The sequence below is a fragment of the Paramormyrops kingsleyae genome, chromosome 10, assembly GCF_048594095.1.
Source record: "Paramormyrops kingsleyae isolate MSU_618 chromosome 10, PKINGS_0.4, whole genome shotgun sequence".
In the NCBI taxonomy this organism is placed as follows: Eukaryota; Metazoa; Chordata; class Actinopteri; order Osteoglossiformes; family Mormyridae; genus Paramormyrops; species Paramormyrops kingsleyae.
In genome coordinates, this window is record NC_132806.1 from 27325965 (window position 1) to 27470143 (window position 144179).

Genomic DNA, 144179 nt, shown 5'->3' on the forward strand with positions numbered 1-144179 from the left:
AAGGAAGAGGAGCAGAGTCAGAGAGGAAAGATAAGGAAGATGAGCAGAGTAAGAGAGGAAAAATAGGGAAGAGGAGCAGAGTCAGAGAGGAAAGATAAGGAAGATGAGTAGAGTTAGAGAGGAAAGCAAGGAAGAGGAGCAGAGTCAGAGAGGAAAGCAAGGAAGAGGAGCAGAGCCAGAGAGGAAAGACGAGGAAGAGGAGCAGAGCCAGAGAGGACACAGAAAAGGAGCAGAGCCACAGAGGAAAAACGGAGAAAGCCAGAGAAGAAAGATGGGGAAGAAGAGCAGAGCCAGAGAGGGAACAGAAAAGGAGCAGAATCAGAGAGGAAACAGAGTCAGAGAAGAAAAGCAGAGAAAAGGAGCAGTCGGAGAGGAAAGACAAGGAAGAGGAGCAGAGTCAGAGAGGAAATAGAAAAGGAGCAGGATCAGAGAGGAAACACAGAGAGAAGACGCAGTTGGAGAGGAAAGACAAGGAAGAGGAGCAGAGTCAGAGAGGGAAGAGGGAAAAGGAACAGAAGACTTTAGGAAATGGGGAAAGTAATAGAGGCTGAACGGACACACAGAGTATGATGTAATGATCTAGACACAAAACACAGTGCAAAGGAGTTAGACAATAAGTGGGACTGTGTGAAAACACTCTTTCAAACTTTAACATGATTATTTCAACACCTGGCTTCCGTGTCATAATAATCACTGGGCCCCCACAGTAAGATACAGCTTTTGCCAGTGCATCATCTGGGAAGTCCCCGTAATATTAATGGAGAAGTGTTTTTTTCTGAATAAATCTTTTCCAGTTTTTCACCCGCTGTGTAATTTCTAGTTACAGTTATTATTTACATCACACGTGTAGGTGGGGTGATGACAATAATTATTATTTGCACCAAAAGCAAAGTCATAATGATAATTTTCTTTGTGTTGGAAACGTGCAACTTCCTGTGCTGTTAGCCTTCTCTTAATCTCTTTATGGGACCCCTTTAGTGATCTGCCCAACCCCCACCACCCTGTTACCCCCCCCCCCCCCCAATTAGCTTTCCCCTTCCAGGAAGGATCCTCTGTCTCTTTAACCTCCCCACAAAAGCCCCCCTATACAGTATGATTGTGGAGGGAATGCATTTCTGTTTTGCTTACCTTCCTCCTCTCCCCACACGTCTCTTTGCACTGCTCGGGTCATGCGATAGTGTGCCCCTCCCTTCGGGCCTGCGTATGTTTGGCTGGGTTCTGAATTTTAAGCAGCCTCACTGCCTCTCGAGGTCAGCCTGCTGGGTGTCTGTGCACAGGACTGTCCTTTACCCTCTCCCTTCTTGTGTGTGCGTGCGTGCGTGCGTGCGTGCGCTTGTGACGTTTGCATTTCTGCATGCTCAGCTGTGCAATGGCGTGTTGCTTCCCTGCACGTTTGTGTGTACAAGTGTGCATTGTTTATAATGCACCCATTGAACATAATAAGCAGAATTTTAATATATTTAGTATACATTAATAACAAACATATGATTATATCATTACAAAGTTATTATCATATAATGATTGTTATTCATGTATATTAAATCTTTTAAGGTATGTTAAAGTAATGTTAAATTATACTTACATGGTCTATGAATGCATTATAAAGGCTTTATGAAGGTGCAGTTAATTTGAAAGAGTTACTGCATATTTACTATTTGATTTCCAGGTAATATTTAGATATGTTAATAAACAGTAATATTAACCCCGCCCCACTGCTTCACCAATAACTGGAAAATATTTAGTTTTCCAAAAACTTCCAATAATCATATTTGTATTCCTGTACAAAAACATTAACTGAAATGCCAATATCGCAGCCGATTTGGGATCACCCCCCCCCCCACCCCCTTGTGTGTTCAGGCTCCTCTGACTTGTGCTTGGCATGCAGTCAAGCTTGCCGGCTTATTTGAGAGTCAGGGGACCAGTAAACATGACTGACACTGATTTCATTCAGCCAAAATAGTTGTTTGCCATTTGAATGAATGAAGTGTGAAAGCAATTGTTTACGCACCTGTTATTTCCGACAGTCGCCGCTGCAATAAGGGAGGCTGAATGGGCCAAGAATGACACATGTGAAATATATTTTGGCACATGAGCAGCAGGAAAATCGCTTTTAATATTCTGCAAGTTTTTGGAATTGGCGTTTGATTCTTTATTTTACAGGTTGACTTTAATTGAGGCCGTGCCTGAATTAAATGCCTCTGGCTTGTACTCTCTTTAGAGTATTTTGACAAAAGGAAATAATTCTTTTTTTTATTCATGATGGTTTTTTCAAGGCACATTGTGTTGCTCAATTGTGAAAAAGAAACATCTGCTGAATGAACTCATGAAAGGGAACCAACTAAAATGTAATTTTGCGCTGATGTTGTCCATGTAATTCCTTGGATTGGTAGCATCCTCATCTAGATGGTTATATGAGTACTTTTTGAATTTTAAGTATTTTAAATATGAAATATTATAAACATGAAATTGATTTTTTTTTTCTGGGAGAATGTTGCATCGTGTTTCAGTGCCATGATGTCGTCCCAACAGGGATGGATTACGGACCGGGCCAGCGGGGCCGCTGCCCAGGAGCCCTTGGGGTGCAGGGGACCCGTGGGGCCCCTAGCCCAAAACAATTTGCAACGCTTATCAACAATGTATTTTCGTTTGTCTATTTTAGAGGGCCTACATTCTTTGATCCTCTGCCTACAAGGGCCCCTGACCTTATAGGGCCTCTGATGGAAACATGGAGGGAGGGCGTTTGGCTGCCAAGGGCCCTTGAATTGTGATTGTTGTGGTGGTGGGGGGGGGGGGGGTGCCCTCGCGAACGTTTTGCCCAGGGGCCCACACAACCCATAATCCGTCCCTGCGTCCCAAAAGGTGGAAAACATTGCAATATGTATCATTATGTATAAATCAGCTCTGGGAAAAATTAAGAGACCAAAGCACAATTTTTTGTTTCACTCATTTTCGGTTTATGGGTATATGTGAATAATATTTTTTTGCAAACTGCAGCCTGGTTCTTCCCTGCTTCTCCTTGATGAAGGGCTTCTTCCCTGCTTTATGGGACTTCAGTCCTGCTTCTAGGAGCCTGATACGAACTGTCCTAGCAGTGCACTTCACACCTGCACTTAATGTTTCCCATTCCTTTTGAAGGTCAGTTGATGTCATCCTGCGATTCATGAGAAACTGCCGAATAACTTGACGGTCATGTGTGGCATTAGGAAGTCGCTTCTGCCCCCTACATGCTGCTTTCTGGTTGTCCCCAGTGTCTCCTGCTTCACCTTCTTCTTGTGTACCGCTTTCAGAAGCAACCTGCCGCTCAGTTAGCCTTCTGCCAGCAGAACCAGGATTAAACCTGGATTTAAAAATGCAGTCTTTAAAAAATATATAGTGATCTCATTTTTTTTCCAGAGCTGTACATACACATGTACATACAATACATACAGCATTATTGTGATCCACAAATAGGTCCCATTCACCATATTAGTAGCAAAGATAAAAGCGGGACATGCATCCATCTCAGGCAGCATAGGGCACAAGACTGAGAGTCACTCAGGGTGGGCTGCCAGTCCATTACAGGGCGCACACTCTCAGTTTTCTGTTAAATGAATCACTGTTTGTGTAAATTTAACAGTATTGTTGAGCTTTAAGGTCTCAGACTTTTATTTGCTGCATGTCAGGATAAAGTACTTTTCCACGGGGCCTTTCCACTTTCAGAAGATATAAACAGATTTAGATGCCCAAGATTTGCTCTCTTATCAGTCCTAGTCATTTGCAGGTTCATTAGACATTTACTACCTGGAAGTCTACCGGACTTTCTGTTGCAAGTTTGGTGCCCTCATTTCACTACAGAGTTGTTTTAGCCCCTCGGCATTGATGATTATCCGTTTCGGTTTGGACTCGTTCTCGCGGTAATTAAAAATCTCAGCAGCCCCTAGCTTCTTGCAAGTTTAAATGATGCAGTGTACAGCGTGTCTTCTAGTAACCTGTAATCCAGTCCCAGGACGTAAGCCTGCAGCACTGTTCACCCAGATGAAGTACCTCAGTACAGCACAGGTCGCTGCTGAGCTGGCAGTGCCGGCCAGTCCAGTTATGCAAGTAGACTGTATGTTTAATTAATATAATAGGAATGTTTCTTGTAACTGCAGTCAACTTGAAACATACATAATAAGTATCATTCATCACGATTTCGTATAATAGGCGTTATTTTATGATAATGTTTCGCAGTGTACTGTTAATAGAACAGCTTGCCAAAATTAGACTGCCAGTTTAATTTCTACGACGTTTCGACGGCAGCCGATAGACATTTGTTCTGGAGTTTTGACTATGTTTTAAATGAGCGCTAGGTGGCGGTGTTTTCATACATTTTGTTCCATTTCGTTTCTAGCCGTCTTATGCGGGGTCTGCGGCGTTATCGGCATAGCCCAATAATTAGACTCTTTAGACTGAAGATAAGCCAAAGCGACGACGGCAAAGCAGAAGAAATTATTCCAAGAGTTTCCGTCCAGCGACCGTTCTTTAACCGAAGGGAAAGTAAGTGTCGTGAATCGCTCGGTTTTATTTTATGGCAGGATATTCAGTAGCATATGGGGCTCAGTGTGTGTGTGACTGGCTGCTTGACTTAGTGCATGTTACGTATGTATGCGACGACTTCCATGCGGGACATCCAGAGTGTTTTACGTAAACGAGGTTTAAAAAAGGGACACGTTGTCCGGGTTCTCTTTTTACGACAAGCTTGAGAAAGTTTTATGGCTGTTAAATTACTTGCTTCTTTTTTTACTTTTTATTTGCATTTATAAAATATCACCCCCCCCCCCCCCCTTATCTTTTTTTTCACTCCTCTCGCCCTCTAGGGTCGAAAGCCCATATTTGATTGCCCATTGGTTCTGCACATTCCACCTGTCACTTCTTTGGAGAGAGAAAGAGAGAGACTGAATGTGTTTGTGTGTGTAGGGGAGAGAGGGGGGGCAGGGGGCGCAAGGTGGAGATTCTCTGAGAGAACGGGGAATGGGGGGAGCAGTCCAAAGCTTTTGCCCAAGCGTATGATGTGCAATCATAGAATTAAAAATAGGTCTATTCATACATGATCAATATGTGAACATCTATTGTGAACATCTGTTTTCGGATTTGTGCAATATTTAGGTTTTTTTTTCATCGCCGATAATAGAAAGCACTACATACATGTTTAGTACAATCAGGATCCGGATACCGGGGAGAAGAGAAGCTGTCGAGTCCATCTACACTAAATAACCGGCGGTAGCCCCCTTTCGCCCCCTCGGCCCGATTCTTCCCGCTGTCAGCAGCTTCGGAGGGATCGGCGGCGTGCGATTGTAGTTGGGTCTGGCATCCTTCTCATGTCTCCGCCTGAGAGGAATATAAAGTGCTTCTCTCCGGTGATGTGCCAGTGTAAGGTCGTCTGTAGTAACCGGACCCTGTCGCTCATGTTCGGCTGCAAGGTAAGAAGGGAGCGTCGATATCAAACCCCTCCGGTATCCGGTGTTTGTAAAGGCGGGGGGTTGTTGATCAGAGGGGCTGTGGATGGTCGGAATACAAAAATCGGTGGAAGAATCGTTTGTAAGGATGGATTAGGGATACGGGGACGCCGTAAGAGGAGAGGGGTGTCTGAATGGGAAGGAGCGTGCAACGATGAATGGGAAAAGCAAGCGGGTGAGATGATAGGAGACGCTTCTTCATAGAATGTCGTTCGCTTTGAACCGGGATGTTGGTTTTTCTTTTTGCCGTTTAGTTACGGGAAATACGTACGAAATCGTTACGTTTGTCTCACGTTAATTTGTTTATTTGTTCGCCTTAATCGAGTTTTTCTTTCGGTCCTTTGCTGTCGCTTAGTTTTGTTTCCTAATGCTTCTTTCCAGCCCACTGAAGGGATTCGGGTCAGTTGCACTGTGCACAGAATGATTTACGCAAAGGCCGAGAAGTGGCGTTATTACTACAACTCAAGGCAGGCTTGCGGTCATATACGGTATATGTTAGTGCTGTAGACACAATGTGTGGTATATATGTACAGAAACGTTCGCGTGGTACAGATCGTTTCATGTTCACTGTCATTTTCACACGTTTGGAACCCTAGAACTAAGAGGTAATTGGGAGAGAGGGTCAACCTAGAGAGAAAAGAAAATTAATTGCTGCATTTGCAACTGATAAATATGTGTGCACTTAATACACTTTTGTGTGGAATGGGTCTTGTAAAATCCAGGTTTTTAGTAATACGTTCCTCAGTGTGACACATGAGAAAGGATCAAATTGGGGGGAAACAAGTGTGCAAGTGAATTTTAGTGTACAGGAACAATTAAAGAACGATTTTCTTCAGTTGGAAGTGGGAAAGCAATAAAAAAACGATTAACTAGGCATGATGAGTTAGTTAAATGAGATCACATTGTGTATGTTGAATCCGTAAGTTCTTGGCTTTTTATGAAATTGTCTTCATTTTCTCTCGCTTTACTTTTAGTTGAATGAATGAGTACATTTCTGACTGCTGCACAATCTTGGCCATGGAATGGGCAGCATGTTTCGGATGTAGGTAAGGGGAGACATTCAGGGACAGTGGTAAAAGAGGAGTGAGGGTCAGTGGCAAAGGGTTTTTCCTGTACCACAGCTTTATTCTAAATGACGACTTGAGTAGATGATGATCTGTATGATAAATGCGATAAATGAGTGCGGCATGATGTGACCAAGATGAGCATGGATGGATCAGAAGGATGGCTGCTATTTGCAGGAGAATCGCGGTAGCTGGGCTGTATAAATAGTTTAAATCAGCAGTGTCAGGCAGAGGAAGCTCTCCGGAGTGTCTCTTAAAGCAGCGGCCTTATCGCGAGCTCATTAGCAGTAGGAGCATGACCGTGTTTTACCATAAATCATGGATCAGTATCTCTGTCTCATTGTTCTGAAGCTTGAAAGTCACAGATTCCGCGTGTGGTCGTTTTAAGGCATTATAAGATTGACTTTTTGTTGTTGAATGAGAGTTCTGATGAATAACCTTTTGTATTAGTTGGCAATAGTATTGGACTTTCTTTGGATCCTGCTTCCATAAATAGTGTGGTTTATAAGTGACAATGCCAGTTTAAAAAAACCCTGGAAATGTAAGCAATATCATAGCTGTATAATTTTAAAATCTAAATTCACAATTTATTTACAGTTGCAGACTTCTAGGTTTCACATATTACCAAATATGGCATGCATTGTGCACACTGTACTACCCTTCTATGGAATGCCAAGTAAATTGCTGAGAATGTTTACAGTTGTGCAAAGCCTGACACTTCACCCCCATGCACTGCCGGTCTTCACAAATAACATGCTTTACATATGAATAAGAAATTAGGTGCTCTCGTGTGACACAGCCACATTTCATCACTTGAATCCCATTGAAAATCTTTAGAAAGATTTAAAAATTGCTGCCCATAAACATTCCTGTAGCAGGTGTACACATTTGCTGGAGACTTACTCAAAAAATGTTCTATAATTGCTCCCAGAAGGGCTTCGACAAATACGGGGTTCTGGAATCTGAATATTTATGAAATCAGCATATTTCATCTTTTTCAGTTACGTCGCAGGAATGTCAGCAAAAATGTATCGTAGGCTTCTGAATTCTGAGTTTGACCAGTTGGGTTTTGAATAAAACATAAAGTGCACGCATCCTTGTAATTTCATGAAATGAGATCCAGAAGCTGGATACTTCCACAAAGCACTTCAGATGACTCCCTGTGTGTTTATGTCATATTTTTTCTATGTCCCCCCCCAGTCTCCCCCCAATTTCAGTTTAGTCAGTCCAGGTGCCTCAGGGGTAGAGAGTTCACTGCCAGCCTGGCTGATTGCTTTCTTTACACATGTCCCTAGCAGAGCAAGCAGTTACTGGAAGAATGGTGCATCTCTGCTCCCATGATGTAATGGTGGGTGCCATCCTTTCCCTACTTTCCCAGGAAATAATGATTGGGCTGAACTCATGGACGGAAAATTCTAGCCTGGATTTCTGCACCTTGGCTACTGGCCCTGAGTGTGGCCTTCTGAGTGAAGGTGCTGACAGCATTAAACATGTCTGTGACCTCAAGGACTGCCTGGTAAACGTAGCTGCAGGCATTGCCCATGCAGATTCAATATAGATTGAGTCTTGTTGCCTTGGAGCATTTTGGGAAAGAACTGATGTCACAGTTGAGGTCTTTTTTTTACTGCTAGGAGTGTCGAAAACATGGGTCTTCATTCAAAAACAATTGCAGGCTTTGTCTAACTTTGTCTAATATTTCAGAACTGTCTGTGACATTCATCCATTCATCATCATTCGACCACTTATCTGGTATAGGGTCATGGAGCTCCTGGAGTGTGTCCCACAAAGTACAGGGCGCTCGCTCACTCACTCACTCACTCAGTCATGCCTTATAAGCAATTTGCAGTCACTATTATAGCTAAACCAGCTGTTTCTAAGCTGTGGGAAGAAGTCCCCAATAAATCCCGTATTTTGGACTCCGGCTTCCCGACCTTCTTTCCCCGGTTCCTGCATGCACGACCGGATGTCACACAGGTAGTTAGTTTAATCATTACTGATTCTGATTGGCTGGAGGCTTCAAACCCAGCTCACGGGTAAAGGAAGGCTGGAAAATCAGCAGTGCTTGGACCTTGAGGACCGTGATTTGAATACCTTGGCTTATACAAAAACAGGAAAAACATGCAAATTTCACTCGTACAGCTGAGGGCAGGGATCTAATCCACCGCCCTGCAGGTAGGAGGCTACAGTGAAAACCACTGAGTCACCACTCTGAGAAATTATGCTAACTTTAATTGGAAATTGTAATTAGTGACCGAGGCCATGGTAGAACTGCAGGCAAGATGTCTTTTCACACTGCAAGAGTTGGGAGTTGAATTCGGTTCCAGCACTACAGGCGTTAAGCAGGAATGTCCTCTTGGTATTTGTGTTGTGTGTGCAGATTCGATGGCCATTTAGACCAGGGTGTACTCTGATCTAAGCTTCACAATGGACTGCCAATACACTGGGAATATACTACGTTAGAAGTAAGTAATAGAAAACATGGATGTAATTTTTGATGCCACATAACTGCAGTTTGACCCATAGTTTGCGTAACCATTTCAGTCCAAGGTAGGACAAGTAGTGAAGTTTGCAGGTATGTAGTAAGGATATTGGTGCCTGGTACTTTATCTCTGGCCCTCGTGAGAAAGTTACCCGACTGGGTTTGTTTACGGTCTGAGTATTGGCAAGCAGATCTTCTAAAGAAATAAATAATGCAGCTCCTGTGCTCCCGTGCAGCTTTGACGAGCCTCCAGGAGAGGATTCTGTACTCTGCAGCCGCTGAAAAGGCCTATCAACATCTTCGAACCAGACCGCCGCGGTCTGGCTTGTGTTTCCTCTCTGCAGCATTGCAACCTCTGCACTACTGACTGTAACCTGCCAGCTGTTTCCATTCATCACCTGCGCCCCGGGCCTGAACTCCCCACAGGACCTGCGATTATGTTCCCATCTAGTTCATCACTAACCACCCCTGTCTGCCCCTGCTCTTCAGTTGGGACACTTTTTGTTAAAACAGATTGCACACCATGACAGATTTCCCTATTAATCTTGATCTATCTCTCTCTCTCTCTCTCTCTCATGGCAGTGTGAGCTGTATTCAGGTGGAGAACCAAAGAGAACTGTGTTTATTTACTTACTTTATTAAGACTTCTTCTGTGATCTACTGCAATCAGCTCCAGAACTATATTATACTTCTGGGCGGAAAAAAAAACCTGGTGTTTTCTGAATAAATAGCCTTTATTTAACCAGGTCTGTCCCACTGAGATCACAGATCTCTTTTGTAAGGGAGACCTGGCCAAGGTAGCAACAACACAGTGTCAGTACAAAATCTTACATTAAATTACATAAAAACATACTCAGACCAGGCACCTGCTCACAGACAACCTAGACTCCAGAGTTTGTACCAAAACTTTAAATTCATTCAAGGGTATTAAATTTTGCAGACGAAGTTCAGCTTGAAGAGTGTTCCACGTGTCAGGTGTTGAAAACCTAAAAGCTTTCTTTCCCAATTCAGTTCTTACTTTTGAAACAACCAGTTTTAAAAAGTCCATCGAGCGAAGATCACGACCTCCTTGCTTCCAGATCAGGAATGATGATAAATAAGAAGGAATTTTACCAAGACTGTAAAGCTTGTAAAGATGACCAATTTACTTTAGCATAAAGCACACAATGATGAGTAAGAGAACCACTGTTTGAAATAAACCTCAGTGCTCCATGATACACACCATCCAACATCCTGAACAATGAGCAGATGCATGCATATACAGTACATCACCATAGTCAATAACACGCAAAAATGTCAATTCAAACAGTTTTAATTTTACATAAAAAGAAAAGCAATACTTGTTTTTATAATAATAATAGTTATAATAATAGTTATGACATCACAAGACAGAAGAGAGGCTCCTAGATATCTGCCTGTTGTAACATCAGAAGACCAAAAGGAAGACTTGACCTCATAAGATAGAAATCAAATCCACCTCGTGTGACATCACTGCAGTAATGAAATTTGCAATAAACTGCTACTGTGGATATCACATGATAAAATGGGACAGCGACACGTTTATAAAGTCTGCTGTTGACATATAAGCAGCTGCAAAGTGCAATGAATATGAATCAGGTGTTTAATTGTTTATATAATAGCAACAGCAGTGAAACTGTTATAAAAATAGATCTATTTTTTAAGACTTGTGACTAAACAAGCTTTAGCTACTAATCCTGGGTGTGATTTCGCCTTCTGTCATGATATTATTTCCTGTTTTTTTTCCAGCCGGGTCTTTATGATGTAACAAGCAACTGTCATACCGGGTTAATGGCAATTAGTGCTTGGTTTTAGCTTGTTTAGAACAATAAATGCTTATCTCTGTTGTTACAGATATCTATATTAGGTTAGGCATATGTCTGATTAGGTTATAGTGCTCATCATTTGAAATATAATCTGGAACAAATGCTAGTTTCTGTTGCAGTGCAGTGAAATATTCCTGCTTCTACACAATCTGCTTTTTAATATCTTGAAAGCCTTTAAGGTAGAGAGCCCAAACGAGGGCTTGTGTTTTGTCGCCTGATTTCTTCACATCTTTAACGTGTTTTGATCATTGGGGTCTGCCGTCTTACGCCTTTATTTTTTACTATTAAAATAGGTAACTTGTGGACTCTAGCCCCGATTTTGCCGATGAGCCCGAAGTGAATATGACAGACCAGAAAATGCTGCTGTTGCTTCACCTTATCGTATTTATATGCAGTAGATGTCGAGTACAAACAGTGTTTTGTTGCTAACTTTCCAGACGGAGACTTTGACACGTCCGGTCATTTAGTGAGATTAATCTGTCGCTCTTGCTTTTTCGAACTATTTTTCCAGTGATGAAAGGATCGCTTGAAATGATGCACAAATTGTCTACAGATATGTGCGTCCGAACACATTCTCGGGTTCAGATTGTCCTTGTCTTAGATGTATTTAATCTAAGAATTAAAACATAACCCCCAGGGGCTGCTTCCGTACATGTCTAACACTATTTCTTGCTCGACCATCGGCTTTTATATACAGTAACACTGTGCTTCTCAGCTGACAGTTTTTGCAGAATTTGTTTGATTAATCGTTTCACCAATAGTCGTTTGTTTAAAAAAACTGCCTCTAGGCGCACAAAAATCTCATTTAGGCGCTTTTATCTATACTAGGAGGGTAAAATTGTGTAAACACTTACAATTTTTAGAGATTGCAGAACTTTATTCCAGTTACTAATTGCCCAGTGTATGATATTTGTAACATACTTTGACTTAACAATATTCTTGTAACAAGTTTTAAAGCGTAATGGCAAAAATGCTAGGTGCTTCCACAGTTTTGGCCACTGGTGTATAACGCTGTTTCACGCTCTCGTCTGATCTGTCCATCTATCTCCCTTTTTCCTGTATTCCCTCTTTTCTTTCCGTTGATCTCGTCCCGTTCCTTCCCGTCCCTCTTATCTGCGCTAGGCTCCTGCTGTGTCTGTGTAATGTGAGATAAGTCAGACGCTAACTATCGTTTTCTTTGAAAAAGGGTCCTTCGTCCTGCCGCTTTAACCCCTTGCACTGCGAACCCTTTCGGTTGGTTTCATATTACGGCCATATTACGGAAAATATGAAAACAATGGCTACTAACAGCTGGTTTTAGCTTGCAGAAGATCATATTTTACACGCCATTGTGTCAACATACCAGGACTAGACGTCTAATCAGCTGAATCGCAGCAGGAATCTATTGAATTTGATGGGGATTCATGTTTTTGAGTCATCTGTCTGTTTCAAGTAGTTGACAGATTTATGTTGACGGGTTTTAGAATTAATTAATGAATGACTTAATCTTTTCCCATAACTAAAGGTTCCCAAATGGTTTGTTTGTATTTGTTAGTTTGTATCTATTTTTGGGGATCATTAGTTGCATTAAAATGAGAATCAATGACAACTTTCCTCAATTAATTGGGATTCTGGGCCTGCAATGGGACGCGTGACCAAGAAATTCAGTCTTAAGGAAACATTTTTATCTGCAGAATCCATGAAATGTGTTCCAAGTGTTACTCCCTAATTCACGGTTTCCCAACCCGGTCTTCAGGGATCGCCCAGACGGTCCACATTTTTGCTTCCTTCCAGCTCCCTGTCAGATGGGGGAGCTGGAAGGGAGCAAAAACCTGGACTGTCTGGGCCCTCCTGAGTACCAGGTTGGGAAACACGGCCCTAATTAATATATATTTTGAATGGTTTCTATAGCCCTATGTCCTGCCCTGTCCTCACACACACCCGGCGTATTAAGCAAGCGGACATCACATCCCCTTCTCTCCACTCCCGTGTGGTTCTGCGGGTTTTGATCTGGATCCACATTAGTTCAGCACTAAAGAGGCGTTTTACACTCGTCAGCACGCTTGTCCTTTCTCACCGTGGACGAGGACTTTGTAAATGCAGGATCAGCTGTTGTTTAAGACTGACCTTTAAGGGTCAGATTCTCAGGCCTCGTTCTCATATCTCACCGTTCCCCCCCTGCTGGCTTCTGTTACATTTTGGTGTTTTTTTTGTGTGTGTGTGTATTTTGTTTTGAAAGTCTTGCTGCTCTGTCACTGATCATCCACCTCATAGTGAATCAGTGTCACAGCTAAGGAGGTGACGGGATGGTGGATAATGAAGAGAGGGCTTCTGAATAAAATGTGGCTGGTTCCCTTCCCCCAGGGGGTGCTGTTGTACCGCTGGGATCCTCTCAAGGGCTGGAATAAAATCCCAGAATTGCCTATGTAAAATTTACCCTGCTTTTGAAATGGGCTGAAATGCAAACTGCATTGTCTCCTTTGAATAAACCTACCCCAAACCTAAAATAATATTAATTAGTTGTCCTAATCAAGAAGAATCAATTTATGGGATACAAGTTAGTTTTAAGTGGTGCTGATTTGAAGATGCGGGCTAAAGCTATGGTTGCCAATGCCGTGTGGACTCACGTGGGACTCTGTTTGACTCCCTGCAGAAATACAGGTATCAGGATGAGGAGACCCCCCCAATGGAGCAGAGCCCGGCCCATCTAGTCCCGGGGAAGAGCAGCGAGCTGATGCACCTGAGCAACAAAAGCCTGGCACCCATGGATGGCATGCATGGATACGCCCCCCACACGCACCTCTCTCCCATAAAGGTACGAGCCTGGTCCCAGAACACAGTGGGTCTAGATGGGTGGCATGGACAGGCTTACTGACAGTGAGAGCACCCCCCCTGGCGCCCCACACCCACCTGTTTACCCTCTTCTCCCATCACACGTATCAGCTGCTCTTGTTTTTTCTTTTGTAAACTTTTTTCTTTCGTTATTTCACGTAGAGATCAGTATTCCTCTATTTAGGCAGGAGGAGACAATAAAATGCTAGACGTTCTGTCACAGACATTAACCCTGCATGTGGAAGTCATCTTCAGACACAGACACACACACACACACACACACAAACACACACACGCACGCACACACACACACACACACACACGAATGCCTCACTTGGGTATTCTGAATTGCATGGCAATCAAAGGCTTTTCATGACGTGGTCACATGATTTCTTGTCACATGCCTGGTAGGCCTAGTGATTTGTTATATAATGCGGAGTAGCATGTGCATCGCTAATCATTTAGTTTATTCTGCCCTATTGTAAGCAGAGAGGACCGCCCCCTATAGGTCTGGCCTTGATGCTGCTAGCAGCTCTGTATCCCTGGAAGCTCATTGGTCTGTCCAAAGCAGCCATGTCTTCTAGAATGTTCTTTGCAGATCAGTGCCAGCTTCTTATTCATCATTAATCAACCACATAATTTTGCCCTTGCTCATGGTTTTTTGGCTGTTCGGTTTGCCCTTCTAGCACAAAAGACAGGGACCAGTATTGCATCTATCATGCTATAATATAAAAATTGATATTGGTTTTATTACGTTGTACTTATAGTTATAACCAGATTTTTTATATTTAATATAGCATAGAAATGTGCTGTGGTGAGAGGGTGCCCCCATGTGTCCATAGAGGGAACTATTATATTTCAGTACCAAGGACAGCTCACTGCATTAACCAGAAGCACTGCTGAATGCATTCGCTTACGAATCTTGTCCAATTTCTGTTTATTCATTAATTTTGTTTAGACTGCCATGACTGCTTTATTCTGAGATCTGGACCATTTACTATTTCCCACCATAGTACTCAAATTAATGTATAAATTAATGTACACTATGACTGCGGTCAGATAAAAACAGTCATTTTTTTAGAGGCAAACAGACCATTGAATGCTGTAAAAATACTCGCTCTGCCATGTAGAAATTGAATCGTTTGTAAGGGCAGTAGCATGGATCGGCCTCGATTCTTTCCGCTCCGGTTCCTTTCCAAAAGGACGGGAATGAAAGCGGGACGAAGTTTAGTCTGATCTGCCGCTGCTGGTGAAAATTTGCGTGAACACACGGTCATCTCCCCTGCCGACTTGTATACAGGAAGGCAGAAAATATGCTGAAATATTGTGCCAGTATTATGGGCTGCTCAGAGCAGTACTGGGGGGGTGTTGGCAAGGGCCACACCCCCACGGTGCAGGGTTATCATGGTTAGCTGGGGGGGGGGGGGTGTTGGCAAGGGTCACACCCCCGCGGTGCAGGGTCATCATGGTTAGCTAAAGCTAAAACTAAGCGAAAATATATTCGTAAACCTAAATGAATTAAAATACAGAAAATAAAATTAAAAACTACAACTAAATGAAAACTATAAATGTTGTGTCAGAAACTGAAAAAATATTTAAACAAATGTCAGATGTCATTGCATTTTACAGACATTTAATACTATGAATTCAAACTTTCAAACTATCCCTACAAATAAATAAAATAAAATTGAAATAAAAATATATAAAAACTAAAGAGATGTATACCTTTAAAATAAAAACTAATAAAACCACACTAAAACTCATATTAAATTGGATTAAAAAAATTGAAAATAATATAAAAAATAAATTAAAAAATGAAGCCTATAATAACTGTGTGTTGGAGACGGTGTCTTCGGCTGAACTGCAGTGGAATGGAAGCTGGCCCTGATGCCTTCATCTTTGTACCTTCGTTTCTCTTCTCTCAGTCCGCTTTTGCTCATTTGCTTCCTCAGCCCCTTTTACTGATTCTGTCGTCCACTCGGTTTCTGCCTGTTAGTGCCTCACACGTTTATCTGTCTCTCTGTCCATTTTATATCTGCTCACCTGGAGCTCTGTCTTACTCAGCCTGCTGTCCTGCCCTGCGTTGCTCGCTGTGATGACTCTGTCCTGCCGTCACCGGTGACGTCACCCTTTGAGTCAGTGCTCTTTAACCCCATGTAAACATCATCTCTGTCTTGAAAGCCAAGACCCTCCATGTTCCTTCTTTCTCATCAGTTTTTGTTAACTTCCCTGAGCTTTGGGTCTTCTCTGTCTTTTCTATAGAATCTCAAGCTCCACACACGCTTTGCCTGCTGTCTCCTCTCCTCTCCACTCTTCTCCTCTCCCCTCCTCTCCTCTCTTCTCCTCTCCCCTCCTCTCTTCTCCTCTCCACTCTTCTCCCCTCCTCTCCTCTCTTCTCCTCTCTTCTCCTCTCTTCTCCTCTCCCCTCCTCTCTTCTCCTCTCCCCTCATCTCCTCTCCACTCTTCTCCTCTCCTCTCCCCTGACCCATCCTTCCAGTGCAGTAACACCCTCCTACATACAGTGGCCCATACTTCCAGTACAGTGACACCCACCCCCCCATACTGTGACCCATTCCTCCGGTGCAGTGACCCTCCCCCTTCCTGTGATTCCTTTCAGCCAGTGTTGCTGTCGACTGGCCACACCCCTGTCTACACCTCCGCAGCATCAACGCTGGTAAGCTGCATGCTCGCCGGCGTCAGCGTCCTCACCTCCCGGCGGATTCCCCGTTTCGCTTGCTTTCGTGGTGACCTTCATCGGCAGTCCATCATGGCCGCCCGCACCCCCCAGCCAGCCGTAGCCTTCCTTCCCATCAGTGTTCTTCCCTCCATTTTCAGGAATCGCTGTCATCAATCATACATAATTGCTGATTGTATCAGCAGTATCCTGCTGATATTACCTTTGTGCTCATTGTCGGTTTACTGCTGAAACCCCCCCTTTGTAAATTTGCTTCATTCTCTTTCTGCTCAGCTGTGCCTCGACATTATTACATGCTCAGGATTTCATTCGACCATCCTCTGCGATCTGTGCTGTTTTCTGTTTTCAGTAATTCCTTCAGCCACACGGTGATGTGAAATCGCCACTGGCAAAGAGCATTATGGGTACCTGTTTGCACTGTGCCCTCAGAGGCGAGAATTTAACAGGAGCATTCTATACATACTAAAGAACAGCCTTTGATATGCCTTTATTTCCATTTTAGTATGTATATATCTGCTTTTCTCCTAAGAAAATACAGAAAATATGTAAAAGCCAGGAAGAACAGAAACGTAAGTATGGCTGAATGTAAGAAATGAATTGTGCGCTTCTGCTTCTTAACATGTTGTCACTCTGCAGTGGGCAGAGTCACTGGTTGCTATCAGGAAAAAGAGACAGTCGTTGAATGTCAGTTAGCTAGTATGTGCAATGATGCCTTCCGCTTGATTAATTAAGAGTAGTGACGACTATTAATGCAAATCTGACGTGCTGCTCTTCTGGGGAAAATTATGCAAGTATGAAAAGCGTACGATGAAGATGGATGGATGATGGATGGCCTCTGGGAAAGTTTTTCAGTTTACTATATTCAAGTAATTGCAGAAACTTGCCAGCAGGTGTCAGTGTTACATCAGAATGCCTTCCTGCATTGTGGGAAAACAAGCTACTTGATTTAACGACCATTTACGCCCATAAAGGAAGCTTCCGGAATGGCCCTGGACACAGGGAGTAAATCATGTGTTGTATTGCTAGTCTAGTGGCTGTGTTTTTGTTGCCCTGTTGAGGTCTATTACAGAAAGAAGATGTAGAGAACTCAGTCGTAGGAATCAATTGAAATCTAGATATCTAATTATTTACTCTCAAACATATTGGAGGTTTTCTTCCTTATGTGCAACTAAAATGTATCTTATTGGGAGAGTTTATCATTGCCTGACCTTCAGTGGTGCCTTTGGATCTTCTAAAAAGTTGCCTATGGGAGAAGAGTTTAGTTTTATGTGCTTATATAAATAAACCCACCAAAGGCCAACCAAATACTTCCCCTGGGTTTAATTTCCATAGCTATTAAAGGATTATAGTTCCTCTAGCTGACTGTTGGATGTGAAATAACAGTTACATTAAGCAAACAACAGAACACAGAACCCTAACAACGTGGATTCATTAGGGAACTGGGTGCAACAGAGGTACAAATGTAATGTACCAGTTTCCTTCCAGATGTCTAATGGGTTTGCCTCCATTATGAGGCAACACTGCTTGGTTTTAATTTTCTTGCTTGGTTAGGACTGCAGTTCATGTACTGGATGCTGAACTGGAAGGGGGTACAGATGGGGGGGGGGGGATACTTTTAAATGGGATACATGGCCTTTTACGACCAGCTTTCACAAATTAGTATACCAGGTGTATATATACCCCCTATACAACCATGTTCTCCCCATACTGTATATTACGTCTCCCCCCCCTGGGCTGTGCTCAGGCACTCGCCTCTCAGCTCTCACCGTTGAGTCACTCAGTTTAATTATAATTATACTGTATTGTGTCAAATGAACTGAGCTCTGCTACTGATAAGTGTGCAGTACAGATTCCTGTGCAAGAATTCAATTAACGTTCCATCCTGCTCCCAAAGGCCCCGCCTCACACCCCCTCCCCTTCCCCCCCAGTTGCTTTATACTTCTCCTTCCTTCTCTCCTCCCCGACCCCCGCCCCCCCCCCCCCCATGAGTTCCCTGCCCATCTGTCCCCAGGTCTCTCTCCTGCCCTCTACAGTCCTTCACCCTGTTTGACGTTGCTGTGAATCTCTTAATCTTCAGGCATGGGTGACACTGTAGAGGCTAGGCTTTGGTTTTCACTGTGTTAGAGGTGCATCCCAGCGGCGGGTTGAGGAAGGCGGTGGACAGGAATGGGGAGCCTGTGTGAGGATGGAGGCGGAGAGGAGAGGCAATGGACAGGGAGGAAGTGGACCGCAGTGCAGAGCTCAGAAGAAGATCCATATGATTATTAAGCAAGTTAAATGACATGTTTGTACACAGTACAAAAGTCATACACAGCATTAGTATTACAATTAAACAATACCTAACATATGCAGTCTCAATTCTAACAGTCGTTCAGTTTAGCGTATTTGTTCTTCTGTGTTTGTTTGCCTGTTTGATTTTTCTACATCGCTGGCATAATATTCAGCTCCTACCAATAAAACATCTTTGACTTGAGGTGATGGAGATTCAGAGAGAGAGAATGAGACACAGATGGATAGAGGTGGAGAGAAAAGAGGACAGGTAGCCAGATAGAGGCAGTAACAGAGAGGCCAAGAGATGAAGAAGACAGAGTGAGCGAGGCAGTGGAGACGGAAAGGTGTGCCAAAGAGACTGAGGGACAGAGGAAGAAAAACCAAGCGATTAGAATTGAGAAAATTCTGTACACATGCGCTGTCTGGCCCCAGAGTAGTTGCAGTACTGATTTACCAGTATCACTACTCTGGTTCTGTGTGACCTTACTCTGAACTGGAAGTAGGGTCTCCTTCCAGTTTCACTCACGGCTCCGTCTCATTGCTGTGTGAGCCTATGGCTCAGCACTAGGCTTGGTTCTCTTGGGGGTTCTGGTTCTGTGTTTGCGGGCTAATTTTACCAATTAGCATTTTGTCTCTGGTCGCTGGTATCTCGTTTCCGGGCTTTTGGTAAGCCTAATTAGGGTTGTAGTGTCGTTTGGGTGTTTCTGTGGTTATATCATCCCATTTTCTGGTTCCTGGGCAAGGCCGTTGTGGGTGTGTGGGTCCAGTTTGGGGTGTGCTTTGTTTTCTACTTTATTCTTGAAGTAAATAAAACTCACTGAAATAGCTAGTAACAGTACTAGCCAGTATCAAACTAGCACAGCTTGCAAATTTCCAGCCAGACTAAACCAAATTATGCACCAAAATTTTTAAATATCGTCTGACACTTGAAAACGGAAATGAGGCAGTAAACAGGAGAACAGTCTGGAAGAGCGTCACTGTCAGAGCAGCGAGAGGGAATGACCCAGACACAGCAGAGGCCTGATAGGGCAGAGAAGGCCAACTCTGCCAGCCCAAGACAAGGCAGGTGCAAATGCAGGACAACTTTCTGATATGGGGGTAAAAAAAACTCCCAGACAAGGGACTTCATTGGAAGCAGCATGTCCCTTCCGTCTCTCATGTTTCACTGAAATGTCTAAGCCAGGGACACCAGCTGTAACTGTGGGGGAGGGACACATTGCTGGTATCTGATATCTGTCTACCTGTCAGAAGCTGGGGGGGGGGGGGCAGTAATAACAGGCACACAGATAGCTGACCTAAATGCCCATTTCTTTACTTTATGTAAGACTGTGTCTGTTACTTCAATTTCACACCTTGACTTTTCTGATTTTTAAAACCGTATCGATATGCATTGTTTTTCCTTATACATTGATTTGAATGATTTGGTCGTGTTTTAAATGTCATGCCGATAAAGCTCGCTGCATTTGAATTTTGAGGCAGAGTTGAAAAGCCGCCGAAAGACAAGCAGAAAAAGACGTGGGGAGGCAGAGGAGTATTAATCACTGAAATGAGAGCCAGGCCAAGCCAAGCCTCCACTGTTATGTAACTGCACTCCTGTGTCAGGGCGAAGGTGCACTGCACTGGGCCATGTGTGTGTAACCCCTTGGAAAATCAGGGGTTATGTACCAAATCTGTGTGTAAGGGTGTGTTCAACAAGGTCTGCCCATCATGCTGAGGGCAGTTTGTAGTGTTTACTTAGTTGCTCAAATCAGCACTTGGGGGAGAAATAATCATTTTCAGTGATGTGTGTGAGTTAAAGGCTGGTGCAGCTTTTGATGGGGGGCGGGAATGTCTGAACAACACACACAGAACATGGTCACCGTAGGGCTAGTGGACAGAGATCTACCTGTTATTCTTACAAGGGTGTACATTAGGGGCATGTCCATACCTATATTGTGGGAATACCGTGTGTGTGTGTGTGTGTGTGATTTGCTGATTTCGTCCCCACCAATGCTGAAACTAAACCGACACCCTCGCATTCATAGGTGCCGAGGACATTGAAAAACTGCTTCTCATAATGGAGAAAAATAACTCTTGTACATGCACGTGAATCTATGCATCATTTATCTAAATATCCACATATGCTGATTTTTTAGGGGGGGGGCAGTTAATAGGAGTGAGGTAGCCTTTTCACCACGATCGGACGCTTTGCGCACTGAGCCTTCTGGTGGAGTGACGGGGCGCACGCACACGCGTCCTCGCGGACCATTTAGGTGCAAGACGCAACCGCGATTTTCATCCATGGCCAAATTTTTAAATTCCTGGCGGCGCCAGGTCCACCTTGCGGCAGCATCCCGGCTTGCATGTGAATTAGGAGTAGGAGACGCTGCTCTTGCGACGGATTTGTTTGGCTGCGTACTGATACATTACGTTTGCGTCCTAACCCAATGGCACCGACGTGAAGGTCATTTCAGTGATGGAGCCCACTAGTAATCACAGTAGCTAATAAGGCAATAAACCATGTTCTTGTTGCAATGCAGTCGTATATTACATCCAAGCATTATATCAGAGTTCTCAGCCTCCTGACACGTTTTACGCTCTTAGCGGCAAGTAGTATTACAAAATAAGGTGGAGGGGAGTGGATCCTGGTTTTGAGCCCCTATATCTGAACCGGGTCCTCGTACCCCGCCCACCTACGCCCACATCCCCCCTAATTGAAGATCGCTAGTAACAGCCCGACTGCTTCCCTGTCCTCCCCATCTGTGAGTGTCAAAACCTATTACTTTCAGTGATGTGTGTAAACGCAGTTTACACCTGGCACAGTCAAGCAGAGAGATAAAGTGTGTGTGTGAGTGTGTGTGTGTGTGTGTGTGAGAGAGAGAGCGAGAGAGAGAGGGAGGGAGGGAGAGAGAGAGCGTGCGAACAATATCGAGTGTGAGGAGCGAACCTAACTGGCGGATAGAAAACAGCTCGAAAGAGCGTCTCAGAAGAGGAAGAGAATACGAACATCATCGCTGTTTACAACAGCGGATCACCCATATGGGGGTCATTACTTAGTGATGGAAGAAAATTGGGAAGCCAGATATCAGACGCGCACTTAAACCACAAAGAGAGGAAATTAGAGAAGATAAAAGAACGGTTTTGGTGCCTTTTGCTCAACCTTCTCGACAGGGAGGCAAGAAAAAACATCGGGAGACATCCGCTTCTCCCCAGGAAGACCTGTTATTTAAGGTAGAATATCAGAGTGTTGTTATTACCTATAACCTTATATCAGTAGCTTTGTGTAGTGTATTTTAGTAGGAATGCCTTGGTTTTACATCGCCTTGCGATGTTAGACCCTCTCCGGTCCTTAACCGCTTCGGGCTTTTACTGGCGTTACGTATGGCGTTATGTATGGGCTTCTTCTGGCGTCATGCCTTTAAACAAAAAGGGAAAAAAACCTTAAACGAAATGCTCACCTCCGTATGTGCCCAACTCTTAGCCCTTTTAGGGTTTTCAGTATTTATTATGCCATTTTTGGATATATAGAAAATATTTAGGCTGGAAGTCCATAGAATGTGCTTAAGTGAAGCAACTTCTGTAGCATATGGTTACGTTACGATGCATTTCTTTACACACGATTTAATTATTAGTTAACGACGGGCTTCAAGCGCCAGTAGTCAGCATACTTATGTTGAAATGTTCTGTGTTATTCCTCTTTTTGTCACATTTTTAAACGGAGACGCCCCCGTCAGCGCCCACACCTCCCTCTCCTCTCACGATCCCGCAAGGAGTTGAGGGCGCCGGTATTTCTTAAGAGGCGCGCTGTGCCGAGCCGTGAGAGCTCACCGGCTCCTCCAGGATGTTCGTGTCCGTGTGGTATGCCAAGAAAATGGGCCGGCGCTTCATCAGCAACGTCCGGAAAGCCAAGAAGCAGCGGCAGCGGGCAATGGTATGGCGCTGGTCCGAAACGGTGACTGTTACATGTGCCTGTCCACGTTGATGGGGGACGGGATGTACCTCTGTATATGTGTGTATGCACAGGAAATCACCAGCTGCAGGTCTGTCAGCTGGATTTCTAACATCAGTTACGTAATAGTACTACTGGATCATATAGCACAATATGGATATGCGTGATTACTTCGGTCTGCGTTAGATGCACGTTATATTTAATATAATTGAATTATTCATATTTAAGATAACTCATGATTGATTCGTGCTCGATGTCATTTTAGATAAAGCGAGAACTCCGTAGAATCCAGATGGCCAAGTGAGGCAACTCGGATCAGTTACGCGTAAATCAGATCCATCCCACTCACTGAGCTACCGTGCTGCCCCAAGCGATTTGTATCGACTGACTAAATAAAACATGCGTTTTTAAGCGCCTATTGCGCGTCGCCTTAGCGCCGGTTAATTTATCGCTTAATGTGCATCTGAGCTGACGTTTGTTTCGGCGTCTCCGTGAGCGTGTTAACGAGAAGGGGGAGATGTGTGTGCGCGTGCTGATCCATGTGTGTACTGTATGTATATGCGTGCCGAACCGTGCGCGTGCTGATCCATGCGTGTGAATATCTGCGTTGTCTCGCGTATGTGCGCGCGAGCATCTGCCCGTGTGTCCATGTGTTTTTTTTTTCCGTTGTCTGTGTCTGTTCAGAGCCACCGTGCGGGTTAAAATCAGCGGAAAATTAATGCTTGTGGTTCAACGTGTGAATGTGAGCTGCATCTGTCTCGGTCTGGCTTATTTTGGCTTGTTTACAGTACAGAGCAATTAGCTTCGTAGCCATGTGGACTTTCTGCCAAGTGTTTTGTGGTGAAGCGGTACTGAAGTTTAAGTGTGTCTCTTTGGTTCACTGTGACATTTTGCTGCGTGCTATGAATGTGTACATATGTGTCGCGCGTGCGTGCGTGCGCGCGCGAGGAGCAGAAGGGCTGGTGCTGCACACATAGGTGTGTCAGGGGTGCACACTGCTTCGTGGTGCCGTGTTGGTGGGAGCAGCGCTGTGTGTGTGGGAGGTAAGTCAGTAAAATGGGTTTGTGTCCTCTTGCAGCAGCATCTCAGGGTTACTCGTGTTTTTGTTCGTCTGAGGGTGTATTCCTGTGTGTCTAAGGGTCTGTGTTCAATAAATCGATTTTTTGATTGATTGAGTGAATTGAGTGTTTCTCAGCGAACATTGCAGTGTATCTATGGGACTCGGTGTACATTATTTTGTAGCAGTGTGGCTGAGTGCATATAACAGCATGACTGGGAGTTTGGAAGTGTAGACGGCAGTGTTGCAGAGTGCGTTTGACAAAGCAGCTGTGAGCTGAGGAGTGCATAAAACTCGGCAGCGGTGCCTTTATGAGCGTTTATTACTACGTGGCAGCTTTCGCAGGCCTGCTCTCTCATTCTCACCCCGCTCTGAGCTTGACAGATTTGTGAAAGCGGCTTTCAGACGAGCTCTGCGTGAAGTGTTTTGTCCCTCTGCAGGAGAGCTATCCGGACGCGTTTAAATGTCACTCACAAGCCGTTGTGTTTTTTAAATCGCCACTGCATTAAAAACAAGAAATCCAATTTAGTCAGCTTTTAGTAGTCATTTAAAAAAAATCGTATTTATCAATTGTGGAAAACTGACTTTGACGTTTAACCGCGTTCTGAACATTCATAAGGTATTTTGCAGGTGGGTGTGTCTGATTTCCCATCTGGGGACACTATTGCCACTAGCTGCCGACTGTACTCTGCTATCTATGGTTAAGCTGATGCCGATAATGATGAACTGAATCCATAGGTGGCAATTTCAGGTCCAGAAAGTAAAAATCCAGACCATGATTTACTTTCAACCAACCAGTTGAGCATAAAGAGTCACAATCACAGAGTACTCAACTGGTTGGTTGAAAGTAAATCATGGTCTGGATTTTTACTTTCTGGACCTGAAATTTCCACCTCTGCCTGAATCAGAGGGATACGAAGCCCCCACATTTAGATGCAGATGGCTTAGGTGTGAATGGTAAGAATTCCAGTGATGTAGAAACCTGCTAGGCGTAGCCAATTATTATTGACCAGTTACACTATTAGCATCTACAAGGTGCTTGCTGACATTTTGGAAATTGCAGCTAAACAACTGCACAGAGATTTCCGATTAGGCCATTTTTTTTATCTAGGATAAGGACTCTTCCTGATGTTTGTACATAATAAAGTAGCAGTTCAGTTATGGGGAAACAAAATTAACATGTTTCAGTGTAACCTAACATTGGAGGAGCGGTATGGAAAATTGATGGATGGATGGATAGATGGATAGTTAAGTTGCTCATAGCTGGCAGTTTTATTGTGGGAAAGCCAAGCAGAGCTTTGCCGAATGACCTTTTCTCTGGAGCAACTTGTATACAGTAGGAAGCTGTCTGATTGGCATGAGCTCTAATGTTTGATGCATCTTGTGTTGCAAAAACGTTGGACGTCGAGCATCCGAGGTAATGCCAACATCTGGCATTCTGGAAATGCCACATTCAAGGCCAAATGATGAGACTATGGCTGAATCCTGCACCATCTCCAAAAACGGCAACAGAAGAAGTTTCATCCACGCAGCACTGCTGATTTGCCAATACGCCTCATACACCTCAAGAGTAAATGAACAAAAGGAGCCTTTTAGAATATAAAAAAAAAATGCTTATTCAACGCTTGGCCGCCGGCAGAAGAGACCCCTCCCTCGCTCGTCCAAGCCGTAGTAATTTGCATCTTAAGTGTGGGGCTTGGAGGAATAAACAAGGGAGGGGTTCTGGGACATCCGGTGATGCATTTCCTTCATGCTCAAGCGAGCAAAAAATCGCGCAGAGCTGCACTTCACCAACATCCCAAAGAGCCCCAATATATTAAAACTTTTTGTGTCAGTAAATCAACTGGTGTTTGACACTGGGATTGCCGTGCCGCCATTGTAGCCTCAAACACTTTGAAAGCCAGCTCCCCCCCTGTCGAGTTTGCCGGTACGCTGCTAAATTTGCCTCTTGCTCGTCTGGTTATGCGAGTATGTACCCTTTGATGGACCTTCCGGTTATTTCCGCTTTGTGCCGTGTACTTCCTGGGTTCGGCCCCAGGTTCACCGTGACCCTCTTCCGGAGAAGCAGCTCTGGAAGACCATTGGATGCATATCGCATAAAACACACGAGAAACTAAAATCGGTGAGAGGCCTTTTTGAGTTGTTGTGATGTAACGCAGGAGTGGTCGGGCAGGACACGGACAGGACATCTTAAAATGATGTGGACGATGTGAAGGGAGGAGGCTACAAATCCGAAAACTGCTTTTGGGGTTAAGTTGTCTGCACCCGGGAAGGTCAGAAGCTGAGTATTGAGAAAAGCAAAAAGCACTTTTTGGGAGAAAGCCGGCTTAGCTGATTTAAGTCGGCCACCCTAACGCTGTGGTCAGCCACGCTTTGCTGCGTCTCTTAATGTTTATTCTGCTGTCCCCCCCCCCTGCACTGAGGGACTCCATTCTTGCCGTGAGCTGAAGGTAAATGGATGGAAGAAGCTGGCCACGGCTTTTTGGGATGCCTTACGGAACTAAATTTTGCTCCTGTGGTCCATCCCGCATCACCGCTGCTGACGTCTCACTCCCTCCTCCTCTTCCTCCTCCCCCGCCTCCTGCCGCCCCTTATTTTTGCGACAGAGCGTTTCCATTCTCCGTGGAGTTGGAGTGCAGGGTCCTCCGTCAGACCAAGGCACTGCCCCTCTGTCCTCCTCAGTATCCCGTTTCCTGAAGCTTCCGAAGGTTCTGATCAGTGGCGCGATATTTGCATAAAGGTACAACGTGGAAGCATTGATTTCCTGTAGTGCACACGGAAAAAGGGTCATGACATAAACCACTCATTGTTGGTATAAAAGCAGGATATTATAAAATATGATTGTCATGTATCATTGTGGAAATGTACGGTACTGTGTGTTCAGTGACAAAATCTTAGGTCTTGCTTATTTACACTGACATATCTGGCAGGGTTACTTACAGCTTTCCGTGCTGTGCACCTGTCCCCCCCCCCCCCCCCACCACCTTCTTCCTGATCCCAATGGCACAAGGAACTTTGATAAATCCGCTTTATTTCTTATCGCTGCATAATTTTCCGTGCGATAAGCTTCTAGCTGGAGTGTTTGCTGCAAAACCGTCCCAGAACTTTTCGTCCGCCATGTAATGAAATAAAAATCATTTGAGGATGATAGAAATGTTTACTTCAGCATGTCAAAAAGGAGTGATACGTAAGGGTATTATGCGAGTGGTTTCTTATACATCAGGAGTTTCAAACTCTCATGTTAGGAATGTGTATGATGTTCTCTGCTTGTATGCTGTTTTTCTACGCTAAAAAATGGGTTTCTTTCCCATCGACAGCACACACAAGGAATGTAAGTGTGAAAAAGAGATCAGCAAAATATTTAATAATCTTTCTGTTGTCTGTATCCATTTTTGTTAGTATGAATTAAAATATTCTCTACCAAAGCAAGATGGTTTGGCTCCGGTTTAATTAAGTCATGTAAATGACGAATAACAAACTGTGAATACATTCCCAGTTGCACCTTTTAGAGACGACGTGTTGAAGGAATCAGATGAGAGATTGATACGTTGTCAGCATGGCTGGTGGTCAAATTAATGTCGTAGATATTTGGCAGTGAGCGAAGCTGGACATCGGAAAATGACTAGTGGATTATCCTTTGCAGGACTTTCTGGATCTAAGGATTTCTCAAAGGAACATCGTTGATTATTTATGACAGAATTAATCCAATGCACTCTGGCTAAAGGCATAGCCAATGTTATACTGAATATGTGCCAGTTTAGAAGGTGTGATAGTCCTTCTGTGATGGACCAATTAAATAGTTATGTAAGATATCAATTTTAAATTTTTTTTGGTCACTTTTATATAGTTTTTCACGTAACATTTTATTTCTGGAGATGGGGAAATAGAAGATGGTTTTGCTTTGAAACTTTTTTCAGTCTGTAGAAGGAAGATTTTTTTCTTTTACCTTGAAGTAAATGTCATTCGGGTTTGGGTGGGTTTAAAAAACAGCGATTCAGTGAAAGGGAAAATACTGCAAAAAATGCTCTCGTTTACAGACTGCCAGCCTAGCTTTTAAGGTGAAGGTGCTGCGGCGGTTTAGAAGGTGAGGCCAAGGTCTCGTCATCACTGCAGAGGTATTCTTCTGGTTTAGCCGTTTCCATGGAGGGCAGATGCCCGTTTCACCTGGACACTGGCATGCGATGAGTGAGTAGGTTTCTTTGCTCCAGTCTGTTCCGCCTGGTTGGAACCATTAGCATCACATCAACTGGTTGATGAACGACGTCATGGTCAGACAAAAGCTTTCTGGACTCTTTGAGTGACAGAGAGATGAAGGAAACAGGGTGAGTGAGTGAAAGAAGGAAGCTGCCGGAGGAGAGGAGACCCACGGCTTGGCTGCTCATGTGAGGCAGCAGGAGGGTGATGCTGCACTTGTTTAGCGCGACAAAAGCCTGTTTGAAGTGGGAATGGAAGCTGGAACAGCTGTGAAGAGTCGTACTGATGGTGCCTTCAAAGCTGCTGAGTAGGTTAGGGTTTGGAGAGCCGGGGAAGGGGGGGACGCAGAAGATGGGCATTTAGGATGGAGCGGATGGGAGAGCAGCAGAGCAACTGACGGGCGCTAAACCAGTGACCAGAAGGACTAGCTGAACAGGCTCAATCTCCAGCTGAAGTTTGGACCCGGACGGAGGCTCCTAGCCTGGCTGTTCCAAAAAACGACGGGCTGGATGAATGGATAAAACACTCTGGTCCAGGTTGTGGACACCAGCGTAGATACATAGCTGCACGAATACATTTTGCAAAATAATAAGCGATGTGGTGATTTGTCTCCATGCTTAACATACATGCTGCGCCCCCCCCACTCCCCTGTCAGCTGCTTCTCCTGTCCATCTCCTGCTTTACCGATTTCTGTTTTTGCCAGCGTGTTGCAGTCAGCAGAACTTTAGGCTGCTCCAGACTGCCTGGAAATGTATAAACCGGAGACAGTGTTACGACGTCTGAACAGACACACTCCTCAGAAGCCATGTGATCTTTATTTTTGGACCAGGTCTGAGAATTTTTGCGTTTGCAAAAAAAAAAAAAAGTTCTGGCTCCTGTTGGATGACATGGTGGCTCAGCACGTGGCACAAGGGAGGGGCTCTGAGCCCCGCATGTGCCCCCCGGTTCTGTGCGGTTGGCGTTTGCGTGTCCTCCTTATGCTTCTGGGAGTTTCTCTGTGTATTCCAGTTTCAGCCCAGATACAAGCGGTTCGAGGATTTGGCCTCTCTATGTTGGCCTCAGTCGATGAGATTTGCGTTTGAGTGCGTGTCCTGCAATGGACTGGCATCCCATCTAGGGTATCCCCCGCCTTGTGCCCTCTGTTTCCTGGGATAGATTCCAAGTCATTCACAAGCCTGCAGTGGATAAACATTTAGAGAAAATGGATGGGTAGAGTCACGTGTCTTCATCATTTGGGGCTTAAATACAGGCCGAAAGAATTTGTCTCTTATATTGGTTTTTTGTAAGGTTTTTTTTTTTTGCTTTATTGGTTCAGGATGGCACAGGATGAAATGGGCACTCATCTGTAGAGCAGTTCTTGCTTGTTCTTCTGCACTAAGTTGTCCCTCAGGTGAGAAAACCAAAAATAAATGAAAATTCTGCACATATTTGGATTACGTTTGACAATGGGTGCTTATGCTCACCACAGGAACGTCACGGTTCAGGCTGTGCTGCATAGTAGGTAACAGACGAATTTACAGGAAATATATTCTGATTGTTACTCCTTTACAGACAAATACATTTGAATAGCAAACATTAATACATAACACAAATATTTTTTCTGCTTATGGGCTTGACAAAGGCTTGCTTTGACAGTTTGTATGTCTACATTATTAGGTGTAGCGGTTTTTAAGTTCTGCTTAAATTAGTCTTTACAGTTTACTAACCCTATTTATTTTTATTTCTCTTATTTGCATAAGAACCTGTAGAGTTGCTTTGCATATACAGTCCCCCTGACCAGGATAAGGAGTCTCAGAACGGATGGGGTCTTTGTGGCATTAATTCTGCTTGCATTAATGGCCTTCACTTCTTCTTGCCCTTTGCACTATGACACGAGCGCCCAGCTGGGTTTGTGGTGGACTGGCAGGCAACTTCTGACCCGGATGCTGGTCCTTGAGCTCAGCTGCACTCACATGTCGGGGTGAACAGATTCCACCATGTGCGGGTTTGCTAAAGCATCTCTGACAACGGCCAAGCCCCCGGGATGGGGGGGGGGGGCCCTGCCAGGATTGACCAGACGGTTCACCGGGGGAAAGACAGCCCTGCCATGTGGGTTATCCTGGACTGGGATCCCTTTCTGCTGGGTGGTCATGAACTGGATCTGTTTGCTGGAGGCGGAGGGGCCTGGATGCTGCAGCTGCCACCATCACGTCCTGTAATAGTTTTGGAGGGATTCCACCTTCAAGTGTTGTTGCATTTTCTTGGGTTTCCTCTGTTACGCTCCCTGCCCTATAGATTGTTCTCCTCCTATATGCCTCTTGCCTTGAAAGTTCTACCTTTTAACACGCTTCCTGCCTTGTAGATTCTGCTCCTCCTTTATGCTCCCTGTCCAGTAGATTCTGCTCCTCCTTTATGCTCCCTGCCCAGTAGATTCTGCTCCTCCTATGCGTCCCTTTCCTTGCAAGTTCTGCCCTCTAACACGCTTCCTGCCTTGTAGATTCTGCTCCTCCTTTATGCTCCCTGCCCAGGAGATTCTGCTCCTCCTTTATGCTCCCTGCCCAGTAGATTCTGCTCCTCCTATGTGTCCCTTGCCTTGCAAGTTCTGCCCTCTATCACGCTTCCCGCCTTGTAGATTCTGCTCCTCCTATACGCTCCTTGCCTTGCAAGTTCTGCCCCTAACACACTCAGATTATAGATTCTGTTCCTCATATAAGCTCCCCTCCCTCTAGTCTGTCTTCCTCTTATACCTTTTCTTGCTTAGTAGAGTGTCCCATCTATTTCCTTCCATCCCAATGCCCCCTGTCGCCCCTTATGGTCCCCTTTTGGGTTCCCTGCTCCTTACATTTTGTTTCTGTGACAGACGATCTGTTCCAGACTGTTTCCCCTGTCCCTCTGTGTTCCAGCCATTGCAGACAGAGAGCATCTAAGCCGTGTCTCTCGTGGGGTCTTGCGTAAGACCCCTGGGGTGCTTTTGGCTGCTCCCCCGATCACCCCATGCTCCCCTGCACTCATCTGTGCCCCCCACCCTTCAAGCCAGTTCTCTTTCCTCCTCATATTTCCTCTGTCGCTTATAAAAGGTCCCGATGCAGCTGTTTCCATGCCTTTGCCTTATAACTTTGCCGTTATGATTATGGGTCACACAGCAGCTCCGTGGGCAGTATTGTTGTCTCACACCTTCATGGCCGGGAAGTGGCATTCTCCCCGCGAGTTTGCATGTTCGCCACACATTTAGTCTGAACAACCCGAACATGCATCTTTGTGTCTGTAAATTGTCGATAGTGCCTGAATCCTGTGACGGATTGGCGCTGCACCCTGAGGTGCCCTTTCTTGCACCCTGCGGTGCCAGGGCAGAGGTGACTAGGATTTTTTTTAACATGGAGGGCATAAGACAAGCCCTAGTTTATGCAGTGTGGCCAACCTTGTCTTCAGCCAATGATATGTTTTGAATTAGTAAGTGATTGGGGAGGGGCACTCTGGTGACCAATAAGCAGGGATCGATGCCCCTGTGCCCCCCCCCCCCATGTATGTCCCCCTGTTCCAGGGATGGATTTCAGGCTCTTACTCTATACAGTTGTTGGATGAACCATTAAGTATTCCATGCCTGACATTTATTCTTTATATCCTTTACTTCATGTTTACTTTGTTCTCTCTACAGTAAGGCCGAGTGATAGATGTCACATATTTTAATGGATTAAAGTGATTTTTGTACTGCAGCTTTGGGTGATGAACTGATTTATACCTCTTTACCGTCAGACTGAGAGCTTTAATGGGTTTGTTTTTTGTGATCTTGGAAAAGGTGGCAGGTAAAGCCTCGTGTGAGAAGACCGCCCGTGTACGCTAAGATCGCTCGTCTCCTGCTCTGGAACCGTCTCCTGCTCTGGGACCGTCTCCTGCTCTTTCCCTTTGATGGTGGCAAATGGGGATTCGCTGTTAATTGGTCTGTAATTTGGGGCATGAGGAGGTGAGTAGTGGAGATGGGAGAGATCTTTTCTGAGGGTGGGGGACACTGTGATGAGCACGGGAGTAGAGGGTGGGGCAAGTGGAGGAGGCGTTTACGGTTCTGTCTCTAAAAATGCGCCTGAATGTGCACTGGTGTTGCTGTCATGCCAGGGACCCAAAATGTGACTTTGAACTTCTTTCAAAATAAAAGAGTTAAATCTTCTGTCCAGCTAGAATGCAGTCAAGGATCATTAATAGCATCATATGTGTACTTGGGTGTTAGTGTGTGTGTGTATGTGTGTGTGTGTGGGACACCTTGGCCTGTTCCTCAGACGGGGGTGTGACTGCGCTCTCCACAGACTCCTTGAGGTGGCTGTTCTTGTGCTTATATTACTGCAAAAAACTCCACTGTCTCCCTGGTGTAAGTTTGTGTGAAATGTGCAAGTCTTTCCCTGTCAGTCCTTGATGATGAATCCCCACCAAAACCACGTGTATTAATTCCCAGAAAAGTTGTTCTCATACTTCGCCATAGAGTCTAGGCTTGCTTGTTCCGTGACGTTTCTTAGAATCTTTGCTTAGTCATCTGTTGGTGTCAAGAGAATTTTAAATACTGAAAAAAGTTCAAAGTGCTTTTTGTAGTGCCTATAATTCCATGCAGGGTGTTCTGCCTTCTGCCACCTGCTTCCTGGAAAAAGGCTCCTGACTAATTGTGACCCTGTGCTGGATAGTTGGTTGAAACATGGATGAATGGAGTGTCTAAACATTTTAAAATAACTTTGAGTCTTATCTAAATCTGGACATCACATGGGTTGTCATTACCAGCCTTAAACTCAGGAATCTGTTGATGTTAACAATACAGTAGTCAGTTCAGGTTTAAAATAAATTCAGAACCTTCTAGTAAAAAGACCTGTCAGTGTGAACAATTGCGCTGTGCATTATTTGGCGTGTTGTTTTGATGAGCTCACAGACGGGCATCTGTAGACTCCCTGGGAACGGGGCCCGTCTTCGGGCCTTTCCAAGTGGAAGCTGCATGTCCGTCAGCGTGAGACGTCTGCGCGATTGTTCGAGGATGTTATCTCCCAGAAGCAGGCAGATAGAGGCCCCTGTGGCGGAATAGGAACAATGGGAGCTGAGGGGAAGGCGTTTGCTTTTGTGGAGAACGTTTTTTTTCTTCAGGAGCTGGTGAGGAGCTTGATGGACGTTTATGCTGGGGTGTGAGAGACCCGCCGGTGTGTGTGTGGGTGTCTGTAAGGACGGGGGAAAGCATGAGAGTGTGTGTGTATGTGTGTGTGTGTGTGTTAAGGACCAGCATGACATCTCCTCATGTTCCTGTAAGGACCTTCCAGGCTTCTGCATTGTGAGAGGTAGGCTGACGTGTTGCTGCCATTCTGTCTCTGCCACATCAGAGGTGAGTCACATGACCTTAGGGCCAGTGTGTGGCTCCCCATGGGGATCAGTAGAGTGTCTTTAATTAGTATTATAGTTGTCATTATTTTGCTGACGCGACAGTAATATGGCTGTAATATGCACTTTTTCACTTAAGCTAGCAGTGTCGCATAGACCTGGTCCAGGGGTTCTGTCCACGCAGTGGAGCCAATCCCACACCCATCTGTACAGCCAGCAAATGGGCTCTTAGATTCAGGCTGACCCCGCCTGCTTGCTGGTGGTTTTCTTGGCCGTAACCGTGCTGCTGTTTTCACAGGCAGCCTGAGATGGCTTTGGTGCCTGCAGCACTGTGAGGCGGATCGCTCTGATCCCGGGTCCTGAGGAATTTCACTCGCAGGGAGCTGCTTCTGTGTTGATCTTTAGCTCAGGTTGTGCTCAGGTACCAGACGTTTTGCATCCCGCTGGCCTGACAGCCAAGCTAAATATTTTGGCGACAATCCGAACGTCAAATTTTGCCCGAACGCCAGGCTGCTCGGTTTCATTAGAGATGAACAATACTTACGAAATTCACATTAGCAGAAAGTTATTGAAGTAATAACAAATTAATGCAGATATATCTCTGCTATTTGGGACACCATTATGGTTAAATTTGAATATAGATCGAAAAAAAATTATACTGCGCATAATAAAATCATTTAACCCCGTCTTCGTAGAGTGATTGTGATTAAATGGGAATATAAATTTGGCAATTAGAAGTTCAACTACTCTTCCGTATCTTGCTCTTTCTGTGATGCTGTATTGTCTGACAACAGTTGTTATGGAAATCCTGGTTGCCGAGGTAACAGGCTCTCCCAAAGGGCCCAGCAACGGTTGCTATGGTGTAGCCATGGTAACAATTGGTCAGTGGAGAAGGATGCCACCTTGGCACGAACTGGGAGGTGGGGGGGGGGGGCGGGTTGTGTGGAAAAGAGAGAGAGAGAAAATGGGACATTTTAATTTGGATACATTAAACGATGAAATAGTTAAATGCATTTTCTGAGTTTGCACTTAATCTGTTGTGACACACACATTAGATTATGTCATAGAATCACGATATTAAGGGGGTGTCAAGTGGAAATGTCATAGAGTCAGCAATAATTGCCCTCCTGACACACCTTTTACTCCCCAAGCCTGAGTAAGCAACCACAGATGCATTATGTAGCAAGCAAACAGAATCACTAACATGGGAAATGCACCACTACTGTAGTTAACAGCAGGCAACAAATATTTAATGAGATTTTATCCAAAGTCACTTACAGTTCGTTGAATGCCAATGGGGAAAAGGTCCATTAGGATTTAGCTCAGGTTTGTGTCCATAAAGTGCCACGTAACACTTTACTGGGGTATGCAAAGTCATGTATGAGGTGCTGTTGGTTAACTTTCACAACTTGGTCTTGGGTCTTTTTTTGAAGAGTCAACTCCAGTGAGAAATGGGATGATAATTTCTGGCTCAGGAGAGAGAATGACTTGATGGGGGGGGGGGGGGGGGGGCGTTACTGCTGTCTCCCATGCCCTTTGTGGACAGTGAGGTTTGCGAGATGGTCTGTGTGCCAGTGGCAGGCCTCTGAAACCGATGAAGGCCTGCAACTGAAGCTGGTGGAGGGAGAACAAGACAGATGAAACGTTAGAGGTGAAAAGAGGAGGTCCCTCACTACTGGGGAGTTGGGCTGGCCTGATGGAACAAAGTTGGAGTCCACTCCAGGGGGGGGGGGGATGCTGTTGGAAGTCCAGCTTGGAGAAGGCCTGGATTTGACATGGAGCTGTGCTGTATGGTGGCACTTGACAACGCTGTGTGATGTCATACACCAACATTAATAAGTGACGTCATACACCAACATTAATAAGTGACGTCATACACCAACATTAATAAGTGACGTCATACACCAACATTAATAAGTGACGTCATACACCACCGTTGCTGAGTGATGATATACGCCACTGTCACAGCGTGTTGTCATACACAGCTGTGCTGAGAGATAACACGCAGTCGTTCTGCATGACTTCACGCATGACCACGTCGGCCTGAACTCGCCTGTTTGGCTGCCGTGCCTAAAACCGCCGTTGCCGCTGTCTGTCTCGGGAGTGAGCTGGTCGCACCGTGGCTGCCATTCCAATTAACGGCGGGCTGCGGCGGATCCTTCCAGAAGCTGCGGCAGTGGCTGACATAACAGGGGAGGGGGGGGGGGGGGAGAGGCTGTCAGGGAACATGTGGTGGTGGTGGTGGTGGGGGGGTGCTGGGCTTCTAGAGGGGCCCTCAGGTGACACGAGCCGCACTGAAGGAGGCAGCACGCGGAAATAGAGGCGCTGAAGACAGACTCCTGTCACATGGCGGGGGAATGTTTCATCCGCTGTATTAATAGTATCGGTTCTTTCCAAGACTCCGAAACAACAAGCAGACCTCTTTCTTCAGTCCAAACAAGTTTATTTATATTTGCTGGTTTCAAAGGATGCCCCATTCTCACTCTTTATTTTTTGAAAATAGCAGTCAGATGGATTTTCGACATGCCAGATTCCGGCTGATGTAACTTTTAGATTGATACCTCTTCTGTCACACCCATGCAATGATAGTTCACTCACCCACCCAATAAGATGCACCGTTACAGACGACGGAGTGAGTGACGGCCGTGTGGCCAATCGCATCTTCTTTTGATGGAGCGCAGCGAATGGGTGACAGCTGGATGTGGCAGCGTCCCCCTCGGCCCCCGTGGGCAGGATCTCCGTAGTAGCTTCTCACACACACACACACAGACACACACAGCGATGAATGATGACACTCGTCCGTCGACATGACGACACTGCGTGAATGAGTCAGTCTTCCCCATGTGACCAAAAAAGATATGACTAAGGACAGCAGTGAACTAAGGAGTCAGTGGTGCTGGTATCAGTGTTAACTTCCATATTAGAGACAGTGTCAGGCGGCATTAGCGTTATGAGAGTCAGTGGTGCTGGTATCAGTGTTAACTTCCATATTAGAGACAGTGTCAGGCGGCATTAGCGTTATGAGAGTCAGTGGTGCTGGTATCAGTGTTAACTTCCATATTAGCGACAGTGTCAGGCGGCATTAGCGTTATGAGAGTCAGTGGTGCTGGTATCAGTGTTAACTTCCATATTAGCGACAGTGTCAGGCGGCATTAGCGTTATGAGAGTCAGTGGTGCTGGTATCAGTGTTAACTTCCACATTAGCGACAGTGTCAGGCGGCATTAGCGTTATGAGAGTCAGTGGTGCTGGTATCAGTGTTAACTTCCACATTAGCGACAGTGTCAGGCGGCATTAGCGTTATGAGAGTCAGTGGTGCTGGTATCAGTGTTAACTTCCACATTAGCGACAGTGTCAGGCGGCATTAGCGTTATGAGAGTCAGTGGTGCTGGTATCAGTGTTAACTTCCATATTAGCGACAGTGTCAGGCGGCATTAGCGTTATGAGAGTCAGTGGTGCTGGTATCAGTGTTAACTTCCATATTAGCGACAGTGTCAGGCGGCATTAGCGTTATGAGAGTCAGTGGTGCTGGTATCAGTGTTAACTTCCATATTAGCGACAGTGTCTGGCGGCATTAGCGTTATGAGAGTCAGTGGTGCTGGTATCAGTGTTAACTTCCATATTAGCGACAGTGTCAGGCGGCATTAGCGTTATGAGAGTCAGTGGTGCTGGTATCAGTGTTAACTTCCATATTAGAGACAGTGTCAGGCGGCATTAGCGTTATGAGAGTCAGTGGTGCTGGTATCAGTGTTAACTTCCATATTAGCGACAGTGTCAGGCGGCATTAGCGTTATGAGAGTCAGTGGTGCTGGTATCAGTGTTAACTTCCATATTAGCGACAGTGTCAGGCGGCATTAGCGTTATGAGAGTCAGTGGTGCTGGTATCAGTGTTAACTTCCATATTAGCGACAGTGTCAGGCGGCATTAGCGTTATGAGAGTCAGTGGTGCTGGTATCAGTGTTAACTTCCATATTAGCGACAGTGTCAGGCGGCATTAGCGTTATGAGAGTCAGTGGTGCTGGTATCAGTGTTAACTTCCGTATTAGCGACAGTGTCAGGCGGCATTAGCGTTATGAGAGTCAGTGGTGCTGGTATCAGTGTTAACTTCCATATTAGAGACAGTGTCAGGCGGCATTAGCGTTATGAGAGTCAGTGGTGCTGGTATCAGTGTTAACTTCCATATTAGCGACAGTGTCAGGCGGCATTAGCGTTATGAGAGTCAGTGGTGCTGGTATCAGTGTTAACTTCCATATTAGCGACAGTGTCAGGCGGCATTAGCGTTATGAGAGTCAGTGGTGCTGGTATCAGTGTTAACTTCCATATTAGCGACAGTGTCAGGCGGCATTAGCGTTATGAGAGTCAGTGGTGCTGGTATCAGTGTTAACTTCCATATTAGCGACAGTGTCAGGCGGCATTAGCGTTATGAGAGTCAGTGGTGCTGGTATCAGTGTTAACTTCCATATTAGCGACAGTGTCAGGCGGCATTAGCGTTATGAGAGTCAGTGGTGCTGGTATCAGTGTTAACTTCCATATTAGCGACAGTGTCAGGCGGCATTAGGGTTATGAGAGTCAGTGGTGCTGGTATCAGTGTTAACTTCCACATTAGCGACAGTGTCAGGCGGCATTAGCGTTATGAGAGTCAGTGGTGCTGGTATCAGTGTTAACTTCCACATTAGCGACAGTGTCAGGCGGCATTAGCGTTATGAGAGTCAGTGGTGCTGGTATCAGTGTTAACTTCCACATTAGCGACAGTGTCAGGCGGCATTAGCGTTATGAGAGTCAGTGGTGCTGGTATCAGTGTTAACTTCCATATTAGAGACAGTGTCAGGCGGCATTAGCGTTATGAGAGTCAGTGGTGCTGGTATCAGTGTTAACTTCCATATTAGCGACAGTGTCAGGCGGCATTAGGGTTATGAGAGTCAGTGGTGCTGGTATCAGTGTTAACTTCCATATTAGCGACAGTGTCAGGCGGCATTAGCGTTATGAGAGTCAGTGGTGCTGGTATCAGTGTTAACTTCCGTATTAGCGACAGTGTCAGGCGGCATTAGCGTTATGAGAGTCAGTGGTGCTGGTATCAGTGTTAACTTCCATATTAGAGACAGTGTCAGGCGGCATTAGCGTTATGAGAGTCAGTGGTGCTGGTATCAGTGTTAACTTCCACATTAGCGACAGTGTCAGGCGGCATTAGCGTTATGAGAGTCAGTGGTGCTGGTATCAGTGTTAACTTCCATATTAGAGACAGTGTCAGGCGGCATTAGCGTTATGAGAGTCAGTGGTGCTGGTATCAGTGTTAACTTCCATATTAGCGACAGTGTCAGGCGGCATTAGGGTTATGAGAGTCAGTGGTGCTGGTATCAGTGTTAACTTCCATATTAGCGACAGTGTCTGGCGGCATTAGCGTTATGAGAGTCAGTGGTGCTGGTATCAGTGTTAACTTCCATATTAGCGACAGTGTCAGGCGGCATTAGCGTTATGAGAGTCAGTGGTGCTGGTATCAGTGTTAACTTCCATATTAGCGACAGTGTCAGGCGGCATTAGCGTTATGAGAGTCAGTGGTGCTGGTATCAGTGTTAACTTCCATATTAGAGACAGTGTCAGGCGGCATTAGCGTTATGAGAGTCAGTGGTGCTGGTATCAGTGTTAACTTCCGTATTAGCGACAGTGTCAGGCGGCATTAGCGTTATGAGAGTCAGTGGTGCTGGTATCAGTGTTAACTTCCATATTAGAGACAGTGTCAGGCGGCATTAGCGTTATGAGAGTCAGTGGTGCTGGTATCAGTGTTAACTTCCGTATTAGCGACAGTGTCAGGCGGCATTAGCGTTATGAGAGTCAGTGGTGCTGGTATCAGTGTTAACTTCCGTATTAGCGACAGTGTCAGGCGGCATTAGCGTTATGAGAGTCAGTGGTGCTGGTATCAGTGTTAACTTCCATATTAGAGACAGTGTCAGGCGGCATTAGCGTTATGAGAGTCAGTGGTGCTGGTATCAGTGTTAACTTCCATATTAGCGACAGTGTCAGGCGGCATTAGCGTTATGAGAGTCAGTGGTGCTGGTATCAGTGTTAACTTCCGTATTAGAGACAGTGTCAGGCGGCATTAGCGTTATGAGAGTCAGTGGTGCTGGTATCAGTGTTAACTTCCGTATTAGCGACAGTGTCAGGCGGCATTAGCGTTATGAGAGTCAGTGGTGCTGGTATCAGTGTTAACTTCCATATTAGAGACAGTGTCAGGTGGCATTAGCGTTATGAGAGTCAGTGGTGCTGGTATCAGTGTTAACTTCCATATTAGCGACAGTGTCAGGCGGCATTAGCGTTATGAGAGTCAGATGGTGGCTCGGTAGGTGGTGCTATAGCCACTCACTTTACAGGGTTTGATTCCCACCCCCAGCTGTGTGTGTGTGGAGTCTGAATGTCCCCCCCCCCCCGTGTTTGCGTGGGTTTTCTCTGGGTACTCTGGCTTCCGCCCACAGTCCAGTGACATGCGGTTTAGCTGTATCGGTGGCTGTATATTGCCCACAGTGCCAGCATGTGCGTGTCCTGCTGGGTGGGCTGGGCTTCAGGCTTGCAGAGATTTCCTGCTGCATGGCGTGGCAGATTGATGGATTGGAGCCCTTGTTTGTTTTGGCACAGGTGTTACTACTGGGTCTGCTGTCTGTAACAGTGGTAATATTAGTACTATATCTTTCTCTTGTCACATCCCTGTCCTGCTGGCATCATTTCCCAATTCCAGTTTCTTCCGTTCCTTCCCCCCCTTCCCATCCCAACAGCCTAAGTATCCCTCTGTTTTTGGCAATATGCTGTCAAAACGTCGGATCGGGAGGGAGAGTTCCGGTGGGACCGGGTGCTGGGGGGCAGATTCGCTTTGGAGTCTGTGGACATGTGGCGCTTGTGCGCCGTTTTGTGCGCGTTCCTATTTTACTCCGCTCATCACTCCGTGTTCCTGCCGGCTAAAGGACACGCGATTTTTTTTTTTTGCGGCGGGGAGCAACGCAAATGCCGGCAAGTGGGAGCATCCTGTACGTCCGCAGAAGGGATGACGACCACGCGGGGGGAGGGGGGGTGCTGTGACATGGCGTTTTCTGAAAGGGCACGGGGGTGGTGGTGGGGGGGGGGAAGCGTATCGGTCGCGGGGAGTTGGGCCCGGGGCTGCGAGTGTTCACCATCTGGTCTGAGAGGGCGACTGAGAGCAATAGGGCGCAGAGAGTGAGAGGGAGAACGAGAGAGAGGATAGAGAGAGAGAGGAAAGAGAAGAAGGTGATGTGGAGAGAGGGACGGACGAAGAAGAGAAGATGGGGGAAAGAGAGCAGGAGAGAGAGGGTAGCTGCGAGGGAGTGAAGACAGATTATGTGGTTTGGAAGCACGGAGTGGGTAAGTGATAAACTGAAGGAGCACAAGCGGAGGCCAGGAGGGGAGGCCAGGAGGGGAGGCCAGGAGGGGAGGCACTGTCGAAGCGTCACCGCGGGAGTGCCTGCCATTGACATTTCATATCAATCTGGGTGAAGTGGAACATGAAAGCCGCACGTCACTCAACCACTGTGGAAAAGGCCTATAGGTGTGAGGGGTGAAGAGTGTGCAGCCTGCACTTATGATATCAGTGTTTGGCACCACCGGTGCTTTTCAGATAGCGGCAGTGCTGGAGAATACAATCACTGGGCAGTCAAATGAGTACAACAGACGGCGGTGACATGCTTTGGCTGAAATATCACGGCAGTAGGATTCAGACCCTGGCATATGATATCATCTCAGTGCAGGATACTCACTGCCTTTTGGTAGTAGAACATTAGGTGAAGTTTTTGGGTGAGAAAATGCTTCTCGTGTCCACGTCCCTGAGAGTGCAGTTTCAGGGCAGAGCTGATATCGTGTTCACATCCCTGAGAGTGCAATTTCAAGGCAGCGTTGATGTCATGTCCCCATCCATGGGACATCACTCTCAGGAGACTCTGATATTTTGTCCCCATCCCTGAGAGAATATTTTTAGGGCAGTGCTGATGTTGTGCCCACATCCCTGAGAGAGCAATTTTAGGGCAGTGCTGATGTCTTGTCCACATCACTGTGAGAGCAATTTTAGGGCCGTGCTGATGTTGTGCCCACATCCCTGAGAGTGCAGTTTCAGGACAGCACTGATGTCATTTCCAAATCCTTGGGAGAGTAGTTTCAGGGCAGATTTGATGTTTTGTTGAGATCCAAGACAATGCCGTTTCGGAGCAGCAGGAATATTGTGTCCACATCCCTGAAAAGTCAAGCACGCCGGCTGAGCATTCCCCGAGGGAGCCGGCCTCGTCTCCGGTGCCAGGGGCCCATAAGGGATAGTTAGTTAGTGATCCGTATGGGGGCTGTATGAGCTGACAGGCTCTTGACACCGGAGCGGAGCGGGGGTGTGCGTGTGCTTCCAAGCGTACCCAGGACGGAGGCGGGAGGAAGGTGGGAGGGCCCTCGGCCCGCTCCCGCACGGCACCTCTTTCTCCCCGGCAGGCCGCCACTTTCCTCTGATCTTCTCAATCGTCTGGTTTGTTTATTCTGTCTTTATTGTGTCTCTCTAGGCCCACACTACTCCTCTGGTTGTTAACACTGAAACACTTGATGGCTCTCCCTACGTAAGGATTATATTTCTCCTCTCCTTTCTCTCTTTCTCCTCTCTCTCCCGTCTTTCTGTCTCTCTCCTTTAACCTCCATTCTATATCTTCTCTTCCCTCCATCCTGTCCAAACCCCTCTTTACCAGTTGGGTTCAGTTCTTTCTACCATCGTCTCAGATTGATCTTGTCTCTTCTAGTTCTTCTTGTCCAGGTGGTTTTGGTCTGCCCCTCCATTAGTGTTTCATCACCCTTTTCCAACATCTCTCCATCTGTCAGCTCCTCAGTTTCCCACAAAGAAAGTGCTGGAAGCTCCCTGTCCCTCAGTGTGTGTTGGGCTGTGGATAAATTTACTTTTCAAGCCTGTATTTTTCCTAACCCCTGAAGTATCACATGTCATTTCTTCCTCTAATGCGTTTCAAAGGATACGTTTCGTTATTAAGTTTTGCATCCCATCCAGAGAGCCTCGAGCTTTCTGCTTCCTGGGATCCGCTCCAGGTTTGCCAAACACAGGTATGGAAAACAGATGGACGGATTAATAAGCTCCGACTTGATTCAGATTGGTGGGTACCAATACATTTCTGCTCGACTTACATTAGTGACATTTAGAAGCTTCTTTTAGTTCAGTTCATATGTACACAGCAAAATAGTATTTTTATGGTGTCATGTTAAACCACGGTACCCAGGTCCCGTGCAGCGTATCGCGCTCGACAAGGAAGATCAGTAGCTGGCCGTTTCAGGCCAGGCAGCTTCCCCAGATTAATGCTGAAAGAAATGGCGCGTTAATGATTGTGGTCTATTTTAGTGGCTGCGTTTATGTAATAGGGACGTAAGCCTTTGGTTCCAGATTAAGGATACATCTTGAACCTGCCGCTGCTGCGCTGTTGAATAATTCAGACGCTGCTGCCCAGAGGTGCTGCTCTTCAGGTTCCATGCTTTTATAACAACTTACTCTGCATTTCAGTGGCCGGAGGTGTCTTTCCGCTTTCTGGAAAATCGAACGGTTAAATAGCTCCTTTGTTATTGATTGTTCCACAGGTTAAATCCTGTAAGTGGAAGTATTGAAGTAAGGTGCCATCGCAGCATTTCTCAAAATATAGGAGGGCCCGTCTAATTTTGGGATCCACGGGTGCCGGAAATCATTTTTCAATTGGTCCTTCATTCTCAAAATGGATTTGGTTTTCTTACAGTTTTAGCTGCTGTTTGGAATTTGATATGGCTTTGATATGAAACTGCTATTTGATATAAAACTGTTATGTTTTCCGGGGTCAAAGGGCAGCTTTTTGTTACATCATGCCTGGAGGTCATTGTTCTGCCCTATATTGACCACTGGTGGGAACAAGGTTTCCTTCGGATGCCTCCTTAACCATAAAGTCATAAAGTTGTGGCCATTATTAATGACAGAAATTAGTTTCTTAAGGGTTTTAGCCCCAATACCTGTGCAGGTGTTACGTACACTCAGGTTAGGTACCTGCATAATGTACAGTCATCTGCAGTACCTGTGCTGGTGTTACATACAGTCAGGTTAGGTACCTGCATAATGTACAGTCATCTGCAGTACCTGCGCAGGTGTTACGTACAGTCAGGTTTGGTACCTGCATAATGTACAGTCATCTGCAGTACCTGAGCTGGTGTTACATACAGTCAGGTTTGGTACCTGCATAATGTACAGTCATCTGCAGTACCTGTGCTGGTGTTACATACAGTCAGGTTTGGTACCTGCATAATGTACAGTCATCTGCAGTACCTGAGCTGGTGTTACGTACAGTCAGGTTTGGTACCTACATAATTTACAGTCATCTGCAGTACCTGTGCTGGTGTTACATACAGTCAGGTTTGGTACCTGCATAATGTACAGTCATCTGCAGTACCTGCGCTGGTGTTACGTACAGTCAAGTTTGGTACCTGCATAATTTACAGTCATCTGCAGTACCTGCGCTGGTGTTACGTACAGTCAGGTTTGGTACCTGCATAATTTACAGTCATCTGCAGTACCTGCGCTGGTGTTACGTACAGTCAGGTTTGGTACCTGCATAATGCAGAGTCAGCTGCAGTACCTGCGCTGGTGTTATGTACAGTCAGGTTTGGTACCTGCATAATGCAGAGTCAGCTGCAGTACCTGCGCTGGTGTTATGTACAGTCAGGCCTGATGCCTACATAGCGTACAGTTGGCTGCAGTGCTGTTATGCACTGTCATGTCATTGAGCTGCATGGCACATCACCCTGGCCCACTCTGCTTATCTGCTGTGATTTTTTTTTTCTTACTGCAGTGCCAGGAGACTGAGGGAATGCGTTTTAAATGTCTGATGAATGCCAGGTTCTCATCCCCCTTTCAGTTTTTCCTTTTTCAGTTTCCTTATTTTTTCCATCCACGGACTGTTGTCTTTGTTGTCTTCATCTACTTTTGACTGTTTTCCATCTCCCTTTGTAATTCTCTCTTTTCCTCTCCCACGCATCCACATTCCTGGTTGCACATACACACAGAATTCCTCCTTCTCTCTCCTATCTCTCTCTCCCTATCTCTCTCTCTCACTCTCTCTTTCTCCTCTGCCAGTCCTGTCTGTTTTTTAGTTCTCCTCCTGTCAAAGGGTAGTGGGACACCTCTCTCTCACCGTTATGTACCTCCTTGTTCTCTGTGCTTCAGACCGTCAGGTGTTTCTGTAGGTGTTCTATGGGCAAAAAAATATATATTAAACGTATGTTTGTACCGTATATATGGTTGGTCATCTGACAAGTGCTGCCATCATGTGGTCAGAGGAGGTAGTGCGACTCTCTCTGGACAGCAGGTGTCTGTGTCAGGATGTTCCAGTTCTAGTGTCTAGTGCTGTGCTGCATAGGGCTGAAGCCTCCCATGTGCTTGTTTGAGAGTGTGTGTGTTTCTTTCTGTGTGTTTGTGGGTGATTCTGTTTTTTCTTACGGTTGGGTATCTCCTTGCTCCCCGCTGGAGGTAAACTCTAAGGGGTCTTTGTGCTAATGAGTGTTATCCTGCCCTCCCCCTCTTTCTCTCTCCCTCTCTCTCTCTCTTTCTCTCCCCCTCTCTCCATCAGGTGAATGGGACGGATGGAGAAGTGGAGTACGAGGAAATCACTCTGGAAAGGGTGAGTCTTCTGACCCATTCAGTATTCAAACATCATGGAAGATCTCCGCACGTACCCTCGACTGTCACGTCAGTCCGCTTTTAAAAAGTAGCGGAAGAAAGGAAAGCAGAGCAGTATGTTCTTTGCGAAATGTTCAGAATAGGTTGTCCGTTCTGGCCATGTGTCCATATGAGCCCGAAGATGTGTATTTGAATTGGATTGTGAAAATACCCAGGCGATCGATAAATCGATAAGCATTCTGGAGATTAATCTGCGGGCTGCTGCCTGAGAGGTTCCTCTGAGCTTTTCAGCCTTTAATAATCAGATACTTATTGATTCCCCGCAGCAGTGCACTTTGGAGATCGTCTCAGAGCAGTGCCATGCATTATGTTTGTGCTTTGCTAACAATTAAACAATTGTGTGTGTGTGTGTGTGTGTGTGTGTGTGTGTTTTTCCCCAATTCCGGGTGTGTCACATTTAATCGGAATCACCCCACAGGACAACATCTCTGCTGAGTGCTCTTCAGTATTGCACAAGAGTTTATGCAAATAACATGCATGGAAAATGTATATTTATTCACAGAGAAAGAATGTGTGCATATTCTGATAAATACATACATCGTATACACATGCCATATATTATGCATGTTTTTTTTTGCGAAATAAATGTGCAGCTGTACAACATCCAACATTTTCATAATTTTTTCATTATTTCTGAATTCGATCAATAGGACAATATAATGAAGATGGGTCAGACATTTGCTTCACACCTCCAGGGTTGCGGGTTCGAGGGCTCTGTGTGTCAGGATTTTACATGTTCTGTCTGTCTTGCATGAGTTTCCTCCGACCTCTGAATTCCTTGCACTGTCCAAAGACATGCCTTTAGGCTAATTGTTCTCTCCAAAATTCGTAGAGTACGACTATGTGCGCATGTTTCTGCCCTGTGATGGGCTGAGATGGGTTCCTGGCAACCTGACAGCCCTGAAGGATGGGTTTTGACAAGTCCTAAAATATCTGGCACTTCAACAATAGAAACACACGCAAGACTCAAGCCCCCACCCCTTGGAAGTGTGAAGGAACAGCGCCACCTACTGAGCTGCCGTATCATAACACTGTTATTACTTCTCAGCTGGATGGATTGTGATCAGTGAGCTTGCGTGGTTTCTGGCAGAAGCAGCTGTGAGAAAATTCCATTTGACATCCATGAGTTACATCATTATAACCTATGAAAATTTAAGTCCCTTTGTCTAAATTATTAAACTTCAGTTATTCAAGCACAGTATTTCCATGCTTAAAAAAATAAATAACTATCAGTCCCAGTTCTGACTTGTGGACTTAGTTCATTCCTTATTAATTATTAGCTTGAGAAGTGATCTGCTCCAGACGCCTATTAAATGCCAAGAGCAATGACCTTATGAACTTGCTGTTGCATGCAGACCTGCTCCGACCTTTACATTGTTTTGGCTTGTATGTAATCACCCCCAGACTCCTTCTCACTAATATCACCCTTTCTGTGTGTCTGAGCACAGGGTAACTCAGGTCTGGGCTTCAGCATTGCAGGGGGGACAGACAACCCCCACATCGGTGATGACTGCAGCATCTTCATCACCAAGATCATCCCAGGAGGGGCAGCTGCACAGGACGGCAGACTCAGGTAGGGCGTCTGATGATGACTGATCACTCCGCAGCCCAGGCTGTACCGCCAACACGCGTCGGCTCTTCCATCTGGCTGAGGAGGGGTCGGGGGTTTGGTGCTGACACCCCCGCTGATTCTCCTATCATGGTACAAACCACCCTTCTGCATGGCTCGAGGCTTTCCAAGGTCATAGCACTGGTGTGAGCCTCATCTGGCCTCACAATCAGTGGGACCAGCCAAGTGTTGACAGAAGTGATGTCATCATTGGAGGGGGGGGGGGGGTGGCAGCACAAATATGTAGATTGGATTCCTCCATTAAACGGGGTACTTGTCATCTGGGCCTACCCAAGGCATAAGCGAACTAAGCCGCTGCATAGCTAGGGCCATATGACCACCAGGGGGCCCCCCGTCTGATGAACTTGTCAGGATGGGAAGGAAGATGACAAATGAAAATTAGATGAATCAACTTTTGCTTAGGGCCCCGAAAACGGTAATTCCAGCCCTGCTTTTCTTTCACTATACAAACATCATAAAGATCCTTGTGTGAAGTGAGCTCACAACTTCCCAGTCGTCGCCGTACATATTCTGTGTTTGTTGTGATTCACCTCAGCTGGGGGGGGGGGGGGGTTGCACCCCAAACACAGCTCCTGCTTTTCCTGTAAAGCAGAGGCCTGCACACCGCCTCCTCAGTCTGTGACTTATTCAGACTCTCGTTCTGCATGACTGTCCTCTTAATCTGCAGCTTTGCAAAGAACAGAAGCTGCCGACTCCTTTTTTTCCCGTCTGTTAAAAAAAAATAAACGGCTTTTCCACACAAAACACGTTTCCTGCCCTCCTGCCCGGAGCAGCGTGTCAGTAACCTAAATTCCAGATTTGCAGTCTGCCGTTTCTGCCGTTCCCGATAAATTTCCGCCGTCCTCCGTGGATAAACTAATCGCGTCGAGGAATAGAGGGACGGCTCTTTCAGGTCCATATTGCGAGTCAGGCCCAGCTGGGTCTGTGTGAGAAGCACCTCCGATCTGGTGGGCAACCAGTGTGCTACACGCTAAGGTTTCACACCCGCCTACAGACGACTGCCTTGGCAACCGAAGGGGAAAGGGGCAGCCGGGAATGGGACACGGAGCTGGTGATCCAGGCACACTGGATACGGTATCCCGGTGCGGGAATGGGACACGGAGCTGGTGATCCAGGCACACTGGATACGGTATCCCGGTGTGGGAATGGGACACGGAGCTGGTGATCCAGGCGCACTGCATACGGTATCCCGGTGCGGGAATGGGACACGGAGCTGGTGATCCAGGCGCACTGGATACGGTATCCCGGTGCGGGAATGGGACACGGAGCTGGTGATCCAGGCACACTGGATACGGTATCCCGGTGCGGGAATGGGACACGGAGCTGGTGATCCAGGCACACTGGATACGGTATCCCGGGGCGATAGCTATGCCATTCCGGTGCTCGGAGGGTCGGAAGCCTTTCCCAAATAACCAGGTCAAATCTGACCGTCTGACTCCCAGGCAGGAACAGCGCCAACAGTCATCTGCCCCAGTCATCTGCAGATTAATTTCCACTACTTAAGAAATTAAAACTGGTGATTTTTTTGTGTTTTTTTTAATATTAATGTTTCTAAATATAGTTACTACTAATTATGATCTATAATTTAAGAAAATAACATGTTGTGTCCAGTTTTATTATCAAGCCAGTAATTTAGATTCTCGAATGCTTTGGATGTCACAGTAATGTAATAAGTGCTTATTCATTTTAGATCCCATGTAGCAGGTAATAAACAGTAATGACTAATGAGACTTTTAGGTTATTTTTAACTAGAAGTTTCAAAAATATTACTAGTAATAACCCTCGGGATTTATGTGAGGGGTCTGTGAAGTCATCGTAATTCCCTAGATCTTGGATTCAACTAGCAAATCACACACGTCTGACACACAGGAATATATAGTAACAGCTGCTATATGTACACAAATATCTATGACTGTGACAGAGCTAAACCGACATAAGGATGTGTATAAGCTAATAATAGAGCTGGTAAGCAAACCAGATTGAGAAGCTGAGACAGTCGTTGTACTAAGTAGAGCATTAAACAGTCAGGTGATGGAGCGACACTAGGAAAGATTGGCGTGTTGAGTTTAGCTTGTTTCTTCACTGGCTGTGGTCGGAAGGAGACTGGATCAAGACGGCAGGCAGGATTCCAGTGAGACCGACCCGTGACTCAAATCTCCTTGCAGAAGCTTCTTGATTACGGGCCAAGACGTTTACAGCTGGGGTTAGAGGAGCAGAGCTCAGGCTTGTTTGCTGGAATTTCAGACATTGAATTTGTGATTCGGCGCTCCAGTGCGCTGCCAGTGCAACTGAGGTGGTAAAAGGGAAACCAGATTTTTTGGAAGAGAGTTCCAGTGCTCTACCCACTGAATACCTTTAGCATATGAGTTGGGGTGCAGTGAGGGGGTTGATCTCCATGTGTCCTCTGGAACTGACGGGGGTGATTGAGTTGGCCCTTGGCTTCACTGCAGCTTTCCGGTCCACTGGGCCTTCTGAGTTGTGAACTGAGCCCTATGACAATATGAGCTATTGTTCAAAAATGTCCATAAGATTCACACAACACTGTATGCTTTCAAAACCTGTATATAACATCCCAGATCTCAGATTTCTAAGTGTATGGACACCAAACGGTTCTTTATATGTATTCAGAACATACCATTTAACATTAGATCCATTGTGTTCCCCGCATGTGGAATTTTGCAGTGCATCTAGTCACTGCGTGAACTCAGATATTGTCACAGCTTAGCTCCAGATTCAGGTTTGTGGCTTGCTCTTGATTTACAGTGCATGTTTTTCAGTGCAGCTGATGACTTGTGTGTCCCTGGAACTATTTATGATGTTGTTGCCCATTCGTTTGCCCATTAAATGTTTCCTGCAGATCTCTAGTCCTGTCAGATGGGACCTAGATGAGAAGATGCATGTGTTATGGTGTTTGTAGCTCCCACCCCTAATTCTGTTCTGATTAACAGTGCAGCCACATGCTGTACTGAATTATTGACAAGGCATACCATTAGCGCTTAATGTTAGCATTAGCATGCATTGTGTCACCATTGCCTTTGTGCGCACAAATAAATTCAACAAAGGCTTATTGGTTTAATTCTGTACCATTGGTTGTTGTTTTTGTTATTTGTGGTATTTTACATATTGTTTCACTTTCTTTCACTCTGACAAACTGTCAAATAGGCAGAACCAGGCTACAATGAGCACGTTTTGGCACAGTAATTTCATGCAGACTGTGCCAGCAGCTACAGAATGGTCACATTGTCTGAGGCTAGTTGCTACATATGTGCCACCATCGTGTTTATTCCCGAGACAATGGGGATGGTCCTTGTGGCCTTAATCTGAACTGGAGGACTGGGTTGGGGTTTTGTATAAACTGAACAGCCAGCTTTGCTTGGGGCTGAGCCGTGTTGCTCTCAGAGTATTGAACCTAGGGTTCCTTTCTTGTTGGCCAGAGTCTCGTCTCTGGATCCATGGTTTTTGTGAGCTGGGGTCTTGGCCCCAGGTTTGAAGTTTTGTTTTGCAGCCTGGTTGTTTTGTTTGAGGGGCCAGCCTTATCATTAGCCAATGATTTGTTTTTAATTGGTGAGTGACAGTGAAGGAGGCGGGCCAGGGCCCAATCAGCTTTCAGCTGGGGTCAAAACCCTTGTGGTCCCGCCCCTGTATACTCCCCTGCACCAAACAGACTTTAGAGCTGTCAGACAGGAAACCTGGTACCGTAGATTGGATGGTACAGTTCAGGTTATCCTGTCTGGATCTTGTCAGATGCTGGAGTCCTTTTGTAATGCAAACTTTGTTGGCCTGTTGCATAGAACTCTGGGTCACAGTGTAAATTAACCCAATGGTCAGTGAATGCTCTGAAGCAGAATGGGTTATGGCTGGCTGTTTACTCCGTGCGAAAGTGGGCTCGCTGTGGCATGCGACACGGTGCCGGACGGGCCGCAATCCTGAATGTTCTTACTTCGAGTGCCAAAGCACCAAGCGACTTTGGTTCTAGGCCTCGGCTGGTGCTGTAGAACACAGCTGCTCTTAAAAGTCACATTTATGATGTGTGGAATGGATGTCATATGAATAAATAAGAATTTTACTAAAATGAACCGTACTTACAGCAGGCATGGCTGGGTTATTTTTGTTAAGGAAACATTTCCATAATCTGAAATAAGATATGAAAACGAGAACTATTAATATTGCTTCTGAAACGAATTGAAATAAAAACAAGCATCAAATACTTCCCGTTACCGTTTTAAAATACTGTTTAGCTAAAGTAATGATTTATCTTTGGCCCTCTTGTGCAATGCACTTAAACCATAGAAATAGCCAATGGCAATACAACGCAGCACTAAGTAGATACCAAAGAAGTCCTACAGCTTCCATCTATCTCTAGAAGTAAAATGACTAAAACCTAAAGTAAAATATAAAACAGCTAGACTTAGATATTTAAAATAAAAACTAATGAGACCACACCTATAACTATAACTAAACTAGATTTCAAATGAAAATAAACAATACAGTAATGTAGCGAGGAATCATAAATGCAGATATTTCCAGACTGTCTTAGTCAAGCATTCCTCAGATTCACTTGTTATCATTCTGATTGTAGAAAAGGTATATGGACTGCATTTATATAGCACTTTTCTACTCCTACAAATACTCAAAGCGCTTTACAGTTATGCCTCACATTCACCCATCCACACACCCATCCACACACCCATCCACACACACATTCACCATCCATACACACATTCACACACCGGTGGTGGAGGCTGCCATGCAAGGTGCCAACCTGCACACCGGGAGCAATTTGGGGTTCAGTGTCTTGCTCAAGGACACTTTGACAGGGTCAGGAGGAACCAGGGCTCGAACCGGCAACCTTCCAGTTGCCGAACGATAGCACTACCTCCTATGCCACCATCTTTGGTCCGACTACTTCCTGACTTCCTGCTACCTTCCCCCTGGCCATTGAACAGTCGAGGTTCGCTTGCATCACTGAGCCATAGCCTCAGCAGAACGTTCATGCTGTAATAATTTTCGAGTGTTGCGGCACCCCCCCCCAACCCCCCCCCCCGCCCCGTGCAGCATCCAAAGCCAGCACCATGATGAAATGATGTCAAATTGGTGTGTGCATTGTCGCGCTGCCGTGTCCGTGTGAAGTAAAGCAGCCCTCAGGCACCTCCTGGTGGATGGAACTGTGGAGGGACAGACCTCTGCTGGCACGGCTTGAATTCAGTGCCCCCAACGCAAATGCCCCATACACCACCTGCCCGATCGCCCACACTCCATAAAAACCATAATCAACACGTTCACACTGAAACGCTCAAAGAAACGCACATCCTCACCCTAACAGAGTTCCACCAGAGAGTATTAAATCAGATTAAACATTCCACAATGCGGACTACATCTAAACTCGCCTCCTACTGTCAAATCCAAACCACGAGAACCCGAACACAGACTTGAACCTGCTGTCAGAAAAGTTCTGTATATTTCATCTGAGTCTCGTTTTAGAAGGTCAATATTCACAGTTGCACATGAAAGTATTTGTAAGATATGTGAGACCCAGAATCCATAAGTGATAATTCTTAACTGGCAGGTGGCAAGTAGACAAAGGTTGGGGGGCACAATATTCATCAGTTATCAAAATGTTACAATGTTATGAAAACAGCACTGGGTGCAATTGACAACGATGGCTGGTATGTTCTGCTACAGTGCAATTTGAATTACAGCTACTTAGTAAATTAGAATTCACTGCAAAACTGTTGATTATGATTGATATATTGAGAACAATTTATACAGACACATTGGCTAATGTGGCATAGCAATAAATATATTTTATCCCTGTCTCTGTCATTGTTGCAAACTCTCTCTCTCTCTGCTACCCTGTTAGGTTTTGTTTCCAAAACAAAGCCACATTTGTTTTTCATTTATTTTTGTGTTAATTGTTAGAATTTTTTGTTTAGAAACTGTCCTAATTAAAATATCGCTACAGATGCTAATTGTGTGTTTGCATTCTGGGAACAACATGATTGCTGGATCAGCGTCCATCCAGCTTCTCATGAGGTGTGCGAGGCTGTGAGTCATCGCGACACGACTTCCTGTTTCAGGGTGAACGACAGCATCCTGTTCGTCAACGAGGTGGACGTGCGGGAGGTGACGCACAGCCAGGCCGTGGAGGCCCTCAAGGAAGCTGGTGCCATCGTCAGGCTCTACGTGATGCGCAGGAAGCTGCCGGCGGAGAAGATCACAGAGATCAAACTCATCAAGGGCCCGAAAGGTCCGTGAGCAGCTCCATGTTTGTTCCTGTGGACGGGGGGGGGGGGGGGGGAAGCACCTGCCCCTTTTGTCTAAATAATTCAATGTGCCCTTCCCCGCTTTTTTTTGAGTGCCCCTGTTTGATCACTGAAGATTATGCAAAATTTACCAAGAGGGACCCTTAATGATGACCGATGATTACTCTAAATGTACTGTTGGGATACCCCCCCCCCCCCCGGTCTGCTATGCATGATTTTTATTTAATCTCCGGGTTGTTCTCTTTTTCCCCGTGTCAAATAAACCTCCCAAGTCGAATTTTTTTTTATTTAACGTAATATTTACATGTTTTATGATTAAACAATTTCTTGGTACATTTACTCAAAATCCAAACTATTGAGACGGTAAAAACTGTGTTCCTCCCTCGTCTGATCATCCCGTTTAGACATAGACCATTTTCACTACCGTTCTGACTCGAAGCAGAATATCTTCTTTTCCGGTTTACTCCAGCGCCGCACCGGAACACTGGTGTACAAAAAAACGCTAATCAAGTAGGAAAACGATTAAGTTGAGAATAATACTTTGTCGTGGAGTTCACCAAGTCTCTGGTGTATCAATATAGCTAGAGGATGATAAACGGATTGCAGACGTATTTTCCATAGCAAAACTGTCCAAACTAGACAACGGCTACATATTCTTCATCGAACAGTATCTGATTGATTATGAAGATAAGTAGGGCTGAACATTTTATTTATTTCAAATCAAAATCGCGATTTGAATCAGTGCAATTAGCAATTTGAAAAGGCAGCGATTTATGATGTGCGTCTGACCCAGGGTTTAATACTGTCGTGAGAATAGTTTTAAAAATTCTTGCCATCCTCCATGTGTGACAATCATTCTCACCAATCAGAAGGGCCGTGCTTCTCGCGAGCCAGTCATGCTCACCAATCAAAAGTGGCCCAAGGCGACTGCGTATACGCCCACAAACAGCAAACATGTGAAACCCAAGGAAAATTTGTGGTGCAAAAAAATATTGATTCCGCTGCTGCACTATAAGTGAATTACCTACCTATTTCATGGTCAGAGATTGTTTACAAAAAGGTCCTATTATAGGGGTCCAAGCAGTGGTAGCTGCAGGATCCCTATGGTTTTTTTCTTCCTGAAATTGTTTTTATTATTATTATTAATGTGAATAATAATAATAATAATAATAATAATAATCAGTCACATCTCTTGTGATAATTTTGTTCTATTGTTCTCTAAGGGTAAAAAAGCATTTGCAAAACAACACTTAAAATGCGCATGTAAAAACACAGTCACTTTACCATGTTTCAGTAGGTAGGATCCGGCACTTTTTTGGCAGATAAATGATCATAAACAGTAATTGTAAGCTATTTTCCTTAAGTTTATAGTAAATTGTTGCAGATAAAAAAATATGTGCTATAATCTGGGAACAGCGTCCACACAGAATCATATGACCATCGTCATCATTTGACTGTAAAAAGTTCAGTTTGTTTAGAAGCTGTTCTTAGTGTTTAGGAATGGGTGTTCAGTAAAAGTTTGCACAGTTACGATTACTTGCGGCTTGATTTTTAAATGTGTATATGGCAAATCACTTAAGATTCGAGGTGTGAACACAAGGGTTCAAAAAAGTAACAAATACTTGTTGGAAGCAATTCGTATCTTTAAGTTCTCATCCTTGCTTTAGAATATAGACCAGTCAATATTTTGATGGTATCTCATGTGTTAATGCTGTATCATATGTATTACATCTGCTATGCACTGAATATTGAACTGAAGCTTGACTTTTAAGAAAAATGACATCACAAATCAAATCGCAGTCGCAATATCTGTCAGAAAAATCGATAAAGATATAAGTGTTTTCCATTGCGTTAGCAAAGGTTAGAATAACTGTACGGTAGTTAATATTATCAATGTTTTACCTTTCTGATTTGCAACTAAATGGTATTTTGGTCGTATTATGGAGAAAAATTAGGAGGTTTGTTTTCTGCTTTGTGGCGGTTGCTTTTCCAGCAGAGCGGGAAGATGACATGCGCTTCAGTGCCACGGGTCATGCGTCAGAATCAAGTGAAACCTGATACAAAGACGGGTAATGGGTATTGCTACTGCACACGTTTAGAATTAAGTCTGACATCACACTGTACCATGATGTCATTGCTGCAAAACAGAAAGCTAAAATACTGATAATATAAAGTACGGTTATTTTTTGACCTTCGCTAACGCATCTTCACAATCAAATATTGTTCGATGAAGAATTTGTAGTCCTTGTCTAGTTTGGACCGTTTCGTTAGAGAAAATCGCCTTAGTCACAACGGAAGTTGTATGACATCATTGTGAAAAGAGTCTATTAGTAGCTTTCTGAAATTGTGTCAAAATAAAAGTCTCGTCTAGAACGATAATCTTTGCATTCACAGAATATTGACTGTCACAGCAGGTGGGCAAGAACCCACCGTGAGCACGTCAGGCACATGGGGTTCCTTTCATTATCCTGTATGTGGGTTTGATGTGTTACGCTTCAGAGGGGGGCGGGAAGCATGTTTGAAGCTGGGAGGGCGACTGTCCAAGCGTGATTCTACCTTGTTTCCCAGGCCTGGGCTTCAGTATAGCAGGGGGAGTGGGCAACCAGCACGTCCCTGGAGACAACAGCATCTATGTTACCAAGATCATCGAGGGCGGGGCCGCTCACAAAGATGGCCGGCTGCAGATAGGCGACAAGATACTGTCTGTGAGTCATGGCCTGCCGTGCTCCTCTGGCACAATGTAAATTGGAATGAGCCGTCTTTCATTTTGGGTCACTTTGTGACAAGAGCCCACATTACTAGAAATCACTGACATTTTAATGAAAAACTGGTCAGTTTGCTGTCCTGGGTTTAATTAATGAAGTATTCCTACCTTGTGCTGTGATTCCTGCAATGAACTCCGGTAAAAACTCTGTCTAGGATAAGTGGTTGGAAAATGGATGGATGGCATGGATGGATGGATGGATGGATGGTCGAATGAGTTTAAGCACCCAAGACTTCTCCTTTTGATCTCTCTTTAGAGAGGAGCTGGGGTGAGTCTAGGATTTTCTTAAGGTGGGGGCATAAAAGGGTCATAATTCATACAAAGGAGCAAAGGACACCTAATGTATGATTAGCCAATGATATGTTTTGAATCTGTGAGTAACAGGGGTGGGGGCACTCTGGGGCACCTGAACTTTCCACCTCCGGTGTAGAGGGTATGTGGCTCAGTGAGTTAGGATGCTGTGCTTGTGATCGGAAGGTCATTAGTTCAAATCCCAGGGTTAGCAGAATGTTTTCACCATTGTGATGATAGACATTCTCAACGCGCCCACGTACCCGTGTGCCCAGGTGAACAACGTGTGCCTGGAGGATGTCATGCACGAGGACGCGGTGGCCGCCCTGAAGAACACGGCAGAGGTGGTCTACCTGAGGGTGGCCAAGACCAGCAGCCAGTACCCCATAGAGACCTACAACCCCCCTGACATCACAAGCTGTGAGTCCCGTCATAGCTGTGCGTGTATGTCATGCTGCATGCATGTGAAATGCACTGAACCAATTTAGATTTGCGAAGAACGTATGTCACAGACATCACTGTTCGAGCTGTTGGTTCCTCTCCACAGCCTACTCTCCGCATCTGGATGCAGATATGGGCCATCCAAACTACCTTGTCTCGGAATACCCACAAGCCCTCACTCCCTCATCTCCGCGGAGATACTCCCCCATTCCCAAGGGCATGCTCGGAGATGATGACCTACCCAGGTATGCCTCACTCACTCGCCTCCTGCGGAGCTCTGCGAACCTGTGACGTTCACCCCAACCTGCTGCCCTCCTTGTTCCCTCTTCACCCTTCAGATACCTCTCTGTCGCTCTTTCTCCTCCTCCACCGCTCCCTCTTTTCGCCAGGGAGCCCAGACGAGTGGTCATCCACCGAGGCTCCACGGGGCTCGGCTTCAACATCGTGGGCGGGGAGGATGGCGAGGGAATCTTCATCTCCTTCATCCTGGCGGGGGGGCCGGCGGACCTGAGCGGGGAGCTGCGCAAGGGGGACCAGATTCTGAGTGTGAGCTCACCTCCCCCACATCCCTGCTTGTTTCTCCCACATCTCCATCTCCAAACTTTCTCTTATTACTGTCACTATGGCGACTGCCCATCTTTGTCTCATTTGGTGACTCAACGATGCTGTTGTAGGATCTTATGAAAAGCTGCTTGACTGCTTTAAGTGTCCATTATGATTGGGTGACGAGCGCTGATGGGGTGAAATGAGCTATCATACCAGTGTCTGCTGGGGGAAAAGGGAGCGTATTTGTCCAAACAAGCAGAGTAGTGTCCTCCGTATTTATGTAGTTGCCTCTACTTCAATTGCCTCTACTGCACTTTGTTTATTTCATGCTATCAATGTTACAAACGGCACTACAAATACACTACAGTCTATGTAAAAGATGGAGGAGCTTAAAAAAACAAGTTATTTCCAGGGGTGATTCTAGGTTTTCTTTAAAGTGAGTGACATAAGAGGGGTCATAATTCATACAGAGGGGCCAATCTTATGATTAGCCAATGATATCTTTTGAATCGTTGAGTGACAGGGGAGGAAGTACTCCATGGGCCAATCAGCTTTCAGCTGGGCCCTCTGCTCCTGTAGCCCCACCCCTATCACTCAACAACCTGACTCAGAGTCAGCCTGCTCCTTGACCTGAGTTAAAACAGCAATGTTTAATTGTAAAATGTACTTTTGCCAGGAAGCCAAATGAAACAAACATTCATAGAATGTGGCAGCGAATGAGGCGGAATTCAGAACAAATGAAAAAGACAATAAATGCAAAGAATAGGGAACTCTGTGTGATTGTTATAAAAAGTAATTGCTGCTCTTTTTAGACAGGACTCCACATCCTCTTATTATTTCCTTCCTTGATACATTGTTGCTCTCTGAGACTGAAATAGACTGGTACTTATCGTTCCTGTCTCATTATACATAACTTTTATACATTTTAAAAGTAGCCAGTGGAAGTGGTTCATTCTGAGAGCATAAACAAACTAGTAACTAGTGTGATTTTTAAACCACCTTCCATGCCACTCGTGTTCTCAATTTAAACATTGCGAGCCTTTCATAGCAAAATTCAAACAGTGGACCGTGATAATGATATCCACCCAAAAACCATCATTGTGCTCTTGCTATAAAATATCTTGGGAGTTAAAGAAGATTTTGGTCTAGTCACATATATCTTATTGATGTTTTATTCAGAGCACCTTAACATTTAACCAATTACTGCAGCTGGGTATTTCACTGGAGCGATTCAGGTGAAGTGCTTTGCCCAAAGCTACTCTGAGAGCTCCTGGGATTTGATCTGGCAATCACTTTTAAACTTAATCTGCAGCTCCCCAGGGAGTGTCCTTGGAATATTCTAGAATCTAGAAGGATAGGCCCCGGAGTGAATTTGGTCTGATTTCTCGCTGCTTCTGATAAGAACCAAACTCCACCTTTGGTTCTTATCAAGAAGAGCTTTACGGTCCCATATAATGATCTCCAGAACCCTCAAAGCTGATCCCGTTTCTCATTGTGTCCTATACTAATACTTAACCATGTTTTACCCTAGGTGAACGGGGTGGACCTTCGGCACGCCACCCATGAACAAGCAGCCGCGGCGCTGAAGAATGCGGGCCAGACCGTCACCATCATAGCCCAGTACAGACCAGAAGGTGAGCCTCCAATGGCACCAGTAACAACACCACAGCAACCAACGCTACAAGCCTTTCAAACGTGTTCACATTCACCATACTCAGGGTGCATTCGATGGTCAGCGTGTGTAATGTGTATGTGCAGAGTATAGCCGGTTCGAGGCAAAGATCCATGACCTGCGGGAGCAGCTGATGAACAGCAGCTTGGGATCTGGAACCACGTCTTTAAGGGGCCTCCCTAAAAGGAGCTTCTACATCAGGTACTAAACCACACAGTCACACCGAGAGGATCTTCTATGTCAGGTACTAAACCTCACAGTCACACCGAGAGGAGATTCTATGTCAGATACTAAACCTCACAGTCACACCGAGAGGAGATTCTATGTCAGATACTAAACCTCACAGTCACACCGAGAGGAGATTCTATGTCAGATACTAAACCTCACAGTCACACCGAGAGGAGCTTCTATGTCAGGTACTAAACCTCACAGTCACACCGAGAGGAGCTTCTATATCAGATACTAAACCTCACAGTCACACCAAGAGGAGCTTCTATATCAGATACTAAACCTCACAGTCACACCGAGAAGAGCTTCTATGTCAGGTACTAAACCACACAGTCACACCGAGAGGAGCTTCTATGTCAGGTACTAAACCTCACAGTCACACCGAGAGGAGCTTCTATGTCAGGTACTAAACCTCACAGTCACACCGAGAAGAGCTTCTATGTCAAGTACTAAACCTCACAGTCACACCGAGAGGAGCTTCTATATCACATACTAAACCTCACAGTCACACTGAGAAGAGCTTCTATGTCAGGTACTAAACCTCACAGTCACACCGAGAGGAGCTTCTATGTCAGGTACTAAACCACACAGTCACACCGAGAGGAGCTTCTATGTCAGGTACTAAACCACACAGTCACACCGAGAGGAGCTTCTATGTCAGGTACTAAACCACAGTCACACCGAGAGGAGCTTCTATGTCAGGTACTAAACCTCACAGTCACACTGAGAGGAGCTTCTATGTCAGGTACTAAACCACACAGTCACACCGAGAGGAACTTCTACATCAGATACTAAACCTCACAGTCACACCGAGAGGAGCTTCTACATAAAGTACTAAACCTCACAGTCACACCGAGAGGAGCTTCTACATCAGGTACTAAACCTCACAGTCACACCGAGAGGAGCTTCTACATCAGGTACTAAACCTCACAGTCACACCAAGAGGAGCTTCTACATCAGATACTAAACCTCACAGTCACACCGAGAGGAGCTTCTATGTCAGGTACTAAACCACACAGTCACACCGAGAGGAGCTTCTACATCAGATACTAAACCTCACAGTCACACCGAGAGGAGCTTCTATGTCAGGTACTAAACCTCACAGTCACACAGAGAAGAGCTTCTACATCAGATACTAAACCTCACAGTCACACCGAGAGGAGCTTCTACATCAGGTACTAAACCTCACAGTCACACCGAGAGGAGCTTCTACATCAGGCACTAAACCTCACAGTCACAACGAGAGGAGCTTCTACATCAGGTACTAAACCTCACAGTCACACCGAGAGGAGCTTCTACATCAGGCACTAAACCTCACAGTCACACCGAGAGGAGCTTCTACATCAGGTACTAAACCTCACAGTCACACCGAGAGGAGCTTCTACATCAGGTACTAAACCTCACAGTCACACCAAGAGGAGCTTCTACATCAGATACTAAACCTCACAGTCACACCGAGAGGAGCTTCTACATCAGATACTAAACCTCACAGTCACACCGAGAGGAGCTTCTACATCAGGTACTAAACCTCACAGTCACACAGAGAGGAGCTTTACGGCCTATGTAATTTCTGAGTTTCAGTGGAAATATAATTTCTCTCATTCTCCCTGTGACCTGCTCTCCTCCTGTCTCCCATTTTCCCTTCCCCTGTCTCTAGGTCGCTCTTTGACTACGACAAGACGGCGGACTGTGGCTTCCTCAGCCAGGCTCTGAGCTTCCGCTTCGGCGAGATCCTGCACGTGCTGGATTGCACCGACGAGGAGTGGTGGCAGGCGCGGCGGATCAGCATAAACGGGGACGTGGAGGAGGTCGGCTTCATCCCCAGCAAGAGGAGGTGAGCCGTCCCAGATGCTTTGCCATAGTCCCTTAACTGAGGGCCCCAAAAATCAGTGTTTGTTTATTTCCGACTGTTTATTTCTGTACATTTTGCAGCCAGACAGTTGTGTATTCTATCAGTCTGTGAGACCCACCTTACTCAGAAATAATAAATCTTAAGGTGATTTCTTTACTTAGGGTGGAGAGGAAGGAGTGGACTCGCCTGAAGACGAAAGAGAGGGTGAGTAAAGTGTGACATAGCCTGTCACTGCACTTTAAAGCATGCCGCTCTGGAACTGCCGTTAGGACCGCGGTGTAGGACATTAAGAGTGTTTGAGCGCCTGTGTAATTGTGGTGGTATCCATGTTTGTTACTGTGTTTGGTTATATACACGAGTCGCATTTGCCTAATGACTGCACTTCTCTCCTGTACAGGACCGGAGTCGAGACAGCTTAGGTTCACAAGGTAACGTTTTGTATAGATTCACGCACTGTAACAGAACAGGGAGGTCTGTCAGGTCAGCGATATCGAGTTTGCCAAAGAGCAGAAAAGCAAATGACCATTCAGTTCCTTCTAAATATATAACTGAGGTTAGCATGGGGGCTTGTGGTTTGTAAGTTGGGTTGAAAGCACCTGGAATAGACTGTGATTGATTAGTTTCAATTTTGTGCTCGCACAAGCAGAGAATCATTAAATGAGGCAGTATGGCGTGATGATTGATTATTGACCAAAATCTGTTTTTTCAGGGAGAGATGATTTCATACAGAGCTATGAGATGGTCACACAAGTGGAAGGTGAGCTTGGAGTATAACAAATTAAGATGGTAACTAACACAGGAGTGGAGGTTTAAGGTGTGGAGGTGACCTCTGTCTTGTATCTGCAGTACATTATGCGCGACCGATCATCATCCTGGGTCCGACCAAGGACAGGGTCAATGATGACCTTCTCTCTGAGTTCCCAGACAAGTTTGGCTCCTGTGTCCCCCGTAAGTGTCACTGTCTCTCCCCCCAAACCGCCTGGGGTGTACGCGCACTCTTATGCACCCTGCAGACCCAGTGAGTAACAATGACCTACGCTTTCCTTCTCGTCAGACACGACGCGGCCCAAACGGGAGTACGAGGTGGACGGGCGGGACTACCACTTTGTGTCGTCGCGGGAGCAAATGGAGAAGGACATCCAGAGCCATCGGTTCATCGAGGCGGGCCAGTACAACAGCCACCTGTACGGCACCAGTGTGCAGAGCGTCCGGGAGGTGGCCGAGCAGGTGGGCAGAGCTGGAGGTGGACAGGTGGGCGCGGCAGGCAGGTGGCTGAGCAGGTGGGCGGAGCTGGAAGGGGACAGGTGGGCGGGGCAGGCAGGTGGCCGAGCAGGTGGGCGGAGCTGGAAGGGGACAGGTGGGCGGGGCAGGCAGTTGGCCGAGCAGATGGGCAGAGCTGGAGGTGGACAGGTGGGCGGGACAGGCAGGTGGCCGAGCAGGTGGGCGGAGCTGGAGGTGGACAGGTGGGCGGAGCAGGCAGGTGGCCGAGCAGGTGGGCGGAGCTGGAGGTGGACAGGTAGGCGGAGCAGGCAGGTGGCCGAGCAGGTGGGCGGAGCAGGAAGGGGACAAGTGGGCGGGGCAGGCAGGTGGCCGAGCAGGTGGGCAGAGCTGGAGGTGGACAGGTGGGCGGAGCAGGCAGGTGGACAGGTAGGCGGAGCAGGCAGGTGGCCGAGCAGGTGGGCGGAGCAGGAAGGGGACAAGTGGGCGGGGCAGGCAGGTGGCCGAGCAGGTGGGCGGAGCCGGGAGTGAACAGGTGGGCGGAGCTGGAGGTGGACAGGTGGGCGGGGCAGGCAGGTGGCCGAGCAGGTGAGCAAGCAGATGGGCTGGGGGTGGGAGAGAACATGCAGCAAAGAGGGCTGGAAATGGGGGGTGGTCATGCACTCACCAGCAACCTCTGTACCTCTGCAAGCAGCAGGGGAAGCACTGCATCCTAGACGTGTCGGCCAACGCCGTGCGCAGACTGCAGGCCGCCCAACTTCACCCCATCGCCATCTTCATTCGGCCCAAGTCGCTGGAGAACATCCTGTAGGTCATGCCGCTCTCTCGCTCCACACACTACAGACTTCACACTCCATATATATATAATACAGGCTCCATTTACACAGCACACCACTCAGTACATGGTACATTCCTTGTGGTTTTTGCCTTTCAGAGACATAAACAAGCGCCTGACTGAGGACCAGGCTCGTAAAGCCCTGGACAGAGCCATTAAACTAGAACAGGACTTTGTTGAGTGTTTCTCAGGTAAGACCCGCTTCTGTCTGTAGGACATATTACACTCATTGTCTTATTTATTATCTTCTCAGTAATAATCACTTTTTAAGAGTCACTTTTTATACTGTTACTAAAGTTGAATTGTTATGATGAAGTATATAATGCATTTGTCTTCCATGCAGCTATTGTGGAAGGTGACAGCTTCGAGGAGATCTATCACAAAATCAAGGGCGTGATCGAAGAACAGTCCGGGCCTTACATCTGGATCCCGGGGAGGGAGAGACTCTGAGATGCTCATTCGCCCATCTGTCCTCCAGTCTCCTCCTCCTTCTATCTCATTGGCTGTTTCTATGGCTACTGTAGACCCCTCATTTGTGGGTGTTTCCATTTGAAACAAGGACTAACAAGAGTTCAATGCACAACGTGAAGTTCAAACGGAGCTTCAGCCTCCCCTACTCTTCCACGCTCCCTCCTCTCCTTTATCCTCATCCCTTCTTCCTCTGTCTGTAAGAAGGAGAGATAGAAAGAGAGAGAAAGCAAAATGTGTCTCTGCTGGAAAACGGACAGAATTCAAAAACGGCGATCAGTAGGTGCAGCAGTTTCACCGAACGTAGAAGCGTAAATAATAATAGCTTGTCTAATAAAACGCCAAACCAAACACTGCTGGCTGTTTCCCTGAAATAAATGTCATTCGCTTCCGCTCTGAGGGACACAGATTTGACGGACCAAACATGGTGTAAAATCAACCCCCACGTTAGCTCTCCTGTGCATGTGTATTTAACGACATAAAGTGGGTGTTGATGGGAACAGGGAAGGCAGAGGAGGACAGCGCTGGAGAGGAGAGATAAAGGACGGGGGAAGGGTTAGGAAGAACAGGTGCTGCTTAGTCTAGCTGCTCTATCTGCGGAGGTTTGAAGCGGTTCGAGAGACAGTGAGGCTTGGGACACTTGGCTGACCACTAGGGGCGCTAACCCCTCTACAGCCTTGTTTTTCATAACCAGCACACAAAAGAGCACCTCTCTCTTTTTTCATCTGTCCATTTCTCAGCCCAGAACGGCACTTTCTCTCTCCGTCTGTCTCTTAAGGCCTTTCTCAAAGACAAATGCGACATGTAACAGATTTAGACTAAAATACAAATGTGTAAATTAAATCTATATTTTTAAGGAACAGACAAATTATAACAGGTGTTTGAATCTTGTACAGCAACATATCTTAACACAGTTTTCATTTAAATAGATTCAATTCAATTTGGTGTGTTTTTTTTTTGGGGTGGGGGTGGAACTAAGGGGCATGTGACTTTATATATGCTGGGCAGAGGTGGTCGATTCTGAACCGTTGGAAAGGGTTGGGGGACTGTGGTTATTGGATGTCTGAACACTTTTCTCAGCCAGGGTGCCCTGAACCGTCTGTGCTTGCCAGCCTCCAGACAGCAGGGGGCGACCTACTTCCACCGCCTGCACCTCACCGTGGATGGCATACGCTGAACTTCTGTGCGAGGGCAGCTTCTAACCTTCAGCTGGAACTGGCCAGTTCACCTCAGCAATTGGACGGTTCTCTTTATGATTTCATGCTGTGGACTTCACAGAGACCCAGACACCTAGCTAGACTTTGTTCTTTTATTTTTTTTTTTACAGATCAAACGGATCCTACAGGCCTTGCTTTTTTTAAGGCATCGAGGTACAACACACTCAACTTGGTTACTTGACTCCAAGTATGCCATGCAGATTGTTCTAGTGCTTTCCAGTATAAATGGTTTCATATGAAGGTCTGGGAGTTGCTGGCGTCGTTCTGATGCTTAGCCTCCTCTCAGCTGGACAGTCGGGTAAAAACCCAAACTGACTTTAAGCGCAAAGGTCCGGCGAACACACGCTCCATAACAAGGCAGATCAATGCTGTCATACCTCAGAGAAAAAAAAATGTTTGGAAATCAACCCCTTTTTGTCCAGGACATGTGTCCCGTCTCTCAGTCCTCAAATGGTCACAGGGCGTTCCGGGCCCGCTAGCCCAACTGGAAGGTCGGTAATGAGCCAGCGCCCCCCAGGTCTGCTGGCGCCCCGTGGCAGGCTCAGTCTCGGATCCGGTGTTTGGAAGGTGGCTGGCGTTTCCAGCAGCGGGATCCCTGCCATTCGTACCAAATTGTCCCGCGTTGGGGACGCCATCTCTACGGCTGTGTCCATCCATGTCCCTGTTGTTTCCCTCATTCTCGTCTTTGCTTAGGGCTACTTAACACAAGTTGATACGGCTCTTGTGGCCAGTGGCTGTTCGGGGGTGGGGGGGGGGGGGGGGGGTAGGGGAACAGGGTTGGAGAGATGCCGGGCTGCCACTGTGTGTGTCCCTCTGGGGGGCATGAGGGGGTGTGTCTGCATGAGAAGAAGTGAGGTCAGTCTTCATGTGGAAGAAGACCTTTGTGTGTGTGTGTGTGTGTGTGTGTGAGAGAGAGAGAGAGATTAAGAAAGAGGGGTTATTAATATAATGATGTGAGGGTATTGGTTAAGGCAGTGTTTCTCATCCCAGTCCTGAGGGACCCCCAGACCGTTTATGTTTTTGCTCCCTCTCAGGTCCTGCCACTCCTGTACCCGGTATTCAGTGTTCTTGATTGGCCGGGAACCTGGAAGGGAGCAAAACATGTGGACTGTCTAAGAGATCCCTGAGAACTGGGTTGAGTAACAGTGAATAAAGGCATAGAATGAGAGCGAGTTAAAGGCACAAACCAATAGTGGTTGTGACAGAGCAGTATTTTGTATAAAGTATAGATTATTTTCAGTTCAGATGAATTATGTACAGCGAGTTAGACATGCAGGTACTGGACTGTGTTGATTGAGGCATTAGGTTTACTTACATGTGGATCCTGGTTTTGGGTTCTGGAAAGAGAAGAGTTTGGGAACAGTGTTACAAAAGAAGTCTTTGGGGAAGACTTAATGAATTAATTTATTTATTGTTTTATTTATTGCTTTTGTTGAAATTCCAAAAGGCTCTGATTCGTTCCCTTTGTTTTGATTTATACTTTGTAAAAAAAGAAAAACAAAAAAAACAAAAAACATCTATTTGTAAAAGTGTTTGGCAAAATATACTGCTGTGTAAACTGTGTATAAAGACATATCTGACTGTAAGGATCAACGGGGCTTTAAAATGGCACTGCTTCAGGGTTTGGCTTGGCCTAGACTGATCCCCGCTCGGGCAGAAGCTCCCAGTATGGAACTGTCAGCATGGAGTGCGGCCGAGATCTTCCCTGACCTCAGACGAAAGCAGACGCGAGTGTTGGGGTTTCCTGAAGACTGCGTGGATCAGGCTTTGCCATGTGACGCTTCGGGAGGAATCGGCGGAGCGCGACAGGCCGGAAAGAATCACTGACGTTTGCCTGCCTGGATCGACGTGTTGACATCCGATGGCTGTTAGTCATCGTACACGTACACTGCGTTCCTGCTCACTGGAACATCACATGCATGCAAACAGACAAACCAACACACTCAGTGGCCAGATTATTAGGTAAACCTGCCTAGTATTGGTTAGGACCCTTTATTGTCTACAGAACAGCTTGATTTCTGTGCACCATGGATTCAACAATGTGCTGGGAACTTAAAGAGTTTTATCCATGGCGTTTGTGGCCTTCCTGTTAGCTTTAATGAGTCTTGCTATCCTCCCTAACCCTCCCTCATTAACAAGGTATTTTTCCCCTCAGAACTGTCACCATCTGGCCCCTTTTTTGTTTATTGCACCATTCTATGTAAACACTAATCACAGCAGTGTGTGAAAATCCCAGGACGGCTTCTGAGATGCTGGAACCACCACATCTGGCACCAGCGTGCAACACGTTCAAAGTTGTATGTAGCATTGTGAACATGCGTGCATGTCCGTGAGCTCTGTCTAAGAGTAACCGAACTCCTCGACACTCTGTGCTTTATGTACGATGTCTCAGCCACACGGTTCAGTTTGTAGGGGCAGGTGTACCTAATAAAGAGGACGCTGCGTAAACACAGACACACTAACGAACATCCAACACCAAATACACCGCAGAGAGTACAGTAACACACACCAAACAAATGGGGCTCTAGATTTAGTTTACAATCTATAATCAGTATGAGAAATCAACTGATTCTTTTATATCTTCAATCTTCACAACCCTCGAATTATCACTCTTGCATTCTTGTTTGAAGAAAAAAAAACCCTGAACTCATGTACTGCATTTTGTGTTACTGAATTTTAATTCAAAGTGTGAGTACATCAAACCAACAGATTAAATTTTAAAAAAGTGTAAAATAGTTTAAATAATTTATCTTGCAAGAAAAAGGGACATTTAAGGAGTGATGAATACAAAATCACCTTTTATTTCAATGAATTGCTTGTTGTAAATTAGCTATAAGAATAATAAAATGAATTACATTTAAACAAAATAGATTTGGAAAGAGTTGTATTATTTAAAGTGGTTTTGCGTGGAAAAGTACGGCCTGTCGCAGCATAATGTTATGGAATTATATGTATGGTAATGATCCTATGTGGCCACTAGGGGGTAGAATTTAACTACATACAAGAACTCATCAGTCAGCCATTATTGTTCTCCTGCGATATTAATTTCTGTCTCTGCTAAACCTGGGATACATTCCTATTCTCCTTGGGCGTTTTTACTGCCTTTTTGTTCTCTCCTGTTTTCACAGCAGCCCTTAAAGGATTCAGTCCTGATCCCGGGAGAAAGTTTTCCCATAAACACTTCATCTGCTGAGCTGGTAGGCAGAAAGAGAGCAGGGGAGAGTGATGGAAAGTGTGTGTCAGCGTGACTGTGTGCTTGTTTGAATAGGGACAGCTCATCTCTCCTTTAATGTCAATGTGCTTTATGCGAGTTGGACCTCCACTGTAGTGTGGCTAATGGATTATGTACGCGTATCATTGTCAGAGCAGCAATGTATTCCATCACCTGTGGCTGTTAATTTCTGTGCTTTCAGTCCTGGGCTCTCTTTTGCTTTATGACTTTGTGTGTGTGTGTGTGTGTCTAATTGTCCACATTTGGCACTCAAAGGCCGGGTGAGTAGCCTGAGAATGATAGAACCACATGCCGTTCTTGCCGAATCCTCATTCCAGCGTCTACCCGGCGAGGCCGCCCGCCCGTCAGCTCGTGGATCACAGACCCGTGTGTGATTTTTGATGAGCTCACTCTCGGAAATTAATCTCACTCTCGTAAGTAAAGTCATTAGTGAAGATCATTCGCCTAAATGAAAGTCTTTCTCTCCGACAGAGATCGTTAATGAAGATTGTTTGCCAAAATGAAGCTCATTCCAGTAAGTGGAGAATCATTTGCTTAAATGAAGCTCACTATTCTAAAGGAAGCATATTCTCCTATTTCCTTAAATCAAGCTCACTCCAAAATGGAGATTACTGGCCTGAGAGAAGCTCATTCTACGAAATGAAGCCCATTCTTTGGTGTGAAGCTCACACTTGTACAGGAAGCCCATTCTGCTGAATGAAGCTCACACTCCGAAAGGAAGCCCATTCAGCCAAATGAAGCTCACTCTCGTAAAGGAAGCCCATTCTGTTGAATGAAGCTCACACTCCTAAAGGAAGCCCATTCTGCTGAATGAAGCTTGTCCCGCTAATTGAAGCCTACCCCCATAGCTCGGAGGCCTACATTAAAGACCTTCACCACATGAAATAATCTGCTGCTCAGCCACACATTTCAAGGAGAGAGGGATTCATTTCGGAAAGAAAAGTGAAAAGGGTGATTAAAAAAATAGGCTTCACACAAAGAGCAGAGTGGGAATAATAGAGGGAGGGTGGAGGATGGGTTGATCATATTTCCTGTTTTCTGTCTGATCTTTCCTTCCCTTTCTCTCTCTCTCTCACTCTGTTTTTTTCTTCCTCTAATCTCTGACATTTCTGGTCTGGGATGATTTCCAAACCCGAAAGTGTACATACCCAAACACGCACTGGGATGCTTATTAATAGTTGCCCCTTTCATTTGATGTCTGAACATGTTCATTAAATTGTTTACAGTAGAGACAAGGTCCCTGCTGAAGGAAAACAGGCGACTGTGGAGGCGCCCAGGGGATCTGCAGTCGCACTATGCTGTTTACACACTAACGTACTTGGTGCAGTGTGCGTGAGGCATTCCTCCCTTTGTCATCCACCCACCCTCCATCTTTCTGGAGATTCTGCGGGACCCAGACAGACGCACGTGCCTTTAAAGGCTGCACACGCATTTGGCTCACATTCCAAACATGGGAATTCAATTAAGTGCGCCATCCCCCCCCCCAGCCCCCGCTCGACCCTGTCCACCCCCCATCACCTTAATCACAGACACCAGTGATAGGGAATGTCACGCTGGTAATCTTCTCCACTGCTCACCTTCTGCCATGTGGAAGTAGACTTTGAGCTGGGGTCGGGGGGGGGGGGGGGGCGGGGCGGCTGCTAGGGTGGTCAGCTGACCCCCGGACAGCCAGCACGCTGGCCTGGCTCCGGACTCTTGGCCCCGTCTCATCTTCCAGGTATTTCCTGTATTGCATACGGCGCTGCACAAGGGCCGAATCCAGTGCTTGCCGATTAGCACGAGGCCGGCCGACTCATCCTCAGTGCATCAGGGTTCCCAGATCTCTGCTCAGTTGGACGGCACCATAGTACAGCAAGCATGTGACCTTAACAGCTGCTACAGCACAGCACAAGTGACTCAGCAGGATTCTGCACCACCGGCTCGGGAAACTGTTCTGCTGCCGTAGCATAATTCCTCGTGCATTTTTGTCTTGTCGCCGTTGGTTTCTCAACTGCGCGCAGGTGTGCTTGTGGCTAAACATATCCCAAAAACAGACGAGCAAAGATTCTTTTGGCCTAATCTGAGTGGGAGTAACTACAGGGCTCACTCCGACCTGTGGGGCCCCATGACAGCGATGTTGCAATGATGATGCTGGAATTCCACAGAAAACTGCTTGAAACACAGGCTGACGGCCTGACAGCCCGCCCAGCTCTTTCAGCTGTGCTCTCTGGGGGGCACTTTTAGGGAAATGCACTTTTTGGTGATTTTTTTCGGCATGGCACAGAAGTGGTTAAGCGTCATGGTACGGCTGGAAATGTGACCATCATCGTCAAACTGACATAGCGATCACTACCAGGAATGGTGTCATCGTGCAGGCATTTTTGTTGTACGGCTATTGTCACTGCAGGGTTAATAAGTGCCGTTCAGCCGTGCATCATCCTGGCACATCGAAGCAGTAAAAGAACCTGCACTACCTTGTGGTAGGGGGCGCCGGTGAGGTCATGCCAAAGACGCGGCTAACCGGGTTGCCGTTGTTTGTGCTGGGGGTGGGGGACAGAGCCAAAGCAGCTGTGGGCCTCCAGAGTCCCCCCCCCCCAGAGTATGGGAGGTGCGGTCAAAGCTTGACATAACTCAAGAGCAAGCTCTCGCTCCTTGCTGGATCAGACACGGGTAATTGGGCACGTCCACTTCGGCCGGACGAGCCGGGTCCGTCGGAGCCGACTCGCCCTGCGTGTGCCAGGCGCTCCGCTTTGCTCAGTGTTTTTGAAGTACTTTTTATGTGCCTAATTATTCTCAGAATAGGGCCCTGAGGAGCACGGGCACGGGCACGGGTCTGGGCGCGACCGCGGCCGGGCCGCTGGGATAATTAGCGAGCACGCTAGTGGCCTGTCTCTCCGCTTTTTTTTTTTTCCTGACGCTGCGAGTGGCTGAAAAAGGCAATTGTTTGGGGCAAAGGAAAGTTTCCCAGGGGTCAGTGACCTGATTATTATACAATTAACTTGCTTAAAAAGCGTTTTTTGTCGTTCCTGCATGACAGCATAGGGTCACAGCCTGGCGGCTCTGAGCTGGCGTGTGCGTGCGTGCGTGCGTGTGTGTGTGTGCGTGCGTGTGAGAGAGCTCTTGGGACAAAGCCAGAGTTCACAAGGCCCCGCTTCTTCGTTTGACTGGAAATGACAACTGGAGTTCTATTTATCTAAGAAAAAGTCTATAGAAGATTTGTTGGTTTTATATTATAAATAGAATATAAATTGCATGTTGTGTGTTTATTTTTAGGTGGACTGACTGCCAGCAATACACCAGAATTGGCACTTTTGAACATAATTAAGATCGTAATCTTGTGAGAGAGGGAATTAGGTGTGTGAGAAATCCGAAAGAACGGCAGAAATGATGCGTGTGGTTGCTGAACATGTTTGGATTGTAATTAATTCCAATCCCTTGAGTCCTTCACTTTCTTTTATAGCTGCCATATTCACCTCAATCTTGTACCATACAAATAGCTATATAAGATGATTGAATGGATGGATGGACAGAAGGAAATATTAAACATTAATTTTAGCAATCAGTATAATTCTTAATCACAGTTAATACAATGTGTTTTAAAGTAAACTGCGAGTAACATGGAGTTTAAGGACATGGATTAGTTCCTAGTCTTAGTGCAATGAGGTTATGAAAGACATCCCTAAGTCTCTCTTTAAGTCGAATTTGTAGGCAAGTCGGAATAATATTATTATTATTATTATTATTATTAATAATAATAATAATAATAATGCAAGTAAGTACATACTGTACTGTACCTTGAGCTGATGAAGCTCTGAAGCCGCACAATGTTTTCACGAGCGTCACAAAGTAGTTTGTTATTATGAACCATTGTATATAAGCTGAATTTTTTATAAATAGGCTTTATGGTCGTGCGTTCATGAGTACAAGTTGTATGTAAGTCGGATGTTCTCAACCCGAGGACTGTTTTTTGATTGAACGGGTGATGTTACTGCTTCATAACATTTGTCAGTGGTCCCATGCAGCGAGTTTGCAATGTTTCCCAGCTTTGGTGGCCTGGTTTATGCTGCCGTTAAAAGTTTTCATTAGTACCCCTTTCAGAGGTCAGGCACCAGGCCTGCACTGTCTTTGTCAGCTAATAGCTCGGAACGACATGGCGTTGTTTTGAAACTCTCTTTATTGGACAGTTTCAACAGGACCGATAGCAGCACTGAGGCCTGGGAGATGGGGAATCTCCACATGTGCTTATTCTAAGAGCAATTTGTCGCCGTTATCGTGGCGAGAAGTGACACTAACAGCCCCAGATAAGGCGGCCCAATTCCCCGGGGTCCATCTCTGGACCTCACACCGGAGACCCTGAACCCGCCCCCCAGCCCCGGCAGATGAAAGCGGCGGTAGTGTAGCCTAGCGCCTTACCCCTGGCTGACTGGCCAAAGAGCAGGATCTGGCCTGGATCACTCGTGGGTGCTCTGGCTCTTATCGAGGCAGCACTAAATCAATCACAGTTGCGGTCGAAAGGCCTCTCTGGTGTTATCGCGAAGCCAGGGGAGGCGGGGTTCAGTCGAGGGAGTCGACCGTGACCGTTATTTTCCCCAAGTGCCATTTCCTCCAGTCGAATATGTAGCTTATCTGTCTCCATTCCAGGTTTGATTACCTCATCACTGTGAACGCGACTGGTTGTGTCCTCTGGTGGCAACAAGAGCACTGGACGCAGGGCTACACTGTTTCCGTTGGACTCATGTAGGGTACTGTTTCCTTAGATAGCTCCAGTGTGTGTGATTTTACCACATTTCCCAGGGAAACCTGGAGAAGCCGAATCTGGTGCTGCGCCAACAGCCGTCGGAGCATGGGGAATGAGCGTGATGCGGTGTGTTGACTCAGCCTTCCCTGACCCTGCACACTCACACTGCACGCTCACACTGCATTCCCACACTGACACGGTGCCTCCGCCCTGCTTCTTCTCCTGTGGGAAGACAGAAACCAGCAGCAGTGTTGACAGTCTTGTGGAGAACAGCTCATTTATTGAATCTGCTAGCAGCACATGCTAAGACATGCAATGGATCTCTGTTAGCAGCACATGCTAAGACATGCAATTGATCTCTGTTAGCAGCACATGCTAAGACATGCAATTGATCTCTGTTAGCAGCACATGCTAAGACATGCAATGGATCTCTGTTAGCAGCACATGCTAAGACATGCAATTGATCTCTGTTAGCAGCACATGCTAAGACATGCAATGGATCTCTGTTAGCAGCACATGCTAAGACATGCAATGGATTTCTGTTAACAGCACATGCTAAGACATGCACTGGATCTGTTAGTAGCACATGCTAAGACATGCACTGAAGCTTTGCCAACAACACATGCTAAGATAGACGCTGGATTGCCACTAATGGCACATGCTAAGACATGTACTAGGTTGCTGTTAGCAGCACATGCTAAGGCATACTCTAGAGGCCTAGTAATAACACATGTTTTGACATAGTTTAGCAATGTACTGTTGCCACATTCTGCAAAGGCTCTGCTATAATATGACATGTCAAGGCACAAGCTGAGACTTTGCTAAGAGCGTGTGCCAAGACATGTGCTGACACTGTGCTAATAACTAACAGCATGCCAAGACATGCACTGAGGTGCTGTTTATAGAGCATGCTAAGACGCACACTGAGTATGGTAATAATGCATGCCGAGACTTGCAGCGAGTCTCTGCTAATAGCGCATGCTAATGTTAGGCACTGGTGGTCTGCTAATAGCGCATGCTAATGTTAGGCACTGTATCTAATAGCACATACTAAAGCGGAGTCTGCTAATTAGACATGCAGAGACCAGTACCGAGGCCTGGCTTAGAGAACATGCAAGCACAAGTACTTGCGCTGTGCTAACAAGCCACGCTAAAACACATATTAACTAGCAGCTAGCATTCCCTCCCATCATGCCTCGCACAGCAGTGAGCTGTACCGGGCCAGACATGACCTCAGTAATTAAATGTTTATTCACGGCAGTACAGGAGCCTCGTTCCAGACGCACACGCGTGCACACGCCCCGCACACACAGGCTAGCGCGCTTCTGTTTTCCTGTCTCGACGAAGAATGTGGTGACGGCATGAGGATCTATGGCCGGCAAGGTCCCTCCACAGTAGCCCCCTTCCTGCTGCCGGGCTGAACTGCTGACAGGAAGGCCCGTTACACGAGGACGAGTGCTCCATTGTGTCAGGATTGGGAAAGAGAGAGAGACAGAGAGGGAGAGAGAGAGCAAGATAAAGGCTGGCAGAATTACTTAATTGTGTGTGCTGGCAGAGTCGCAGGAAAATACACACGTTTGGCGTCTGTCTAACAAAGTGCCTGCGTTATTCCGTCAAAGTGCGGCAGCTTGACTTAAACGCAGGGCGCCAGCATCCCGGTCCCTGCTGCACACTTTGGTGATTTTACAGCGAGAGCTTCCAGGCCCCATGGAAGCGAAACGGGAGCAAACGGGAGGGGGAAACTGCTGACAGCCGGGCCTGTTAATCGCGGACGTCCAAACAATTGGGCCTCCTGAGGCCAGGGTTGGCTCCTTTGTTTGAAGCTATGGGGTTCAATTGAGCACTCGAATCCTTCCTGGGTGAAAACTGAGATTTGTTACCCTGGTTCATTTTAGCTCTGGTAATGTTTATACCCGTTATTTCAAAGTGCCCTGCAGTGTTTTACTGTACAAATTATTTTTTAGCATTTAACATATCGTGATGTTAAGTGGAATCCCATCATAATCTTCTTAAAATTTTTCATTGGGATATGAAACATATGTGGAGATTGGCATGCTGTCCAGCGCATCCCACGACTCAGACGAGGAAAATCAGCCAAACATAAGTGGATGGATAGTTTATGTAAACTGGTGTCTGCCAATTGCCCAATAGTGTGTGGCTTTGTATGTACCCTGTGATGGACAGCTGTCCTGCCCAAGGTGTCTCCTACCTCATGCTCTGTGCTTCCTATTTTGAACTTGGCTTCAGGTACAAGACAATCTTGTACTGGCTGAGTAGGTATGGAGTATGACTGGATGAATGAATACTGACAGCGTCTATGGCTTAAGGGGAATACAAACTCTTTGGTGAGCTTAATCTTTGTTGAAGTTAGTATCGTCCCATGCACGGTGTTTGTCTTTTAAACCTTTCGGCCGATGAGGATGGATAGACATTTCTCTGTCAGAATAACGAGCCTGACATCAGCACAGAGCCTCGGCGTGTCTTTATCAGTGATGTCATAACGAGGCGTGTCTTTATCAGTGATGTCATAACGAGGCGTGTCTTTATCAGTGATGTCATATTGACGGCATTTGCTCCAACGTGGCTTTTCTGGAAACAAATGCTGGTGGCTGACATCCAGATGCTGCCCCCTAGGTTCACCCTGAGACTACCACCCCCCCCCCCCCCCAAACCAAAATAAAACCCCGACGCACGGCGTCCACCGCCGACCTTGCACCGGGGGACAGACAGGAAGCCTGTGCTGTTTTGCCTGGACGTCTCCCCATTGTCTGGAGCTGGCTGGAGCCAGAGAGGAAGTGGGCCGCCCCGCGCAGTCAGGGGCAAACGCTCTGCGCTCCGGGCCTGCGATAGGGCAGTGCACCTCTGTGGAGCTGCTGCTCTGTCTTCCTGGTTAGGGGCCAGGCTGTGCGGCGAGACTGACGCCACCTCACCCTGTTTATACCCCCCCCCCCCCCCCGCCCATTTTGGACCCCCCCATTTCAGGGAGCATCCCCCCCACCTGCATCCTTGTAGCCGCCTGGCTTCTGTCGTCTCTTGGGAAACTCACCCGACAGAGACCTTGCTGACACTATCCTCGGGGGCAGGTTTCTTGTACGACGAATCTACCTGGCAGAAAGTCTGGGGGGGAGGGGGGGGGGGGGGCTTCTCAGAGGATGTGCAGATGCCGTCGTGCCAAGCCTTGCGGTTAGGCTTCAAAAGCCGCCCAGGACGGAGAAGGACGGGGTCCACATTCCGGCGTGACGACCAAAAGAAAGCGGCGACAATGGCGGCTCGCGGGAGAACGGTGTTAGTTTCAGATGTTCGCCGCACAAAGGCGAGAGCCTCCAACTGATATGGGCGGCTCCCGCTGCTTTGTCGCCTCTGTGCTGACACGCACCCCTTTGTCTGGGCTCCCTGTGAGCCCGGCTCGTGTTTCGCCGGCGTGGCTCGACAGGCCGTCCGTAAGGAGGAACGCTGGGGGGGCCGCGAAGCTGGCTGGGGCGGCACGCCAAACCCCGTCCCACGGCGGCACCAACTACACGGGGGGTTGTGTTATTCCCACAAAGACGTGGAGCCTGGCCAGGTGCTGGTGTGCAACGCGGCTAAAAGCCGTTAGCCTACAGTATAACAGGGGGTGCCATAAAGGCGGGGGAGGTTAGGGGGATTCCAAGGGCCCCTGCCCTGCCGTGCCCATCGTTGGGGGGCCAACATGAGATGCTTTCATGAGGCACAAAATCCCAACAACTTGACCCAGGTGTTCTGGACAACATGCTGGTTATGGGGACACTGTGCTGTAATGAACCCGTGGGGCAGGGGGGGAGGTCATGTGACCCTAAACTGCTGTCCCATTTCCAGGATGAATGACTCACGCAGGGATGGGTGTTACCTAAGATAAAAAATATTAATGGTAAATATTAATAGACGATCTCCTTTCATCCTCTAGTCACCCCACCTGCCACTACACCCTGTATTATTAATTAGGGTGGAGCTCAAATGTCCAAACTCCAGTCCGCCAGTGTTTCCTTGTCCCCTGTCCCTTCTGCCAGAAGGTCCCATGAAGAATCAACCTGTACATACCCCCTATGACCTTTCCCCCCGATCACCCCACGATGATTTATTTCATTGTTTTATTTATTATTTCATCCACATGCGATCCAAGGCATGATTCCACCTTCCGCTAATTGCCATGGCAACGCAGAGCCCGGTATACTGACAAAATACTGAGCAGATACTGCGTAAGTCTGTCATCTGTTTAAACTTGTAGCTATGTGAAAGAAAGAAAGAGAGAGAGAGAGAGAGAAAGAAAGAAAGATAGGAAGAAAGAAAAAGTTAACCTCAGTCAGCAGCTTTCAAATATAAAGTCTATCTGTAGGTGTTGGAGCTTTGAGGTTTTCAGCACCATAAAAAGGGAGAACTACCCAGAACGCATGTGATGTATGATGGCGACTCCATGCTGATGCCCCAAATCTAGGCTTTCATTTGCATGTGCAAGTGCAGCCGACTATGAAAAGAATTTGGCTTATTTGATCATTTCGCCATTTCTCCAGCAGTGAAAGCCGGGTTGAAAAATGACAGCATGAAAAAAAAAAAAATCCTGTTGTTTCATTGCAAATTTACTTTTAAAAACATCGCACGTAATTGAATGCAAAATGGAATCTCGTTTGTGTTTGTGGTTTAAAAGCACGCTATAATTTTTTTCATAACTGGAACTGGAAAGAATGCTATGATGGCATTTGTCTATCTGAATGACTGTGGGAGCTACGCACCGGGTGTGAAGAAGGAGTTATTTGACCTTGAGACCCCCCTCCCTCACTTTTCCATTTTCTAATAACTTCTACACAGTAGTAGAGTTTTCCTTTGACTAAATGTCAGTCTATTGAATAATTATTGTTTTCATTTCAGCCGCGCCGATATGAATTTTAATGGGCCCTAGCTGGCCTCTGCATACATTACCTTCGCACCCTGTTCGTGTGAGCTGATATATCTGCATGTATTTTTTTTAGCGGTTCATGAAGGTTGCACTTTAGGGGTTGTTATTGCAGACTCGCTCATGCTTACTCTGGAGTAACCTCCCCTCCGCGGTTCGTCAATAACCTGCAAGTCTCCCGCACGAAACTCCTGGCTTTGAGGCTCCGATACCGGTTCGTCGCCCCTGTTTTTTCACACCTCTGCGCTCTCGGTCCTCGTGTCACCTTTCGCCACACCCCTCATTCACCCTTCATCCTGATCTCAGGTTTAAGGGGTTTCACAGTACCGGCTTTGTAATGGTGCATTGTTTAATCCCCGCAGCTGCCCCCAAAACCACTAATACAAAAAAAAAAAAAAAACAATCACGGAAAGTTCCTGCTTAGACTCAGCCCCATATTGTTCTCATACTTTAGCACGAACATTTTTTTTTCATATATAATTTCATGCTGATGTGAACCAGATTTTATAAAAACGTATATAAGGCCCACAACAAATGTTGAATGAAATGCCTCGAGCACTAATCATTTACTGAAAACTGGCGTTTGGGGGAAAGATTGAGCTGATAGAGTTGAGCTAGACAGCCGGTATTTAAATGCAACTTTTTTTTAAATCATTAAGACTAATTACTATGTGCTGCCAGTCTCCGTGTGTGTTGCCACCAGCGACCACTGGAGGACTTAAAAGACGTGGGATTGATGCGATGTTTGTTGTCTTTGTCTGTCTGAATGAAAAGCGGATGGCATGCTTATGTTTTTAAGCCTCGTCGACGTCAGCTTATGATTTGTGTTTCTGCCCATCCGTCTTCTAAAACATGCCGTCGTATATTGCTTAATTGCATTTCTAGATGTAATCTTCTTGATTGTCGAATTGCGCGCACCGTCTGGTCAGATTGGTTATCCTCGATCAAACTAATAAAACTGTAAACAATGACGTTATACGTGAAAAATACTCGTTGGTTAAAAAAGTCCTTATGAAAACGATGGAAAACAGCAAGCTGACAGGCATTTCATATTTTTAAGTCTAATTATTGTTGAAGCCTAGAATGTGATTGATCTTGCATGAAGTTTTGTGTTGGCTAATGTCAAGAAGATCGGCCGCATTTGTGTAAGCTTTTTCCTACTTTGGACTAGCCTTTCATGAGTTTTTGACGTTCCGGTGTGAATCGTTATCCTTTTTTTCTTTTATTTTGTGTTCAGTAAAAATGAAAAGTTACTTAACTGCGATCAAAGACAGTTTTTAAAAGGCAAAGCTTACAGAGTCAGAAACTATAAACGACATATTAAATGGCGTGAATGGAAATAAATTTGTATGAATAAAGTAGTATGTAATTGTATACATAAATCGTTTAAATTGGCTTCAGGAGTTTTCGGTTTATTTAGTAGCCTACTGTAGCTGTAATGTTACTAAAATTATCTCGGGTGTTATATTACTTTATGTTTTGAGAAGTCTTTCAGATCAAGACATGTGTATCCTGTAAACTCGAGGGATCAATATGACAATAAAGCAATATGCGTTGATGCCCCCCACCTCACCTCCCCAGCGACTTCCCCATCAGGAGAAACTGCATCGACAGCTAGTCCGGTACAAGACATGGGAGGACAACTTAGAAAGACGGCAAAGAAATAACTGAAGCAAATCGTGATCGATGAGCGCGTGTTGATTAATCGATAACCAAACGTCAGTCGTCAGCTCGAGCGATAAGGTCAAGCTTTTTCAAAACGGAAAGAGAAGGGCTCTGATTCCTAAAGGATAACAAACTCAAAAGACGATCAATCAAACATCAATCAAATCGCTGTAGCCCGGGGCCAAGAAAGAAAACGGTCAGCTAAGATGAATGTAATTTCCTTATGTTCTGCGTCCAAAAGGTCGACCAAGGCATGGAAGCACATTGGTACCACAATCGACGTCGGTATCTTTACTGTAGCCTGTCCTGTAAATTTCACTATAAGCTGTGCACTATACTTTGCATTAACTGAAATTAATAAGGCGGTTCAGCCCGATTTGGATGTAGCCAATATTAACACCGATATTAAACCAAATTGACATAAACAGAATGATATTATAAAATGATTGTAAAAGTTAATAATATCACATACAAACGTGTCTTTTTTTGTCCACTGGAGCCCTATTAGGTCCAATTCTCGTTCATTAATATTAAATATTGGAAGTAAACTGACATTAAAGTTGACCAATGGTAAGGCTCGGTGATAATAGTTGAGGCGGGGCAAATGCGAAAAGCGGAGCGGCTCGCAGCGCAGCAGTGCGTGTGGTACTGGCTGCAGCGCGTGGACGCACGAGGGAGCGAAAGTTGGTGCTCAACTTCGCATTTGGAAACATATTTTTTCCACGTTTACATGCCCCGGCTTTGCATATTGTACTATAGCCTACAAAGCATACAATCGTACAACTTAAAACGGCGAAAAAGACCGGACGGCGCGTTTTTTCGTTATACGGAAAAGGACAGAAGAACTTTGCACCGTTCATTTGGAAATTAATCTGCGGGTAGAGTCACTCGGGAAAAGGGAGGAATCGGGATTGGGACAGTAAATGGCTAAGTAACCATGCATTTTTCGCTGTCCGTTTTACTGAACGTTTTGGGTACTTTTATGCAGCGTCCCATTTCAGGTGGGCTCGTTTCGTTTACTGGACTACAATAACATAGGGTGCTGCTGAAAAATAATCGTAGCCGTATATTTTTTTCGGTCTCCTTTATTTATCCACGTTACTGAAAAACGAGAGGGCAGATGGAATCGTATCAAAATTAGGAGCCACAGAAATAGGTGCAACATTTTAATCTTCCACCTAGTACGTTTATTGCTGCCCGAGTGCTGTTTTGTAATTTATGCAATCTTTGGATGATATTTCATTCAAGACCATATTTTGCCTTTTTGGTGATGTGTCTTCAGATTTACTGCATCGAAGTCAACTATTATTTTGCTATAGTGTTTCTTAGGCTGTTCGAAAATCCGTGAAAGAAGTTTCGTACTTCGTGATTTCCAGTGTTCTGGGGCCACTTTCGTCTGTCACCGATGTCGGCAGCACGGTCAGTAGGCAGACGGCCTAGCTGACAGTGTTTGAAATAACATTAAAACCACATCTTACGTATGTCCAAAGGATTCTCAGTATTTGTCGGAGTTTTACTTATCAACATGGAACATGTGTCCCGCGTTGCCTTCGCCAAGCTATGGATCGGACTGATGGTCTCTCTCTGTCTCTGCTCAGCCAAAGAAGGTGCGTATTTTGTTTATTTAAATAAGACGCATAAATGTGTCTGCTGATAGACTATGCTTTAACACCGCTTTAAAATTGAAAGTTGTTTATATTTCAGTTAGGATTTAGTGTTTGCCGCTATCGCTCTTTTAGCGAGCGCATTCCCAGTCAGAATAAACAGTCTTCAAGATTATCCTCCACGGGCACCATGAAGTGAAAATTCCGAAAAGAACTTAAAATGTCCTCGAGAGTGGGCGATTCACTTATTACAAATATTATAAGTAATAGGCCTAGGCCTATTTGTTCATTGCTTTGAGTTTTTCCTGTCCAGTAAAGTGATTTGTGTATTAGACCTGTTATGTGCACGGGAATTGTACCATGTGTTCATGAAATTGTTTTACGTAGGTAGGCCTTTTTACGTAAACACAATTGTCATTAACACTGAAAACATAAATTAGGCTACTGTAATAATTTTCTTTACTGGCACTGAGTAAATCTTTTTTTACGGCGTGTTCAGTCGAATTTGTGTATTTTGTAGTTCGATGCCGGCGCACGGATGCACCATTTGGAAATCTACCTGTTGCTGATGTTATATGTTTAGATGGAAGCAGTGAATTAAAAATCTCTGAAGCAACGCTTTCTGGTAAATTTATGATCTCTGACCATGAAAGACAAAACTCTAAGGTAGAACCGATCATTAAAAGTGTCAGGACAGAAATGATACGTGATCGGGTCGACTGAACAAAATACTAGCTAAAATCTAAACGTAAAAATAAAATATTGTATATTAACGCGTGTCAGGCAGTTTAGGAATAAGACATGCAAGCGTTTTGTGGGCTGTGCAGACCCACGGTGGTTTTAGGAATCGGGCGGTGTTTGATATGCTTCGTTTGCAGGAGCTCACTTCCTACAATTGTACTCGCATGGAAGCCTACTCCCATCATCTGAAAGGACGTGAGTTAATTATATGCCGAGTTAGCCGGACCAGCAGCCCCCATTGTGCCTTTCTGTGGGTGCTGCCCTGCGTCGCGCAGCGGCGAACTGTCGGCTGTTGTGTAGCAGCCGAGTTTCGAAACTGGGATGACAGATCGATCACCAACGATCCGAAGTGTTTCGAGGCTGGACGTAGACATCTGATACCTGCTATGGCAATCAATTAACATACCCCCCTCTAACGGAACCTGAGACGGCCAACTTTGTAACTAGCAGAGGATTACATCGGGGTTATGGGAATTCCGCATGTGCAAAATAGTTATTACTTTAATTAGAATAGCCTACAGCAGATTTGTGCACGGCACACGAATGTTGGAGCTTGGAATGTTAGCCTCATGTAGTCTATCTTTCATTAAAATGTCAATGTAGGCTACGTAACAGAGCATTAAATGCACCTTGAAGTTCAATAGTATTATTCTGCTTGTTAGGACACGCTTTTCACACAGTATACAAATTACTGTATTTTGATCATTTGAGTGAGTACGTGTTGACGTTTAAATGCTTGATTAGGAAACAGGTTTAAAATTTCTAAATGTATGTAATAGGTCTTATATAACGTGTAATAATATCTAATCTTTAGCTAATAGTTTATTTATAGGCTATTTTCTGGTAGTATTTTATATAAAAACGGTAAATTTAACGTTCAGTTGTGAACCTTGACATTTCAAAAACTTAACTTTAAAAAGTTTTAAGACTATGTTTCACTTTTAGGTTGCATCTTAGTCCAAAATTATTTGGTCCCGTACATAATCCTTGAATTAAAGATCAAGATTTTAATTAAGCCTGTATATCTTAACGATTATAAATAATGACAGTAGTCTATAAATTATTTCTGAAAGTTGTTTGTTTTGAGTAACAACAGGCGTGTTCAACATGTTAAATATCTTAACCGTTACAAATTCCTTATGGTATCGACTTCATAACGCGCGCGTTATTTTTGGCACTTTTTTGATAGATTTTCACTTGGGAAATATTAAGGAATTGCCAGTGAAATAGGGGCATGTATTAATAGCTTTTCACAGAGAACTGTAATCCAGGCGTGGGCTAAAACTATCACTTGTGAAAATAGTATACAGCCGGCCTCCTCGTAGATTGAAGACAATATGTTTATGACATTATGGGCTAATAATGTTACTGTTTCTTAGTAACGAGTGCTACACAATAATAGCGTCACAAAAAAATTTCTCATTATTCATATTATATGGTACTATGATCAGAGTGGTCAGATATAAGTGGGAAAATTATATGTGCATTTTTAAATCAGATTCCCAAATCTAAAGACTATATATTTCGTGCAGATTTACAGTACCGCGTTTCATGTGGGACTTGCTGTAGGATCCATCCATACACACGCTTGCTTAGCGGCGCATCGCTATTTTAAATGTAACAGGGTCTCATTTAAAGTAACAATTTCGGTCTCAACTTTTAACATATGTCACCAATTAAATGCAGCGTCTAATAATAAAAAAAAACAGTTGCATTTCCTTAAGCATGCAAAGCGATTCATCTTTGCGCCCCGTTGCGAATGAAACACTTGTAGATTATGCTGTATTGGACAAAGCGCGAATGAAAATTCAGCGCCGTGGACTTTAAAGAAAAATACAGGGGATATAACCTGGCAGTCGGGAGCTTTACAGAATACAATAAGAAAATCTGCTTTCTGAATCATTCTTTGAATTCTATAGCACTGAAAAGAGCCTAAACGGTTTTAAAAATCTTTTCTCTTGTGCCAATTCCTTCCACCCCCTACCTTACTTACCCCACCGAGCCTAATTTGACTTACAGATTTAGTAAAATACTGCTTTAAAAAAAAAGACGGATAGAGTTTGCTTGTGTACAAAGCAATGTAAGTATTAAAGAAGGTAGCGGCTATTGGCGCATTACGGGCCGTATTTTCGCAGAGCCGCAGTAATGCTTTGCCTTCTGTTTCCCTGCCGCGAAAATTCGTTTCTAGGCCCCCGAAATCCCATTAAAAGGAACCAATTTTTTTTATTGGAAAGAGATTTGCATTTAAAACAGCCCAATCTTTCCTTCGTCTTCTCTGATGCTTAATCCCGAGATTAGCTACTTAAAGAGTTAAACAGCCAGCAAAGAGTGAAATAAATTCGGCCGTGGAAATGCCCCGCGGTTTCCCGCGGGCCTTTCGCTTCTGGTGGGTTTTAATTTAGAAATTCTCCCTCCCAGAAGTGTGGTGCCATTTTCTGTTGTTCTTTTAGTAGTTTAGAGTGTGTGTACAGATGATATGGCTGGCATATGTGGCTGTTGAGTGTTTACCCGGCTTTGTGAATTATTGTACAGTTTGTTCAGGGTATAATGCTCAGTAATGCAGTCTTCCCCTTATTGGTACTGCTGTGGATAAAGTGTGACCTTTGTAGTTCGTGAGATTGTGTGACAACTTGTTTTTTTTTTCTTTTAAAAGTTGTGTCAGAATTTTATTTGTCATTTTTTGGTGGTTTATCTGTTTCTCCCGTTAGCTTTTGTGCCCAGCAGTTTAGCTTGAAGTGTTGAATAGCATTCAGGAGCTGAATGGGTTATCAGATTCTACCCAGTGAGCCCATATTCCTGGAGGATCTGGCAGGCAAAAGAGTGGATTACACGGGTCAGAGTCCTTAAACTCACAGCCTGCTCTCGGGGGGTAAGGAGACAATGCAAGGGCCGAGAACCCATGACGATACGGCGACTAGAAAAAATGCCGCAGACGCAAGAGAGAAGCAAAGATGGGGGAAAGGAGGCTTTAGCAGGAGATGGTGTGGTAGCGTAGGAGTGGAGTGGGCGGGCAACGAGGGGCAGGGTGGGACGGAAAGGTCAAGAGGGAGGTCAGGGGCATCAGTGAAGCGTTGGGTCCATGGGTCAGTGACGAATTGTGAGGGCAATGATGTCACCGTCCAGGCACATTCGATCCTCTGCTGCCAGGGGGCTTGCTTGCCCACGTTGTCATCCCGCCCAAACACGGTGGCCTCTGTAGAGCGGCATTCAGCAGATGAGGTCCTGGAGAGACGCCTGAAAAATGCCGCGGTAAACATTCCCTCTTGACACGCATCTTTAAAATGCTTTTCTCTCTCTCTCCGGCGAGATACCAGGTACCAGCAGTAATGGGTCTGTGGTTATCTTCTCTGGCTGCTCATCCTCACCTGATCGTCTCTCTTCCTGTATAAACAGGATGGTGGGCCAGCTGAATGCCTCCGGTGCGTCTGTCTGTTCTTCTGAGAAAAATAGGCGTTGAAGTTTACATCAGAAAACCTTCTAAAGGTCTCATTCTGTTTGACTCCAGGGCTCTGCAGGGCACCCCCCCCCCCCCCCCCCACAGTAAAAGATATTGTGGGGATTCCACCACCTCACCCCATGTCAGCAAAATCCATGGGGGTATGTGTATGTGTGGTGGACCTGTCTGGGCTAATGTGCTTGGCTGATTTTTAATCCCAGTCCAGTTCTAGTTCAGGGGTTGATTTCCAGATCAATAGCATTTCTAATAAAGTAGGAAAATTTATTCATTTGTTAACTGTGGGGTAAAAAAGGCAGAGAATGGGCGTCTGATCTGCTGCCGTGGATGTTTTTGCCAGAGTTTAGGATGAGAGTGCGTTGTTTGTTTGTCAGAGTGTGCTGGGTGAGTGGCAATGCATGCTAAGTGATAAACTTGTGTAGATGCAAACCGCGATAGACTTCACGTGAACTGTAACGAGGAGGAAGAATCTTTATTGAGCCCTGGTGAAAACCAGGAGGAGGTTTTATTGCGCTTTGGTATAAACCAAACCGGCAAGATCGAGCAGATAAAGCAGGCTGAGGTCACCGCCGGCAAATTGTGGATTGACCACCGTGTACATGCCGCATCCGCGATAAGTGTCCGTGATAAGCGGGGATGTTTATGCAGGCCTGCACAGCCCCTTGCACACTATGGTGTGCTCGTGAATTACACTCCAAGTGTGTCATCGTGAGCACGACGCCTGTGACGCCCCAGTCCGAGGTCTTCACAGCCGCACCGAGGACGGTAAGGACTGTCCCGGCAGCGAAACTGAGCTGAATGAATGCTGTAAATTCATTCCGAGCGATATGACGCAAATGTAAACTGACGATTAGTTTTATTTGAATTTTAACAAATGGGGTTAAATAAGATCCCCCAAGACTTTATACTCAGGTTTGGAAAATAGGTGTTGGATAAATTATGAGTTTTTTTGTTTACCTCCAGGGTAGAATGCCCTCTCTCTCACACACAGCGGCCTGTATCGTCGTCGGATTACAGCCTGGAAAGCTGTAGTTTGTTCCACTGTAATTTTATGAAGATAAATCAGGATGCCTGTGAGCGGCGGATGTATCTGCTGGATGAAGCAGCGACACAGTGCTCATTCCTGCTCGCTTGATGCTATTCTTTACAGGAGAGCTGTTAATTACATGATGTTTATTACATGATGTTTATTACATGATGTTTATTACATGACTCGGACTCGCCGGCTCTTTGTTATAACTGACGACGCACGTGACCCATGTTTCTGGGGGGGGCATCACACAGGGGTTTGCCTTTTCGACTGCGTGTGAGGCACGTTTCTGGAACGTTCTGTGGGAAAACGCGGTGGCCTGAAAAGCTGAGAATGGCGGCACGGGGGGGGGGCAGGCAGCCAATCAAAGGTGCGGGCGCCTTCCTGGCATCCCGTGGGACACGGGCAGAGCCGGGAGCATTTGTCCCACACGGGCGCACGCTGGAGGGGGCAGCTGGGTGTGTGACTGGCACAGGGCAGCCCCCCCCCCCCCCCCCCGTCTCCACGTTGAGGAACATGCACAAGCAGACATGATGTGTAATTTTTTTAATGTCGCTAAAGTACTTCTGTAATCAGACATTTATTTATGCATCCCAGAAACAGCCAAGGCCCCTGGGAAGTCTCAGATTTCGGTGGGATCTAGGCACCATTGTTACGTAACAGAACAATGAGCTGGCAGCGAGGGCTGTGTAGGCGAGTGACTGGGCCAGCACATGCCCAGCCCGGTTACAATGACCAGCAGGCGCGAGCGGGACTGCAGGGAGGAAGGGATTCGGAAATCCACGGAACACGAGCGCGGCACCAGAGCAGCGGGTGACAGGAGCACCGGTGTGGAACCGAGGTCCGGCTCGGGAGATTCAGCACCGCGATTAATCCCGTGAGACGCAAAGCGGCCTGTGTCTAAATCCTGAAAACAAATTTGCACCTCCAGCTAATACCCACATTTACATCTCCTGGTGTGGCTTCTCCACGTTTTTACCCTCATTATTCTTCACGAGGTTTTCCGATTGGGGCGTCGGAACTGGAATCCAGCTCTGGTTTAGTTCCCGGTGTCATAGAAGGGGGACATGGAGCAAGCAGGAATGGAAATGGTGGTATCTGAGTAACCGTGCAGTTTCCCAGTTAATCGTGTGATCTCAGCTTTTCCTGTGAGTGGCAGTCTGACCAGCACGGCTTGTTCTACAGGTCTGATTAGAGATGCTGTTAGAGATGAAGCCAGTTACCACTTAGCCCGGAATGGCATTGTGTAACTGGCACAAATCCGGTTTTAAAGCGCACCAAGTCTGAGCAGAGGAAGCTGAGCAGATGAATGAGTTGGAAAAGGAGTTTTTTTTTTTGTTATTATCTCTCCATCCTTCGCTTGCGTGCCTTAAAGTTGCACGGCGCCCTCTTCTGCCCGTCCGACTGCTGTGCGCCATCCTGCCACAGAGGGGCTCCGGATCTTCCCCCAAAATCGGCGTCGTAATTGAGTGGCAGGGAGGCTTAATTGAGCAGCGGGGGCCTCTGGCGTCTCGCGTTACGCCGCAGGAAGAATGAATCGATCCCCAGTGGTTTCATCCCGTTCCGCATTAGAAGGCAGAAGAAGTCAGAATGTTCTATGTTTTGCTGTTTTGTTGCAAGGTGTGTGAGTATTTTTTAAAAATGAAGTTTTATCTGTTTACTGCACAGCTATGGGGCTGGATGGATCGGGCTGCTTTTGTGGGGCTGAAGCTTCGAGGTCGCAGACGGCGTCTGGGTCTTGGTCTTGGTCTTGGTCTTGGTCTGGGTCTGGGTCTTGGTCTGGGTCTGGGTCTGCCATGGGGCTGTGAGACCGGCAGACGCTGCCAACTCACCTCGGTTGTCCTCTGATGATGTCGCCGTGGTGGCCGTACCTGCGGCAGGCGTGTGGCGACCCGCGGGGTGAGCTCTAAGACACCCGGAGCCGGCGTTCCCAAGAAGGAAACTGGCAGGATAGGGGGATGAGGAAAAGGTGGGGAGGTCTGCTGGGGGGGCTACAAGGGGGATTAGTGTTAATCTTGAAAACCTGATTTTAGAGCTTCACAGAAAAGCAAACAAACACACACAGCCACACACACACAAACTCGTGGTGAAAATGGCCGAGTGTAGCTGTGTGAGGCATCCCCGCACTCTGTCCCTGCTTCCTGCCCCTCTTGCTCCTTCTCTCCTCTTCCTCTCCCCCAGCCCCGCCTCCGTTCCCCCTCGTCTCCCTCTCTCCCCCGGAGCCAGGTCTTGCCTAATTGCCGGCCTCTCTTCGGGGGCTGGCCTGCACGCCAGCTTTAATTAGAGCCCCGCGCTGATCCCTGGCAGGCGGGGGTCGTGATTCTGTTGCTCTGCTCCGCGGCAGGAGCGGCAGAGCGTGGAGGAGCGCGGAGGAGCAGAACTCTGTTCTGAACCTTTTCATCATGGAGGTCTGTGTCACAGCCTGGGGCGGCGGCTCATGTTCTGTGTGAACAGTCATGTTTCACACGTGCGTATTCCTCCATGACAGTGTGTTTATTCGTACCTTCTCCAAAACTTTGGGAAGAGCTGTTAAGGCATGCCAGCGGAGCAGGGGATTGTGGGAAGGCCTCGATCTCGAAGCGGTTTCTGAGACCGGCAAAGTCTGTGTAATTATCCCACATGATTAAATCTCTTCTCAGCAACGGCTGGGGAGACAGAAGTGACATCACCGGCGTGAGATGGGTGCCATGGGAAGGTCCCCCCCACGAAGGTCTCTGTCGTGGCCGAGGGCAGTCTGCAACACAGCTGTCAGACCTCCGTGCGCATCGGGGCTCCCACTTTTCAGTCCCACCAGACTTCAGGACATGCTTCTGACCACTTTACCGGCAGGGCTCCGGTGTCAGTGGGGCCTTAATTAAAATGCATGTCCGAGCCCCCCAGGGACACTCTGGGGGAGGGGAGGGCACGTTGTCGGAATGAAGGCCTCTCCGTCTTTCCTCAGCTTCTCCCAGCCTCTCGTGACCCCAGGACCCGTCATTCCCCACCCTTTCATATTTCACCCCCCCCACCCCGCCCGATGCCCGCCTCCTGGTCCCTGCGGACTTTTCTGCTTGCCTCCCTGCGTCTGTGGAGCGGTGCGCCATCGCGCTGGAATGTGCCGGAGCTGGGACGCGGCGAGATGGGCCAAGCCGCCTCATCTCAGCTCCCAGGAAATTAATTTTTGGAGCCCCTCCCTCCTTCTCCCTTCATAATCATATTTTTCTCTTCATCCGCTTGTCTTCCTTCATTTTTTAATTCTCACCTCCTTTCTCTTCACACATTGTTTTTTCCTTCTCTTTTTTCTCTGTCATCCTGCCTTTTTTCCATCCCTGCTCTTTCATCCTGCCTCCCCCCCCCCCACCTCGCTGCTGCCTTGCTGGGGGGTCCGTGGCCTCCTTGTTTATCGGTCTCCTGCAGCCCCCCCCCCTCACTTGAACGGGGGAGGGGATTTCTGAGAGAAAAACAAAGAGGAAAAAGAGACAGGTGTCAGTCACCTGCTCCCCCCTCCCCCACCACACACCTGGCTGACCCCCCCCCCCAAACACCTGGCTCACCTGCACTCAGGTCCCACCTTTATACTCAGTTTACGGAAGAGATCTGATATTTTCCCTGGAAACCCGATGTCCATGGATGTGTATCCGGAACCCTTGGTGATGCTTGGGTCAGGGACGTCGGGGTTTATTTGTACCTGCGTTCCTTTTGCGCTGTGCTGTGATATTCAGCTGCTCGAACCACACGGACGGGGGGACAAGCCTGGGGCCGCCGGCTCTGATTTGAAGGAGCGCGATTCATTTTTAATCACAGACTAACTTGTGCTACGTGTGTCGGCTTGTGTGTCTGCATGGGGGGGGGGGGGCACGCAGACAGGAGGCTGAGAGAGGGGAAGCCAGTAAGGCCCCGTCTCCTGTCTCTGGAATCTTGTCTATGAACCCTCTCCAAAGTCGTCGAGCCAGAGCGACCCGCCGGGGCTGGTACCGTACCGGCATAGAATTGTTAGTCTGAGTTGGGCTGGATTCTGAGTCCATCTCTTTCTTCCACAGAGGTGCTGATGAACACAAAACTGGAAACCTCTGACCTGAAGTGGACTGCCTTCCCCATGGAAAACTCCGAGGTGCGTCTACGCCCCCCTCTGGCCGCTTCTGTTAATGTCTGTCACCCCCCCCCCCCCCCCACCACCACCACCGGCTGGGTTATTGGAGGTTATTTATCACCCTGGTTTATACTTGGGGGGGGGTCTGTACCTGATCCATACCGCATTCCAAAGCTCTGTTCTCTGGCGTCCTCCCCCTCCCCCTCCCCCACTCTCTGTGCTCAGTGGGAAGAGATGAGCGGCCAGGACGATGAGCAGAACAGCGTACGCACCTTCCAGTTCTGCCCGGGTGACAGGAGCCGCAGCCACTGGCTGCGCAGCACGCTAATCGAGCGCCGCGGCGCCTCGCAGGTCTACGTCGAGCTGCGCTTCACCATGATGGAATGCGCCTCGCTGCCCATGCCGCCCCGCGGCTGCAAGGAGACCTTCAACCTCTACTACTACCAGGCCGACACGGATGAGGCCACAGCTACCTACCCTCCCTGGATGGAGAACCCCTACGTCAAGGTGAGAGACTTACGCTGTGACTGGCTTGGTCCTCCAGAGCTCCAGGGGGCGCTGTTTCTTGTTCAGTTTATCAACATAAGCGAATAATAATAGTATCCTCAGCTGGTGTTTCGGGGTATAAAATGAGTAGCAGTTCACATATATTGAACGTTTTTCCGAACATGAAGGGGCCTGTATGCCCCCGTCGTGATGATGCCGTCTGTCAGCTAGAAGGTCCATCATGGCTGCCCTGACCCATTTGCGTGCATGTCTGGAGTGTTTATGTGTGTGTGCGTGTCAACAGGTGGACACAGTGGCAGCAGACTCCTTGCTCCGGAAGGATGGGGGGGAGCGCAAGTCGAACCTGAAGACGCTGCGCTTGGGCCCGCTGACGAAGCGGGGTTTTTACCTCGCCTTCCAGGCTCAGGGTGCCTGCATGGGCTTGCAGTCAGTGCGCGTCTTCTTCAAGAAGTGCTCGGCCCTCACACGCACCTTCGTCCACTTCCCCGACACCGTGCCGCACTCCCTAGTGCAGCAGGCGCAGGGCCAATGCGTGGACAACGCCATCCAGCAGGGGGCGACGCTGCACATGTTCTGCGGCGAGGACGGGCAGTGGGTGGGGCAGCCCAGTGGGGCCTGTGCCTGCCGGGCCGGGTTCGAGCCCCTGGACGCCGAGTCCCGTTGCCAAGGTGAGGACGTGGGACAGTCAGGGGTGGGGTGGGTGTTTGTGTGGTCAAGAATGAAATGGGCTGGAATGGTGGAGTCAAAACACAGGCAGAGACACGGCTCCGTCAACACAAGCGCAGGCTGGAGCTGGAACCGGGCCCTTTTCTCACAGCATAAAGGGAAAAATACACAAACAGACACCCAGAGAAATGTCTAGAGGTGGGGGCTGTTTACAAAGAATGCTGAGACTCATCCCTGCTGCTGAAAGACAAGAGCATGTCGGGCCGTTTGGGACGAGGGGCCTCTCTGTCTTCGCTCTTTCAGCAGCCCCAGCCTTGACCCCGTCTGTAGAGAGCCCATCCCTCACTGTGAAACATGGTAAACAAACCCCCCGCCCAGCCCAGCATCGACTTCACACGCTGACCCCCCGCTCAAAGCCCCACATCAAAGCCAGCTTCTCCGCGGCTGGATCTGATTTATACCACATCCCCGTTTCGGCCGCAGTGCGCGAATCTCTCGATGCCCGCGCTTTGGGGGGGTCAGCCTGGGACAGCCTTCCCCCAGGAGTCTCCCTGCTTTCTCATTCTCTCTCTTCTCCAACATTTTATTCATTTCGATGACACCTTCCTCTCTGCCACGACTGCATTCGGCCGGCACACACGGCAGCTAAATCTCATGATATCGCCGACCCCTCAGGCCCCCCCCCCCCACACCTTTGCTCCCAGGACGGTCCACATGCCAGGTACCATCTGGAGATTCCCGAAGCTGAGAATGAGAGGTTACGGCCCCGTTTGAGCCACACCTCGGGTTAAGAGGGTGAGAGCGAGAGTGTAGAACCCAGTGGTGAGGCGGGGGGGTGGGGGGGGGGCCTGGAGGAGTGACAGGGGTCACGCTGTCAAACGCAGCTGCCTGCGAGCTGTGTGCGGGGGATTTGGCTGGCCGGCTTAACGCCCCCTCCCAGCTGACCCGGAGTGGGGGACACTGAATGTTCTGTTTTGCACAGAGAGACGACTCTGTAATCCTGTTTTGAACAGAGAGACATGGCTCTTTGGCCCTGTTTTATACCAGGAGAATAATGACTACGCAGTCCCCTTTTACTCTGAGAGACGCGTATCAGTAGATATGGTTTACACTGAGAGAGTGACTCTGTGGTCCTGTTTAACACAGAGAGTGACTCTGTGGTCCTGTTTAACACTGAGAGAGTGACTCTGTGGTCCTGTTTAACACAGAGAATGACTCTGTGGTCCTGTTTTACATTGGGAGAGTGACTCTGTGGTCCTGTTTAACACTGAGAGAGTGACTCTGTGGTCCTGTTTTACATTGAGAGAGTGACTCTGTGGTCCTGTTTTACCCTGAGAGAGTGACTCTGTGGTCCTGTTTTACATTGAGAGAGTGACTCTGTGGTCCTGTTTTACACTGAGAGTGACTCTGGGATCCTGTTTTACATGGGAAGAGTGACTCTGTGGTCCTCATTTTACATTAAGAGAGTGACTCTGTGGTCCTGTTTTACACTGAGAGAGTGACTCTGTGGTTCTGTTTTACACTGAGAGTGTGTTTTATACTGAGATAGATGACCTGGAGCCGTATTTACACTGAAAGATTAGTTTGTAATCTGTTTTATACAGAGAAATGACTGTTTTGCAGAGAGAGAAGGTTTTACATATAGTGATGACTAGTTTTGGTTTTGAGAGCAGTGACTGTGTTGTCTGGTTTTACACAGAGGGAGGGGCGCTGCAGTCCCATTTTAGAGACCGTGATGTCACCAGCCGTGTTTTATACTGGGATGACAATGCGGGCCGTGGGAGTGACCTTTGGAGAGGAACGCCTAGATAAGCAGTCACTGTCCTTTTGGCCTTTCTGGGACTGAGCTGGCCTGTCCTACGGCTGTTATGTTTCCGCCTCCACACAGAAAGTGGCTTTTTGGGACACCTCCAAAGGCTGGAAGGAGTTAGGGTCAGAGGTGTAGTCATAATGTGACACGGCGTGTGTACACCTGTAAACACAGCCCACGATGATAAAACACTGCAAATTTCTTTTTTTTTTTTTTGGGGGGGAGGGGGGGGGCAGTCGCCACAGCAATCTTTACCTCCCCCCCCCCCCAAAAAAAAAAAAAAAGAAATTTGCAGTGTTTTATCATCGTGGGCTGTGTTTACACGTGTATAGCCGATGCCAGAGCGATTTCGGTGCCTGGCTCTGTTTTTTACCCAGCATGCCTGTTTACTCTCTGACTGTCACCACTGGGTGAGACATTAATGTAAAACAGGACCGGGCTCATGCAGAGCGTTAAGCATCCCTCAGCTCTCAGCAGTATACATGGATCTGTTAAACAACAGACTAATCTGAACCCACAAACGAGTAAAAATATTGTACAGGGCTGAAATAATCCCGCATACATTGTATTTTTTATTCATCCATCTTCCATAACTGCTTTTCCGGTACAGGGTGACTATGAGCCTGAAGTCTGTCATGGGGGACCCAAGAGGGGACCCCCATCCTTAGCAGACCACGCAGTCACACACAAAACCACAGACAGTGTACGGTTCAGAGATACCTAATTGGCCAAACCATGCGTTGAATTTGCTCTGTTGTGATAGACTAGACCTGCTGGTAGAGTCCCATACACCATTTTTGTAGGGAGAGATATTTCGAAGGTCTGTTTCTGATTTTTATTAGAGTGTGAATTAGGTTGTGAATGTGCATTATGCTGAAGGAGATCTGTTACTGCCTGTATCTCTCCTGCCTCATAATGGCTGCTCTTCTGCTCGACACGGGGCATGATTTGCGCCCATGAACACACTGGGCTCTCTGTTACTGTCCCGCAGGGTTGGGTCAGTGAGCGTAGGCCGGCGCAGTCAAAGCCGTTATACTGTGACCGCCGTGACGTCAGGCCTCGGTTAGATTCGGGGTCGCGTCCCCTGAATTCCAGCTGTGAGTTTAAAGTGGAAATGCCTGACTCTCATTGTGGAACGCACCCTGACCAGACAAAATCGGAGATAGTTCTTTTTTTTTCCCTTTAAAGGCAGATGACTATTTATACTCAATGTGACTGGAAGGGCTGCTTGTAATGATGTCATACTATTCGGCCATTAGACCTTCTGTGCTTTTTTTTCCCCAGACATTGAGTTTCCTGCCGCTCGGAGTTCGCACCTTTGTTTTCGCCCGTTATTCCTTGTTCCCCCCATTGCCAAATGATAAATCGTGCGATATGGCGCTTGTCCTGATGTCTCCTGTCGCATCCGCTGCCACAGACGCACAGTTGAGAGGAGTGTGGCTGCATGCCCTGCGCCAGTGCGCCAGTGTCCTGCCCAGACCCACTGCACGGTGCTAGACGCCTCGCTTTCACTTCTGGAAATCGTGGGTGTGTGGTTACCTGTGTGTGCAGGTCTACATTTTTTTTATCTGTTGTGTGAGTTTTTGGGTCGTATTTGTTAAAGAAGAAGCTGGATTTAGTTCTTTAGAAACCAATCAGCTGCTGTTTTGCTGGTGGATACGCAGCTGCGTCGGTGTGTGGCTGAGCTGGTTTCAGGGCTTTTCCTACGATCCGAAGGTCACAGGTTTGAATCCTAGACTCTGCAGATTGTTGTAACTGTTGGGCCCTGATCAAGGCCTGTAACCTCTGTTGCTTTTTCTCAAAAATATACACAGCTGTGATAAAAACGACTGCTAAGTAAATAAAATGTAAATGTGTGTGTCTCTCTCTCTCTCTCTCAGCCTGCCTGCCTGATTATTTTAAGATGTCCCTGGGAGCTGACCAGTGCAGACGGTGTCCAGATTTCAGCAACTCCATCAGCGGCGGCTCAGCTGTGTGTCCCTGTCGCCCCACTTACTTCCGGGCCGAATCAGACCTCCCTGACGCGCCGTGCACCAGTATGCACCTCCTCTCACTCCTCTTTCTTGCTCATCACCCCTCTCAGTCGTTCTTCTTTTCGATCTCTTGTCTTTTTCTGCTCTCCATTGTCGTGCCCTCGACGCCACCCCCCCCCTTAACAGGTCCCCCCTGCCATTGCCTTTCCTTGCTCTCTGTGTCGGAAGCTATCAGTCTAATACAAGGACAATGCACGAAGCTGGGCCCTTTGACCCCAGCAATTTGTATCCGAGAGAATGAAAAGAGATTCGTTTTTTACGACTCTCCGTAATGGGCGAAGCCTGAAAGCTGTGCCTGGTGCCAGCTGTGCCTCGCCGCGGCCAGACACGCCCCTTATATAGCGCCTTTCACAAAAAACATGCTGACTTCAATTCATCTATAATTCGGTCACTTGTAAAGCTCAGTAATTAAATGACCAGAGGGTGTGGAAATAGGGAGCTGAGCCTTAATTTCAATTAGACCTTTATCCTTAGAGGCTTGGAACATTTGGCCTGGTGTTTGAAATGGGGGGGGGGGGGGGGGGGGGGGGGGACAGCAGGGACCCCTTTCTTTGAGGTCAGCCCCTAGTTATGTGACTCGCCCTAAAACATTCATGCTGTCACACGGACTAATGAGAAGATTGTTCCTTTCACTACTATTCTCCTCTCCCATCTCCTCATTCTAATTTTTGAAATCACATTAATTTGCTACTTTCAGGTATTCAGGTTATTGGTAAAATGGGAGGGGGGATAACTCAGCAGGTTGGGATGCTGTGTCTAGGATCAGAAGGTCGCCGGTTCAAATCCCAGGGTCGGCAAAGTGATGTTATTAATGGGCTCTTGAGCGAGGCCCTTAACCCCAGTTGACCTGGCTTTCTCAAAAAATGCCCCAAAGACAAAAAAGACACAGATGTGAATGTAAAAAAAAGAGCATATCAAGTTGTCATTAAACATCAGCACTAGTACTAATACTTATTACAATGGTTAAATTCTGTTGTTAACTGGGTTGTAAGTAATGGCATTAAAGCCTTGCCCTCTGTCCCACCTCCCCAGCCCCACCCTCGGCACCCCGCAGTGTTGTGCCCCTGATCAGTGACACGTCTGTCACACTGGAGTGGAGCGAGCCGCTGGAGCGCGGCGGTCGCCACGATCTGACGTACGTCGTGCAGTGCCGTCACTGCTCCTCCAGGGAGCGCTGTGTGCCCTGTTCCGACAGCGTGAGCTACCGACCCACCCAGCATGGACTTACCCAGCGACAGGTGGTGGTCTGGGGCCTGGAACCCCACTCCACCTACAGCTTCTCAATCCAGGCCTTCAACGGCGTGTCCCAGCTCAGCAGCATGGAACCGGCCAGCGAGAGCGTCAACATCACCACCAGCAACAACGGTGAGGGGGGTGGGGGGTCATAGGAAGGGGGGGGGTAGAGTGCGTGAGAAAGAGCATAGGAAGTGTGTGAGGGATTTGTGAGGAAGGGAGGCGGAGCATGGAGATTAAGGAGGAGGAGGTGTATGAGGAGTTCATGAATTACAAGGGATTTATGAGGAAAGGAGGGGGAACATGGAGTTTGAGGAGGAGGAGGAACAGGAGGTGTATGAGGAGTTCATGAATTACAGGGGATTTATGAGGAAAGGAGGGGGAACATGGAGATGGAGGAGGAGGTGTGTGAGGAGTTCATGAAGTTCAGGGGATTTATGAAGAAAAGACGGGGAACATGGAGATTAACAAAGAGGAGGAACATAAAAAGTGTGAGGTATTCCTGAGGAACAGGGACCCCATGAGGAAGTGAGGAGGGGCAGTAAGCTTGGGTTGAGAAGAAGAGGAGGGGAGTAGACTGTGTTAGGAGACAAAGAGGTACTGAAAAGACACATGCAGGGCTCACAGCTCATTGAAGAGAGTTTGGGGTCATGTGCACGATAATCATGTGCATGTTTGCAAACTGACAGTTCCAGTGTTAGTGTCGGGAATGAGAAGGAGCCAAGCCACAGAGAACAGTGTGACCCTGCAATGGTCCATCCCTGTGGAGCCCCAGTACAGCATCCTGGAGTACCAGCTGCGCTTCTGTCAGAAGGTAAGGGGGTCATGAAGAACCAGTGGACCTTGTAGATGATGATGAAAAATGGCAACCCTCTTAAGAGATTAGCACTGAGTTTCCTCTGTTGCCGTGGGCCACACACGCGCCCTGCAGGAGAAACAGGATGACAGTGTCAGCTGGCAGTACAAGGAGAGCAAGACCAACCACGTGGTGCTGGGAGACCTTCGTAAGGGTACCCAGTATGAGGTTCAGGTCCGCGCTCGCACCACGGCTGGCTACAGCAACTTCAGCCCATCCTCCACCTTCCGTACCCTGCCTGATGGTAAGGAAAGTCCCAGGCTTCCATCTCGGCCTACACCCTCAGTTTGTCATGTTGAGCCATTTGTTTCGGTGATAATCCTTTTTCTCCTCCTCCTCTGGTTTTTCTTCCTCCTTCAGGAGACGATTCCCACCCCCATCTTTTGGTTACTGGGGTCCTGGTGGCTGCTGCCACATTACTCCTCATCATTGTCATCGCCATCGCCGTCTTCTGCTTACGGTGAGGATGGGAGGGACTGGAGAAAGAATGTAGGTGGGGCCAGGTTGGGCAAATGGGCGGAGCATGTTGAGCATGTGGGCATGGAAAAGAGGAATGTGGGTGTGGGCAAGGTTTACTGGGTACGTGTGTGCGAATGTGCCACTTCTCAATTCCTGTTTTTCTATCATTAATGGATGATGAGAGGGTAGACATGGCAGAATAAGGAGAAACAGGAAAGAATGAATTATTCCATCAATAAACACAGGCCATTAGGAAATTCCAGGCACGTCAAAAAAAAAAAGCGAAAACAAATCAAGGTTGCCGCTCATGGAGCCATTTCCAGCTTTAGTTTGGTAACAATTGAACAGCATCCTCACGACCCTCTGCCGCTTCACCCGGCCCACAGAGTGGCATCTGTGTGTGTGTGTGCGTGCAGGAAGATGTGCACACTGCATTTTCGCGGGCCAGGTCCCAGTTCTTGAGGCAGGGGCGCCTGGGCAGGCAGTAGGGAGACAGGATGCAGCCGCCCAGGCCGCCTCCATGGCCTGGGACCCCAGAACAATGGGGCTGACCCCAGGAGGCATACAATGAGAGCCACTCCGCCAAGTGACCAGGAGGCAGTGGGTGGACACCACAGCTATTTTAGTCCTGCCTGAGAAGGAGAGGGGGAGAGAAAGGAGACTGAGGGAAAGAGAGAGAGAGAGAGAAAGAGAGGGGGGCCGAGGGGACGGATGGATTCGGTTACTCAGAGAATCCCTGGCAGCGACCGATCGACCCCAAGGCCCAAGACATAATTTTAACTTGAAACTGGAGACCCAAACGAGATGGGAAGATAAAGATGGAGGCAGGAGAAGAGAGGGGCACGTGTATGTGTGTCTGTGAGTGTATCTGTGTGTGTGTGTGTGTGTGTGTGTGTGTGTGTGCACGTGTGTGGAACACACTGCCTCCACTGTACTCCCTGATTCAGGATCCATGTCAACCTGAATAAGTGTGTCCCACTTTTTTTTGGAAAGAGAGGGCAGAGGTCATAGATAGGCATCACAAAGCAGGGAGGGCTGGGAGCCTGAGAGCCTGAGAATTTTGTGTCCTTTTTGTGGGGCAAATATGTGACATTTGTCTTGTGCAACATGCCGAAATGGGCACTAAACTGATGACCCTAACCTGGTGCAGGAAACGAATGAGGACGAAGGACCCAGAGTTGAGTGACAAGAATGGACAGTACCTCATTGGTCAGGGTAAGCTTGTCACTCCAGTAGAAAATACTAGTTATTTTATTGTTGACGGAACCCTGTAATGCAGCTGAATCGCTTATCACATGCTGCAAAGAAATGGTTAAGCTTTTTAATGTTTTACACCATTGGAACACCTTGCAAAACTAGCCTTTCAAAAACGTATAATGTTTCTTGGGCAAATATAGAATCCCGTTTCCCCCTGCCTACTGCAGGAATCAAGGTGTACATCGACCCCTTCACCTACGAGGACCCCAACGAGGCCGTCCGGGAGTTCGCCAAGGAGATCGACGTGTCCTTCGTGAAGATCGAGGAGGTCATCGGTGCGGGTGAGCCTCTGCCGCCTTCTCTGGGCCACGTCCTGGGTAACAGATAACGAGCCGAGCGCAGTCGGCACACCGCCGCCCTTCGGTTTGCGGGTCAAACGGAACGCAAGGCGTATCGGGTGAAGGCGGGCAAGTAAGACGACTTCGCTAATATACCCATGGGCGTTTTAATTATAAAAGGCACTCATGTTTCGAGTACCAATGACTAGCGGTACAACAATAATGGTGCTTCTGTAATGTTAATACAAGTGATGACATTACAGGAATGCAGCTAAGACTGAAATCTGGGTATTGGGAGGTCTGCATTTTACCCCAGGCGATGACAAGCTGCAGTATTTCCCTAACTCCCTAGCGAGGTTTGACTCATTTTCCCCTCTGTCCCCCGATTTGCTTCCCTCCCTCGTATGGTGGTGATGGGGGGGGGGGGGTTCTAGCGAGACGAAATTTTATTCCTTACTGGAACACGAGAGGCTGTGCAAGGTCGCATTCGTTTAGAGTGTTTGGGCTTTTGCAGATAATGAATTAAATCTAGACAGGCCGCACACACGGCTTTCACAGTCAGTTATGGATCGACATCTCAGACGTATTTAATCATGTACGTGTACGTACGCATGTCCATAAATATATGCATGTTCTGGAGGCTGAGCTTGCTGCAGGAAGGTAGATGTCCGAGAATGAAATGTGAAGCAGACATGCCACACAGTTTGCGTCCCCGGGCTGTGCCGCAGAATTAAACGTTCTAGTCAAATTCAATCCCAAATATTAAACACTGGAGTTTGAAGCAGCCCCCTCCCCTACTCCCGGTCCCCCACTCAGTGAACCCTACAAGGCTAGGTTATGAGCGTGACCATTTTCCCACTGGCACTGCACAGGGGAATTCGGCGAGGTGTGCCGCGGCCGACTCAAGGTCCCCGGGAAGAAGGAGAACTACGTGGCTATCAAGACCCTGAAGGGCGGCTACACGGACAAGCAGAGGCGGGACTTCCTGAGCGAGGCCAGCATCATGGGCCAGTTCCAGCATCCCAACATCATCCACCTGGAGGGCGTCATCACCGCCAGCTGCCCCGTCATGATCCTCACCGAGTACATGGAGAACGGCGCCCTGGACTCCTTCCTCAGGGTTCGTCCATTCGTCTGTCTCGCTCCCTTGTTCTTCATGATGGAGTTGTTCTGGTTCTTTTCAGCATTCTTTAGGGAATGATCTCGAGCCCGGCAGATGTTGTTCCGAGGATCTGAAGTGGCTCATGTCTTTCGGTTGCATTTTCTTTGACCTGGATTAAGCAGCTAGAGAGATTAAGATGAATCTACCCAGTATTGTTTGTTTTTTTTCTTGCTTTTAACAAAAAACCTTAAACAGATCATGTTTTTAGGTCGTGGACTTTTCCCTCTTTCATTGAATCTTTGTTTCCCTCTTTCTATTTCTTACTCCTTCCTCCTTCTCCTCGATCTTCTTCCTCTTACTTTCAATCTCTTTGCCCTCATATGATCACTGCTAACGTCAAGCCCATCTCCTCCACCTTCTCCTACAGCAAAACGATGGGCAGTTCACCCCCATCCAGCTGGTGGGCATGCTACGGGGCATCGCCTCGGGGATGAAGTACCTGTCAGAGATGAGCTACGTCCACCGAGACCTTGCTGCCCGCAACATCCTGGTCAATAGCAACCTGGTGTGCAAGGTGTCCGACTTTGGCCTGTCACGCTTCCTGCAGGAGAACTCCTCTGACCCGACGTACACCAGCTCCCTGGTGAGCAAACGGGCCAATTCACAAACTTTTAACACCATATACCTGTGTCCAGCCCCCTTCTAACCATCTAGCCATCTAGTCAAGTTCAAGTCTTGAGTCAAAACATTGCAGTCCAAGTCAAGTCTTGAGTCATTTGCCTTCAAGTCTAAGTCAAATCCAAGTCTTTTTGCTGTCAAGTCAAAAGTCATAAAATTTGTGACTCCAATCCAGATTGAGTTGTGATTCATGTAACTTGAGTTCCTACCTATGTCAGTTTTTTTTTACCTTTAGTGATTAAAACTTGCTGCAGCAAAAACTCACCACAGTACATCGTACGATATGTTCTTTATAGACAGAGATAGGTTGAAAAGATAATGTAGACTCATGGTTGTCCTCACACAGTTTTTATGTCCGTATATATGCAAGGAGTGATGCATCTTTCCAACAAATTATCTCTTGCATTCGGGCAATTGAAAATGCAGACAGCAGAGAATTAATATACATTGAAATTATAAAATTAATGGTATGGTATCCAGAGGTGGGACTAACCTCAAATCTTCTCGAGTCATAGGGTCCATGTCATGTCTAAGTCTCGAGTTGTTGCCGTCAAGTCCAAGTCAACTCCAAGTCTTTCCATCAGTTTTGCTGAGTCGAGTCATAAAATTTGAATCTGAGTCAAGTCACGAGTCAGTGACTCGAGTCCCCACCTCTGATATCCACTCATTAACAAACTGTCTTTGTTCATGACTTTTGGGAATGATGGAAGCAGCTTTGGAATCCAGTGCAGTGCAGTGTTTTCTCTGTGTCCCAGGGAGGGAAGATCCCTATCCGCTGGACGGCCCCGGAGGCCATCGCCTTCCGCAAGTTCACCTCGGCCTCAGATGTCTGGAGCTATGGCATTGTCATGTGGGAAGTCATGTCCTTCGGAGAGAGACCCTACTGGGATATGAGCAACCAAGATGTGAGTGTGCTGGCAGCATCTCATATTTGTCCGTATTGGCAGTTGTGTTCCCTCTATACTGTGAGGGTCACGTGGACCGGTGGGCCCGCTTAGATGCCCATCTTCCCCTGCCTGTCCTCCCCAGGTGATCAATGCCATCGAGCAGGACTACCGGCTGCCCCCGCCGCCCGACTGCCCCACCTCCCTGCACCAGCTGATGCTGGACTGCTGGCAGAAGGACCGGGCAGCGCGACCCCGCTTCAGTACCATCGTCAGCGCCCTGGACAAGCTGATACGCAACCCGGCCTCACTCAAGATCGTCTCCCGGGAAGGAGGAGGGTGAGTCAGGTCACCGGGAAGGGGTCGTACTTCCACTCGGGCTAGCGGCCCGGAGCGGCCTTACCTCTTACGGGATGATTTCAGCCTGTTAATGAGCGGTTCCTGTACGGGTCCTTCAGGGACTCCTGTGGGGAGGAAATGGAACAGCAGGCTGGGTGTGGAGCGCTGGGAAACTCCCGTCTCAACAGGCATTACCATTGAGCCGAGGAATTTTCAGCCTCCTCTGCACATCCATACTCAAGGGGGACTTGGGGTGGGGGGAGGGGGGTGGCGAGCCATTCAGACGAGAGGCTTCAGACTAGGCTGTGCATGCCTGTAGCCCCTCAGATCATCTCTCGTCTCAGTTAATATCCTGCCCCAAACATCACTGACTCTATTAACGCCTCAACAGGCTGTCAGAGCTGATATCCTGCTGTAGCCTGTCAATCAATGCCACTTTCGGAGCTGGCCCCCCACCGTCCTCCCGCTGTGGACACACACACAGAGCAGTGTCCTTTCACTCGGATTCTCCTGTCCCAGCTCATGCAGCACCTTGTGTGTCTCCCTGTGGGAGTCTAGGCTGCCATTGCCCCCCTGCCTACTTTCTTCTGCTCTTTTTCACTTGCCCCCTGCTGGAAAAGCTCAACAAACAGACATCTCTCTGTAGAATCCCGACAGCCTGAAACTCTAGTCTTAAGCCCCCCCCCCAACTGTCTGTCAGTGGAATGTGCTGTCAGTCAGAAAGGCTGTGACCCCCCCTCCCCCGTGATCCCCCTCAGTGGAATGCTCCATCTCTGATTTTCTCGTGGTGCTCCGCCCACTTCTCCCTCAGTAGAATATGCTGTTTCTTAGATTGATTCTCCTATTTCCTCCCCCCCCCCCCTCAGTGGAATGTCCCGTTCTTCTGAGTGACAGTGTCTGCTCCCACCCCTCTGTCCCTCCCCACATTTCCTTTCAGTGGAATGTCCTGCCAGTTACAATGCCTTTGTTAGCTGGCCCATCTCCGCTGATTAGGGGGTGTTCATTAATCTCTTCTCCTTCCCCAGGCCGTCCCATCCCCTGCTGGACCAGCGCACCCCCCCTCCGCTATCCGCCTGCGGCTCAGTGGGAGAGTGGCTCAGGGCCATCAAGATGGAGCGATACGAGGACAGCTTCCTCCAGGCTGGCTTCACCAGCTTCGAGCTTATCTCACAGATCTCCACAGAGTGAGTCTCCCAGCACGTCAACCTTAGGCATCGTGCCCCCCCCCGCCCCCGCCTTTCTGTCTGGCCACATTGGAGAGTCGTGTATGGTCTGTGTGAGATGCACTTATGTTTTCCACCCCCTCTCAGGGACCTCCTGCGCATTGGGGTCACATTGGCAGGACACCAGAAGAAGATCCTCTCCAGCATCCAGACCCTGCGGGTACACAAGAGCCCCATCACTATGTCTATGCAGTACTGACTCCTTCCTGAACTGTGATGCGTGCCTGCCTTTAACCCAGCGGAGCCATCAGACATCCCACAGGTGCTCATCAAACACGCGACCCTTGTTCGACTGGAAATCGACAAGCGAAACAAACGAAACAAAAAAACAGCATTCGTTCAACCCAGGTTGATTTGTTGCCAAAAGCTGGTCGTCTGCAGGTTGTTTAGCATTAGCTTATTAGAGAGAGCTGTTCATTGAGTCGCCAAGCTGCCCTGCTCCTCGATGCTGCCTTGGGGGAAGACAAAGGAATGGCGCCGTCTTCCTCCTCCTCCTCTTCGACTCGCACTCGTCTGCGTTCGGACTGACGAAGGGGCGGGTGCAGGGGAGTGGATTCTGACAGTGCCTGGTTCAGATTACGGTTCCCTCTGAAAAATCGACGCCAACGAAAATAGAAGGGGATCTTTAGCACAGAGTGTTTTAATCACTTTGTCATTTTTAAGCCTGTGAAAGTCAAAGCAGAACGGGAGAAGCTGTATAAATGATTCCTACGGAAGGTCCTTTGGTATTTATGAAGACACTAGTGTTTCAATGGACTTCTCTCAATGGGCCAACTGTTGTATGCTTGATACAGATATCCCGTTTTCCCCAAGAGCCATCCTATGTCTGAATTGATCAACATAATCCCTCACATGGGCTTATTCTTTAACTAAAACTATTTAAACAAATCTGACTTTACAGGTTGAAAAGAGGGCTGATTCAAAATTGGCACTTTTTAGCTTAGAAATGGTGGTATTCCATAATTATTTTTTTTTAAGTATCTGGACATGGTTTCTTTTTTGGATGTTTTCATTTCTGCCTTGGCGGACTGGATGCAAGAAGAGACTGAAAAACCCGCTGTCCAATTCTTCACAGAACATGGAGTTCAATCAAAATGAGCAATAAATTGTGGGTGGTTTTTATAAGTGACTGTGAAGATCAAGATAATTGTTATGCTGAGTGGCTATGGATGGTGCTGAATTCTGCCTCTGTCTGGTCCACAGGTGACAGGTTAGTCTTACCTCCTCCCTCCAAAAACTGACACCTGCCCCCCCCCCCCCCCCCACCTAGGACCAGGGACCCAACCCTGACTCAGCATCTCCCCTTGCTGCTGTGGACAGTAATATACTGGCCACTGGGAATCCTGAACGTTCACATCTGGTCTTCACATTGAAGACCTGCTATTATCATATACCAATGATTTTTTTTTCTATTATTGATTTGCCTTTTTTATGTACTGTTGTATTTCTTATATACATATATATGCAGATATACATGCAGTGACCTCCATTTGAATTATACCCTGTATTCATTAGCAGAAATATTTATTCTGTTTATGCCCCAAACATAACTATTTAACAGTTAATTTTAAATGTGTGCAAAGCTGTTTATTTTTGCAGAAATAATATTTAAATTTTTATATAATTGCATGTGTCAGAGCAGCTCTGGAAAATGCAGGAGTTAGTCCAGACCTCTCTGTGTTTATCAGAAAACCATGACGGTTATGTTTGCCCCCCCGCCCGCCCCTGACCCCACCTGGTGTTTGTTCTGTGCCGCGGTCGCCGGCCCCCTGGAGAGGAGGCACTCTTCGTGAGGTTTTGGCTTCCCCTTGCACGGGGGTCCGACCGCTGGGCTTGGTAGGGTCCTCCCGGGGCTTCTGAATGTGGGCGTACAGGATCCCCTCATGTGTTTGAAAGCCCTGGGACTGTTCAGCGGGGGCCTGTAGTCACATCGACTGCTCCAGCAATGTTTACTTAAACGCTCCCTGAACTTGCTGCTTTCAGACTGGAGGTTAGGGTTATTTAGACCTCTCTCAGAAAAGGAAAAAAAAAAAAACAAGAAATCAGAAACATCCAACCCTGTCCCCTGATTTTTCTTGTCTATAAATTTTTAAGCACATCACTATTCAGTCAGCCCCATTTTCACAAAGATATACATGCACATTTAGATAATACAACAGGTCATGTTTATACATAGTTATGTTATTGTAACTAATCTTTTTTAACTTAAAAATGTGCCAACAGAGATCCCCTGGAAAAAAAAAATCATTCAAATTACACTGATTGGGATGGTGAAGTCATTTTTTTGGCAGGATGACAAACACAACACTTACAGTACACTCATGCTATTTGTCCGTTCATCTCTTATAGTTAAGGTGAATGTGGAAGTCACTGTGTATATATGAATATATATGTGTATGTATGACAGGATGCTGGGAGGTGGAATCTCTTCGCACAGTGTAATCTGTGTCCAGTCACAATAAAGATTCTCAGCACTGATATATCTCACTTCTGCTCCCGAGTCCTCAGTCGTCTCCTGCATATTTTAATCCGAGTGTGTAATTGTTTTGGTTCAACTCTTTGTACATTTTTGTTTGGCCCGTTAGGCCTCGGCAGGTGCTCGGGGTTGAGGTCGGCGGCCTGGTGAGAACGGGCAGCTTTTAGCGTCTATGTTTTGTCACCGAGCCTCAGCGGCCGAATGCCGACGCGGACTCTCGATCTGGCTTTCGGGGCCGCTGTCCTCACTTTGGTCTCTCTGGGTTTCTCCGTCTTCCTGCCGTTCCGTGTTTGCTCCGCCATCTCTGACTGCGGCTCTTGTTATTTTTTTTTCCGCCGAGCCGAGAGACGAAGCAGGCAGGAGGTCAGCCGAGGCTGTCCGAGCACAAAAGCCCCCGTTCACGCGAAGCTGGGAGGCTGGAGTGTGTAAAGTCACAGAAGCTTCCAGATGGGGTATCATAAATGAGGCCGCAAGACTCTAAATCTGGGAAGTTCATGGGCTGTGTATTTTAGGATTTTTTTGTAAAAAAAATCCCAGGGTTATATAAATATTTGTCTATTTAAAAAGTACTTTTAATTAAAAAGTCAAATGTTAATTATGTGATTCATATATGAAACAAAATCCCACATTATCGTGGCCTGTTAAAATAGTTGGATGTTTATATAGGCGGCTAATGGTTTGGGGAAGTATGATATATATTTTTAAGTTTTAATTTTGGTGCTTCTGACATTGTATATTTCATGACTATTTAGGAGGAGCTTGTGTTTAAATTACAGATAATCCATTTAAAGCCTGCTGCTCTGAAAATCATAGAGCAAATGTTAATTGGCAATTAGTATAAATTCGCCTATGTAAATGAACTTTTGTCTAGCATATAAAAAATAAAACAGGTCAGTTATAAATAAGTATGCTGAACTGACAAAAAGCATAAACATAATTTACAAACCAATAAACGTACAGGGTGTGTGTGTGTGTATACACACACACACACACACACACACACACGCACGCAAATGTAGGGTAAACATATCCTTATGGGGACCGCTCATTCATTTCAATGGGAAAAATGCTAACGCTAACTATGATAACCTTAACCCCTACCCTGCCCTAACCATAACCATAAGTACCAAACAAATTACAAGAGTTTTTGCATTTTTAGTTTTTTCATAGCAGTCACCAATTTTTATAAAATAGAGTTTTCCCTTATGGGGACCAGGAAACCGGTCCCCATAAGGGAAAAAAACCGGATATTTATCACGTTATGGGGACATTGTGTCTCCATAAGGATAGGTAAATCCGCTCGCACACACACACACACACACACACACACACACATATACACTCAGTGGCCAATTTATTAGGTGCACAGAATCAAGAGGATCAACTACTCTATGGCTAAGATGCTGAGATGCATGATCTAAGAGCTTCTGAATGTGGCGTGATTGTTGGTACCATACAAGCTGCTTCCAGCACTTCAGAAACAGCCACCCTCTTGGGACGCTCATGCAGTTCAGGGTCTGGGGTTTACAGTAAATGGTTCAATGAACAAAAAAACATCCAGTCAGAGGCTCTCTGGGTGAAAATACCTTGTTAATGAGAGAGGGCAAGGGAGGATGGCCAGATTCGTTAAAGCTAACAGGAAGGTCACAAGTGCAACAATAACACCTCAGTACAACAGTGGTCTGCTGAATGACTTCATTGAACACACAACTTGTCCATACCTGAAGCCATTTTGGAAGCATAAGTGAGTCCTGCCCAATACTAAAGTGTACCTAATAAATCGGCAACTGATTACACTCTATGATATACATACTGTATATATTACCTGTTCAGATATTGTCTCAGAATTTATGCCGTACAACTTTAAAAAACCTACTAATATATCTAAGCACCAAGTTCAGATGCACCAACAGGAAAAGATATTCAAAAAAGTGTTTTTGAACATGCTCCTGAATTGAGAGCTGATGTGCAGTTAGAAGACATGAGTCTTAAGGTAATTCTTGTAGAGCCAGAGGGATTCTGCAGTCTTTGAGGTTGAAGCAGATGGTTGTTTGTCAACACCTGGGTCAAAAACAGTTTGAATTTTGATTTCTTGAACTTGCAGACCTGAACTCATCAAACAACTTGGTGCAGAGGCATGTTGTGAAGTTTGTTGAAATTTTCTAAGCACGAATGAGCTGTTTCTGAGGCAGACAGGAGAGAGCCAAGGTCTAGAATTTGATACAAGCTTCATCATTTGGTAACTGAAACCTGGTCCCAACAACTGGGTTTATGTACGATGGAAGCAGGTGAAGTTTGTGTCAGAGATGATCCCAAGGCTTTTAAGAGTGTAGATGATGCACCATAAGGTTCTTTCATTAGATCTACTCACAGTGATATGATGGAGTTACTGGGCGATGAGAACAAACTACATTGGAGGTTGTTGTCTGTTATGCAGGTGGAGATGTCAGGGGGAGATGTAGTAATCTGGAAAGAAACCTGAGCGTTGGTGTGGGGGGGGGGGAGGAGCTGTAAGAGGATATCGGAGACAGAGCCCAGAGAAAAGAGAAGGGGACCCTGAAGGAACTCCTGGGGGGACCAGTAGAAAGGGGTTTGAGGTTCAGGCCATCTGGTCAGACCTGCCTGGGAGGTAAGAGTTTAGCCAGGGTAGTACACTTTCTTTGATTATAGATGTAGTCATAGAAAGATGTGATGAGATCCAGAGATGATCTACAGACAGATCCTGGAAGATGAGAACAAGGGAGAACCTTAGAAACAGCTAGAATGGGTGCCCTGGCCTACATTACATTTGTTTAGCAGATGTTTGTATTCAAAATGACATACATTTTGTAAAGGGTTTTAATATAAGCCAGTATAAATGAATTAATGGCTGCTACAGAGTCAGATAGTCCCTGGAGCAATTAGGGGGTTAAGGACCTCGCTCTAGGGCCCAATGGTAAAATCGCCCTGTCAATTCTGGGATTTGAACTGGTGACCTTTTGTTCACAACCACTGTTCACTAAGTCACTGAGCCACACAGCAGCCCCCTGGGCTTCAGCCACTATCAGTCACATGCCACTAGTCTTGCAGCCAAACTTGCATCCAGTCATGGGAAAGAGATGTATTTTGGTTTTTTTTTTTTAATGCAGGAACTTCTGGAGAAAAGGAAGAAAAGCAATACTGGTTAGTAATTCTGCAGTGCGTTGGGCTTCAATGAGTCCTGTGCTACTATGGAGGCAGGAAAGATAGATGTTGACAGGAGTGCAGAACATGAGAAGCAGGTGGGGAGAGAAAGTCTCAAGGTCAAGAGGACAGGTGGGTAGGAGACAGGAGCACCTCTCAAGGTGTCTGTGTTAGAGAGAGAGAGGGTCATTTTACCGAAACGCACTGCAGGAGCCTGGAGAGTCATCGGAGGAAGTCGGTGACCACCTTCCCTTTGAAGTGAGGTGCAAAATCATCAGTGTTCGGAGAGGAGGAGTGGAAAGGTCAGGGGGAGCAAGGAAACTGGAAAAGGCAGAGATGAGTTTTTCTTGGGGGTTATTAACAGCTGACCGGTGTTTATTCTGGACAGTCACCTTAGTGGAGGAAACCGCGGGTTAGAAAGTAGCCAGTCATAAAATTGTACTTGGCTATGGGTGGAGTGGTGGTGGTGGGGGCTTGGGGGGGGGGGGAGGGGATGCAAACACTTCCCTTCTTCAAACAAGTATGGAGATTGTTGGAATCTCCACTAGTTCTCACCACGATGCTTCTGGATGCTCCTCAGCCAATCCGAAGGCTTCTCCGGTGGGGTGAACGGGTCGTCGCCCCAGAAGTCCTGAATGGATTCTTCTTACCGGCATTTGATTAAGCGCATGCAGCTGAATTGGCCAGGGGTGAAATTCCTCAGCTCACCCTGTGCATAGCTTAGTATGCAGGTCTAGTCTGGGTATTTGTGAAATACCTGCATCACAATTATGTGCACCTCTATCAGTCAGGTACAGCTGCAAGGAAGATAACAGGTAAGAGCCCATGACTGAATTAATCTGTGATCCTGCTTCGAATTCCTGTGTGTGCTCGAGTGAGACAGGCAGATAGATAGCCTGGATGGATGTGGGAGTGTCTGTCTGTCTGTGTGTGTGTGTCTGTGTGTGTGTGTGTGTGTCTGTGTGTGTGCATACGCGCAAGCGCGTGGGGTTATGCATAGGTGAGAGATATCTTAGGTTTACATGTCTGGGGCCGAGAGAGCTTTCTGGGAAAAATAATCTAAGCAGCACTATAAGCCGTTTTATATTTATTTATGTGTATTTTCTGGTCCCTACACAAATGAAAAACAAGTAACAGATGGCTCGTATATAATACTTACAGCCCAAGGCTAATTTCTGGCACTTATTTTCGGCTAGGCCTGTTTTTTAATTGTATAAATGCTAAACATTTAAACAGCACCTTAGAATTTAGTGATCATTCTTGACACATCACAGCAGATTGTGACATAGCAGGGGGCAGCAGTACCTTGCTCAGGGTACCTCAGTGGTGTCTTGCTGGTTGAGGATTTGAACCACCAATTTTTCAATTACAAGTGCACTTCCCTAACCACTAAGCCTCCACTGCTCTTACAGCCCCACCTTGAATGCACCATACATTCAGTTGTTTATTTTCACCTTGTTTTGGTTCAGCCAATTCTTTTACATTTTTTATTATGCTAAACATGCGTGTTAAATGACAATGGTGTGTAAGCAGGATCGGTGAGAAGAGTAAGAACTATTTGTCCAGCTCCAGAAAGTTGTCATGCCCATGAATAAGGTAACCATGGTTACTTAGCCATGATTGTGTTTCAGTAAATGTCTAGCCGTATTCCTGTACTGCTGTGAAAATCAGTTTCGGTGCAATCAAAGAGTAGTAATGAAATGTGCGTCAGAGATGATTGCTGAACACGTACCTTTCCGTTTAAGCAGGAGAGTCAGTGTTTCTGCATTGTTTGGAAGACATGTTTAGCTTCCCATTTATCTGTCTATTCTTCCTGTCTCTCTGCATATCCATCAATTTCATTTCCCTTATCAGTCTCTCTGCACATCCATCCTTCTTTACACCCATTCATCTCTCTGTACATCCATCCTATCCTTTTTACACTCATTCCTCTGTCTGTAAATCCATCCATCTCTCTGTACATCCATCCTTTTTTACATGCATCCACCTCTCTGCACATCCCTCCTTCTTTGCACCCATTCATCTCTCTGTGCATCCATCCATTCCTTTTTACACTCATCCTTCTCTCTGTACATCCATCAGTTTCTCTGTAAATCCATCCTTCTTTACACACATCCACTTTTCTGCTCATTCCTCCTTCTTTATACTCATCCATCTCCACACATCCATTCTGTCCTCTTTTTACTCATCTATTTCTGTACATCCATCCTTCTGTACACCTGTCCACCTCTCTAGACATCCCTTCTCTTGTACCCACCCATCTCTCTGCACATCTCTCATTCTTTGCACTCATCCATCTCCACGTACAAACTTTCTTTCCTCTCTGCGCTCATCCATCTCTACAAATCCATCCTTCTTTACCCCCCCCATCCACCAAGTCTTTTTTTGTGATGTAAGCAGGGTAACCTGGAACTTACCAGAAATGCAATGAGGAAGTGAATGTGACCCCTTGACCCCCTCCCTCAGTGCTGGAGCTCCAGTTCAAGTACCACCCCCAGCCCCCACCAGGACTGAGTGACACAAAAAGGGTGAGAAAGGGGAAAAAAGAAAAAGACGCTGCAAGGAAAAATAAAAAGAAACACTCATAGCAAATTCTCATTACGGGCCGGGACACTAATGAGATTAAGTTACAAAACAAGGACAGAAAGTATTTCTCAGGGGCGAAACCGAATCTGTATGCAGGTCCTAACTCCTCTCCTGAGTGTTGTTTTTGTGCTGAATTTCATTTGTTCATTTCCAATTTTCTGGTCTTGTGAGAAAAGTCATTAGGCAGCTTAGTTGTGGCAACTTTTTCATGTCTCGCCTCTGTTATAAAAGCGCAGGTGGGTCTTGTAAAACTTGTTTGTGATTATTTTTTAATGTGATCTTAATTGTTTTTCCCATCGGTATAAGAATTCTATATTCCAGAATTATACACGGACCAGTGGTGACGGTTAAATTTTTAAAAATGAAAGGTTTGTTTGGAGTAACATTTATTTGAATCCATGCAAAGTATTATTGTTTTTCTATCGCATTAAACATTTATGTCTTTTGTGGAGAATTTAACACCCTGTACCTTAACACTCTCTTTCATTTCCAACCTTTTTTTTCCCTCAAGACTCTGGTACGGACAAAATTGTAAGCCTAATTAAAAGCATGTAAATATATTTCCCTAATCATCAAAATGATCACGTTTATGCACTGTAAACGTACTGCTAATATATAACTGCGGTCCTCATTGTGAATGCTAACTCCCCGATCAGCCTGTTCTACATTTCCTGTAATCCCCAGGGCCGTTCTTGCTCATGCTGTTGTGTTCTTTCGCTAACCTATGAACCCAGGGATCTGATGGATCACGCTCCCTGGCATGTATCAGGCTTCCTGATTGGGCATATGCTGTACTGAAGGGTTATTTGCTATGCTTCTCAGTTGAGTAGTCCCCAGATTGGCAGGACATTAAGATCACTCCACTTGGAAAATCCCCACAGGGCTACTGGTGAAGTTGATTGTGTGTGTGTGTGTGTATGTGCGAGCGGGTTTACCTATCCTAATGGGGACACAATGTCCCCATAACGTGATAAATATCCGTTTTTTTCCCCTTATGGGGACCGGTTTCCTGGTCCCCATAAGGGAAAACTCTATTTTATAAAAATTGGTGACTGCTATGAAAAAACTAAAAATGCAAAAACTCTTGTAATTTGTTTGGTACTTATGGTTATGGTTAGGGTAGGGTAGGGGTTAAGGTTGTCATAGTTAGCGTTAGCATTTTTCCCATTGAAATGAATGAGCGGTCCCCATAAGGATATGTTTACCCTACATGTGCGTGCGTGCGCGTGTCTGACTGGGTGTGCATGTCCATGACATTGGTGTTTTTTGCCTAGGAAATGCTAACTTGCATGCTAATTATATAGATGTTAGGTCGGCTGCCTGGTGATATTTTAGCAACCCTATTTCGTCAGGTGGTTTGGTCCAGTTTCTTCCTTGTTGCTAAGGGATAGATGGATGAATGGAGGGACGGTTCTAAGCCTTGCCGGCGCCGGTCCCGTATGCCTGGTTGCAGGCAAAGCTGTACAGCTGTAACAAACAGCAGTGCAGTCAGTCTAAAGCTCAAACGGGTCAGTCGAAGGGTGTTCTGGGTCATGCGTTTCTCTGCTGTTTACCTGTGTGTTCTGAGCATCACGGCTTTTGGCTTAGATTCAGACAGGAACGTTCATACAGCCAATGGGGGCATGTTAGAGTCTTTGCTGATGTGTCATTCTGTTATTACCTCATCAGTGATTGGCCACCTGCCAGACAAGCTAATTGGGTGAGACAAAGAAGACATAAGTAATGTATATATACAGTATTTCCTTACAGCAAACCTGATTGGATAAGCAGATATTGAAAACGAATGGTTGGACAGATAAGTATTTTCATTACAGCTACATGTTCTTACCCTGTCATGGTTCTACTGGGTGTACGCTCCAGATGTTATCTTCACATCACGGTGTCGCCGGTCTCCATGGTGCACGCATTCTGATTTAATTAATTGTGATTTTTTTGGGGTCCTCATGTGCTGCTTGTCAGAGTTAATTAGGTGGTGCTGGCGTCATGTGTGGAGCAGAGCTGTAAGAACTTCCACATGGTGAACACGCGCACACACACACGCACACACACACACACCCTGTGCTCTGCTGTTCGGGAGGGTGATACACCTCAGGGTCTCCGTATTGAGAGGTTTTTATTGACATTCAGCTGGATTTTATGCACGTCTTTTATTTCGTTCGTTAAAGGTTCTACTGTGGGAAGGCTGACATAGTTATTTTCTGTCCCACCCAAAATTCTAAGAGTTTTTAAAGTTTTTAAAATTTGCTTTGAACTGCTTCTGCATCACCTCAGTAATAATAATAATAATAATAATAATAATAATAAAAAACTGGAGCCTGTTCAGTTGGGGGTGTGGTCACGGTAGCATGGAGGTGTGGCCATGACAACACATGGGCGTGGTCATTGTGGTATGGGGTGTGGCCACAGTAGCATGGGGGTGTGGCTATGCCAGACTCTGATCCAGGTCATGGAGGCCAGTTTGATGGAAGCAGCATGATTTTTTTTGTCTTTCCATACCGCATTGGTTGTAGGTGAGGATCTAAGGTTAAAATAAAGGCTTTGCAATAGATGAGGCCCCCAAATTCCAGGGGTGGGGGGGGGGGGCGGGTGATGTTATGGGCAAATCAAAAACTTGTGTTGAAACCACAGCAAGAAGGTTGCAGCAGAAGCCTGTAGGAGGAATCATATGGGGGGGGACCATGGCCTCAACCACTGGGGAGCGACTGGAAAGGAGGTGGTGAGGGGGGTGGGGGCTGGGGGAGGGGTTCCGTGACAGGATTGGCTACTGCTCACCATACAGTCCTGAGCTCCAGTATCTCGACTTGTCAGGGCCCGTTGGCCCGTGACAGGACCTGGGGAGGGTTAGAGTCCACATGAAACACGGTGGTTATTTCTCACACACGGCCGTCGGCAGGGATAACCACGAAGCCAGCGGACGTCAGATTGCATGTATGCCCCTTCATCTCTGCATGGGTAACAAAATCCAGCTTCCTCTCAGTTCACCTGTGACCCGTCCCTGAAACACTCCCCTCCCTAACCCCCCAGGTGTCTCCCCTTGGGGGGGATATGAGGTGATTTCAATGCCCTGGGGGGCTGTGTGTGAAGCCAGGGCTGGGATCCTTCCTAACTGCTTCTGACAGGTCAGGACTACATGGGAACCAAGCGCAGGTACCTGGCACTGATTTAGTCCTCGACCCAGCAGAATGTTCCGGAGCCTCTCTAGATTCTGCACGTGGTTTCTATCACACGCCTCCCGACCGCTCCTCTTACCTCTCCGTAATCTCTGTCCCTCACGCAGACCATGGAGAGAGACGTTTTCTCTCGAAACCTGGGAGTCCGCTGTGCGCAGCTTTGACACAAAATTGCAGTTACTTCATTTCGTTATGTCTCATTTTCAGGCATTATGACCGTAGGAAAATCGCTATGCATCTTTTCATCTGTCCTTTATGATGCAATAATTGGCATTTGTCACTTTTATTGTAATTGTCATATATTTATGGGCAGTGAAACTGACGTGACGTGTGTGGAAAAATGTGTAAACCTGGGAGACACAAATAAGCTCCATTTTTTTTGAGGCATTTTGCTGTTATGTTCTGATACTAAAGACTAGGCAATGGGATCTACTATCGTTTATAACAACATGCTCAAAATGACACATAAAAGGTGGGAGAAACTGCGGACTTTCAGTAGAGGCTGGAACAGAAATGGCTCCTGATGATGTCAGAGGGCGAAAATGGAGCTCAGGTTCAAGGTGAATGTAGCCCTACATATGTAGGGTCTGTGAGACATCAGTGGGGAGCTGGCAGATTGAACCTTATTGGGGTGTAATTCTCATGCTCATTAGTCGGAGGCTCTGCAGCTTGCAAGCACGTATGTAGAGACACACACACGCATCATGCCTCTTGGTATCTCCTCCCTGACATATGTCATGCAGTTGACCTTCCTGTCTCTCGGGGCACAGGGGTGACAAACTTTGCCCCCTCCTTCCTCTTTTTGCATCTGGCTGCTTTCTTGGAATAACCACACACACACACAGATTTGTAATTATATCTTTGTGGGGACTCTCCATTCATTTCTATAGGGATCACCCTAATCCCAACATGACGACCTTAACCCCTACCCAGCCCTAACCTTAACCATAAGTAACCAAACAAAATATGAGACTTTTGGCATTTTTAGTTTTTTTGATTGCACTAGCAGATCTTTGTGGGGACCTGAAAAATGGTCCCCACAATGTAATATAAACCTAATCCACACACACACACGCACACAGAAACACACAGACACACACACACATACATACACTCCACATCTCATCCTTGTCTCCCCGTCCCCCTATTAATTACTGTCACGGCAGCTGTCGTCACGGCAGTGTAAGCTTGGTTACTGTTGCGTCACCGTCTCTGGTTCTCCAGCGGCCGCCCGGCCGCACGCTGAGATGACAGCTGTAGCCACAGCCTTTTCCTGCGCCTCGGCCCCGGGTCCGGCTGCATGCTGATGCTGGCCTTTCATCCCACGCTCCCTAAACGATATCAGGTTTAGTCCGTCTGGCAAGTTCGCTGCTGCCCGCAGGTCGTGTTTGGCCGCAGCTGCTCGCTGGGTACCCGCCTCGCGTTGGAGCGACCCCCCCGCCCCCCGCCCCACAAAGAAAAGCTGCTACAAGTCAACAGGGGGAGGTTGTGATCTCCTAGAGGTGACATTGACTTCCCACCCCTTCGGACTGAGGCCATAATCCATCAAACACGTTGCCATAATATTAGTTTTCCAATTACCCCTTGCCCGTGCCATCTTTTCCCCAGCATTCCCAGAAACAACGCTGTGTGATTACCTACCGCCCCCACCCCCGCCCCTGCCCATGTCCTGCTAATGGCCCCCATAATTGTCAGTAATAATGCCTGTTCATTTAGGCAATTGAAGCCCTTATTCCATTAACTACGAGCCCTTAGGGAGTGAGGAGTGTGTGTGCGCGAGCGCGTGTGTCTGTGTGTGTGGAACTGTGATTTTATCGGTGTGTCGGCATGGTGACCCGTGTGTGGGAGAATCGGCACGCTTCACGCTCGTGTGAGAGGCAGTGGGGGCAGCCGAAGACGGGACGGAGGGGGATGCTGAAAAAACACAGCCCTAACCCCCTCCCCAAATGTCTGATTCAGAGAAGAGTGTCTTTGGTCCCTTTTCAGCCAATATCTGCAGACATAGGGTGTGTTTTTCTATTTTGTTTTTTTAAAAAATGGTTGAGGACATTCACTGCAAAAAATGAAAATCTAAGCAAGTATAATTTTCTTATATTTAGGCAACATTCTAATTTCATTAATAAACTGACTAACGACACATCTTGCGAATAAGAATAATCTGCTTGCATGGAGGCATATTGTCTTCTTTTAGGAAATCTTAACAAGTACAATTTTCTTCTTGCATTGGCAGATAATTTTTGCTAGTTTTGCCATCTTGTCTCAAAACAGAAGCACTATATTTTTTGCAGTGAGCTTCCACAGGAGGTCCGAAGTGACTGCGGTTTTATTTTTCACTTTTAGAGAGAAACAATTACCGACTCAGTGAAGTGTGATTGATCCCAGGAAAGTTGGTGCCATGAAAGCTGAGCATCCCAGCCTCTTGCGATGGGCGGGGCCTCGCGAAGGGGGGAGGAGCCACAGTGAACGGGCCACCAGCCACCGCACTGCTGTTGCTGCGGGCACAGGCGGCAAACCCCTGGGGGGCCAGTGAAGCTGCCTTCTCCATTTCCTTTCTGTTTACCCGCCCTTACAGCAAATACCGGGAGCCTTACCTACAGAGGAAATGATGCCAGAAGAGGGGCACACACACACATGACAGGACTGGCACAAATATCCTGGAATGTGCCCCCACCCCTCACAATTTCCAAAACGTCCATCCATCCAGCCGTCTTCCACAACATGCTTATCCTGTTGAGTGTTTCTCAAACTGGTCCTCTGGGACCGCCAGGTCATGTGGACTGACTGGGAGGGAGCGAAAACACGGCCTGTCTGGGGGTGCCTGAGGACCGGGTCGAGAACCTATAGAGGGTTGCGGTGAGCCTGGGGCCTATCGCAGGATGCACAGGGCGTGAGGAAGGGGAACACCCTGCCCGGGTGATGTCATTTCCATATGAACATAAAATATTGGGATTTCTGAAACCCACCCGCAGATGGGGTAGCATGGCGATGAAGCCAGGCCGAGGTCTCCCTCTCTGGCCGCTCCGACGGTCGTGCGTGTGCGGCAGAGATCTCACACGCAGGGGAAGGCACCCGCAGGTCGGCGCGGCCGCCTGTCCTGCTTTGATTTGCTTCAGCGACACGAAGCCACAACAAGGCACCAGTCTGCCCGTTCACATGGAAACCAGTAACAAGCAGGCGGAGATCTTCACTGGAGGCTGCGGCCGTGACGATCGTTCCCACCCCGCGTTCCGTACCTGTGCTGGAAATCTGACCTTGAGACAAACATAATAGCAATACCCCTGGGCATTAGGCTACAATGGAAAAACGTAGACTTGGTATCGTATCAGAGAAATCTCAATGTGAAGCCCCCCCCCCCCGCCTCTGTTTGTGCTCGAAGGCCAGCGAATAGTCTCCGGGGGAGTAAACAGCGATTCAGACCCCTTCCGTACTCACGGGGGCTTATTTGCGACTCCTGCTCACATTCCTCAGCGGAGCTTCCGAGGATTAAAAACAGAAAACGCCACACAGCCCCCCCCCGGGGGGGGGGGAGCACTTGCTGTACTGGTGACAGCCATCAAGATGGCACAATCACTTTATTATGGGGAGTGTGGTGGAAAACCAGCAAAAGACAGGGTATGAAGCCAGCAAAGTTTTTAAAATAAGTTATTTGAAGCATCAAATAAGCGTGGACACCGTGCTCACAGACAGCAAGTGACCAAAATTATTTTCTTGTGCAGCTCCTTTATACTTCTGCTTCATGTTTATCATTCTATGAGATAAGAATGAAGGTTCACAGTTACTGTTTTCTCCGCGCCCAACCAAACAGAACCGGTCAGAACCAGCTCTGTACTTATCGGCGTGACCTTCCTCCTGGTCGGCTGCTAAGCGGCCCCCACCTTTCAGACAGACAGACAGTACTTTGTGATTATAGCAAATATCCTCTAAGTAAACAGAAAATCTTCCACTATGTCTAAATGCATAATTTCCACTACAGGAATGAGGCGACATCACCGCCAGCGAGCATCATGGGAAGGTGACGTTAGTGTGTGCAGACCGCCGGCGATGACGCTCCTTCCCCTCTTGTTTCCTGGCTTTTTTCTTTGGGGTCGATTCTCGCCATGGTGGATAGGCGAGCATTGTTCCTCTACGGCACCCCCCCCGGGGCTGGGGGGTTGGGGGGGTGGGGTGACCAGACTGGTGCTGTTGTTTATGCGTGTCACCTGATCCCCTGTGAAAACGAACTGCATTATCATTTCACACGTCTTCATTACACATCCCTCTCCCACCCTACTCCACCCACCCCTCTCTCTTTATTTTACACTTCCTCCACCTCCTCCTACCCTCCTCGCCGGTTCCCTTTTCCCCCCTTTCTCTCTTGTGGACTGTTTTGTTCCCTGTGTGTGTAATGGTTCGCTCCGGGCGGTGGCAAAGTGGACAGATGACATCCGGGTGGGGGGGGTCTCACCACCTGCCCCATTGCCCCTCCCAGTGAGCCCTGACACCCTCGCTCTGAGGACCCGAGAGTAGCCCAGCCTCGTTCTGAGGACCCGAGAGAGGCCCAGCCTCGCTCAGAGGACCCGAGAGCGGCCCAGCCTCGTTCTGAGGACCCGAGAGAGGCCCAGCCTCGCTCAGAGGACCCGAGAGAGGCCCAGCCTCGCTCAGCGGACCCGAGAGCGGCCCATCTTCGCTCAGAGGACCCGAGAGAGGCCCAGCCTCGCTCAGCGGACCCGAGAGCGGCCCAGCTTCGCTCAGAGGACCAGAGAGAGGCCCAGCCTCGCTCAGAGGGGAAGGCCGAGATTCTGGGCCGAAGATAAGCGTGAGCACAGGGTAGAGTAATGATAAGAGATGGCTGCCTCCCAGGCTGCTCTGACATTTATAAACTCCGGTGCACAGCAGGCAATGAGGCATCAGCAAATGCTCCCATATGTGTCATTGCAATGTTCTGCTTTAGCTTTACTCTTGGTCCACCCCCCCCACCCCCCACCCCCGTTTAATCCCCCTTCCCTGCCTCTCATATATTCAATGTGGTTTCTAATTTTTCCCATCTACTGACGAACGGGCCTTGGACCACATAGATTGGTGAAGCCCTGCTTTGTGTCTTTGTGATCAATATGATTCACTGGCTAAGAGTGTGTGCCTCGTATGAAGCCTCCACCTGCGGTTTTACCGTGGGACTGGGAGGACTGGGAGGACTGGGGCCTGAAGGGGCCCCTTGTTACCCTCAGCCGCTGTCTTCTGGCTTTTCATTCAGGCCTTTTTTCGAAAGGCAGAGCAAGAATGGCCGAATTTCCTCTCATCCGATCCGACGTCCGTCATGCATGGGAGACGGAGGCTGTCTGCAGGGCCCTCGGGAAGGTAGGAGTCTGTCCCGAGTCTGGAAGGAACATGGCCGCGGGGCAGACATATTTGTTTCACGATCGATTCAGCGGGACCAAAAGCCGCTGGACCGGATCCAGGCGGGAGAAAGTTGATGTGACGCAAAGGGAGCGGGCAGTCAGTCATTAGTCATTCCCGACAAAGCCAAAAAGCCAGGGGAAATGCAGAAAACAAACCGCACATGCCAGTCCCCCCCCCCCCCCTCCCCCCCGGGGCGGACAGACTGACGGAAGCTGACAGATGGACAGCGAGATTGCAGAGGAGATAGCCCGCAAAGTATGTCTGCTCTGGGTTACCGTAAGTATCTGGTAAAGGGGCATGCCACTACATAGCACTGTCTACACGTCTGTCCCTCTCTCTAATAATGTCTGTTTTCATTTCCTGTGTAATAGGATTAAAGGGGGTGCTCTTTCACCAACTTAATAACCTCTCTCTCTCCGTCTCTCTATTTCCTCCCTTCTTTTCCTTTTTCCATGCCCCCTTTCACTCCTTTCATTACTGCCTGAGCTCTCTCTGCATATAAACCCTTCCTTCCAGCTCTCTGCTTTTCCCCTATTTTTTAATTCACCCCCCCCCCTCCCCCCCCACCCCAACCCGTTATGGCTTAGCAGCAGAACGCAGCATTGTGTGCTGCCCTGCATCTTGGTGAGGAATTTGATGTTATGTGACTGAAGATGGGTTTCTTCTCAGGTTGCATTTTAATAAAATGGGCCTTTTTAAGGTTTCTTGTTTTCATTACTCTCCCCTTTCCAATCCCTCCTGTCCCCCCCCCCCCGGTTGCAGCTCCTCTAATTTGCCGTTGACAGACGGCGCTCTGCTCATCGTGCTAATTCCAGTTCATTAGCGGGCCAAGATGGGCTATCGGTTGATTTTCTCCCGGTAATGAGAGCCTGTCCGTCCATCGTTGTCAGAGCTGCACCTGATGGTTCAGGACGTCATTTGGATGCCGTCTGCCTCTTACCTATGAGCCTGAAGGTGCTCAAACCCATGCGGCCCTGGCAGACTTCACAGTTGTAACGTGCTTAAGAAGATGCACCACTTGGCTGTGATAAAGGCGCTTAAATACTGTGGTGTGACAGTGAAATTATCGCGGTAACAAGGTCATAAAGGCACATAAATGCTGCCTGTGGGGGGGGGACAGTGATCTTGCTGTGGTAACAAGTTCACAAAGACACCTACTGACATGTGACAGTGACGACTCCATAGTTTATAAAGACAGATGCTCTAAAGTGCGATGGTGATGTTGCCATGGTAACGTCACCACGACACGCGGATGCTGGAATGTGACGGTGACATCACTGGCAGGGGTTCGTGAATGCCTAGATACCAAAGCATGATGATGACGTTGCCACGGTAATGAGTTCAAAAGGACACTTTGTACCGAAATGAGACAGTGACGTTACCTTAGTAACCTGCCCATAAAGACATGTAAATGCCGAAGTGTGGCACTGACGTCGCCATAGAAACATGCCCATATAGACATACAAATTTGATAGTATGACAGTGAAACTATCGCACCGTGATGACTTACATGTCAGTAGTCCCCATATCACCCAGAGACAGTTTGACGAGGCACGAGGACTCAGACCTTTTCCAAATCTCTCTGCGACTGGGTTGATGTGGAGAGGCTGCAAGCACGACAGATCCCCCTCGCTCTAGAATGCCGTGATGGAAGGAGAGGGATAAAAAAAACACAGCATCAGCAGCTCAGCTGTGCTGTCAGGTGACGCTTCCCTCATTTATATGTCGAGCATGTGACTGCTGAGGAAGCCTAGCCAGCGAAGGAAGTTCACGCGCAGTTCACACGTCATTCATATTCCGTTTATGCACGATTCCCCACTTTTCAGGGAAAACCGCCCCCCATTACCAGCCGAGCCCAAGCGTTTCAGGGGTCTTCTGCGGAAAATGGATTATTTCTGAGGTCACGGGCCTGAAAGTTAGGTGTCGGGCTTTTAAACGTAACCTTCCATCAGCTTCGTTTTCGACGACTGAAGTACGGAAAGCAGGCTCGGCAGGTACCTCTGCTGGTGAGGGCTGGTGAGGGCTGCCTCGTGCGAGTGAGCTGAGCAGCAGGCCACTGAAGGGCTTTTATCGTGAAATTTCACACACATGCACATACACCCAATCAACCCTCAAGATGATACACTAAGAGGAGAAGCTGACATGTGCTGAAATATCCTGACCTACCTGTCACACAGAAAGCCCTCACTATTAACCCCTCCCCCAACTCAGCTAATATACTGAACTACCTGTCACACAGAACCACCCCCCACCCTTGCCCCTCCCCCCACTCAGCTAATATCTTGACCTACCTGTCACACAGAAAGCCCCTCCTATTTACCTCTCCCTCCACTCACCTAAAATACTGAACGGTGACAGACAGTCCGTACTCCCCCCCCAACCATTTAGCAAACATACCGCCTCACATCCCCCACATGAAATGCACCAGTACCTCTCCTTGCAGAGTCAGAGAGAGCTAAGTAGGGTGAATCACCCAAATCCCTTAAAGACGGTGTTATAGCAGGTTGCAGCGCCCCCCCCCCCCACCCCCGCCTGCTGGATGCACACACATGGGAGTGCTGGGCCCATTCCAGCTGCCCCCCGCCTGTAACACTATCAGCTATAAATCGTGGACTGGGGCCACGCCGCCATTAATTACCTGTCCTTTCTGCTGCCTTGGGCTTCCCCCTGAAGACGCGCGAGTCAGACGTCCATCTCCTGCCCCCCCCCAGCAGGTAAAGGGTCGGGTTCCTAATGAGAGAGCGGGTCAGTAATGCTGTACAGGTGCACTCCTCTGCTGAGCCACGCCAGCAGATTGGAAACAGGCGGCGACTTGGGGACAGAATGTGTGTGAGTGTGTGTGTGTGTGTATGTGCGAGATGAGAGTCCCCACGAAGCTGGGAGAACAGGCATCGCGAGCGAGTCCCCACGAGACAATGCTGCCTGTCTCCACACTTTCATCCCGCTTTGTGTGTGTCAACAGTTTTCATCTGTTTCTGAGCTTTCTCACAGTCAGGTATCTTGTGACTCTGAGAGGCAGACTGATGTCCCCATGGAGGACCAGACGGACGTCCCGGGGGGGGAGGGCATCGGTGCGGTTCTCCAGCAGCTGACGTCAACTTGAAGGCACCTAATATAGTAGAGATTCTCACATCCAGCCACAGCTTGACCGAGGCGCTGTCAGATACGAATAGCGGAATGTTACAGCTGCTACAATGGAACACATTTCTTACACTTTAATCCAGTTATATAGGCAGGCTAATGATTATTGTACTGTTGTTTTAAGTTGGATATTCGATAGAACACAAGAGAACAGGCGGTAAACAATGGCGGAACAGGCAGAAAGATGAATAAAGCATGCTGCTTCATTGGCATGTACAGGAAGTAATCTATACTGCACAATGCTTTTCTTTGTTATTTTTAGTTATTGTTAATTAGTTTAGTGTACATTTTAATAGAATATTACTATTAATGATTAAATAGTTTCCTCTGGGATAATATTTTAATTTATTTAATGTTTATTACAAGATTGTATTGGGCCAATTACTTGAATTCTGGACACAAGAGTTGTTACCGTGATGCCCTCTCAAAGGTGATGAGAGTTGTGTGTGTGTGTGTGTGTGTGTGCATGTGTGGTCCAGGTACACCTTACATTACGGGGACCCACAATGTGATAAAAACATGTAATTGTAACATTGTGGGGACCATTTTTTCGGTACCGATAAGGGGAAATTTAATTTCATAAAACTCTGTGACTGCAGTCAAAAAACTAAAAATGCCAAAAGACTTGAATTTTGTTTGGTTACTTATGGTTAAGGTTAGGACTGGGTAAGTGCTTTGCCCATAGAAGTGAATGGACGGTCCCCATAAACATATGAGTACAGGTCTGTGTGTGTGTGTGTGTGTTTCCATGTCCATGATCACGCCTCCAGTTGATGCACCCTTGTATTACCCTGATTATTTTTCGTGTATAAGTAGTTTTCTCTGTACATATGTTCAGAACCCCCTACTATACATGCATGTTTAAAGCGCTTGTTCCAGACCAACGTTTCTGATGTTCTGCTGTGAGCCTCAAACCAAAGCTGATCGTAATTTGTACGACGTCGTTAATTATAAGCCGCAATCATCACTGTCAGCATCTCGGAGAGGATCTGAGCCGTGCCGGAGGTGGACTCCTAAGGCCTCCTGATTCCCGAGGACTCGTGCAGCACATCTGTACATCGACGGGGAGGACAGGCCTCCTGTGACCCGCTTCTCCTGTCATCCGTATCTGCTAACCTGCCGTGACCTCTGCGTGCTCCCAATTGGGAACTGGGATCTCTTCCTGATATATGATTCCCATTCAATTCCCCATATGTTCAACAAATAACTTTTAAACATAAATAGTGCATTCCTATTTTCTTCATATTTTTCACGGACGTGGGAAATCTGGCATAATACTTTCTTTGTGGAGACTGTCTTATCAAGTAATATCTGATTATTTCATAGTTTCCAGAAACCGTTTACTAATGAGCTGTTTATTGCCTTTGTCTCGACTAAATCGTCCTTTCCCATAACCTTCACCGGCGCTGAGTTAGCCCACTGAATTTGCCCAGGGGGTGATATAGCCCTTTCTCGTCGCTCAGAGCTGATATGCATCTTGCCAATGCAAAGCCTGTGAGGAGAAATACAAACATCGGCATACTCAGAAGCAAGCACACTAATATCCACCGGAGATAATAGGCAGAGACGCAAACTCATAAGGACATGTTTGCCCTCCTGGATTGGTGAAAATGTGCACACGCACTCACGCAAACCGTACCGTCTCTGTTTGCTCAGGCTCAGGGCGTCACTGATACGCTTTCGTGCCGAGTTCACTGCAGTTGTATGTGGAATTTTGGACATTTTTTTGTTTGGCCCACTTTCAACCTTTGGTGTGGAAACATCATTGTGCTTCACGGAAGCTGAACACTGGTCACGGCTGCCTTGTCGTCTCTTGTTCTCTCGTTCAGTTTTCACCACGCCCTTTGAATCCGGCTGGGGGGTGGGGGGGTGGGGGTGGATACTTCCAGGTGGTCCGCTTCATCGCAGTGTCCAATTTGAGGAGAACCTTTCCGTTTTTCCAGTGCCAGTGCTGTTGATCGCTCATTTCTCCAGATCCCTTGATCTCTGCAGGACTTTTTCCCAGTGGAGCTCCTCACTTTTATGGATTTTTCTAGAAGGAAAAACAAGAAACCGAAGCCTAACATAATGAGCTTCTTTTGTGCAAACCCACAAACGCTACATAATTAATCCATGAGCCAACGATAAATCCACATGTTATTCTTCTCAAAGGACAACGTGTGACAATACAACTTGAAACTATATTTATGAGTTAAAAGTGAAGCCCGGTTCTCAGGCCTTGGATGAATGGCCAGCCTTTGCTTTCAGTCTTATAAACAAACAAACCAACGGAAAAGCTTTTAAAAACCATGAAGTGACTCGTTACATATTAATAAATGTTAGCACTGTTGCACAGAGGATGTGAGCTGAGTCCAAAGAGATAAGGGGGAACAGAGCAGTTATGGTGGACTTTGGACCTGAAATCTGTAAATGCAGAGACAGACGCTTCAATGCATGGTTTAGTTGTCATCTTGGACCCCCCCCCCCAGGTGGGAAGCAATATAAATAACGAATGAGTTTTCCAGTTGTTATCTGATATATGATATCTGTGTTATGGACCTGCAATGGAAAGATTTAGATACAGACAGATTCTTAATATTGATGAAGTATTTAAGCAGATACTATTTTTTTCAACTGGCTGGCAATTTCCATTCATTTGTACAGGTGATAAATCAGCCTCAGAAATTGGCATTAATCATATTGCTCAAAGGCACGGCAGCACCGTAGGAGAAGTTGAACCAGCAACCATCTGGTTGGGCATCAACCACTGCACTACACATGACCCTAAATGCGAGTCCACGCTCGAGGTGTCTGGCCGTCAAAGAAAATTAATGTTTTCAAACAGTTAATCTTCCTCAAAATAACAGATGAAAAGATATGCATGTTTAAGGACAGTAAAACAACAATGGAAATGAAGTGAATGGAAAATGCAGTATGTAAAAATGATGAAAGGATATGCTGTGCATACAGGGCCTTATATTAATACATGTCAATCATTTACGCAGTCTCCATGGAGCCAAATACATTTATCATTAGCATGACGCCGTTATGTGTACATTATCAATAATGAATATTTCATTTTTCATTCGGACTCTCAAACACCGCACTTCTTGTTTGTTCAGCGATCTCCTGCTTGCTAGTCCAGTTCCAATCCCCTCTTCATGTGTCCACGGCAAACCTGATGAAAACAGTACAATAAACAAACTACAATCGGTGGCAAAGACTAAAAGAGCAAAAGGCTGAAAACAATGAGTATAATGTAGAGCGGCTAAATTATCCAGGACTGCACTGCCCTTTGAAGGTCCTGTGGTTTATCACCTCATTGGCTTGAGTGCCTCAAAAGGGAAAAACTCGTGAGGGTCTCTGCAGGATTTATCAGGCGCTGGAATGATCTGCATGGGGCAGCTGAAATTTGCTGGGAAGTGATGGAAGGGGGTCTTGACAATCATACTGTCTTTGTTAGTGATGTCTGATTTCATACACATTGGACATGTTTTGGCCATCTGTACAATGCAGCACATGTGCACAGTGTGTGTGTGTGTGTGTGTGTGTGTGAAGAGGAATTCACCATCCAGACTCATGATGTCACTCAGCTCTGGAGTAACTTGCTCTTAGGAGAGAAAATAAGTTTTATTCTGTGAGATGGCATAGATTTGTTTTCTTTTTTTTTAGAACTTTTTTTCAGTGTAAATGTAATTAAGAATGGAAAACATTTTTTTTTTTTTAAACCTGTAACCAGAGCTGGAAAAAGTTGGAAGCCATTTCTGAACAAAGAAACTATGGTCTGTAGAGGGTCCACACAGCCTCTATAGGGATATATAGATAATTTGGGTCCAGTGAGGAGGGTCTGGGTAGAGCCTGCACAGGTTCTGCTGAATATGTTCATTATAGAGGGTCCAATGGGGAAGTCTGTATGAGGTCTATACAGAGCCCAAAACAGCAATAATGAGGAGATCTGAATGAGGTCTATACAGAGCCCAAAACAGAGCAATAATGAGGTCTGTATGAGATCTATACAGAGCCCAAAACAGAGCAATAATGAGGAGATCTGAATTAGGTCTATACAGAGCCCAAAACAGCAATAATGAGGTCTGCATGAGGTCTATACAGAGCCCAAAACAGAACAATAATGAGGTCTGCATGAGGTCTATACAGAGCCCAAAACAGAGCAATAATGAGGAGGTCTGTATGAGGTTTATACAGAGCCCAAAAACAGAGTAATAACGAGGTCTGTACATAGCCTGTTTAGGGTTTAATGAAGAGGTCTAAATGAGGTCTATACAGAGTCCATAATATATAATGAGAGGTCTATACCACGCCTGTTCATGGTCTAACGAACTGGCAGTTTTTCATTGTAAAGAATGCGACCCGTACCCAACCAGTCATAACTGAGCTGGCATGGCTCTGCTTACTAATGGTGTTCTGTGCATGGATTACCTGAAAGAAATGGGTTTACATTCTATATATTCATTATTATTTGTATCGCACATCACGACGTATTGATGCATTTCCAGTAACTCAGAACTTGAAAATAGCTGAAAAGAATGGATGTGTAATGCAAATTTACTCAAGCAAATGGTAATTCCACTGGCGTTTGATGCTAACGCGGCGATTCTCACAGATGTGCTAGAAAATTAGCAAAATTAGCGCACAGTAAATCATGATGTACACTGTGGGAACAGTAAATAAGCGTTTCTTTGGTTTTACGTCACTGTCGGTCCCCAAATCCAGCAACGCCTCTACCGAGTCCACCCTTCTGCAGTGGAAAGCCGAAGTGAGCTGGAACCGCACTGTAACCAGTCTCTCTTCGTGATACAGCTCAGTTCCTGTATGCCAGTGGAAAAGCACCATTGGTGTTAAGATACTACATGCTCAGGATGTCTGGGGCCTTCAGCTGATGATAACTTTGGAAGAAAAAGCAGAACAGAGAACTAGATGCTCAGGTCTCTAAAGAAAAGGACTGAATCTGTAAACGCTCAAGCCCCGTGCTGTCAGTAAGAGTAACTGGCTTTCTTATCACGCTCCTGCATCACACGCTCCTAAACGCTTCCATGCGTCTTCCCGCGCCGCGCTACGCCGGAGCGATGGTTCATTCTCCCGTGGACTGAATAAAAGGGCACTTTGATGCAAAATACGTTCAGGCCGAAGCCTTCAGAACTGGTTTTGGCATTGCTATCAGGGTTAATTTACAGCAGGGAAATTCCAATTTCGATTTGGGGAAAGCAGAGGAGAGAAAAGGCAGGCCTATATTTTATGTAGGATTTAGGTAACCTATCGGCGCCCCCAGGAAAGGTCCGGTGCTGATGGCCGGCTCTGATTCTCCCCGGTCCACTTTTTTGGGGGTTACAGGGACTGAGCTTTACCGTATAATACGGTATTAAACACGTAAGGATGGGGCAACGGGGGGGCAGGGCTTGGGGACTCGATCCGCTCTCCCTGTGCATTATTTTCGGCGTCTATGCGACGATCCAGCGGCTTAAAGAGGAAGGCGAACGCGACGAGACGTGTTTCATTACCGCGGCGCGGCGGAACATCTGCCGCCAAGCTGCGGGGTTCCGACTGCAGATGTGCGACAGCGAGGAATTTAGGGTGGGAGACGGGTGGGAGAGCAGCGGTGGTGATGATGGGGACGACTAAGCCATGGGGATGGTCAAAAGAGATGTGGGGGGGGGGGGGGGGTGGAACCTGTAGGTCACAGATCTGCACTCACTTATCACCTCTGGAGAGAGAGGAGCTCCGATTCTGGATTTGAAGGGGGTGATGCCACAATGGGGGGTGGTGTTAATAACAGACTCTGGGGGTGTTGAAGAAAGGCAAAAATTCCTGCTATTTAATAACATGCTAAGTTCTGGAGGTACTTTTTTGCATTTCCCTGGTATATTTACTTTTTAAGTAAATATTAAGATTCACTATACACTTCCCATCCGTCTCCAGTTGCACTTCTCAGTTCTCGGGTTCAGAAAAGGCACACAGTGGATTGATTTTGGTACGAGTGCAAAACTGCTCACCATCGTAATTGCCATAAAATTAGAGCAAAAGTTTACGCCTTAACTGGGTGTTTATTTCTATTATTGTTCCGGTAAATATCTTCGGCCGGAAACAGGCCCACAGATGTACGTATGCGGCGCCTGAGGCCTCCCTCTCTCTCTTACACTCCCACAGGTAATCATTAGTTGGCAAACTCGTTTGGAGCCTGTTAATTGAGCGCCGGCCTTGTAATCTGTGCTGATTAATTATGAATGAGGAAGCCTGCAGATGGAGCCCAGCGTTAGCCGGCGACCGTGTGCGGAATTCAGAGGCTGGACTGACGACTGTGTCTCATGTGGTACTTTTGTCTGTTTGCAGAATCCATGCGGGTCGGTCAGAAGGGCTGAAACTCTGGGGGTCCAGTGGAATAGGCAGTTGGGGGAGGGGGGAGTGGCGTCAAACGAGGCATATGTGAACGTGAGCTTGTCATTGTTCCACCTCGGCTGTGCGGAGCTGTACATACAGATGTTTGTGTTTGTGTTTTACAGCCGTCTGAGAAGGCCCCGCCCTTGCCGGATTGTTTTTTTGCTTTTTGAAGTGGTTCAGAAATCCAGTAACGGGATGGTGAGCAGGGTTCAGGCTCGGGGGGCGGGCTGGGAAGGAGGGGGGGGTTGTTGGATCCAGACCAAAGAGGGGTAAATGGGGGAATGTGGAACTCATTTTGGAAGGAAACAAAAAATGTTTTGATTAAAGAAGGAAGGCGAGGCATGAGGTTTTGTTTTAAAGGGTTTTAAAGTGTAGAGTCTGTGGGGTAAAGAAATGGGGGGGGGGGGAAGCTTTGGAGGGGGAGACTGAGGAAAGAATAAATGGTATTCTTAGTCTGTGTGTCAGTCCGTCACAGTTGTGGGTTAAGCTGGTTTGTGGGTGAGGAACACGGTCCTCTTCCTCCCCCAAAGCCACAGGCCGAGGAGAAACCAAGGGTGGGAATGAAAAAGAGTGAAAGAGAAAACAACACAGGGCAGGCAGAGCTGTGGTCGCAAGTGGCGGCCATATTTAATCCGCCCTGTCCATCCGCCCCGCCTACTTTCCCTGTCAGATTCTCACGGCCGCGATATCGTCTCCAGTCCCTCGTCGGCTCATTCTTAGTCTCGCCCGTCCCCGCGAAAGCCCTCGACAGGGGAGGAGGGGGACGCTACCTTGTGCGGAAGGTTCACAGGCCACTGTTGTCTTTTCAGCCTTTTACTACACAAACAAAAACAGATAAATTATCCCCAGCTTTTTCCCCGACTGCAGAAGCGTTTTATCTCTGGCAGTAAACAAAAGCAGGCTTTCTTATGTCAGACCGTCTCTTACATGAAATATGGAAGTCCAAAAGCACGCTAATTACAGAAACGGGCTCTAGACTTGCGTGAATTAGGAACTCAAGGAATTTCAGATGGTTTAACCGCTTGTTTATTTGTTGGGAGAATAAAAGAAACAAATAAATCCTAAAGACAGGGTCCAAGTTTATTTAGGATATAAAAGACTTTATTGTTATTCACTCAAAGCAAGTCAAGCTTAAATGGAATCTTTTTTAATGCAGTAAAATATTACAGTTTAATTTTGAATGCGATTCATGTGGGAGTTGATTTTTTGACATCTAAGTGTCTAAGACATCTTGCAAACAAGATGTCATTCATCTTGTTTGTTTGCATATATAATGTTAGTAGATTTCTATTGCATGCTGATGCATCAGTTTTGGGGACTTTGCCTCAATTATTCTGCTAGCAAACTCACCCCAAACTCACCCTCTTCCTTTGTTCGAGTAGAAGCTGGTTTCCGGCTAGTTTCCAGTGTCCTTGTGCTTTTTGAATCAGCACTTACAGTAACGCCGTCGTCAGCTCTGGCCCCCGTCTTTTCAGGATCGCATGTTGTGGGATCCCCTTCCCACCTGAGTGCCTTAGTATGGGACTAAAGAGATTTACTGCTTGGAACCTGCTCTTCAGTGACGGTACTTTAAGGCTGGGAAACTTTTTTCGTTGCTTATCGCCAGGTTTCCTTTAACGTAGCAGTGGGATGATCAAAGGTGTACTCAGCAAACCAGATGAAACCAGTCCAGAATATTTATGACTTTCTTGGATATAAATCCTACACACTTACACACACACATATACACGTGTTTCCAAGCATGTTGTTTCCTCCTTGCGGCCTTCATCGGAGTGGCGTGGTGTAAACATGGATGTATCTACATAAATGCATCCCAACTGAGTGAATTCTCTGTGTTTGTTTCTGCCGGATTTCATTTGCCAAGCGTCTGCCCGCTCCATAATTTATCTCGGACGTATTTTGTAAATGTTTTGCTGGCAGTCCGGTCGCTGTAAATGTAACCGCTTCGTTAAGTGTGGCAGAATCTGTTGTTTATGTAGGGAACATTCCCTCTGAACTCCCCACTCCTCACCCCCCAGTTATTCCAGTCTCCAAACACTGAAGGACTTCAAACAGGGGTCGGGCTGTGGGTGGAGGCTCCGTGGAGACTCGGTGCCTGCGGTCCAAATTAACATGTGACCTTTCGGCATCATGGGTCCAGCATATTCACATGGCTGTGACATGTACACAGCAGAGGTGGAGATTTCGGATCCAGAGAGTACAAATCCAGACCAAGATTTTGTTTCAACCAACCACTTGAGTATGAAGAGTCACAGTCACAGGGTACTCACCTGGTTGGTTGAAACAAAATCTTGGTCTGGATTTGTACTCTCTGGATCCGAAATCTCCCCCTCTGGTACACAGTAGTGCTTCTGAGGCTGAATTTACTAAACCGCATGGATCAGACATAAAATATGAATAAACCACACATACAAGTATAACACCACATACTACCACTACTGTCTATGGCTAAATGTATCTGGGCACCAGTTTGTCTAACATCTCATTCCGAAACCGAGGGTATTGCTATGATGTCTGTCAGTCCATTGTGGCTTCTCCTCTTCTGGAAAGGCTTTCCGTTAGACGCTGGAACATGCATGGTGGGACTTACTGCCATTCCAGTTGGGCTTTGATGCTGGGCGATCGGGTCCCTTCCTGTGACCTCGTGTGTCCGGCCGCTTTGCAGCTGACTCAGATACAGTCACTTCACTGGCAGTGAACAGGGACGACTCTGGCAGGGCAGGAATGTGGCCACTGACCTGTTGGAAAGATGGCATCTTACGATGGTGCCCCAGCCTCTCCTGTACAGCCACCCCCTCTGCTGCTCATGTTTGTTGCAGGAGAGTCTATGGCTGTGTGCTTAATTCTACACCAGTGTCAGCTATGGGTACGAGTTAATTAGGCAGTTCCTCTAATTAATAGGGCTGTCAATATATTTCTGTCCAAATATTTTGGTACAAGGAACATTTATGTGCTGGAACAAGGAATATTTATATTTTGGAAGCCAGTTACTGGTTACTCTGTGTAACTAACGACCAGCCATTCTCATTTTGCCCAGTTTATTATTCAGTTATAACTACAAAGAGAGAGACAATAAAACTAAAAGATGGTGAAGGATGGGGAGGGTCACTAAGTGTGCAAATTCCTAACAATCGTACAAAACATCGACGCAGAGGACGACTTTAATGTTCCGACTTGCAAACAGAAGCAAGAACATAAGCCAAGTGTGGTGACAGGCTGAGATTAGAAGGGCTTACCGTGGGGGGGCAGCTCTGCTTCTGGAACACTCCACGACAGGCTGCTTTTTCCGCTCCTAGTTCTGCTCCTAATTGTTTTATTGAACTTCTGAGCTGAGAGCTACTAATTCATCCCTCCGAGGTATTCGGGGTGAGGGCCCTGGAGGACTGAGGTCAGGTCTCCATACTTTAAACAAAAGGCAGCCGGATCTTCCCAGCGGAGGGTCCCGGTGAACCTGAAGCCCATCAGACAGGGCAAGAGACGTAGGACGCTGTAGACAGGGTTCCAGTCCATCGTGGGGTACATCTTACACGCAACGGGCGATTCAGAAACACTCATCCACAGGTCATTGTGCTACAAGCCTGAAAAGATATTGCTAACCGAACACGCCGAGATCGAACCCGCAACCACCAGAGGAACGAGGCCACATTAAGGTCCGTCGAGTTACTGAGTCGCACGACCACTAAACAAAATATGGCTCATAGACTTTTTCCCTTATTTATAAAACTTTAGTGTTTCTCGTCGTCTTTTAGATGTAAGAAAAACAAGAGCGGGGGAGGAAAAGAAGGCAGTACACCTAGGAGAATCATCCGGGCGCACCGTCACTGGCAGGAAGTGGCCCAGGGGGGACACAGGGGCCGCCGGGCGTGTGAGCCAGCTTTCACTGGGATCAGGTGCTGCCAGACCAGGAGGCCAGACCAGGAAACGCGCACACGACAGGGAGCAGGGCCTCTGCCAAGCACGCCAGGGCCCGGCCGCGGCTCGGGACCGAGGCGAGAGCGCGTACCTGTGTCCCAAGCCCTCTATACAGACTTACGTTACCACCAAACAATGACTCCGTGTTCCCCTTCCAGCTTCTGACGGGCCGTGTTAAGATTTTGATGAAATCTCATATTTCTGTGTTTGGCCAGAATTCCTTCTCTTTTTTTTTTTGTAAAGCAGGTATAAAATTCTATGAAACTGGTGAGCTGGGGGTGTCCAGGTTACGGCACAGATCCAAGGAGGGGCTACAGCAAGGTATTACCTCCGAATTCCTACAACAAATATCCTGTTGTACGAATAAAATGTCACGCTGCTTCCTGAAAAACTGCAAAAGTGATTACTACTGACAAACAGTATATTCACATTCATATCCAGTTTAATATTTGACAATAATCGCTTCCCTTTATTTTAGCATGTCATTTTATTATATATTTATTATTCAGTACATATAGTCATGTTCCTTTTGTATAACTTTTTGTTATACAGAAAAATTCTTTCTCTAGAACTGCTTTATGATTGGCATACATCTTTCTTGCCAAAGGCAGCTCAATAACGTGATACAGTATCTGATTCAGATGTGGGATGCTGTCATGTGCTTTTTCTCCTATGCAAACCTGCAGTAGAATTGGCTGGAAAAAAACAGGGACAATAAGGCGTAAGTTTCCGCTCCATATGCCGACCTCTGACCCGATCTGGGAGCACCCACCTTTTCATGGTTCCGTGGGCTATTGAACACGCAGTGCTTCACTTCCCGTTTCCATCTTCCTGCAGTTGTGAGGTCTGCCATTCCGCGTGCTCACTGTCCCCTCCCTCTGTGTGGTTTTCCTCTGCGTCTCTCCCTCTATCACTTGGTGTGCCATTTGGACGCCGACATTGGCTCGGACACACACACACACACACACACACACACACACACACGCACACACATTTTCACACACACTGCAGAGGCACACACTTTTCTTGCACTCCGACCCCCGTGCACGTGGGATGTTGAAGCCTTGAACTCCTCCACTTATCCTTTCGCCCTTTCCATGGGAGTTCCTCTCACGGGGTCAAGTTCATATCTTTGCCTGCTCAACATCAAGGGACCCCGTTGAATTTACATTTTGCGAAGGTGATAAGTTAATGGCACGGCGGAGATAATGGACGTAAAATTAGTGAGCGGCACAAAGTGCGACGTCAGTGTGATTTATCTGGAGGCTTAGCTGGGCTGCACCCGACACGGCACATTTTTGGAGTGCGCTCCTTCCTCCCCTGACGTATTACCTTACCGTACCCCTGCCAGCACAGGCTCAAGCAGCGCTTATCCGGCTTAACTTACAGCAGAGGTGGCCTGCTTTGGGTCAAGCAAGATTAATTACACTCAGCCTTTCCCTGTGTTATGCTTGTGTTGCATGTCCTGGGGTCAAAGATCAGAGGTCGCCTTTGGAAGGAGTCAGAAGGAGGTGCTCCTCCCTAGTGCTCCCTCAGCCGAGTACCGTTACCTATTAATCTCTTACTGGCTTTCTCTTAACCTTCCTTCCTTCCATGCTCTTGTTTGGGTGGTCGAGGTGTAAATCACCCTCCTTGTCTTTACCCAGGGCAGTGCTGCTGTGATGGTAGTCACCATGGGATTAGTTTATTATCTTTCACTTCCACATAGTTAATTCTTGCATGAATGGGATTAGTTCCAATGCAATTAGCCCTCACAGTCCAGGGATTACATCTAATGCAGTTAGCCCTCACAGCACTGGGATTAGCTCCAATGCAGTTAGCCCTCACAGCACTGTGATTACCTCCAATGCAGTTAGCCCTCACAGCACTGGGATTAGCTCGAATGCAGTTAGCCCTCACAGCACTGTGATTAGCTCGAATGCAGTTACCCCTCACAGCACTGGGATTAGCTCCAATGCAGTTAGCCCTCACAGCACTGTGATTAGCTCCAATGCAGTTACCCCTCACAGCACTGGGATTAGCTCCAATGCAGTTAGCCCTCACAGCACTGTGATTAGCTCCAATGCAGTTAGCCCTCACAGCACTGGGATTAGCTCCAATGCAGTTAGCCCTCACAGCACTGTGATTAGCTCCAATGCAGTTAGCCCTCACAGCACTGGGATTAGCTCGAATGCAGTTAGCCCTCACAGCACTGTGATTAGCTCCAATGCAGTTACCCCTCACAGCACTGGGATTAGCTCGAATGCAGTTAGCCCTCACAGCACTGTGATTAGCTCCAATGCAGTTAGCCCTCACAGCACTGGGATTAGCTCGAATGCAGTTACCCCTCACAGCACTGGGATTAGCTCCAATGCAGTTAGCCCTCACAGCGCTCGGATTAGCTCCAATGCAGTTACCCCTCACAGCGCTTGGATTAGCTCCAGTGCAGTTAGCCCTCACAGGACTGTGATTAGCTCCAATGCAGTTACCCCTCACAGCACTGTGATTAGCTTCAATGCAGTTACCCCTCACAGCCCAGGGATCAGATATAATGCAGGTAGCCCTCACAGCACTATGACTAGTTCCAATGCAGTTACCCCTCACAGCACTGTGATTAGCTTCAATGCAGTTAGCCCTCACAGCCCAGGGATTAGATCTAATGCAGCTAGCCCTCACAGCATGGTGATTAGCTCCAATACAGTTAGTCCTAACAGCACTGGGATTAGCTCCAATGCAGTTAGCCCTCACAACACTGTGATTAGCTTCAATGCAGTTAGCCCTCACAGCCCAGGGATTAGATCTAATGCAGCTAGCCCTCACAGCATGGTGATTAGATCCGATACAGTTAGTCCTCACAGCATTGTAATTAGCTCCAATGCAGTTAGCCCTCAAAGCACTGGCTTTACTTTCCATAGAGGTATGCAGGAATAGCAATATGTTTTCTGCTTTCCTCTACTCATATATTCACTGGAGCCTTGAACTTACTCTACCAGGATAATGAAAGAAGGAATGAGAAAGACAGAAAAACGAAAAATGGCAGCAATAAACGAAAAGGGGGAGGTTTTGCCAAGACTGTAATGAAGAACCTGGAAGAGACAGACTTGTCTTCCCCAATATTTGAGAAGGACTGTGCCATTGTGCAGAAGCCCCAGTGAATCACTGCCATTGTCCTCCCCGGTATTTGGATGAGATTTACCGTCCTGATTTATGTCGTTTTTTGCCAGATACTTTTCTAGGCCACACCCAGTAGGTCCCAGACACATTGCCGTTTGGCCAGCGAAGTCTTTAAAGACACTTTGGCACAAGGCTAATAGTCATAAAATTTGTAACAAATTATCTTTTCCAGTGTCGCTAGCCTCTAACATCCAGAACCCTGAAACAACGTTTATTTTTCCAAAATGCAATTAGCAACAATTCCAGCTTTTGCTTGTGATTTACAACTTTGAGAGCTTAAACTGTGTTTCTAAGTAAGCGAAGGTGAAAGGTTAGCATCGCGTTTGGTCTCTCAGGGCCGTTACGATGCCTCCATGCTGCTTAGTGATGCTGCGGCATAAACACTTGTCAAAATTTATTTTTACACTATGTTTCTTGTCAATTCGGGTTATTTTTACCTCGAGGAAACTAACACCCCCCCTTTAGCTCGGTGTCAAACGTGGCTCCTCCTCTTGGAGTTTCTGTTAATGTCCTTGTCACGCGGATGAGAAAAACAGGTCAGCGCAGTGGCATTCGCACCCTTGTGACAATTGGCCCTTCCCAAAATCTAACAGTGTCGTGTGACCGTGGTGTCCCTGTGGGACCCCCAGCAATGAAGGTATGTCCCTGTGTGTCCCAAGGACACAGAAACCAGGAGAGCATGAACTGGATTTTTACTGGGTTTTTTTGTAAACATTTCGAAAGAAACAAAAGTGGGGGCAGGCAGAGGGTGGCTGTGTGTGTGTGTGTGTGTGTGTGTGTGCACGTTCAGGATTGTTTCTTTTAGTAATATGTCAGTCTGAATGCTCTCTTATTTCTCCCCCTCTCTCTCTTTCCTCTGATCTTCTGTTGGACACATCTGGGAGATATTTGTCCTGGAATGGAGAGAGCAAGAAGAGAGAGGGTGGAGAAGGTGATAGTTTACCCGAAAAGAGAGATTGTAACAGTTCACATTTGGTCTCCGGGGAGAGTAAGGATCGAATAAAGTCTGAACAGAAGGATTTAGGAGAAGAGAGATGGGGATTTTGATGGAAACCAGATTTGAGACGCGGCAGGATCCACGCGTGGTGGAGAAGCCTGTCCAGCACAAACCTCTTCTCAGAGGGACAGTCTCCATCACCCTGTCTGCAAATTAAAACAATATTATTCGATACATGGCGGGACTCGGAGCCATGCTTATCTACACGGCGGCTGCGTGTTTGTCGAGGGCTTCCTAGCGAGCGCTAGTTGCTCACCACGATCAGATGGTCTCGGCCTAAAATCTTTGCTATGCCTCCGGGCGTTCGCCGTAGGCACGTAACTCTGGCCCCAACTCCTCTCTGTCAGGTGGCTTTCTGTGTTTTCTGGCCCAGATAGTCTGTCTGGGAAATGTTAGGCAATTAGTGTTGATTGGCAGGAATCACATGATTTTTTTTTTTTTTTTAAAAAAAAGAAAAACAGTGAAATATTCTGCTGTGAGTAGTCATACGTTTTCCATAACTCTCTTCTTATCACCTGTGCAGCTCTTGAAGCGATGAGGTCTCTAAGGGAACGTTCTGGTATTTTTGCCAGGAATATAAAGAAAGATAACAATTATCATATGTCATACTACTTTCTGAACTGTACTCGGGAAAATGTCATGTGTCTTCGGTTAAGGTCTTAATTTCACTGGCAAAATATCAGAAGCAGATAGAAGCTCCTCTTCCCCTCACAGAGCCGCAGGGACGCCATTTAGCACCTTCTTGACGCTACAAAAATCCACTAAAAAAAGAAATAGATGAATAGAAAAATTAAAGTTTTAAAAGCAAACAAAAAGACACAGTCGTGGGTGCAAAATCTCCCCCCCCCCCACACACACACACATACATGCTGGAACTAATCTTGAACGACTTCATTTCTGCTACTAAGAATTTGTGGGGGGGGGGGGGGGGGACTGGGCACTCAGCCTTTCTTAAACGAAAGAAGTTGCCTATGCATTCGCCAAAAAGTCTGAAGAGGAAAATAAATATTATATATATTTTACGTGTATTACATTATTACATTACTGTATATACATTACATTGTATATAACATCTGTATATAATGTTATGTTTTTATATACAGATCATGTTATGTTTTAAATGTATAATATGCGTGGGCTGGATAATTCAGATGAGGCACATCCAATTATTTACGATTTACTGTACGTCACTGTAAAATAATCACAGTTAAAACCGATGATTTATTTTTTGAAACAGAAACGGTCGCAAGTACAGAATTTTAAAAAGTGTATATCAAATTCCGAATGAGGAGTGCCATAGGTTTGAGACTGGCAAAACATTTTACAGACAATAAATACACTTTAAAGACGTCGAATATGTTTTGGATTGCAACGAGATACATAGTTTCGTACAATATTTCATACTTTGCTCTCAATGAACCAGTGACAGTATGCTTCCTTAGGGATATTGAGGGAAATATGCATGTTCTGGGAACGTAGTAAAAATAATGATTTAAGAAAAAAAACATCTGCGGAGTAATAGTACAAAAATGCTTAACTTCGATATGAATGCCGTGACTGTGAGCGATCGTAGCTGTCCACAGGCGCCTAGGCATGTTGAGGTCGATACCCCTCCCCGAAACGCCTGCTGTTTTTGGCCACACTGGCAAAATAAAGACGTACATTTTAAAAATAAGATTTAAAAAAAAAAAAATGTGTGTATTTCTCAATGAGTTGCGGGTCATAATTATTTCCTGTTTACGCTTTGCAAGTAAGCCTAAGATTACCCCAGGAAGGATCCCCTGATTTGTGTTTATGTACCTGATTGGACGAAAAAAAAAAAAACCGTAAGTTGCTAAAATCTGATTTGACATAAATTGAGAGCCGGCGAATGCGCCTCATACTCTGACCCCAGATCAGCGCTAAATCGCCAGCCGCTCACTTGGCCGCCCAGGTCCGTCACCCCGCAGCCTCCGTATTACCACACTAAGGCGTAATTCAACAATGCGCGCTTTTATTAAACAGGAGCTCACGCCATGCCAGCTCCGCTCCGATTAAGTCATTATTTCTGGGTTACGCACACCGAGCTTTACCAATACTTTCCGTCTCCTGGCCACATGTTAGTGATTTTAACCGGACCAATTAGCAATTAGAGACGCCGGCGTAATCAGCGCGGGTTTGCACTGTTTGATTATCGGGTGGAAGTGCGTTCAAAGACGGGGGCCGCGTTTCACACGTTGTCCTTTGACCGCGTGGCCCGTTTCTTTCCGTCGTTAATTACACTCCTCTTCTTCCTTTGTCTTTGTCGAGGCTTTTGTGTCTCGTTTCCTGTGCCAAGTATTAACTCTCTATTTCTTACTTTGTAGTCCTATTTTCTCTTCCTGTACAGTATATCCTCCTGAAACAATTTCCTTTTAAAGTACTTTTTCTTGTCTCCGTTTGCCAGTTCTTGATTCTCTTGTCCTTTTATCTCCATGATACATATTTCCCCATTATACCTCCTTTCATTTATGTCGTGCCTGTCTGCCGTTTTCCCTCCTTTTTCCATACTCCACTGCCTTCTGCCCTCTCTCTGTCTCACTCGCTCTCCCCGGAGCTCCCACGGCGGATGTGGCTTAATTGACAGTAATTGGGGTGTTATTATCTGCGGTTGGTTGTACCTGACCCTGAAAATTTCCCAGGAGAATGCGCGAGGGAGACCGAGGGGAGAGAGGGAAAACGAGACAGAGAGAAATCTTTGGCCAAATAAACAGAAATGTAATTCCTGCCAAAAAATAATTTGAAAGGTATAGCCGACGAACAAGACTGTCAGTGAAAGACTCCTAAAAAATTCTAGCCTTTAATTTTCAATCAGGCTGTTGGTAATGTATCCAGCAGATTCCTTTAAATATCCAGCACTGAGAACTGGCTGGCAGTATGAACAGCATGCATATAGATTTCCTTAATACGAATTATTTTGCTCAAGCAGGGTAACTGACAGCTGTTTGGGTCATTCTGCACATTAAATAAGCTATATAGATAATGAATCGAGAAATCACATCATTATACGTGAAAATGAACAGTCAAACTTTTTAGTAACTTTCCCCTTTTGTTTTAAAGCATTGAAGTGATTTTAAAGAGAATTCGGCAATTTTAACAATAAAGGGATAAAGAACATAATTAACACGAGTGGTGAAAATTTGTAAATACGAGGGAAGGTGACTGGACAAATACAGGAGGAGAGAGACCCCAGAGAAAGATTAAAGGAAACGAGAGGTAGGTCTCTATAATTACTGCAGAACCACAACACAAACAAATAGATTAAAAGCAGACGATGTATACCTGCAAAGTCAGTCTTTGTTTACTGAACATTCCTGGTTTCCCAGATTCCCCGACCATCCCACCTGGTTTCCATTGCTTTTTAACAACTTGGAGAAACCCCTTCAGATTTTCCAGATGGGAATCTTGTCAGATGTGCTCCATCTGACCTGAAAGGGTGTAATAACTATAATCAGTACACCGAAAATTATAATTGGTTTTTACTTGCAGGAGAAAATAACAGCTGAGCAACGAGAACAAAGGAGGGACGAGGCAGAAGTGATATATTACAATTTTCCGAAGCAGGCAGCTTCGGAAAATAAAAACAAAAAAACAGCAATCGGGAACAGAAAACATCAGCCGGTGATAAGCCTTAAAATATGTTTTAAATTAAATTTTGAGGATTGTTTTTAAGGTCTTTGATTGCAGAGTAATCTAGGCCGAGAGCGAGACCGAAAGACAGAGGCAGGACATGTTGTGATTAATCGTGAACAGATGACACGTAAGTGGAACCTTGCCATGTCCGCAGGGCAGACACGAGATGGATTTGGGCCACTGTCCGGTTTGAGGCTCGCATTTGCCGTGGCCGCACTAGACGTGTATGGAGGTTTCGGCTGTTCACTGGGCGTGCTCGGACACTCAGCCGGTTAATAGCAAACCCAGGCCTCACTGTGCTAATAAGAAAAATGCCATTGTCTCTGGAAGCTTCTACGGTTCGTTCATCCAACCCAGAAGCCCGTCGCTGGTCTCCAGACTCGCGTCCACTGAGTGTCGGCTCTGCCTGGGGGGGACGTCCAGCTCGCTGGCTGACAGGCACCCAAATCACACAGGAGGAAGGCGTGCAGAGCAGTGGGGAGAGCGGAATCTGCGAGGGGGTGGCCCCTTAGGGCCCGCTTGAAGGGAAAACAGCGCGACGCGTGGCGGCGGGGCGACAAAGCGGCGACAGGCAGCCAGACGGAAGGAGGCGAGGCACACAGCTGGCTGAAGAATGCCCCGATTTGTCTTAACAAGTTTTAGATGTCCAGCAGACGGAGTGGGTCTCACCACAAAGTGGGCTTCCTAATACCACAATCCTCCACCCCCACCCCAGCCGCTGCCACACCTACCCCCAACACGCCACTTTTTTCAGACAGGTGATTATTCCCTCACTGCCGTCTTTTTTAAACACTTCCTCACTTCAAGCTTGTAGGCCCCATCCTGCTCCTAATCCCTACCTCTCTCCCTCCTCATACACACACACACACACCACAAATCCCCCCCTTCAACAAGCATACAGATACTCCCAGGTGGAGAGGCGCTCATTGTCTGGACCTGCGGAAACCTGACTCCTTAATCACCACTGGGGGAGGGATGAGTCTGCTTCAGTGTCAGCTGAGCACTACCTCTGAGTGGCAGATAGGGGGTGCTACAGTCAAATAAAGCACTAACACTGTAACACTTAGGACCATGACACATGTGAGTAAAGTGCTTCACTGTGGTGAATTGTAGTCATTATAAGCAGGAAATGAGAGTAAACCTGGACAGCAGGCATGCTCTGATCCATCCATTTTCTAACCAGCCGTGCCAGTCAGGGTCACCTGGAGTCTATCGCATGCTGCACGGGGCTGGGGTATACCCTGGACAGGACGCCAGCTCACCACAGGGCACGGGGCTGGGGTATACCCTGGACAGGACGCCAGCTCACCACAGGGCACGGGGCTGGGGTATACCCTGGACAGGACGCCAGCTCACCACAGGGCACGGGGCTGGGGTATACCCTGAACAGGACGCTAGCTCACCACAGGGCACGGGGCTGGGGTATACCCTGGACAGGACGCCAGCTCACCACAGGGCACGGGGCTGGGGTATACCCTGGACAGGACGCCAGCTCACCACAGGGCACGGGGCTGGGGTATACCCTGAACAGGACGTCAGCTCACCACAGGGCACGGGGCTGGGGTATACCCTGGACAGGACGCCAGCTCACCACAGGGCACGGGGCTGGGGTATACCCTGGACAGGACGCCAGCTCACCACAGGGCACGGGGCTGGGGTATACCCTGGACAGGACGCCAGCTCACCACAGGGCACGGGGCTGGGGTATACCCTGGACAGGACGCCAGCTCACCACAGGGCACGGGGCTGGGGTATACCCTGGACAGGACGCCAGCTCACCACAGGGCACGGGGCTGGGGTATACCCTGGACAGGACGCCAGCTCACCACGGGGCTGGGGTATACCCTGGACAGGACGCCAGCTCACCACAGGGCACGGGGCTGGGGTATACCCTGAACAGGATGCCAGCTCACCACAGGGCATGGGGCTGGGGTATACCCTGGACAGGACGCCAGCTCACCACGGGGCACGGGGCTGGGGTATACCCTGGACAGGACGCCAGCTCACCACAGGGCACGGGGCTGGGGTATACCCTGGACAGGATGCCAGCTCACCACAGGGCACGGGGCTGGGGTATACCCTGGACAGGACGCCAGCTCACCACAGGGCACGGGGCTGGGGTATACCCTGGACAGGATGGCAGCTCACCACAGGGCACAGGGCTGGGGTATACCCTGAACAGGATGCCAGCTCACCACAGGGCACGGGGCTGGGGTATACCCTGGACAGGATGGCAGTCCTTTACAGGGCACATACTACCTGCCTTATTTTGGGACCCACTCCTGGGGAATTCCCTGCAGAGAAGGTGGGAACTCCCAACCCTGGAGGTGCCCAACGACAGTGCTATCCACAAAGACACTGGCATGCGCTTCAGGAGCCAGTGCATCTCGCAGATGTCAGCCATTAATTTAACTGTTTGGTGGCAATAATTTAGCCAAAGTGTGTTTTCAGGGTGCAGGGTATGAGTCGCAAAACTGCAGGAAATGAGAGTGTGTTTGTGTCGGAGAGATTGTACCCTAGTTGGGGCGTTTACCCCACTGGATTCTGCTAATCATTTTTGTGCACATGCACACACACACACACATATACACACACACACGCACATGTAGGGTAAACATATCCTTATGGGGACCGCTCATTCATTTCAATGGGAAAAATGCTAACGCTAACTATGACAACCTTAACCCCCACCCTGCCCTAACCATAACCATAAGTAACCTAACAAAATACAAGAGTTTTTGCATTTTTAGTTTTTTCATAGCCGTCACCGATTTTTATAAAATAGAGTTTTCCCTTATGGGGACCAGGAAACCGGTCCCCATAAGGGGAAAAAAAACGGATATTTATCACGTTATGGGGACATTATCCATAAGGATAGGTAAACCCGCTCGCATACACACACACACACACACACACACACACACACACACACACACAGCTTTTCATATTGATCCTATTCCTTTGCCCTCTGAAAATTAAAAAACACAAAAAAACAAATCAGCTGAGAAATCAGAGCGGTTGGAGAACCCGAGGTGTGTGTCTGCAGACGTGATTAGAGCTGGTCGACTGTGTTATTGCTACATCATGGTACAGGGGCTCGGTAATGAGGGGGATCCCGCTCCCCCCCCCCCACGGGGTCCGCGGTGTGATGAT

General features: G+C 46.9%; 2 protein-coding genes across 7 annotated transcripts; both read left to right on the forward strand.

The window, feature by feature from the left end:
* Positions 1–5186: 5186 nt before the first annotated feature.
* On the forward strand, positions 5187–64014 carry LOC111836332 (disks large homolog 4-like). 6 transcript variants are annotated; one of them, XM_072717624.1, is made up of 22 exons: positions 5187–5438; positions 13494–13655; positions 16290–16346; positions 41675–41728; positions 44753–44803; positions 46311–46435; positions 52570–52739; positions 55324–55460; positions 56086–56230; positions 56358–56496; positions 56641–56797; positions 58329–58431; positions 58556–58670; positions 60355–60531; positions 60711–60753; positions 60947–60977; positions 61259–61306; positions 61396–61497; positions 61604–61776; positions 62462–62574; positions 62702–62793; positions 62946–64014. In XM_072717624.1, the coding sequence occupies exons 1-22, from the start codon at positions 5337–5339 to the stop codon at positions 63050–63052; spliced, it is 2403 nt and encodes an 800-aa protein (XP_072573725.1). In that variant the 5' UTR covers positions 5187–5336; the 3' UTR covers positions 63053–64014. The 6 variants fall into 6 exon arrangements, with proteins under 6 accessions (XP_072573725.1, XP_072573724.1, XP_072573727.1 ...); XM_072717623.1 differs by having other exon boundaries at positions 5190–5438; positions 56590–56797; XM_072717626.1 differs by lacking the exon at positions 41675–41728 and having other exon boundaries at positions 5191–5438.
* Positions 64015–79455: 15441 nt separating this feature from the next.
* On the forward strand, positions 79456–105517 carry LOC111836333 (ephrin type-B receptor 4b-like). The gene is made up of 17 exons (XM_072717629.1): positions 79456–80414; positions 89656–89726; positions 89931–90212; positions 90496–90880; positions 94569–94724; positions 95754–96086; positions 96644–96768; positions 96886–97054; positions 97171–97270; positions 98420–98484; positions 98694–98807; positions 99677–99924; positions 100334–100549; positions 101340–101489; positions 101614–101807; positions 102833–102991; positions 103118–105517. The coding sequence occupies exons 1-17, from the start codon at positions 80288–80290 to the stop codon at positions 103227–103229; spliced, it is 3006 nt and encodes a 1001-aa protein (XP_072573730.1). The 5' UTR covers positions 79456–80287; the 3' UTR covers positions 103230–105517.
* The last annotated feature ends 38662 nt before the right edge of the window (positions 105518–144179 follow it).

Coding starts and splice junctions, on each gene's coding strand:
- LOC111836333 (XM_072717629.1), top strand. CDS start 80,288: ATGTCCAAAGGATTCTCAGTATTTGTCGGAGTTTTACTTATCAACATG. Junction 100,550..101,339: donor CGACGTACACCAGCTCCCTG/GTGAGCAAACGG, acceptor TCTGTGTCCCAG/GGAGGGAAGATCCCTATCCG. Junction 102,992..103,117: donor ATCTCACAGATCTCCACAGA/GTGAGTCTCCCA, acceptor ACCCCCTCTCAG/GGACCTCCTGCGCATTGGGG.
- LOC111836332 (XM_072717623.1), top strand. CDS start 5,337: ATGTCTCCGCCTGAGAGGAATATAAAGTGCTTCTCTCCGGTGATGTGC. Junction 46,436..52,569: donor GCACAGGACGGCAGACTCAG/GTAGGGCGTCTG, acceptor TTCCTGTTTCAG/GGTGAACGACAGCATCCTGT. Junction 61,777..62,461: donor TCCGGGAGGTGGCCGAGCAG/GTGGGCAGAGCT, acceptor CTCTGCAAGCAG/CAGGGGAAGCACTGCATCCT.